Source organism: Eulemur rufifrons, chromosome 2 (genome assembly GCF_041146395.1).
Source record: "Eulemur rufifrons isolate Redbay chromosome 2, OSU_ERuf_1, whole genome shotgun sequence".
NCBI lineage: Eukaryota > Metazoa > Chordata > Mammalia > Primates > Lemuridae > Eulemur > Eulemur rufifrons.
In genome coordinates, this window is record NC_090984.1 from 14,674,865 (window position 1) to 14,805,028 (window position 130,164).

Sequence of the window (130,164 nt, forward strand, 5' to 3'; positions counted from 1 at the left end):
GTAGAGTCCGCAGATAGGGGAAAGTCCTGGCTTCTGAACACTCCTCCTCAAAAATCAAAAAAGATGCCCCAACCTGCAGCAGAACCACACAGACTAGAGCGCAATCCATTAGAGCCCAGCTCAAGTCACCAGATGAGTCAGGCGGTCAAGTCTAGGTTCTTCAAGTACAGGATGCCAATCTCCATTGCAACCCAGGCACCTGCCCCCCAAAAGCTCCTTGCTGGGAGAATTAAGCTGGCAGACGGCAGCTATGGACAGTCGAAATATTAACCACAGCACCACCCACTTCATTTCCCTAGACCTGGAATTTAGGGGCTTCAGTGAAACAAATTCCTTTAGTAGTGGGGACTTCAGGGAGTGTATGCTGATTACCTGGGTCCCAAGGATCCTGGACTTACGTGACTTCCTTCTTTGACCTGTCCACTCCTTGGCCCTGCAAATATTGTTGGCTCAAGCTCTGAAATCTCTCCTGTTTCCTTCCATCTCCTTGTTAGGCCCCCAGCCTCAGCCCACCTGATGTAGGGCCCACCCTCCTGCAACACGACCTCATGGTAACCTAATGACATATGCAAAGGCCCTGTTTCCAAACGAGGTCACCTTCTGAGCTTCCGTGTGGACACAGAGTTAGAATAGGAGGCCTGTTCAAGAATGCAGGGGAGGAGAAAACTGATGCACTATGGGAGGTGTTTTTAAAGAGACAGCTGCATCAGTGATCTGGCATCACGCCCTGGGGCAGGGCAGTAGCCTGGCCCCACCTGACTGCCAGGGAGGTTGGGGACATGAAGAGGAACACGTGGATATTTGGGGAGCGAGCCCAATTCCTGCCTGCTGGCTGTATCCTTAGTCCCCGGCAGCACATTGTCTAGTCCCTAATAGATGCTCAATAAAGGTTTGTTGATTGAACGAATGAATGAATGCATGAACCTGCACCAGGAAGGGGAGGGGAGGAGACACATGGAAAGATCTGGACGTCCCCTGCCTGAGCGGCAGGGTGGGGCAGGCACCTCCCGAGCCCACCCCGCAGCTGCCCTGCCCCAGCCCGGGACCTAGCGGGAGGGGATTTCCCTGCTCGGAGAGCCACCGGAATCCCTCCCCGCCCCCGGCCGGACATCCCCAAAGAAGGGCAGGCTGGTGCCCCGCAGGTTTAAGCCAGCAGATGCTGAAGCGCATTCTCAGAGGGTGAAGTTTCTTTCCCCCTTCTGGGCAGCCCTTCGTGTCCCGACCCCGCCTGCACCGGCTGGAGCCGCCAGCGATGCCCGAGGACGGCTCCGGGTGCCCGGTGCGCCGCCTGCCCTGGCCTTGCGGCACGAAGGCTGTTTTTAGCCTGCTTTTTGTTATGATGCTCTGCTTGGTCGGCTACCTGGTCCTCCCAGCGCGCCGGCAGCAGCAGCAGCAGCAGCAGCAGCTCGAGCCACCTGGGGTGAGTCGAGAAGGAGGGATGGGCAGGTGGGGTGCACACCTGCCACCTGCTCGCCCAGCCTGGGGACCTCCGGGCTGGGGAACCCGGCAGAGGCGCGGAGACAGGCGGGGGGCGGTGCGCTAGAGCGCAGACTGACAGCATCAGAATCAGATGGGTTTAAAAAGGAGAGAGAGAGGAAGGGAAGGAAGGAAAAAGAAAATAAATTAGCCAGTCGTGGTGGTGGCACCTGTAGTCCCAGCTACTCGGGAGGCTGGAAGGAAGGCTCGGCAGGAGGATCGCTGGAGCCCAGGAGTTGGAGGCTGCAGTGAGCTACGATCGCCCCACTGCACTCAAACCTGGGCGACAGAGAGAGATCCTGCCTCTTAAAAAAAGAAAAGAAAAATGAAAAAAAATAAAAGCCAGGGCGACGACCTGCTGGCGCAGAGAGACCCTCGCAGGGAGGCCAGGCCGGGCCAGGACGCCCCGGGAGGGAACGGGGCATCCCGGGGTGGGAAAAGGTGCATCCGACGTGGCCCTGGAAGATGACTCTCCGGTGTTTCCCGGGCGGGGTGACTCAGAGGCTGCCGGGGGCTTCACAACGCGGGGAGCGGGGGCTTCCTGGGACAGGACGCGCTGGCTGGGCTGGGAGTCCCTGCGGAGGCCCAGCGGGCTGGGAGGCTGCTCCGGGGCCTGCGGTTCGCTCGCTCCGGGTGATGTCCAGGAAAACTAGGAAGTTCTTCTGAATGTCTAGTCTTTGACTCTCCCCCGCTGGTTCAAACCTAACTTCCCCTTTAAGAAACCTTTTTTTCTTTTTCTTTTTAATCGCAAATCCGGGAATGGGATGAGGGCTGAGTAGGAGGGTGAACGGAGAAGAGAGACACAGACCCCCACCCCGTCCCTGACTTGGGGGGAGCACTTAAAACCTCCGTGTTTAAGTCCTTGCTCTGTTTTCTGGTCTTTTCTTCCAGTGGGACATAGCTGAGCTCCAGCTGAACCACACAGGTAACCGGGGTCTCGAGCTGGGGGCGGGGAGAGATGGAGACAGAAAGGGAAGGGGAGAGAGAGAGAAGGAGGGGCAGAGAGAGGGGGGCCAGCAGGAAGCGGGGAGCCCGCTGGGACACACACACACGTGTCAACCAGTGGGTGGGGGGCAAGAGAGAGCATGGAAGGGATGCATGAGCCAAAGCCTTTATTAGGGTTCAAGGCATCCCCCAAGCAGGTTTCCCTGCTGTGGGGAATTGTAATTGTTAGGGGTAGAGGCTGGAGGCGTTCTGAAACTGAGAGTGGTCACTGTGAGGGAAATTGACACAATCTGAGCAGGGTATGGGGTGAGCAGGGAGGAGTCAACAAGGCTGCACCAAGGGGGCCAGGGGGTGGCTGCATAAAGCAGGTGCACGGGATCGATAACATTGAGGAACTGGGAGGGGACAGAGAATTGGAAACTGTCACACACTCAGCCCTAATTCTGGTGTGAAAAAACTAAACATATTCAAATCGGATGCCAGGCGAGACAGCATTGTAAGAATTCACTACACACACACACACACACACACTTTGTCTCTGCGTCTGTCTCTCTTTTTCCTCTCTCTCTCTGTATGTCCTTGCCCCTCCCCCTCTCTCTGTCCTTGTCCCTTTCTCCCTCCCTTTAAATTTCTATCTCTCTATCCTTTCATCCAACGCCCTATCCCTAGACCCCACTCTCTCTATGACCAGAGGGTTCCTCAGTTTCCCAAAACCTCCATCCTCCCATCCCCGAACCCTGTGCCCCCAGGACCTCGGCAGGACCCCAGGCTGTACTGGCAGGGGGGCCCAGCCCTGGGCCGCACCTTCTTGCACGGAGCGGAGCTGGACGACGGGCAGCTGCGTGTCCACCGCAAGGGCATCTACAGGCTGCACATCCAGGTGACATTGGCCAACTGTCCCTCCAGGCACACCACCGTGCCCCGCAATGCCACCCTAGCCGTGGGCATCTGCGCCTCCACCACCTACAGCCTGATGCGCCTCCCCTTCAACCAAGACTGCACCGTCTCCTCCCAGCGCCTGACGCCTCTGGCCCCCGGGGACACCCTCTGCGCCAACCTCAGTCTGCCACTGCTGCCCTCACAAAATGCCGACGAGACCTTCTTTGGCATTCAGTGGGTGCACCCCGGAGCATAGCTCCTGGTTTAGGTTGGTTGTGTGTTTTTTGTGTTTTTTTTTTTTTTTTTGCTTCTGTTTTTCTATAATTTTTTTCCCCATTTTATCCTTGGTTTATCTGCCTGCCAGGACAGAAAACAGCTTACCTGGGTGGCTGTCTCTCAAAGCAAAAGATGCAGATAACCTACCATCTTCCTTAAAGCCATCCAGATCATCGAAAACAAGGCAAGTTTGAGAAACTGTCACCGCCCAGAGGCACCTAAGGAGCCGTGATGGCCAAATGTCATGTGGGATCCTGGGTCAGAAAAAGGACATTAGATAAAAACCAAGGAAATATCAATAAACTGTATACTCTAATTAATAATGTATCAGTTTTAGTTCATTAGTTGTAACCACACTAAGAGAAGATAGTGTCTTAGTCCTTTCCAGCTGCTATAACAGAATACCTCAGACTGGATGCTTTATAAACAACATACATTGTATTTTTTTGTAGAGATGGGATCTTGCTATGTTGCCCAGGCTGGTCTTGCACTCCTGGCCTCAAGTGATCCCCCTGCTTCAGCCTCCCAAAGTGCTGGAATTACAGTTATGAGCCACCACCCGGACTGTATTTTCTTTTCTGCAAAACCATGTATATACACTCTTCTTTTTAAATTGAGGTGAAATTCACATGACATAAAATTAGCGCTTTCAAAGTGGACAGTTCGGTGGCATTTAGTCCATCCACGGTGTTGTGCAACCACCACCTCTATTTAGTTCCAAAGCATTTTCACCACTTCAAAAGGAAATTCCATATTCATTAGCAGTCAGTCCTCATTTCTCCGCCTCCCTCACCCCCCCCCACCCCGTCCCTGGCAGTCACCAATCTGCATTCCATACTATGGATTTACCTATTCTGCGTGTTTCATGTAAATAGAATCATATGATTTTTCCCCTGTATCCAGATTCTTTTACTTAGCAGAATGTTTTGAAGGTTTATCCAAGATGTAGCACGAGTCAGTGCTTCATTCCAGTTTATGGCTGAAGAAGATTTTATTATATGTGTATACCGGGTTTTGTTTATCCATTCACCATTGATGGGCATTTGGGCTGCTTCCACTTTTTGGCTAGTGCAAATAATGCTGCTATGAACATGTGTGTAGTGTACTGGTTTGAGTCCCTTTTTCAAATTTTTGGGGTATATACCCAGGAGTGGAATTGCTGTATCATCTGGTGATTCTATGTTTAACTTTCTGGGGAACCACTGAACTATTTCCAACGTGTGCGCTTTTTATCCACATTTTTTTTTAATTGGGTTGTCAGTGTTTTGCTTACTGTTTTGTTGGAAATTTCTATATATTAAGGAAATTATCCCTTGAGCTATAAATGAGTTGCGAGCATTTTTTTTCAGTTTGTCTCAACTTTTTTTTCTAGCTTGATTGAGGTATAATTGAAATGTAGGAATTATATATATTGAAAGTATACAACTTGGTGCTTTGATATACCTGTACACTGCAAAATGATCTCTGCAATAAAGCTCATTAACATATCACCTCACCTAGTTTACTGTCCTGTTTCCTTTTTTTTTTTTTTTTTTTTTGTATGGTGGGAGCACTTAAGATCTCTTAGCAAATTTCAAGTATGCAATATTGTATTTTTTACTGATGCATAATAGATGTACATAGTTTCAAGGTACAAGTGATTATTTAATACATTCATTTAACTTGTAAATATCAAATCAGTGTACTTGGAATATCCATCACCTTAAATACCTGTCCTTTCCTTATACTAGTAACATTCCAATTGTTCCTTTGTGGTTACATCAGAATATACAATAGATTATTGTAAACTATCGTCACTCTGCTTGATCTAACACTAAGACTTTTTTCTGCTATAATATGGTATTATTGGCTGGGCGTGGTGGCTCACGCCTGTAATCCTAACACTCTGGGAAGCCAAGGTGGGTGGATCATTTGAGCTCAGGAGTTCAAGACCAGCCTGAGCAAGATCGAGACCCCGTCTCTACTAAAAATAGAAAGAAATTATATGGACAACTAAAAATATATACAGAAAAAATTAGCCGGGCATGGTGGTGCATGCCTGTAGTCCCAGCTACTCGGGAGGCTGAGGCAGGAGGATCGCTTGAGCCCAGGAGTTTGAGGTTGCTGTGAGCTAAGCTAACGCTACGGCACTCTACCCTGGACAACAGAGTAAGACTCTGTCTCAAAAAAAATATATATATATATACAATATTATTAGCTATGGTCTGCATGCTGTATATTAGATCTCCAGAACTTATTCGTGTTGTATAACTGCAACTTTTTACCCTTTGTTCAATTTCCCTCATTCTTACCCTGAACGTCGTAACTACCATTCTACCCTCTGCTTCTGTGAATTCAGCTTTCTTAGATTCCACATAAAAAGGAGATTATATAGTAGTTGTCAATCTATGTCCGGCCAATTTCAGTGACAACGTCCTTCAGGTTCATCCATGTTGTCACAAATAACAGGATTTCCTTCTTCTGGGGGCTGAATAATATTCCATTATATGTATATAACATGTTTTCTTTATCTATTCGTATGTCAATGGACGCTTGGGTTGTTTCCGTATCTTGGCTACTTTGAACAATGCTGCAATGGACGTGGCAGTGCAGACACCTCTTCAAGATTCTAGTTTCATTTCCTTTGGATGTACCAGGGCTGTCCACAAAGTACCCAGCCATGTAACCGTTCTCAGTATATTAACAATGGCTGGATACTTTCTGGACAGCCTTCGTATACCCAAAAGTGAGATGACTGGATTGTTTGGTCGTTTTAATTTTAATTTTTTGAGGACTCTCCCTACTGTTTTCCATATCGGCTGCACCATTTTACATTCCCACTGACAGCGTACAAGGGTTCCCTTTTCTCCACATCCTCACCGAACACCTGTTGTCTTCTGACATTTTGATCATGACCATCCCAACAGATACGAGGTGAGATCTCACTGTGGTTTTAGTTTGCATTTCCCTGATAATTAGTGATGGTAAGCACCTTTTCCTTGTACCCATTGGTCATTCGCATGTCTTCTTTTGATGACTGTCCATTTAGGTCCTTTGCTCACTTTTTAATCAAGTTGTTTGCAAATATTGTCTCCCATTCCATAGGGAGATTAATTATAAGCAATTGGCTCACACAATTATGGAGAATGGCAAGTCCCCAAATCTTCAGTTGGCAAGTAGGAGACCCAAGAGAGCAGGTGACGTACCTCCAGTTTGAAAGCTGACAGGCCCAAGACCCAGGAGGAGCCAATGTTTTAGTTTGAGTCCCAAGGCAGATAAAAATTAGTGTCCTGGTCTAAAGGCAGTCAGACAGGAGTTTCCTCTTACTTAGCAGGCCTTCAGTGGACTGTATGAGGCCCACCCACATTAGGTAGGGCCATCTGCTTTACTCATTCTACTGATTCAAACTCATCTAAAAACACCATCACAGACACACCCAGAAATAATGTTTAACCAAATGTCTAGGCATCCTGCAAAATGAAGCTTGGGGAAAAAAAATATATATATATATCTGGGTACCCCATGGCCCAGTCAAGTTGACACATAAAACTAAATATCATAAGTCTACCCTGTGTCAACTTGGCATCCACATACATCTCCTTAAGCTATACTTCATCTCCAAGTAAAGATAACAACAAGATCACCTGATCAACTATCCTGTATACAACTAAAAACACACAGCCCTTCCCTAGAAGATGAGGTAAAGTCATTGAGCGAGGTTTACTCTTCTCCTGCGTAAACTACACCTTAAATTCTATGATGTAAAGTTAACAATCCTTAAATACTGTAAGTTGATACATCTTATGTTGCATGATAAGGAAATAAGAGAGAGAAGAAAACAAAGATATTTGCTATATATATTAATATAAAAATATAAGCCAGGTGCAGCAGCTGACACCTATAATCCCAGCACTTTGGGAGGCCGAGGTGGGAGAATTGCTTGAGCCCAGGAATTTGAGACTGGCCTGGGCAACATAGTGAGACCCCATCTCTACAAAAAAAAAAAAAAAAGTAAGCCAGGCATGGCGTGACATGAGCCTGTAGTCCCAGCTACTCAGGAGGCTGAGGCAAGAGGATCACTTGAGCCCAGGGGTTCAAGGCTGCAGTGAGCTATGATCACATCACTGTACTCCAGCCTGGGCAATAGAGCAAGACTCTGTCTCTAAAAATAAAAGAATGAATGAATAAATAAATAAATCAGCCTAATTCAACTTTACATTGCTTCCATCATTATCTCACACCTTTATTGTCCATTCCCACAAATGTTTCCCAGATTTCTCTCCGTATAAATTAGAACACTCAAGTAGTTCTTCTGGAGTGTAGCACACCTCTTTGTGGGCCACACTGTGTCTCTCACCTTTAGGGGCCTGCTGGGACTTGAGTCTCCTTAAAGGTCCAGAAGCAAAGGTCTTGCACAGAAACTGCCCCAGGAGACGCCATTACAGTTTTCTCAGGTGAGGAAGCATTAGTCCCCTCGGATGGGGCTGGAAAGCCTCTTCCACTGGCGAAGACTCATCAGAATTTAAGGCTCAACATCCCCAGGTTCCTCATGGTCTTCTCACATGTCCCAGTTCCAACTTCCAGGGTCCCATTCCTTCCCAATAAATGCCTTCAACCTTAACAGTAGACACTCAACAAAGCTGGGAGTCCAACTTGGGTTACAATTCGGCCAGTCACAAGATCAGGTTCTGGGTTTGATTTTCAGCAACCTCAGCCCTACAGCTACAAAAGATAAGGGTCTTCTTCAGGACACACATAGAAGACTTCAAGTCACTTATGTAACACTTCACCTGAGAATTCAAGTCCCGGAACCCATGCTTTTCTTCCCCCATTTTGTCCAATGGCATTAGGGGTGACCAGTTAAACTCATTGTATTCATTAGCTTGAACAAAATGTTCAAAAGTATCCTAAACAAAGTCACTCAGATCCTTGCCTCTTATCAGTGGGTAATTAGGACTATTGAGTGGTGGCAGTTTGCCTATCTCTATTGCCAGACCACGCTTTGGAATATCAGTGATCTCTTTACTACTGGAAATAGAGTCTTAGCATCTTTAAGTCTAATCAAGGCCAGGTGCGGTGGCTCACGTCTGTAATCCGAGCACTCTGGGAGGCTGACGCAGGAAGATGGCTTGAGGCCAGGAGTTCGAAACCAGCCTGAGCATGAATGAGACCCCCATCTGTACAAAAAATAGAAAAAAAGAAAAGAAAATTAAAAATAAATCTAATCAGTTCAGACAGCCAATTCCAGAAGCCCCAGAACCAAGTCAGAAAGTGTATCCTTAAAATTCTGTTCCTCTAGAATTACTGTTGGTGTCAAAATCTGTATTTGTCAAGGTTCTCTTGAGAAACAGAACCAGCAGGAGGGAGAGAAAGATTTATTATAAGGAATTAGCTCACATGATTATGGAGGATGACACATTCCAAGATCTGCGGTTGGCAAACTAGAGACCCAAGAGACCCAGTGATGTCGTTTTACTTTAAAGAAACTGGCAGGCTTGAGATCCAGGAGGCACCAATGTTTCACCTTGAGTCCAAAGGCAGGGGAAAAAAATGATGTCCCTGCTCAAAAGCAGTCAGGCAGAAGGAGTTCTCTCTTACTCAGCATTTTTTTTCTACTTAGGCCTTCAACTGATTAGATGAGGCCCACCCACAGTAGGAAGGGCAATCTGCTTTACTCAGTCTACCAATGTAAATGTTAATCTCATCCAGAAAGACCTTCACAGACACACCCATATGTTTGACCAAATATCTGGGCACCCCATGGCCCAGCCAAGTTAGCCCATGAAAGTAACCATCACAGCAGTTGTCTAGGGTTCAAGGAGAGGAGAATGAGGGATTAACTGCTAACAGGTACAGTATTTCTTTGGGGGGATGATGAAAATGTTCTAAAATGCATTGCAGTCATGGATGCACAACGATGAATACACTAAAATGCACTGGATTATATACTTTGGGTGAATTTTATGGTATGTGAGTTATGTGTCAATAAAACTGTTAAAAAAATAAAAGGAAGGATGGAAAGAAGGAAGAAAGGAGGGAGGGAAGATGGAAGGTGGAAAGTGTATTAGAAGCAGAGAAGTCCATGCTGTTTGGGGGAAAAAATCTCTCAAACCCTGTCTTCCTCTGCGTTCACACCAACACGCCAACAATCAGCACAGCAGACTTCTGTGACTCCACAATATGCGCCGGGTGCTTCTCGCCCCGGGTGAGCAAGCAATCAGTTCAGCAGTGGGCACCAGCTGGGTGTCCTCCAACTCCACTCGGCCCCCTCTACCAGGAGAGAGGGTCAGATCCCACAGGTTGAGGGCTCAGTCCTACCACCTTCAAGTTGGGGTTCCTACAACCCCCACTTTGGGTTTGATTAATTTGTTGGAGAGGCCCACGGAACTCAGGAAGACACTTCCTTACATTTGCCAGTGTATTATAGAGAACACAGATGAAGAGATGCGTAGGGTGAGGTGCAGGGGAAGGGGCACAGAGCTTCCACGCCCTGTGTGCAACACCCTCCAGGAACTTCCATCTCATCTGCCATCCGGAAGCTCTCCGAACCCTGTTCTTTTCTGTTTGCACGGAGGCTTCCTGACATAGGCATGATTGACAATCATGTGGAAATACGATTGGACAAAAAGCCTATGATCTAAACGCAGCGAGGCCTTTCTGTTCAGACTTTTTTGGCCTCTCCATGCAGCATGTCTTCCTCTAGGGTGTGGGGTCTCTGGAATGAGGGTCTTTCGATCCGCAATCAGATGAGAGTCCTGTCTTGGGAGGTGAAAGGAAGACAGGAGAACGTCAGAGAGAGAGATTCTGTTTCCTGAGGCCTAAAGCGCCCCAACACTATAGAATAACAGGGACTATGGGAGTTACGAGCAGAAACTGTGAAATATATATATATACACCCATAAAATATCACAGTGTGAAAGTTCAAGTGCAAATAGGGAAGCGAAGAACAGATGAAGAGAGAGCGATGGAACCCAAGTTCCCAGAGAGGAACTGACATGAGACCAGCTGAAACTTACATGAAACCCAACCGCGTCTGAGAGTGTCCTGATGTACACACCCTGACCGTTTTTCCTCCTAAGCGGAGACCATTTCCCTTCTGTTCCCAGTTCCCTTTTCTCCCTCAGGAAGTGCCCTTTCAGCCCAGCCTCAGTCTTGCTCAAATATTCATGTAGGTTTTACTTTCTAAGAACGTTTACGTGCCTCAGGATAATAACAGCAAGACTCACTCGGTGCTATGCTAGCGTTTGACGTCGTGTGGACGTTACTGTTTCTGATCTTTAGGACAATCTCATCGAGGTACGTACTCGCATTGTCATTGCCATTTTGAAGGTAAACCACGCCACAGAGAGGTTAAGCAACTTGCCGGAAGTCACACAGCTAGGAGGGGGCAGAGCGGGGATTGAAACGCAGGCAGCACGGCTCCGCGGTTCGCACCCTGCATGTTACAAGTTATTTTCCCATTTTTACAGATGAGGAAATTGAGGTTTAAAGACTTGTCTACTGTCACCAGCTAGTAACTAACAGTGAAACTGCCCTTTACACAAATCAATAATGGGTGCAAGTCGAGAACTATGGTAAGGCCCTCGCTCACAATAAGGCCCCAGGCCCAGCTATAAATAATGATAATAGGCCGGGCGCAGTGGCTCACGCCTGTAATCCCAGCACTCTGGGAGGCCGAGGCGGGAGGATCGCTCAAGGTCAGGAGTTCCAGACCAGCCTGAGCAAGAGCAAGACCCCGTCTCTACTAAAAATAGAAAGAAATGATCTGGACAGCTAAAAATATATAAGGAAAAAAATTAGCCGGGCATGGTGGCACATGCCTGTAGTCCCAGCTACTTGGGAGGCTGAGGCAGGAGGATCTCCTGAGCCCTGGAGTTGGAGGTTGCTGTGAGCTGGGCTGACGCCAGGGCACTCTAGCCCGGGGAACAGAGCGAGACTCTGTCTCAAAAAAATAAATAAATAAATAAATAATAAAATAAAAAATAATGATAATAATTAGTCACTGTCTGCTTGTTAGCTTCTCTATAACTGCCACTCTGGAGCCATATAGTGGGGTGTTCGTGAAGATTCTTCACTTTCTCCATAGATAACATCACCTTTTCAAAACCTAAAGGTAGTTTTTAAGATACCTTCCAGGCCCCGCATTCCAGTGGATTGACTGACCATACCCAGAAATCGACTCAACTGGAATTGTGACCCCAGGAGCTGAAGCCACCCAAGAAGATGACGTCTACACCCCTATCATTTCACCCCGAACCTAGCCAATAACACACCTAACTGTCTGATCCTTTGCCTGCCAAACTACCCCTTTTTTTTTTTTTTTTTTTTTGAGACAGAGTCTCACTCTGTTGCCCAGGCTAGAGTGAGTGCCGTGGCGTCAGCCTAGCTCACAGCAACCTCAAACTCCTGAGCTCAAGTGATCCTCCTGTCTCAGCCTCCCGAGTAGCTGGGACTACAGGCATGCACCACCATGCCCGGCTAATTTTTTCTATATATATTTTTAGCTGTCCATATAATTTCTTTCTATTTTTAGTAGAGGTGGGGTCTCGCTCTTGCTCAGGCTGGTCTCGAACTCCTGAGCTCAAACGATCCGCCCACCTCGGCCTCCCAGAGTGCTAGGATTACAGGCGTGAGCCACCGCGCCCGGCCCAAACTACCCTTAAACACCCTGTCTCCCAAATTCCGGGAGAGGTGGATCTGAGAAATTCCTCCCATCTCCCTGCTCAGCGTTCTGTGGAATAAACTCTTGCTCCATGGCAACCCCGACCATCTCAGCGCACGGGCTCTTCCCCATGCAGCGGGCAGTACCACCCAGTTGGGCGACAACCACAATGTCAGGATCTGAACCCAGGTTGTCTAAGTCCCATGTCTCAAGATTTTAACATTCTCATCACGTGCTTTTCTAAGGACGATGACAAATGCCTCCAGAGTATGTTCTCCTGAGGAAGAAAAATTGTATCTCTTTAAAATTCTCGGGCTCGAAGCTCATGCCAGTACGCATGCATACTGTGAATGTCCATCAGACCTTCTTCCCAGCCCTGACACCCAAGTGAAACTATTTGAACAGACAGTGCAAATTCCCCAAGTAGGGGCAAACCTACTCCTTAGTACCTTGCAAGAGAGTCCACCTATTCTTTCACTAATATCTTTCCTTTCCCTCCCACCCTCTCGCCCCTGGTAACCACAGCTCTACTCCGTTTCTAAGAATTCAACCTTTTTTTTTTTTTTTTAGATTCCACTTATAAGTTAGATCATGCAGTATTTGTCTTCCTGTGTCTGGCTTATTTCACTTCGCACAATGTACTCTAGGGGTTCAGCCATGTTGTCCGAAATGGCCTTCTTCGATTTTATTTTATTTTATTTTTTGAGGCAGAGTCTTGCTTTGTTGCCTGGTCTAGAGTGCCGTGGCATCAGCCTAGCTCACAGCAACCTCACATTCCTGGGCTCAAGCGATCCTCCTGCCTCAGCCTCCCAAGTAGCTGGGACTACAGGCACGCACCACCACGCCCAGCTAATTTTTTCTATTTTTGTAGAGACAGGGTCTGGCTCCTGCTCAGGCTGGTCTCAAACTCCTAAGCTCAAGCAATCCTCTCACCTCGGCCTCCCAGAGTGCTGGGATGACTGGCGTGAGCCACCGCGCCCGGCCCTTCCTTCTTTTTTAAGGCTGAATGATGTTCCATTGTGTATGTAGACCAAGCTTCCTGTATCCACTCATTCATTGATGGGGGCTTAGGTTGTTTCCACATCGTGGCTGTTGTGAAATGAAAGTGAGGACATCACTGCCTTGAGCACCTCCATGTCCAGACATACAGCCCTTGGGGAACCGAAACCTGGGAAGCTGGAAGCCATCAGAGATTAGATCTCATGCTCCAACCACTGCACTGTGGGAGAGGGTACCCAGGTCTTTCAGCCTTAGTGAAACTATTTTCTTGCATTTTTCGCACATTCCCTGGGATTTCCCCCTCGGGGGTCACATAAAACCCACAGAAGGCAAAAATCCACACTGGTGGACCTGGGGCAGATTCTCCTCTTCTCTCCCCCCGCCCCGCCCGAACCCAAGATAATATTAAAGTTTCAAGATTGCTTTCTCCCTTCAAATCAGCTCTGTGCCATAACAACTTTTCATTGTCGTTATGCAAATAAGCTCAGGCTCTGCCTCATCTGCTCGGGAGACATGCCCAGACATGCCTGGGCTTTCTCTACATGCAGAGACCATCTGACTCTCAGAATCAAACACCAGCGGAAAACACAGACACTGAGCACAGCTCTCTGCTCACATGCACGCCCTCGGGTTCCGGCCCGTTGCGTGCACGTACAGCCGGAGAGCACACGTCTTTCCGGCACAGGCCTGGCCCGGAACACAGACCGTTACTCCATCAGATTAAAAAACAAATCCCGACCGAGTAACGAACAAGAGACTTTATTCAAAAGAATTATTGCAAAGGTGGAAAGGGACTATGGCAATAGAACACTCTGACCATAAAGTCCGCAAGCATCTCAAGAGTTCTACAGAAAAGGTTTTCTTTTAGAGAGAGGGATCTTTCTAGTTTAGGGGCGAGGACTGAACTCTGACCTTTTTTATTTCTTGCCCAAATTCCTTTCTAAAGGGCGCTGGGAAGTCACACCCTACAAACCGAGGCAGGAGATCAGAATAGGGAACACAAGGTGGGGCGGGACAACAGGGACAGAATTGGGGTTACGGATCAATGAAAATACAAGGCCCTAGCGGAACTGCTACTGGAACCATTGCAAAAATACCTCGTTTACACCAGTTTGGGGGCAGCCCCTTGGAGGTGCCGGTGCAGGGCAAAAGTGTCTTCAGGAAACTCTGAATTCATTTTACCATCATTACCATAAATTATTATCCCTCCCCCAAATGGGCTTCGGAAGTCACGACAAATAAAGCAAGAAAAACTCCCCCGCCTGACACGTGGGAGACGAGAACATTCTCATCGGTCAGGAAACAACAATGCAAGGAGGAGGAAAGAAAAGGGAACCCAAAGAGACCCCCGTGCCACTGTCTGCCTGGGCGTGTGCCCGCTCCTAGCCCTCTTCTGGAGTGTACTATGGCTTGCTGATTTTTCTTGACACGCCCGCCATGTCTGCAGGAGGACTCGCTTAATAAACTTCTTTCACTTTGCTCTGCTGCTTCAGCGTTTGGTTTCAATTCTTCGTCTCCAAATACGACCGAGGACGATCACTTGTGGTAAAAAAACCCTAAAATCTCGTTAATACTGGTCTTTTTTTGCCCCAGAGTGCTGTGGCTTACTTGACTTACATGACATCACAAGACAGATAACAGACTCCGTAACCTTAATGTAAGCCTGCCCTCCTACTGACTCCAAATGCTTAGACAAGGCTCAGCTCTCTCAACCAACTGGCCAGCTAAAGAATCCCTAAACCCGCCTATGGTTTCTAAGACCCCACTGTGAGATATCCTGCCCTTTTGGGCTGCACCAATGTTATACCTTCTATATAATAATTTGTGATTTTACCTGCAATTCCTGTCTCCCTGAAATGCATAAAACCAAACCGAAACCCGACCACCTCGGCAGCACTTTCTCAGGGACCGTTGAGACTATGTCTTCCCAGGCCGAGGTCATTCATATTGGCTCAGCATAAACCTTAAATATTTTGGCAGAATTTGTTTTTTTCCTTCCTCAACGGTCTGAGGGAAGGAGGGAAGCATAAGCAAAGTTTGGTTAGGAAGCCTTTTGTTCCTACTGATCAGTGAGGACAGGCAGCTCAGCTATGTATTTATGGGTCAGAGAACAGGAATTGGAGGGTCTGGATTTGGCTCAGTCAAAGGTAAACAGAGATGCATCCATGTGAATCTCACCTAAGCCACGTGGAGAAGGCTAGTTCCTTGTGATGACAGCTTTCCAAACACGATGGGTAAGGAGGATTTCTTAAAATTAGGTACAAGTCAACCCGTAGCAGTCGAGAACGTAAGGCAGGGAAAACTTTCCCTCTACCCTCTGAGGGTGTAGAATAGGTCTATCTATATACAGTAGGCAGATTAACAGGGGAAAGTATAGACAAATTTATTATGTGCACAGTGGCATCACAGGAAAGAAAAGGGAGTGACCCCAAAACCCAGTGAGATCTGGAAGCTTATATACCCTCTTCAGAGCGGAGAGGGGATTTTAGACAATTTAGGGGAGAGTAAATGATTTGGGGCAAAGATGCCTGGGCCCTCAGAAAACAAGATGATAGCGTGGTATAAGGTCTGTCTGGGCCTGGTGGCAACCTGCCTTTTTGGGCTGCACCTCCCATTCTCCTCTCCTGGAGTAACTCCTACGAGTTAATCTTCCCTGGTGGAAGAGATTCCTAGGGAGGGGTTTCATGACAACTGTGTTCCTTTTGGGAGGATCTGTCTTTAGGTAGATAAGGAAAGTTCAGAGAAAGCCTCTCCCTGCCTTTGCTGGTCTCCACGTACCCTCAGATTGAAGTAATCAGGGTGGCATTTCCTGAATTCCTTCAATAAGAAGACTTCAAGCCAGATGCAGTGACTCAAGCCTGTGACCCTAGCACTCTGAAAGGCCGAGGTGGGAAGATCGCTTGAAGCCAGGAGTTTGGGACCAGCCTGGGCAACATAGTGAGACCCCATCTCTAAAAAAAAAAATTAAAAGTTAGCCAGGCATGGTGATGTAGTCCCAGCTACTTGGGAGGCTGAGGCAGGAGGATCACTTGAGCCCAGGAGTTTGAGGTCACAGTGAGCTGTGTTTGCACCACTGCACTCCAGCCTGGACAAGAGAGTGAGACCCTGTCTCTAAATAAATAAACAAACAAATAAGCAAATAGTATGTGAATGTGAATTATACCTCCATCAAAGTGTTACCAAAAAGAGAGGAAGAAAGTGGTTAATAATGTCCTGCAGAATCAAAAAGACAGAACCTTTATCTTTTCTCCTGGGAAGAATCTACAGGCTCACATGTAATTGTACAATGTCTGTTACTCTAATAAAGTAGTAAATAGCAAACCAAACTCGGGTGCATTGTCTACTTGCATGTCATTATGGAAAGGTCAAAGCTAAAGAGACTGACACCAGATCTGAGAGAGAGGCAGGAATTTCAGCCAAGGGACACAAAGGGACCCACGGGATGGTGGGAAGAATCCACGTCTTGATTGTGGTGGTGTGACACAACTGTACGCATTTGTGTGCTCGAAACACTGGGCGGGGGGCAGGGACAAATGGGTAGAAGTACGGCGGGTTTTTAGGGTAGTGAAACTCTTCTCTACGCTGCTGTAATGGTGGACATATGTCATCATACATTTTTCCAAACCCATAGAATGTACAACACAATAGGGAATCCTGTTGTGAACCAGGGGTCTATGGGAACTTGCTGTACTTTCCACTAAATGTGGAAATTAAAACTTCGGTGAAAAAAAAAAGGAAGTCTATTTTTAAAGAAAACTATAACCTGAAAAGCATGAGTTTTCCTGCACATAAATGATGGCTCCATGGATGGCTTGTTATTAAATCACTTCATTGACGTATGACTAATATATAAAAAGCTGTACATATTTAATAGACACAACTCAATGAGGATTGTGGGGATGAGTATGTACCTGGGAAACCAAGGCCATGAACATAACTATTATCTCCCAAGTTTGCCTTTGAATCCTTTACTATGATTATGTGCATGTGCATATGTTAAAAACACGTAACAAAATATCCGCACACCCACGTTCTTTGTAGTATTATTCATAATAGCCAAGACACGACAACAAGCCTATATGTCCCTCAGTGGATGAACGGATAAGAAAAATGTGAGCTATATATAGATGTAGATATATTCATATACACATGGAACATTATTCAGCCTTGAAAAAGAAGGACATCTTGACATTTTTGACTACACAGATATACCTGGAGGACAGTACGCTAAGTGAAATACGCCAGGCACAGAAAGACAAACACTGCACGATCTCACTTATACCTGGAATCTAAAAACGTCTAATTCATACAAGCAGAGAGTAGAAGAGTGATTCCCAGAGGCAGGGGTGCAGGAGGGGGAAATGCGGAGGTGACGGGAAAGGATGTGAGGTTTCAGCTCTGTAGGATAAATAAGTTCTGGAAATCTGTTTACAACATAGTGGCTGTGGTAAACACTGTTGTATATGGAAACTAACTTTTTTCAAAGATGCATTTTCCTGCATTTTGTTTTTGGGGGATTTTGTTTTGTTTTGTTTTGTTTTTGTTTTTGAGACAGAGTCTCACTCTATTGCCCGGGCTAGAGTGCCGTGGCGTCAGCCTAGCTCACAGCAACCTCAGCCTCCTGGGCTCAAGCGATCCTCCTGCCTCAGCCTCCCGAGTAGCTGGGACTACAGGTATGTGCCACCATGCCCGGCTAATTTTTTCTATATATATATTTTTAGTTGTCCATATAATTTCTTTCTAATTTTAGTAGAGACGGGGACTCGCTCTTGCTCAGGCTGGTCTTGAACTCCTGAACTCAAACAATCCGCCTGCCTCGGCCTCCCAGAGTGCCAGGATCACAGGCGTGAGCCACCGTGCCGGGCCTTAACTGCATTTTGAATGAGCCTGAGGTGTGCCACTCGGATCTCCCTAAAGAAAGAACCTGCCGTTTGACTGCAAGACGTGCAATTCGCTGAGCGTTTCCAGCTGTCAATCAATGCCTTCAGATCTGTCCCAGAGCTCACCCTTCTTAGGCAGCCCAGCCACCAGGAGCAGGACAAGGATGCCAGGGCCTGGCCTTTCTGATGGACGGGGGCGGGGAGGGGGTTCCTTGATGAGTCATCTTTGCTTCTGACTTAAAGAACACTTTTTAACGAAAAGAGTAGGTGGATGGCTACATGTCCTTTGAATTGTTGAGCACGTGCACCAGTTGGGTCCCCCAGGAAGCACATGTTAGGATTGATTTAAGGCCGGGCGTATTGGCTCACGCCTGTAATCCTAGCACTCTGGGAGGCCGAGGCGGGCGGATCGTTTGAGCTCAGGTGTTCGAGACCAGCCTGAACAAGAGCGAGACCCCATCTGTACTAAAAAGAGAAAGAAATTAACTGGACAACTAAAAATATATATAGAAAAAATTAGCCAGGCGTGGTGGTGCATGCCTGTAGTCCCAGCTACTCGGGAGGCTGAGGCAGGAGGATCGCTTGAGCCCAGGAGTTTGAGGTTGCTGTGAGTGAGGCTGGTGCCACGGCACTCTAGCCGGGGCAACAGAGTGAAACTCTGTCTCAAAAAAAAAAAAAAAAAAAGATTAAGTTAGGAGTGTAAGAATAGTATTATTATTACTTTTTTTTTTTTTTTTTGAGACAGAGTTTCACTCTGTTACCAGGGCTAGAGTGCTGTGCCATTAGCCTAGCTCACAGCAACCTCAAACTCCTCAAACCTCAAGTGATCCTCCTGCTTCACCTTCCGAGTAGCTGGGACCACAGGCACGCACCACCACTCCTGGCTAATTTTTCATATTTTTAGTAGAGATGGGGTCTCGCTCTTGCTCAGGCTTGTCTAGCACTCCTGAAGTTAAATGATCCTCCTTCCTTGACCTCCCAGAGTGCTGGGATTACACGCATGAGCCACCGCACCTGGCCAGAAGTATAAGAATATTATTGAGCACAATTCACAATTGCAAAGATGTGGAAACAACCCAGTACCCATCAATACATGAGTGGATTAATACGATGTGGTATATGTATACCATGGAGTTCTACTCAGCCACAAAAAACAATGGTGATCTAGCACCTCTTATATTATCCTGGATGGAGCTGGAGCCCATTCTACTAAGGGAAGTATCACAAGAATGGAAAAACAAGCACCACATGTCCTCACCATCAAATTGGTATTAACTGATCAACATTTAAGTGCACCTATAGTAATAACATTCATCAGGTGTCAGGCAGATGGGAGAGGGAGAGGATGGGTATATACACACCTAATGGGTGCAGTGGGCACCGTCTGGGGGATGGGCACACTTGAAGCTCTGACTTGGGTGGGGCAAAGGCAATATATGTAATCTAAACATTTGTACCCCCGTTATATGCTGAAATAAAAAAATAAAAAGGATATTACTGACACATAATGACTCAGAAATATAAACGGGAAGGAAGCTGATTGGGCAGAAAGAACCTCGGACTACAATTCAGATCTGACAAAATTTCAGCTAAGCCAGTGTTTTCTGTAAATAGTGTTCTTTAAGACCAAAATCTCTTTTACCATGTAACACAATCATGGGAGTGGTGTCCCATCATATTCGTAGGGGACGGAATTTTATAAGGGCCAGGGCAGTTAGCATTCATCTTAAAATTCTGCCTACCGAATCCAGCATGTTGTTAAAATACATGTTCCTGGGTCCCACACCTGGAAGTTCCCACTCAATAGATCTCAGATGGGCCCAAAGCTCTGAATTATTTAAAGTTCCAAAAATGGTTCTGACAGGCAGCCAGGCATTAAAAAACTCTTTTATGGCTATTTCTCATAAGCCTGGAATAGTTATAGCACCTGTGCAATCCTTCCCAGAAGATCTGAACCAGAGGATGGAACAGAAAGGAAGAAAAGAAGAATGAGTAGATAAAGTATGTTAAAAAAAGAGTTACAGAGAAATATCCAAAAAGAGGGAAAAAAGAGGAAGCTTTGCCCAAAATTATTTTTAGATGTTCACAGTTCCTAAGCCACCCACAGAAAGTTCAAGCTACTGAGGGAAAAGAAGAAATATTAATGCAAAATGAAAAGGATGCAACATGAAAAGAGTTCTAAAGGTAGATGGTGGAACAGCACGAAGTGTACGTCCTTACTACCACTGAACTGCACGCTTAAAAATAATGATTAAGGTGGTAAATATTATGTTATGAGCATTTTACCACCCCAAAAAAACTTACATCGGAAGACATGGAGTAAATAATTATGTCTTTGCATAAAAACGATAACATTTGGGTGTCACCTTTCTTACAGATGTGGCCCAAATGTGTGCTGTATTTTTTTTTCAAGTTTCTGTTTCTATTTAAGGTGGCTATTAAAAAAAAAAAATTCATGGTTTGAGTCTTGTAAAACTAAACTTGTGCCAACCCTAAAACGGACAATTCTACTTGTAAGTATTTCCACAAGAGGAATACTTCATACACAGGGTCACATGTTCACAAACACACTTAGACAACAGTGTTTGTAGCAGCATACACATAAGAGACAAAAACTAGAAAAAAATCCAAATGTTCATCAACTGGAGGATGCATAAACAAACTGTGCTCCATTCGTACGATGAATATTCTATAATTTTAAAAAAAAGGAACGAACTATTGCAGCACATAACATGAATGAACCTCGGAAACATTTTGAGTGAAAGAAACTAGACACGAAAGAATACATACTGCATTTTTATCTGTCAGAAGTTCAAGAACAGGCAATATTTATCAATGGTGATAGAAGTCGGAATGTTGGTTATACCACACCTACAACCTTTCTAGGGGTAATGAAAATGGTCCAAATGTTTTGGGGGTTTTGTGGGTTTTTTTTTTTTTAAGAGACAGGATCTTGCTCTGTCCCCCAGACTGGAGCGCAGTGGCATTATCATACCTCACTGCAGCCTCGAACTCCTGGGCTCAAGTGATCCTCCTGTAAAATGGTCTAAATCGTGATAAGATTGTGGATTACACAGGTGAAAGCATTTGTCAAGCTCATTGCACTATACCTTATAATCATGTTAGCTATATCTCAATTAAAAAAAAAAAAAACCTTTGGCTTTTTTGGAGCGGGGCTCAACAATCATTGATCTAGCAGCTTGAATACAGTAACAATTCCAAATAAAGAAGAGAAGTGCTTCACTATTGGGCACTGACAATTAATACTTAACTTTGCATCCTTTAATTAGCAAAGAGTTGGTAAACTGACTTCCTTTTTTTGAACAGGGAGGGTTTGAATCTTTGGCACATGACTGAAAAAACTGGGGCCATATTTGACACCTTTTTGTGTGTGTCTGACTTTTACAGTCAAATAAATTTTTATTGTGTGAGTAATACATATTCATTATAGAAAAATCAGAAGTTACAGGTGAACAAAAAAGAGAATAATTACTCACATACCCACCGTGAGAACACCATTGCTTTCATTATTTTTTACTTTTGTAGACATTTTTCTTTGCCTATATATATATTTTTTTTTTCTTGACACCTTTTTAAAGACTCCTTTTAAACAGAAAAGTCTGCTACTCTAATATTAAGACTTTGGATTCATATGAGAATTGGTTACAGATTCAAATTTTCATGTCATCCCATGACAGGTGGCAGACCACCCACTTGACCTTCTGCCCGATTTCAGAAGGAGCTGAACGCTGGCGGCTATGTTAAGAGCACAAGGTCAGTGCATGTCAAGTCGAAACTAGTCATGACCGTAGGATGGCTAGCTTTTTTCCCCATTCACAAGTACAGTTGATTTTGCAAGTAATTAAATGACTAGTATAAAATACTCAGGAACATAAGGTAGGTGCCATTAAAGACAGATGTGTTGGTTTTAATTTTGTCTCATGTAAATATCTACAATTTACCTTTTTTTTTCCTTTGGGTAAATACCCAGCAGGGGGTTGCTGGATCAAATGGTAGTTCAACTTTTAGTTCTTAGAGGTATCTCCATACTACTTTCCATAGAAGTTGCACCCGTTTGCAGTCCCACCAGCAGTGTATACGTGTTAGCTTTCCCTCCCCATCCCCACCAGCATCTGTTGTGTTGGGATTTTTTTTTTTTTTTTTTTTTTTGAGACAGAGTCTCGCTCTGTTGCCTGGGCTAGAGTGAGTGCCGTGGCATCAGCCTAGCTCACAGCAACCTCAAACTTCTGGGCTCAAGCAATCCTCCTGCCTCAGCCTCCCGAGTAGCTGGGACTACAGGCACGTGCCACCATGCCCAGCTAATTTTTTCTATACATATTTTTAGCTGTCCAGATCATTTCTTTCTATTTTTAGTAGAGACAAGGTCTCACTCTTGCTTAGGCTGGTCTCAAACTCCTGAGCTCAAAGGATCCACCCATCTCAGCCTCCCAGAGTGCTAGGATTATAGGCATGAGCCACGCCCGGCCGGGACTTTTTGATAAAAGCCATTCTCACCAGAGTTCGGAGTTCGGTGATATCTCATTGTGGTTTTGCTCTGCATTTCCCTGATAATGAGAGACATTGAGCATTTATTCATGTGTTTCTTGGCCATTAGTCTATCTTCTTTTGAAAAGTTTCTGTTCCTGTCTTTTGCCCACTTTTTTTTTTTGCCAACTGTCTGAGAATTCTATTTTGCCCACTTTTTAAAGGGGTTGTTTGATTTTTTTCTTGCTGATTTGTTTGAGTTCTTTGTAGATTCTGGTTATCAGCCTTTTACTGGATATGTACCATGCAAATGTTTTCTCCCATTCTGTAAGTTGTCTGTTTGTAATCTGCCTAACAAAATCTGTCTGAACTAGTATATTAACCTAACGTTTTTATGAATTAAAACTGAAGATGACTATATGTGTGGTTCAAAAAAATTTTAATTAAAAAAGTTTTTAAAAACTTTGGTTTGGGTTTTATAGTTAGTACACTTTACCTCACATGCACTAGACAATGCTTTTAAATTCCCCTCCACCTCCCTAACCCACCCCCGACTCATCCACTGGTGCCTCTTGCCCCTCCGTAGAGACAGGTTTTAACACACTTATTTACTCACCCATATTTATTAATCACTTACATGTGTCAGGCACTGTTCTTGGTGCCCTGAATTCATCACTGTACTTCAGTGAACAGAATCTCTTGCCCTCATAGAATTTACCCTCTAGCAAGTCAACGCTGGATCTGTCTGGCCTAAGGCTCTACAACCTCCAGGAAACAAGACACCTTCATCTCAGGTAGACACTTACGATGCATCATTTCATGACATCCTCCTATCAAGCTTGCAAGGTAGCACAGCAGATGGTGTTTTCCAAAGATGACTGCCACACAACATCGTCCACCCCACTAGCCTTTCTGCAATTGGACCTTCCCCTTCCAGAGTCAGTTTCTCCACCTCATTGAACTTGGCTGGCCCTTGAGGAAGGTTAACCCAATGGTCATTTCAGACGTGACTCTCAGGAATAGCGTTTAACTGTCCTGACACCTTCTACTTCCTGTCTCTTAGAATCCAGCTGCCAAGCAAACCCACCATGCTGTCAGAAGCCCAAGCCACACAGAGAAGACACGAGTATGTGCAACACTGGATCGTCCCAGCTCAGCTGAGCCGTCACATCATCCCATCTCTGGTGTAATCCTGTGAGTGAACAAGCTTCCAGATGTTTCCAGCTCCCCAAAATTCAAGTCACATCCAACCACTGGAATCTTCCCAACTGAGCCCCTAGGCAGAAAGTAAGTCATTGCCACCACCCCTTGCCCTGATTCCTGACCGACAGGATCCATGAGCATAATAAAATGGTTGTATTTGTTACACAGCACTGGATAACTGATAGACTCTCCAAAGAAAATAGAACAGAGTGATGTAACAAGTAGCGAATCAATGTGGGGGAAGTAGCTTTTTTCTTTTTCTTTTTTCTTTTTTTTTTTGAGACAGAGTCTCACTCTCTTGCCTGGGCTAGAGTGTCGTGGCATCAGCCTAGCTCACAGCAACCTCAAACTCTTGGGCTCCAGTGATCCTCCTGCCTCAACCTCCCAGGTAGCTGGGACTATAGGCACATGCCACTATGCGCAGCTAATTTTTTCTATTTTTAGTTGTCCAGCTAATTTCTTTCTATTTTTAGTAGAGACGGGGTCTCACTCTTGCAAGGGCTGGTCTTGAATTTCTGACCTCGAGCGATCCTCCCGCCTCGACCTCCCAGAGTGCTAGGATTATAGCTGTGAGCAATCTCGCCCAGCCGGGGAAGTAGCTTTTTAAATGAGGTATCGAGTAAGAAGACGACCATTGGCTGTCCCAGTTCTTGAGCCTTTGAACTTGAGGACTTGGGACTCAGGCTCCATAATCACGTGAGCCAATTTCTTATAATAAATCTCCTTTCACATATGTATATATATCCTATTTGTTCTCTTTCTCCAGAGAACCCAATTTATACAGGCCTCTACGTAGAAATTGTAGATTTAATGCTGCAGTTTGTGGAGTTAGAAAGAGCTCTAGTCGTTTGCCATGTTGCCTGAATCATGGAGCAAATGGTGGCCTGCACTGAATGAAGTTGCCATTCCAGCACTGCCTTGGTGTACCAGGAGGGGCATGGGTCCAAGTGTTTAGGGAGGTTGAGATGTCAGAGTGGATTTACCATGTAAGATTTCCCACCCTGGGAACGTGTCGGTGTGGGAGAACACAACTTTCACGATTACTGTGAAAAATAAAGTTTTAGGGGGAGCCCCAGCACCCTTGAAGAGCTCTGTTTTTCTCTGTTAGTGCCAGAAATTACAATGGGAACTGCTACCACTGGGTTGGGAGACCTAAATATCACTACAACAGGGATACTTGAATGCCAGAGCATCAGTGGACACACTCAATCACCAAAGGCAAGGTCGGCACAGAAACCCTGATGCACAGCAGATTCAGAGCTGCAATCAAAACAGTCCGACTGACAGAGACCTGTGGCATTGGCTTCTTCCTCAAGCTGTTCCTCATAGTGACATAGATGGAAGTCTACTAAATTGTTTTTTTTTTTTTTTTTTTTGAGACAGGGTCTTGTACTGTTGCCCAGGCTGGAGTGCAGTAGCGTCATCATAGCTCACTGTAGCCTCAAACTCCAGGACTCAAGGAATCCTCCTGCCTCTGCCTCCCAAGTAGCTGGGACTACAGGTGCTCTAACACCACACCTGGCTAATTTTTCTATTTTTTTGTAAAGTTGGGGTCTCGCTCTTGTCCCGTCTGGTCTCGAACTCCTGACCTCAAGGGATCCTCCTACCTCAGCCTCCCAAAGTGCTGGGAATTCAGGTGTGAGCCACTGCCCTTGGGCTACTAAATTCTTAATTGGTATGCATAAGTAGAAAAGTTCTGGGTCAAGTGAACAAAAAAAAGTCTAACACAAATCATAAAAACAAAGTCACAACCCCTCGGTCAGTCCTGAAACCAGAACTAATTAGGACTAAGAGACCCAGAACCCCCTTGAATGAAAGTTAGCCTTTCTCCCAGCCTTCTGTAAACAGACCCACTACCTTTGACCCGGCTGCCTTTATCTTGCGAAAGAGAAAGCAAGTAGGCCTTTCACGGACCAGCGCACACTGAGTCTGAACTTGATGCTAATTTGCGGGAACCCAAAAGGTCATTGTAATCTACCAGTCAGAGTAGGGCCTTTTGGAAGTCAGGTATGACAGTGGGCTATTCTGAGATTACCCAAGTGCTGACTCCGATCGCAACTACTGTACCCGATGTGGTTTCGTTGTTTGAACAAACCGACAAACGCACACCCTGGTTCCTGGTGTGTAGCTGTTGACCTGGGAAATGCTTTTCTGCTCCACGCCTATTAGCAAAGCTCACCGAAAAGCTGTCTGCTTTCTTCTGGCAAGGCCAGAAATGCACCTTTAGGGTCCAGCCTCTGGGCCGGGGTGTATCAACGCTCCAGCCCTGTGTCATAATTGACTTTGCAGAGATTTTGTCCAGTTCCCCTCCCACCCACAAGACAGCTCACTGGTCCCTTGCACCAGTGACATTAGGCTGACTGCACCTAGTGAGCAAAAAGAAGCCACCACTCTGGACTTACTGGTAAGGCGTTTGTGTGTCCGAGGGTGGGAAACAAAGCCCACAAAAATTCAGGCGCCTTCCACCTCAGCAAAATGTCTACGAGTCCAGCAGGGTGCAGCAGATTAAGACATCCCTTCTAAGGTGGAGGCGAAGTTGTTGCATCTGATGCTTCCTATAACCAAGAAAGAAGGGCATTGCCTCGTGGGCCTCCATGCCTTTTGGAGGTAAAATACCCGTCATAGGGGTGTGTTTATCAAGTGACAGCAAAAACCACTAGTTTTTTTTGTTTGTTTGTTTTTTTCTTTTTTAGAGAAGCTATGTTATCCAGGCTGGTCTCAAATGCCTGTCCTCAAGCAATCCTCCCACCTCAGTCTCCCAAATTGCTGGGATTACAGACGTGAGCTATCGCACCTGGTGAAAAACTGCTAGTTTGGAGTGGGGCCCAAAACAAGAGAAAACTTTGCAGCGGATCCAGGCTGCTGCGCCCAACCTGCTCCACCAATGGACACGTTACGCAATTGCAAAGATGTGGAAACAACCCAAGTGCCCATCAACCCATGAGTGGATTAATAAAATGTAGTATAAGTATACCATGGCGTACTACTCAGCCATAAAAAAATGGCGAACTAGCACCTCTTATATTAACCTGGATGGAACTGGAGACCATTTTTCTAAGCAAAGTAACACAAGAGTGGAAAAAACAAACACCACATGTACTCGCCATTAAATTGGAACTGATCCATCAATATTTACGTGCACACATGGAAGTGACACTCATCGGAAATCCAGTGGGTGGGAGTGGGGAGGAGGGATGGGTAAATCCACACCTGGCGGGTACAAAGCACACTATCTGGGTGATGGATTCACTTATGGCTTTGACTCAAATGGGACAAGAGCAATTTAAGTAACCGAAACATTTGTACACCCATAATATTCTGAAATTCAAAAATATATATATATAAACTTAAAAAAAAAAAAAAAAGAACAATGGAATGGCCTTTTGAAGACCCAGCTACGGTGCCAGCCAGGTGGCAACACCGTGCTGCAGGGCTGGGGCAAGGTTCCCCCGAAGGCAGTGTATGCTCTGAATCAGCGTCTGATGTATGGCATTGATCTCCCAAAGCCAGGACTCACAGGTGCAGGAATCAAAGGGGTGGCGGTAGGAGTTCATGGCACTGCTTACCATGACCCCCAGTGACTCACGACCAAATTCTTAGCTTCCTGTTTCTATGACCTTCCACCCCGCTGGCTTAGAGGTCTCAGTTCCAAATGGGAGAATGCCTCCCCCAGGCGACACAACAATGACCCCATTGAAGTGGAAGTCGCGACTGCCACTCCGCAGGGAAGAGAGGGGAAAGGAACGTTCTTCCCCAAAGGGCACAACTAAAAATTGTCATCAGACAGTTTTTCGAGGTCCTTAAGTACAGGAATGACTCTCAGAAGCCACATTCGTACCTCTAAAATGACAACAGCTGTCGGTCTTTTCTACTGAAAAGAAGTGTATCGTCTTTTAGACTGTGAAAGCGACATAAAAACAGCTCCCAGGTAGTTCCCATATACCGCCACCTAGGAAATACATTACACTGGGGAGGCCAAGTTATTACGGAAGTTCATCTTCTTTTCCCAAGAATTTCGATCCACTTTTAAAAAAAGAAGTCAGGACAAAAACTTAAATAACAATAATAATAATAATATGACTGTCATGTGGGCACTTTGGACTCCTCGTTCCTCTGAATCAAGCCAAAGCAGAGCATTTCTGCTCTGGCTGGGGTGACTGATCTCACAGCCAAGGGGAAAACTGGGCTGCTACTCCGTTGTGCAGGGAAGGGAGAACACGTCTGCAATCCAGGTGATCCCTCAGGCAGCTGTCCCTGACCTTTTGGGCACCAGGGACCGTTTTCATGGAAGACAATTTTTCCATGGATCAGGGAGGGGTGGGATGGTTTCGGGATGACTCAAGCACATTACATTTATGGCACACTGTATTTCCATTGTTATTACATTGTAATATATAATGAAATAATTATACAACTCACCATAGGTTGGGGACCCCTGCTTCAGGGTGTCTCTTGGCATTACCATGCCCTGTGATTGAGGTCAATAGAAAACTACAATTCAACCCAGGTAGGACAACAAACCACCCTTCAGGAATAAAGGTTTGGGTCAACCCACCAGTTCACAGACCAACAGAGGTGTTTCCTGAGGGCAGAGGCAATAGAAAGTGGATGCTGGAAGAAGAAGGCAGCTATAAATACCAGCTACGGCCATGTGACCAGTTACAGAAATAAGAACTGCAATTCTCACGTGTATTTCTTCCTTATTTTGTTATGAATGTGTTTGTGTGTGTGTGTGAGATCACAAAGACCTTTGTTTTCTTCCCTCTGCATCTTGTCTCATTATTAAACATCAGATGCCCTAGCACTCTGGGAGGCCGAGGCGGGTGGATCGCTCAAGGTCAGGAGTTTGAGACCAGCCTGAGCAAGAGCGAGACCCCATCTCTACTAAAAATAGAAAGAAATTAGCCAAACAACTAAAAATAGAAAAAATTAGCCAAGCATAGTGGCACGTGCCTGTAGTCCCAGCTACTCGGGAGGCTGAGGCAGGAGGATCGCTTAAGCCCAGGAGTTTGAGGTTGCTGTGAGCTAGGCTGATGCCACAGCACTCTAGCCCAGGCAACAGAGGGAGACTGTGTCTCAAAAAAAAAAAAAAAAAATCAGATGCATTGACTTTATGTGGTAGTATTGAAGGATTGTTAACTTTCCATCGTAGTGTTTAAGTTACAGGATATCAAGAAGTGACGGTGGGCGCGGTGGCTCACGCATGTAATCCCAGCACTCTGGGAGGCTAAGGCGGGAGGATCGCTCGAGGTCAGGAGTTTGAGACCAGCCTGAGCAAGAGCGAGACACTGTCTGTTAGTAGACTAAAAACAGAAAAAATTAGCCTGTGTGGTGGCGGTGCCAGTAGTCCCAGCTACTCAGGAGGCTGAGGCAGGAGGATCGCTTGAGGCTGCAGTAAGCTATGATGAGCTATCATGACGCCACTGCACTCTACCTGGGGCAACAGAGCAAGACTCTGTCTCAAAACAAACAAACAAAAGTGTGAACATCGCCCAAGGACTTTGCATGCTTTTCTGGGGAAAAGGTTAGTGCATTTCTGGTTTTACACAGCACAGTTGTACCATATTAAGTAAAAGTATGCCCTTATAACTGTCTTTATTTGGAAATTAAATATGATTTTTAAAAATGTGTATGAGTGTCAAGTTGACAAGGGGTAGACTTGTGATGATGGTTAATGTTATGTACCCACTTGACCAGGCGATGGTGCCCAGATGTTCGGTTAAACATCAGTCTAGATGATGCTGCGAAGGTATTTTTTAGATGTGATTAACTTTTAAATCAGTAGACTTTGAGGAAATCTGACTTTGAGTAAAATCCCTGGGAGACTCTCCATCATGTGGATGGAACCCATCCAATCAGCTGACAGCCTTAGGAGAAAAAGACCGAGATACCCCAGAGGAAGAAGGAATTCTGCCTCCAGATTCAAGCTGTAGCATCCATGTCTCCCTGGGTCTCCCACTTGCTAGCCTGCCCTGCAGACTCCAGACTTGCCAGCCCCTATTCCTGTGAGCCAATTCTTTAAAATCTCTCTCTCCCTCTCTCTCTCTCTCACACACACACACACACACACACGTGTGTGTGTGTGTGTGTGTGTGTGAGTGTATCCGCAGGCCATACAGTCTCTATTACAGTTACTCAGCCCTGCTGTCGTAGCATGAAATCAACTATAGACATTACATAAACAAATGATCGAGGCTGTGTTCCAACAAAACTTCACTTACGGCCGGGCGTGGTGGCTCACGCCTGTAAATCCTAGCACTCTGGGAGGCCGAGGCGGGCGGATCATTTGAGCTCAGGAGTTCGAGACCAGCCTGAACAAGAGCGAGACCCCGTCTCTACTGAAAATAGAAAGAAATTATATGGACAGTTAAAAATATATAGAGAAAAAATTAGCCGGGCATGGTGGCGCATGCCTGTAGTCCCAGCTACTCGGGAGGCTGAGACAGGAGGATTGGTTGAGCCCAGGAGTTGGAGGTTGCTGTGAGCCAAGCTGACGCCATGGCACTCTAGCCCGGGCAAGAGTGAGACTGTCTCAAAAAAAAAAAAAAAACTTCACTTACAAAATCAGGCAATGGGCTAGATGTGGCCCGAGGATTATCTGACTCGTGATCTAAAATATAAACTGCTTGAAGCCAGAAACTAGTCTCTCTATCTTACTGTGTCCTCAGCACCTAGAAAAAATGTTGGCACAGTAAGGAGCCCATTCTACTAAGTGAAGTATCACAAGAATGGAAAAACAAGCCCCATATGTACTCGCCGTCAAGTTGGTATTAAGATCGACACTTATGTGCACAATAGTAGCAACATTCACCGGGTGTCGGGCAGGTGGGAGGGGGAGGAGGGGATGGTATAGTCACACCTAATGGGTTTGGTGCTCACTGAATGGGGGATGGGCATGCTTGTACTCTGACTCTGGTGGGGCAAAGGCAATCTATGTAACCTAAACATTTGTACCCCTGTAATATGCTGAAATAAAAAAAAATTTTTTAAACCCTCAATAAACATATGTTGAATAAATGAACGAGTGAATGTCAATTCCTTTGCACTTAAATAATGAGCAATGGTATTTAAACTTCAATATGTCTCTGAAAGTTTAATAATGGTTTTCCTCGACGTTGAGGGAATATCTTCATAGATTTTATTATTGGCATATTTAAATATCATCTAATCTAAAATAAAATCAAATCTTCCTAGAAAAATGGCTTTTACACTTATGCTGAAGTCTTTTGTTTGTTCTATTGTCTCTGTTTCTTCAGGTGTTCGAGCTTTTTTGCTGTTGTGGCGTGTGGGGGCGTGTGGGGGCGTGTGGGGCGTCTCTTTTACCCTTAGTTGTGTGCTCATTGTTGAGTTTGAAAACCCCAGTTCTCCTGCCTGTTCTATTTTCTATAACCTGACATCAGAAGAGTAGGGCTGATTATTTGGCTTTTTTTTTTTTTTTTTTTTTTTTTTTTTGAGACAAGGTCTCATTCCGTCACCCAGGCTAGAGTGCCGTGGCATCATCATAGCTCAAGGCAACCTCCAACTCCCAAGCTCAAGCGATCCTCCTGCCTCAGCCTCCCGAGTAGCTGGGACTACAGGCACCACCATGCCCGGCTAATTTTTTCTATTTTTAGTAGAGACGGGGTCTTGCTCTTGCTCAGGCTGGTCTCGAACTCCTGGCCTCAAGTGATCCTCCTGCCTCAGCCTCCCAAAGTGGTGGGCTTACAGGCATGCGCCACTGTCTCCAGCCTACTTGACATTTCATACCCCCTAAGACCTAATGATAGCGATCCTTAGATCTGCTTAATACACGGGCCGGGGAAACAGTAAAGTCAGCAGGGCTGGTCCCATGTTTCTTTCTAAGTAATCACTTTGATAATTACCCTAAGACTTCCTCCTATTGAATCCACTCACACGACACCTGGAATTTCCTGGAACTTTCTGGCCTCTGAGGCTGTGGTTTCTTCTGATTTTGTTTCTTCCTCATCTAACCTTGATCTTGTCTGATGTGAAACAAAACTTCCAAATTATATGCAGGAGGGGGGTTGCGAGGGGAGAGTGAGAGACAGAGAGAGATGGATAGAAAGATGGAGATAGAGATACAGACAGGTAGTTGAGGGGGTGGAAATAATGATGTAAATGAAACAAAATGTTACCAATTTTTGAATCTGGGTAAAAGATAAAATGAGCATCCTTTGTATTTCTGTTATTCATGTAGTTTTTCTTTCAATTTGAAGTTATTTCCAAGTAAATAACTTTTTAAAGGAGCTGCCTACACAGGCTATCTCAAAGTCTTCGCTACTTTCTCAAGCCACTCTGGTGATCCATTCATGCAATTCAAAATATGAGTAGCCCTTGTAAAACCACCTCGTGAATCCTGTGGTGCAAAATCCAGTATTTTCAGTTCCCATCTTTTTTTTTTTGTTGTTAATCAGTTGGTTTAATTCCTGGTGAGACAGAATTTAGGATAGCACAAAAACCAAAGAGCAGAGTGTGGCAGGATTCTGGGCTGGGTTTACTTTAAATTCACAACTGAAGGAGGAATGACTGAGTAAAAACAACTAAAGAAAGGGTGAGCTGTTGTATCATTATTATTTTTTTTTTTACTAAAGTTTCTTCTTATGTCCAGGCATGGTGGCTCATACCTGTAATCCCAGCACTGTGCAAGGCCAAGGCAGGAGGATTGCTTGAGGCCAGGAGTTTGAGACCAGCCTGGGCAAGGAAGAGACCCCATCTCTACTAAAAATAGAAAAAATTAGCCAGGCATGTGGTGGCATGTGCCTGTAGTCCCAGCTAGTCGGGAGGCTGAGGCAGGAGGATCACTTGAGGCCAGGAGCTGGAGGCTGCAGTGAGCTATGATGCCACTGCACAGGTGACAGAGCAAGAACCTGTCACAAAAAAAAAAAAAAAAAAAGTATTTTTCTTGAGGGGGAGGTTGTAGAGAGGTTAATTAACAGGTATAAATGCACAGTTTAATAGAAGAAATAAAGACCAAGTGTTTGTTAGATCAGTAGAGTGACTAAAGTTTACAATAATCTATTACATATCTCAGAAGACCTAGAGGAGAATAATTCAAATGTTTCTAGCATAAAGAAAAGACAAATTTTTAAGGTGACAGATATCCCGCTGTTTTGATCTTTACAAATTATATGAATGTATTAAATTATCACATGTACCCAGAAAATATGTACATCTATTAGGTATCAATAAAAAGGTGAAAAACAAATTTTTTAAGTTTGTTTATTTATTTATTTATTGAGGCAGAGTCTCACCCTGTTGCCCAGATTACAGTGCCGTGGCATCAGCCTAGCTCACAGCAACCTCAAACTCCTGGGCTCAAGCGATCCTCCTGCCTCAGCCTCCTGAGTAGCTGGGACTACAGGCACGTGCCACCATGCCCAGCTAATTTTTCTCTCTATATATTTTTTAGCTGTCCATATAATTTCTTTCTATTTTTAGTAGAGACGGGGTCTCGCTCTTGCTCAGGCTGGTCTCGAACTCCTGAGCTAAAAGGATCCGCCCGCCTCGGCCTCCCAGAGTGCTGGGATTACAGGTGTGAGCCACCACGCCCAGTCTTTTAAGTTTATTTGTAAATGTACAACAGGCTTCAAGACAATGCTTTATTCTAGCTACGGTGGCAAAAGATGTTACGGCAGGGAATACAAATGTTTAAATAGGAATAGAACCAAGGGTCATCATCACCCAGGCACAAAGAATGTCTTACTGTTTTACTTTTTTGCCAGATTTCTTTCCTTTTTTTTTTTTTTTTCCTAGAGAGAGAGACAGAGTCTCACTCTGTCAGCCACGTTGGTGTGTAGTGGTGCGATCATAGCTCACTGAAGCCCTGAACTCCTGGGCTCAAGTGATCCTCCTGCCTCAACCTCCCAAGTAGCTGGAACTACAGGTGCACCATGCCAGGCTAATTTTTCTTACCTTTTGTGGAAATGGGGTCTTGCTATGTTGCCCAGTCTTGTCTCAAACTCCCGGCCTCAAGTGATCCTCCCACCTCAGCCTCCCAAAGTGTTGGGATTACAGGCATGAGCCACCGTGCCTGACCTTACATGACTCTAGACACCCTCCTACCCCTGGCCCTTTGCACATGCTGCCCCTCCCTGCCTGGAATTCCCTTCCCCAAACCCTCCTTTATGTTATGCCCCTCAGACCTTCAATGCCATCTCCTCATGACTGGATTGATATAATAATAACAAGAGCTCTCACATATGGAATCAGATGCCAGGCAATGTGCAATTGAACCCGTTAGCTCACTTAGTACTCCCAAGAACCCATGTGATACAAATTATTCTCCCATTTTACAATTGAAGGCATTAGGCCCAGACAGGTGAAGGCACCTGCCCAAGGATGCACAGCCCAGCCAGACCCAGGCCTTGACCTCAGCTCTGTCAAACTCTCAAACGCATGCTCTGAAGACCTCACTACCCATCTCCACTCCTTCCTCGCCATATGATCCCCAACACACACATACTCGCGGGAGCTGCTGGTGGACGTCTCCCAGTTTCTCCACACTGCCTTCCACACTGAGTCGCTATGGCGGGCAAAGCTAAGGGTATCCTCTCCGTCCCCATTGTAGACACCAGGAGTTTCCTGAGCAGACCAAGCCAAAGACTTAGGCAGCAACACAAAGATGAGAAGCAACCTTGATTCTGCAAGAGAAGTTGGGGAAATGAACTTGAGAAGTGGCCCCTGGGAACCTCAGACCGGAAGTCCCCTCCAGAAGTGGCATACCTACCTCAAGGGTGTGGATATATTCCTGCTTTGTAACATCTCACCTCTTGTAAATGGTCCTGGTTCACAGCCCCTCATACAAATCCACACTCCCTGATCACACACCCCAGAAGCCAGATATGTTTAGGAATCGAGAATTTAGAAAGGGAATCTGATGTATGTAGCATATATTAATATTACCCGCCTCTAGGGGGTTCTGGGACAGCACTCCATAATCTAGCATACTGACATCCCTGTTTATATGAATCTTCATGATAAATAAAAACCCTAAATACATTTACATGGATTTAGTCAAGTTTGGCTGCCAAAGGAGTTAAGACAAACTTTCTGGTTTGGGCCATTTGGGGTTCTTTTTTTTTACAGCTTTATTGAGATATCATTGAAAATAAAAATAGTATTTATTGAAGGTGTGCAACTTGATGTTTTGATACACCTATATACATTGCAAAGTAATCACCACAATCAAGTTAATTAACACACCCACCATCTCACATGGTTACTGTTTCGTGTGTGGTGAGAATATGTAAGAGGTACCCTCTGGGATTTTATTTGAAAACTGACCCAATTGGAATTCAAATACTGACCTGATATAGGGTGATATTAAACAATTATTAATTTAAAGAAAAATCTACCCTCTTAACAAATTTCGAGTATACAGTACATATAGTATAGTTAACTGTAGTCACGTTGCTGGCTGTACATTATAGGCCCAGAGCTTATTTATCTTGTATAAGTGAAAAGAGTTTGTGCCCTATGACCGACACCTTCCCTTTTCCCGCTACCCGCAGCCCCCGGCAGCAACCATTCTACCCTCTGTTTCTCTGTTTGACTAGTTTAAATTCCCGTATAAATGAAATCATGCAGTATTTGTCTTTCTGTTTGGGAATTTTTAGAATCTCGGATTCCAGATGCTATGATTGCATTTTTCATCTCTGCATAACTGGCACGACTTTGCAAATCCCGTCTTTGTAAGAATGGATTCATAACGTTACAACTGTGTCATGATAATCCCTCATCTATGAGCTGTTGTTTCTTTTGTCTTTGTCATACTTGCTCAATATCTCTCTCTCACGCGCACGCATTCTAATCATTGCTAACATTTACCAAGTGCTAACCATGCGCATTGAGTGTGTATTAAATGATCACCTCCTGTAATCCTCCTTTTTAGTTTGCTAGGGCCACAAATTGGGGGGCTTCAGCAACAGAAATGTATTGTGTCACAGTTCTGGGGGCTAATTGTCCGAAATCAAGCTGTTGAAGGGTTCGGTTCCTTCTGAGGGCTGTGAGGGAAGGAACTGTCCCAGGCCTCTCTTCTCGGTTGTAGATGGGCATCTTCATCTTCACATGGTGTTATCCCTGCTTGCATCTTGGTCCAAATTCCCTGCTTTTATAAGGACACCAGCCACATTGGATTAGGGCCCACCCTAAGGACCTCACTTTAACTTGATCACCTGTGTAAAGACCCTGTCTCTAAATAAGATGACATTCTGAGTTCCTGGAGGTTTAGACATCAACATAGAAATGTGGGGAACACAATTCACCCCACACTATCCTCTTATGTATTCCATGAGGTTACTAGGAAGCGGACCAGGGCTCCAGGAAGTCCAACTGTAGAACTCACACTGTCAACCACTCTGCCTGTTAACAGTGCATGATCTTGGGCTAACTTCTCTGGACCTCAGTTTCTTTGCCTATAAAATGGTTATAAAAATAGAATAGGACCTTCTCATTAAGGTCATCAAAAAGCAATTAGTTGGGGGCAAGGGCAATATACGTAACATAAACTTTTGTACCCCCACAATATGCTGAAATAAGAATAAAAAAAAAAAAGCAAAACAAAAGCAATTAGTATCTAGGACCAGTAGACATTAATAAATGTATCTATGAATACTAGCACTTTGGGAGGCTGAGGCAAGAGGATCATTTGAGGCCAGGAGTTTGAGACCAGCCTGGGCAACATAGTGAGACCTCCATCTCTACAAAAAATACAAAAATTAGCCAGGCATGGTAGTGTATGTCTGTAGTCCCAGCTACTTGGGAGGCTGAGGCAGGAGGATCACTTGAACCCAGGAGTTTGAGCTTGCAGTGAGCTATGATGATGTCACATGCCCTCATGATGTCACTGCCCTTTGTTGCCCTCAGGCAACAAAGCAAGACCCTGTCTGTTAAAAAAAAAATGCATCTATGGTTATTGTTACTGTTGTAGAATTCCATCTGCATACCCTTGTGTCTTAGCAACATCCCACAACATTATGGGCTCAAGTGCCCTTGCTGTGGAACACACCCACGCCCAACATAACCCAGAAAGCAGGGCAGTCACTGGCACGCCAAAGCTACCAGAAAAAACACTGAAGGACTTGAGGATCTACATGCTTAGGGGCTCCTGTTGTAGAGGTCAATTAGCTGCACAGAACAAAGCCCACTCCAGAAGAAAATTCATGGGAGAACTTTCAGGCATCTCATAACCCCGAAGGGCAAATACTAGGTATCTTGAGTTAAATAGCATCCCTGTAAAATTCATGCCCTTCCTGAAATTGCAGAATGTGAATTTATTTGCAAACAGAGTCTTTGCAGATGCACTTAGTTAAATTAAGATGAGGTCATACTGGAATAAACCCAATATTACTGGTGTCTTTATAAGGATCACACCTGTAATCCCAGCACAATGGGAGGCCAAGGTGGGAGGATCGCTTGAGGCCAGGAGTTTGAGGCCGGAGCAAACACTCCAGCCTGGGTGACAAAGCAAGACCCCTTCTCTTTAAAAAAATAAAATAAAATAAAATAAAAATGGCGGGGCGCGGTGGCTCACGCCTGTAATCCTAGCACTCTGGGAGGCCAAGGTGGGCGGATCGTTTGAGCTCAGGAGTTCGAGACCAGCCTGAGCAAGAGCGAGATCCCATCTCTACTAAAAATAGAAAGAAATTATATGGACAGCTAAAAATATATATAGAAAAAATTAGCCGGGCATGGTGGTGCATGCCTGTAGTCCCAGCTACTCGGGAGGCTGAGACAGGAGGATCCCTTGAGCTCAGGAGTTTGAGGTTGCTGTGAGCTAGGCTGACGCCACGGCACTCACTCTAGCCTGGGCAACAAAGTGAGACTCTGTCTCAAAAAAAAAAAAAAAAAATTAAAAAAAAAAATGAAAATAAAAGGAGACTTGACATAGAAGGAAGGCAGCCCCATGACAACAGAGGCAGAGATTGCAGTGATTCATCTGCACAAAGGATGCTTCCCTGGAGCCTTCAGAGAGAGTATGTCCCGGTTGACACCTTGGTTTTGGACTTCTGGACTCCAGGACTGTGAGAGAATAAGTTTCTGTTGTTTAAAGTGAGCCAGTGTATGGTACTTTGTCAAGCAGTCCTAGGAACAAATGCACTAGGATACTCCATATCACCAGGAAGGGGCAAGTGATAAGGAAAACCCCCATCTATTACTTGGCACAGCAGCCACCTGAGACCCCCCACCCCTCACGGAAGACCCGCGTCAGCATAATACTAACCTGCCATCTGGCCCATCACTAATCTATTACCTGGCACATCATAATAACACTAAACCTATTACCTGGTACATCACCTCCCGGTGCATCAACATAATACTAACCTATTACCTGGCGGGCATTAGTCACCTGAGACCCCAGCCCTCGGATCACCCCAACTTAATAAAAGTGGGAAAAATTGGGTAGATGGGGCTCAGAATTTGGTGGCTCCCCTCTGAGCCCGCCAGCGAATAAACCTTGATTCTCCGACTCTCCGTGTGCCGCTCGGTTTGTCCTCGGGACCACTCGCTGTAACACTCGCTGTAACACAAGTAGGAGACCAAAGTAGCTCCTCTGTCTGTCTAGGGCTGTGCGGTCTCATCTGGGAATCCCTGCACAACTTCCTCCGCTCCTCTCTTTCTGCACGCGGGTCTTTCCATGATTCTCTCTGACAAGCAGTTTCCAGTTCCTGGCTAATACAGTCTCTGGGGCCAGGTCCACCCACATTCCTGGGGAAGAGATCTGATTGGCCCAGCCTGAGTCACGTGTTCAAATCTACCCAATCAGTCGGGGCTAAGGGATTACATCACCTGGTGCCAGGGTTGCTATTCAAAATAGGCAACCACCCAGTAGCCAGACGATGACCTGTCAGATTTGCAGCTGGCCTCTGGACCAGAGTTCTGGGGACAACCAGAACCTGGGTTAAGGCTTGGGTTAGAGATGAGGGGAGAAATGTAACAGAATATCTGCATGGTGGGGAAATTATGGGGTTAGAAAAACTGGCCAGGTCTGGAGAGAGGAGGGGGACAGGGCTGTGCTGGTAAATATTTAACAAACGGCTCTCTAGAAGGGGGACAGAGGTGCCTGTTTATTATAAATTTTACTGACAGAAATGATGTAGCACACAATTTACAAATAATGACAAAATATAAACTACTCTTCCTTGCAAGTTCTGTATAGTCGATTGATTCTTGCACAATTTAATTTTTCCCAAATTCTTGTACGCATCCCCTACCCCTGGTTGCAACTGACAAGTGAATGTGGGTTGATGTATTTCTTTCAAGTAAAGAGTAAGATGTGTGCTACCACGTCCGGCGCTTGTCAGTGAAGGGAAAGATTTCTTTGCTGAATCAGATAATGGTATTAAAACACTAGAGGAATGCTTCCTCAATTTTTTGTGTGTGTGCTATTTATAGTAACAGCTACAGGCAAGATACACTTGTTAAATTTAATCAACAGGCGTGATAGACAGCAGATATTCAATAAATACCAGCTGGAGGAATGAACAGAGCTTCCTCCATACAGACGTACAAGTTTCTCTCATAGTAACATAAATACGATTTGAGAGGGTCCACGTTGTCTTCCGATTTCTCCCTAGCACCTACACAAATGCTGGCACGTAGCAGGTGATCCATAAATACACATACGATGTTATGAATTAATATAAAGTATAAGTCCGGCTACAAAGGAGGCTGAGGCTGGAAGATCACCTGGGCCAGCCTCAAAGACACAGTGAGACCTCTGTCTCTAAAAATAAAAACAAAGAGGGGAAAAGGGGGGTGAGGGAAGCCCTTTCTTCAAACTCAGAAGACTTTCTTAAAAAAAAAAAAATATATATATATATATATATAATATATTGTCTGAACTCAAGCTCAGAATAAATACGAAGAGTTCAACTTGGGGCAGGGATGGGTGGGGGAGAGCCCTCGAGGCGGTGTTAGCAGCGGGACCCCTGCCCAGCCCCTTGAGGTAGAGCGGCCCTGCCCAGCACCAGGGGCCACAACTATGAACGGAAGCGGATTCTGTCCAGGCGGCAGCACCCAGGCTGGGGGTCACGTGGGCCTCGGCGAGGGGAGTGCGGCTGGGACTTCCGCGGCCACCTGGAAAAGGCCCAAGACCGTGGCGCGCTGGTCCAGCTGCCAGTATTGGTGCGCCTCGGGCCGGGCACTCAGGTGGACGCCCAGGCGCTGGCCGGGGCCCAGATGCAGCAGGCGGCTTTGGAAACCAGAAACCGAGTGCGGGGCCTCGGAGGACGGCAGGTGCAAGGTCAAAGTCAGAGCGGCTGGCCCCGCGGGGGCGTTGGGGGCGGTGGCGACGGTGCGCAGTGGCTGCAGGTGCAGTGCCAACGAGACCGAGACCGAGTCCGAGCCCGGACGAGGGAGGACTGCCACGCGTCGCAGCTCGGCTTGCAAGAAGACGTAGTAGACGCCGGCCTCGGTCACCTCCAGCTGCCGCGCGTTCTTATCGTAGCTCACGCCGGGCGACAGGGACACGCCGTCCAGGCCCGGGTCGCTGTACCAGCCCAGTGGCCCGTCGGTCAGCAGAACTGCGGGAGGGGAGAGGTCCAAGCTGAGCACCGCCGCCCGGCCCTGGGGAGGAGGTGGCTGGGCCCTGGGCCGGAGGGGACGAAAGTGGGGAGCGAGGTGGGACTGGGGGAGTGGGAGGAAGGGATCGAACCAAAGAAGAGACCATGAAGTGAGTCCGGAAGGGGAAAGGGCTCCAAGAGGGAGGGCGGGGAAGAGGAGGGGTGGGCTGGGGCGAGGTGAGGGACTTCTTGGAGCAGGAGGAGGAGGGGAGGCGGGTGTGGATCGCCCCTAGCCGGCCAGGGGGACAGACAGAACCAGGCTGGGCACTGCGCTTGCCAGTACCGGGCGCTGAGAACGCACAGGTGGGGAGGCGACGGCGACCACAGACTCAGAGGAAAGTCAGGAAGAGGGGTCGGTTACGTTCAAAGAAGGGAAGTGGCAGCTTTCAGAAGGGGGAGGACTGGAGGGTGAGAGGGGTCCCAGCCCAGAGCCTCACTCTCCCGGGGACTCCTGTTTCTTGGTGCCCCCCGCCCCGGCCAGCCACCACCACCACCACGAGTAGGGGGCAGGGAAAGCGTGCAGGACACTCACCGTCTTCGGCCACCAGCTGTCCGAAAAGCGGAAAGCCCTGCTGAAAGTGGAAAAAAGAAACGTGAATGGAGGCTCCCCTCGAAAGTGGCCTACACTGGCCGTCGGAGTCCCCGAGGGTCTGCGCAGACTTTGAGCCTGCGCTCTCCTCCCCACTCCAAAGGAACACGGGCGCCGGCGCGCCAGGTTGGTGGCTCCGCCTGCTCTAAGAACTCCGGAGGGAAAAGTGGAGAGATGCCTCTTCCTCCAGCCCCCTTCCACAGGGGGACCCGAGGGGGGCAATCCCCCAGAGGTCTCGGAGGGGAAAGGGGGGATACCCCAAGGGTCCAGGAGAAAAAAACGAGGCTCTCTGGGAGTTAGTAAAGGAAGTGGGGGGGCGGGTCACCTCAGTGGTCCCAGATAAGGAAGAATTGCCCCTCAGGTCGGCACCGAGAAGGGGCTCCCTCCCCTCTGGGGCCAGGGGTGCAGATGGGGGCTCGCGGGGGTGCGGGATGAGAAGGGATGGCCCCCCCAGGGCAAGATGGAGAGGGAGAGCCCTCGGGGGTCAGAGAACTGTAGGGTCTCATCTGGGCCTAGGGTTGTAGATCGGGACTCAAAAGCGGGGGTGTGCTGGGCACGGTGGCTCACGCCCGCAATCCCAGCACTCTGGAAGGCTGAGGCAGGAGGATCTCTTGAGGTCAGGAGTTTGAGACCAGCCTGAGCAAGAGCGAAACCCCATCTCTACTAAAAACAGAAAGAAATTACCCAGATAACTAAAAATATAAAAAATTAGCCGGGCATGATGGCGAGTGCCAGTAGTCCCAGCTACGGGGAGGCTGAGGCAGAAAGAGCATTTGAGCTTAGGAGTTCGAGACCAACCTGAGCAAGAGTGAGACCCCCCATCTCTACTAAAAATAGAAAGAAATTAGCCAAACAACTAAAAATAGAAAAAGTAGCCGGGCATCGTGGCCCGTGCCTGTAGTCCCAGCTACTCGGGAGGCTGAGGCAGGAGGATCGCTTGAGCCCAGGACTTTGAGGTTGCTGTGAGCTAGGCTGACGCCACCGCAGACTAGCCCAGGCAACAGAGTGAGACTCTATCTCAAAAAAAGGAAAAAAAGAAAAGAAAAGACAGAAAAACAGTGGGGTGCGAGATGAAAAGGGGCGCCCCCTCAGTGCTAGACGGGGAAAGGGAGCCCTCCAGGTCTGAGAGGGACAGTTGAGTCTCCTTTCCCCTGCTCCGGGTGCAGAAGAGGTGTCCCCAGGGGTGCGGGATAGAGGAGGGGTCCCAGAGGGGCAGCAGGGGTCTCCCCTGGGGGCAGCATCAGGGCGCGCCTCACCTGCTGCGGGTCGTCGGGTGGCAACTCGGGGCCCCCGCGCTGTATTGGGGTGGGCGCCGGGATGGCCGAGGCGGGGATCCCCTGCACCGCCCAGTAACGGACCACGACCAAGGCGGCGGCGGCGGCGGCGGCGGCGACGACGACGACGGCGCCAGTGACCAAGAGCCCCACCACGACGCCTCGTCGGGCGCAGGGCGCCGGCTGCCAGGGGGTCTCGGGGTCCGGGACGGCCTCGGGGCTGGAGTGCATGGCAGGCGACAGGGGACTGCTGCCCCGGCCCGCGCGCCGCGCTTTTATACCGGAAGCCTGGCTTTCCGGGGCGGCCCGCGGGGATCCCGGCGACGCGCGCCCCGCCCCTCTCCTCTCCACTCCACTTTCTCCTTCCCCGGCTGCTCGCTTCCACTCGCGGCCTTCCAAGCTCTGCTCGGTTCCTCTTTCCCCTGCCTCACTCCTGCGTCCTGCACCGCCCTGGTCATCTCTCTCTGCCTCTCTTGCTCCGAGTCTCTGGGTGGCTCCGGGTGACTCATGCGCCTTTCTCTGTCCCTATTGTCTCTGCAGGGGGAGGGAGGCGGTCTCTCCATCTCCGGGCCACATTGTGTCTCTGCCCATCTCTGCTTCTGTCTCCTTGTCTCTGACTCTCCCTGTGTCTGTCCCTCTCTACATCTCTGTCTCTTCTCTGTGTCTCTCTCTGCCTCTGACCTGTCTATATTTCTCTATTTCTCTTTCTCTGTTTCTCTCTGTGTGAGTCACTGACTGTCACTGTTTCGGCGTCTCTGTGTCTCTCCCTATCTATGTCTCTAGCTCCCTCGGCCTCTCACTTTGTGTTTCTCTGTCTCTCTCTGTTTCTCTCTGTCTCTGTCTCTGTGTCTCCCTGTCTCTGTCTCCCTCTGTCTGATTCTCTCTGTCCCCCTCGTCTCTTTCTCCTCCTTCTTGGTAGCCCCTAAGCCCGCTTAGACTCCCCCGGGGCTTCCGCAGCGGGGTCAGGGTCCAGCCAGGCCTCCACCACTCTCACTCTTGGAGCACACATTGCCCCCCACACACCTCGACATGGACCCCCGAGTGTCATGCCCAGCCCCGCCTCCACTGCACCTTCCCCAGGCCCCTGGGCCTCCCCTGGCCTTCCCCCCACCTGCCCACCCAATGCTTCCCGTCACCAGCCCCTGGAACCCCACAAGCAGAAGGCTGGAGAGTCCAACTGGAGAAATTCCCCTGACAGGAGAGGGACAGTCTTGAGCCAGATGCAGGAAACTCCAATTTCCCATTTGTTGTCGTAAATGAGGTGGAGGTGGAGGTGGGAGGATTAGCTGAGAAGCCGACAGAACTTAGCCCCAAAAGAGGAAGCTCCCCTGGATTGAGAGGGAGATGGCCCTGGGATGGCACTGAAGTTCTGGTCTGCCCACACCCGCTGTGGTCCACACTGGCCAAGTCCCCTTCCGCTGGGGCAGCCTCACTGTCCCCATGGCAGACGGACGTGGGGGACCAGGCAATTCATCCCTCTGCCAGCAGGGGTCACCAGCCCATAAAATGCTGGGAAATTTTGACTCAACAAGTATCTTGTTCTGCCGGCCCTATATTGGATCCCGCATTGGGCCTTGCTGGGGAATTACAAGAAAGCAATAATGATACCAGCGTGGGGCCCAAGCAGATGGCGTGCCATCCGGAACATGTTAGCTATGCAAATTTTAGCACCCCAACCTAGATCCACAGAAGCTCTGGGAGGAGGAGCCCAGAAATCAGCGCTTAAAGGAGCCCTCCGAGCACTCCAATGCTCACTCAAGTTTGAGAACCCACAGCGTCGTGCCAATGTGGTGGTTCCTATGCAGCTGCTACCCCTCCGCCTGCAACGTTCTTTCGCCTGACCTGCAGCCCGCAGACACCTCGCCTTTCACACTCTCCGTTCAAACTGTCCTTCCCGTCAAGGTAACGGATCGAACTAGCCTCTGCTTTCACTGTCACTGTTCTCTCCTGAAACCCCACCGCAGTGACAGTTTGTTTGTAAACCAAAGAAAAAAAAAAGCAAACTAGCAGAGTGGAAAGGTTCATTTCCCTAGAATTCCGCCACCCTCAAGACTTAGTTATTGGTGACTTCCACTAATCCTGACAGTTTGGTGGATGGTGGCTAAAATGCAAATGTTCATGTTTGAGCTTCAGGGGAGTCAGAAAAAATAAAATACAATAATAAAATAAAATATACATGTTGGCCGTAGATAAATTTGCAAAAGAGACACCAACTCTTCTCTCTGCCAGAGAAGCGCCTTTTTTTTTTTTTTTTTTTTAAGAGAAATTAAAATGGCAGTGATGACCGGCACGGTGGCTCACGCCTGTAATCCTAGCTCTCTGGGAGGCTGAGGCGGGAGGATCGTTTGAGCTCAGGAGTTCGAGACCAGCCTGAGCAAGAGCGAGACCCCATCTCTATTAAAAAAAAAAAATAGGCCGGGCGCGGTGGCTCACGCCTGTAATCCTAGCACTCTGGGAGGCCGAGGTGGGCGGATCGTTTGAGCTCAGGAGTTCGAGACCAGCCTGAGCAAGAGCGAGACCCCATCTCTACTAAAAATAGAAAGAAATTATATGGACAGCTAAAAATATATATAGAAAAAATTAGCCGGGCATGGTGGCACATGCCTGTAGTCCCAGCTACTCGGGAGGCTGAGACAGGAGGATCGCTTGAGCTCAGGAGTTTGAGGTTGCTGTGAGCTAGGCTAACACCACGGCACTCACTCTAGCCTGGGCAACAGAGTGAGACTCTGTCTCAAAAAAAAAATAGAAATTAGATGGACAATTAAAACTATACAGAAAAAATTAGCCGGGCATGGTGGCACATGCCTGTAGTCCCAGCTACTCGGGAGGCTGAGGCAGGAGGATCACTTGAGCCCAGGAGTTTGAGGTTGCTATGAGCTAGGCTGATGCCACGGCACTCTAGCCCAGGCAACAGAGGGAGACTCTGTCTCAAAAAAAAAAAAAAAAAAAAAAGGCAGTGTTTCTGGAAAGAGGAACGCAGTTGAGGGTGGGGGGAACCGTGCTGAAGACAGGAGTGGTCATCAAATCTGGAACGTGACTTTGAAATTGAGACACACCCAGCCCTTGCCACCTCCCCTAGCATCCAGCAACCAGAAGATGAGAAGGTAGAAGATCCCTCTCTTAGGAACCTGGCCAAACAGGAAGATAGATTTAAAGGTACTGATGCCAAAAGGGTTTCTCATGATACCATCACCTTGCCAAGAAACTCACAGGCCACTGGCCAATCTGTTTATTTATTTTATTCATTTTCATTTTAATTTTTTTAGAGATGGAGTCTCACTCCTGCTCAGGCTGGTCTCGAACTCCTGGCCTCAAGGGATCCTCCCTCCTCAGCCTCCCAGAGTGCTAGGATTATAGACATGAGCCACCTCACCCGGCCTATGTTTTATTTTGTTTTGTTTTGAGACAGGGTCTCACTCTGTCACCCAGGCAGGAGCACAGTGGAGCAATCATAGCTCACTGCAGCCTCCAACTCCTGGGCTCAATCAATCCTCCCACCTTGGCTCCCAATGTGCTGTCATTACAGGGAGGGAGCCACCACGCCTGGTCTCAATCTGTTTATTGTTAATATTAAGGCCTACACCCACAGCAAGCCACAGCCAAGAATTAATTATTTAAACTAACAAGATGACAGAAAGAGGAATTTGGAGGTCATTCTGTTCAGACAACCCAAATGAAATCATCCCTCTTTCCCTCCCTCGGGCCCTGGTTTCATCATCCCATCAGATTTTTTTTACTAAGTTCTAACCCAAAATGTCCTGGTTCGTTTATTTATTTATTTGCTTGCAATTGTTTTCCCCATGAACTCACAAGCTTGCGAGTGGCATCCTTATCTGCCTTGTTCCTATTGCGCCTCCATTGCCTAGAAATTTACAAGCCTCAATGATGTTTATGGAAGGAACAAGGAACGAAGGAATGAAAGAATGAACAAAAAAAATATACCGCCTAAAGGTTAAGAACATAGGGTCTTGACTGGGTGCAGTAGCTCATGTCTGTAATCCTAGCACCCAGGGAGGCCAAGGTGGGAGGATCACTTGAGGTCAAGAGTTCGAGACCAGCCTAACCAAGAGCCAGACTCTGTGCTAAAAATAGAAAAATTAGCTGGGTGTGGTGGCTGCACCTGTAATCCCAGCTACTCGGGAGCCTGAGGCAGGAGGATCGCTTGAGCCCAGGAGTTGGAGGTTGCAGTGAGCTATGATGATGCCACCGCGCTCTCCCCAGGGTGACAAAGCGAGACTCTGTCTAAAAAAAAAAAAAAGGCATAGGTTCTAGAGCCAAGGTCAAGAAACTTCAGTCTTTGAGCCAGATTTGGCCCACAAACTAAGGATTTTTCTTTTGTTTATTTTTGTTTTTAGGAAAAAGTCAAAGAGGAATATTTCATGACATGTGCAAGTAATTTGAAATTCACATTTCAGTATCCATAAATGAAGTTTTATTGGCACACAACATGCTTGTTCATTTTCCTATTGTCTATGGTGGCTTTCCAGCTCCCATGACAGAGTTGAGTAGTTTCGACAAGAGACCAGCTAGCCACATAGTGCCAGGAGCCATCACGCCTGTAATCCCAGCACTCCGGAAGGCCGAGATGGGAGGATGGTTTGAGCCCAGGAGTTAGAGACCAGCCCGGACAACATAGGGAGACTCCATTGCTACCAAAAAAATTATTTTAATTAGCTGGGCATGGTGGCCCATACCTGTAGTCCCAGTTACTCGTGAGGCTGAGGCAGGAGGTTCGCTGGATCCCAAGAGTTCAAGGCTGCAGTGAGCTCTGATGCCACTGCACTCCAGCCTGGGCAAAAGAGCCAGACCCCATCTCTAAAAAAATAATAATGAAAATTTAAAATTTTTAAAAAATAAAAAAAGAGATTAGCTAGCCCACAAAGCCCAAGTAAATACTGTCTGGTCCTTTTTGGAAAAAAAAAAAAAAAAAAGTTTGCTGCTTCTGTGCTAGAGTCTTGAATTCCAGCTCTTCAGACTGCTTGCTGTGTAATCTTGGGCAATCTGCTTCACCTCTCTGATTCAAGTCACTTCCCACATGTGCTAAATGGGAATAATAGTAGATCCCAAAGAGTGGTCGAGAGCTTGCTGTGAGCACAGTGCCACGCACATAGTAAATGCTCAATACTGACTTGTTGTTACTGTGACGACTGAACCCTCTCTACAGCTATGGTATGTCATCATCCCTCATATGTGGGCACAGAAACTAGTACTCCAAAACATAAAGTCCTTTGGCCAAGGTCTCACAGTGACTGCTCTGAACTCCCCTCTATGCTGGAGGGCTTGGCAGAGTCTTGTATGTGCCCACCAGGGAGGGGAAAGAAAGCCTCCCAGCCTGGGAAAGGCTCAGGCCACAGTCAGGGAGGACCATGACGTGCTGTGGTTGGGACATCTGAGCCAGACAGCCCTGCCCACTGTGGAGCACTCAGCGTCACCGTCAACCTCTTAGCACCTCACGTTCAGTGGAGTCGCACCTCTGTGCTCAGCGGTCTCCCTGAAGCCAGCGTGGGCCCTAGTGTTCCTCAGCTACAGGGGAAAGGGTTCGCTATCACCAGACCCAAGGGAGGGATTGGGCAGGAAGTGGTTGGTGAGGACAGCACCCCGGTCTCTGTCTGGGGAGCCCCTCTTCTGCCTCTGAGAGCAAGTGAACGGGCACCTCCCCAAGGAAGTATGCCTTGATTCTTTTTTCCTAGCAAAAAAATAATCTCCTTCTTTCAGAGGCCCTGCAACATGTTCCCCAGCCTCTGCCCATGGGGGCAGAGCGACAACTTTTTCCTGGCCTGAAGCCTGTTTCCCCCAGGACAGAGCATATTAGTGGTGTTTGCTGAGTAACTGGCATGGTGAGTGCGACAGCAAGAGACCAAATGGTGAGAGAAGGCAGAAAAGAAGCAAAGAGGGAAGGAAAGAAAGGGGTGAGGTTGGTCTTGGGCCAGGGGAGGATATCTTCTAAAAGAGACACAAGGAGGGGAATTACATCGTCCAAATTAGTCAAGTCCCCGGTACGGCTGGGTCTGGGTCTCCTTGGCCTTGGGTAAGCCAGGAAAACACAGACCTGGCACCTGCGTGTGTGCACCTGGGGTACTGTGTAAGGGTTGCAAGGTATGTTTGTGCAAAGTGATTAAGCTTCGAGGAGTTGGGGTACATACCCCAATAGTCTGGGATTGTGGGTTTCCAGTGCAATGCCATGTCCTTGGCAGATGTTTCCGGCTGAGGAACATAGCATAGCACAGGATCCACACTGCTTCGCTTGAGAGCCCAGCTCTGCCTCTTCCTAGCTGTGTGATCTTGAGAAAATCCCTCTACCGCTCTGTGCCTCAGTTTCCCTGTATGTGAAGTGAGACTAACACCGGTGACCATAGGGTTGTTATCCACAATCAGGGAGCCAAGACAGTGCCTGGCATACAGCAGGTGCTCAGTAGGGTTTGCCATGATTGCTGTCGGTGAGTTGAGAGTCCGGTGTCTCCATGTGACGGCTGACTCCGTGGGACTCCGTGAACAAGGGTGGATCTTGCAAATGAACCACCGGGGTCCAGAAACTAGTGCCCACATCTAAGCAAAAGGCAGACAGGTGTGGACGTCTGGTGCAACATTGTTCAAAGTGGAAATGACCTCAACAGTCACTGGAAGGAAAATTGTTTAGACAGTCAGGCAGTGGAGGTGGTTGACTCATCTCTCGATAGAGATCTCCAAGGGCTAAGAAAACAAAGCAAAGTACAGGCTGCTGTGTACAGAATGCATGTTTGGTTTCAGAGCAGAGATCTCTTGGTATAAAGTATTTATGGAAGGTATGCAAAAACTGAGGGGTTCAGGGGTGAGAAGATGTGGTGGGTCTTTTACGGTATGTGATTTTGCCCGCTTGCATTTTCCGTGGGTTAGCTTTGCTAACGCTTTGTTTTGCTTTTTGAATACTGAGCACAAAATCGTGGTCAACTGTACACACATGAAGAATGAAACCAGTGGCCACAGCTGTTGGAAAGAAGGGAAAATTTAACACCAGTGACATCAAAGACAGGAAATGGTGTTTCCCTGCTATGGCCAGTGGGAGGACACAGGGGTGGAGGAGCCAGGGGTGGGGAAGACCCAGGCAGGCCCCAGGACCCCTTCAAAAGGCACAAGGAGACAACTCACCCTGCTGGGAAGTAAGCCAGCCCGCCCCAGAAAGGGAAGCCCAGCAGAACGGCTACCTGGAAGGGACTCTCCAACTCTCCAGGGGAAGCAGCCACCAGACACAATAAGACATCCCCCTCAGGACACATACAATCACACAAACCAAGACACACACGCAGACACACAGTGCAGACATACACATAATCACACACATACATACCCAGAAACAAAACCACACATACACAAGGGTGGCCACCAAAGCTAGCCACAGACACACACAGAGGACACAGTGGACATACATTCAGGGCATACCTTCAGGCATACCGAGAACAGAACACACCATCACAGACACACGATCACACACATATCAAAGACAGACGTGGAGATGCACCACACAGGCATACACACAGTTACACCCTGAGACAGACGCCCAGGGACACAATCACAGATATACGGGGCAGGAACCCCAGCTAGCCACAGACATACACAAGGACACACATTAAGGGTGTACACAACCACACACATAGGTAGACACAGAGACACACAATTCAGGCACACACAAAATCACTCGCACTGATACAGACACCTGGAGACAGACACACAGTCACAGACACATACAATCACAACGGAGACAACAGAGACCATGTCACACCCCCAGGCCCAGGTGACACAAGGAGGACCATGGTCACACGTGCTCACTAACACATAAACAGCCTCAAGGAGACTCAAGGACTCTGAGATATGCAGTGAGACACCCTCAGTATCAGACACCCGGAGACCGCCAAAGGCACACGAGTCCAACTTAATTAAGAGATGCGCAGAGGCACCTGAAACCAGAACACAAAAGACAGCACCATCAAAGGAACCCAGGACCCACCCAGAGCTGTTTGGAAGAAAGGACACCCACGTAAGAAAACCCAAGATCCTCCTTCAGAGGAGAACCATGTGAAACCCTAAGACCACCTAAGATCCAGCCCCCACAAGAGGAGATCCAGGTCCAACTGTAAGACCACCCAAGACCCACCACCCTCTCAAGAGGAGATCCAGGTCCGACCCGAAGACCACCCAAGATCCACCCCCAGAGGAGACCCAGGTCCAACTCTAAGATCACCCAAGATCCACCCCCAGAGGAGACTCAGGTCCAACCCTAAGACACCCAAGATCCACCCCCAGAGGAGACCCAGGTCCAACTCTAAGATCACCCAAGATCCACCCCCAGAGGAGACTCAGGTCCAACCCTAAGACACCCAAGATCCACCCCCAGAGGAGACCCAGGCCCCTGCCTCTGGGGACCCGCGGTCCTCGGCCTGCTGAGCCCGGTCCCCGTGAGGACCCTTCCCTGCAGCGACAGCCGGCGCGGACGGCGGGCGCCCCCTGGTGGACCCGGAGCCTCGGCTCGGGGCTGAGCGGAAGAGGCGCCCGGGGCCAGGCCGGCCAGTTTGCTCGGGGTCACGGAGCATCGGCGCAGAGCCGGGACAGGAAAAAGCGCGGAGGCAGCGGCGGCCGGAGCCGGGTCGGGCAGGACCCTGGACGCTGGAGCGGAGACCATCGGCCAGACCCCCGCCCACCGCAACCTCCTGGCCCTGGCGCGGCCCGGGACCGCGACCACCCCTGCAGCGGTTCCCATTGGGCCGCGTCCGGCCAATGAGGCGCGGCCGGGGTAGGAGCAGGGCGGCCATTGGACAGAGCCCCTGCCTGCCGGCCTGGCTCTCAGCCTGAAAGTGACCGCCAAGAAATCGCTCAAGACCTGGAATGCCCAGTGCTCAGCCAGGATGACCAGCGACACAGACACGGCCTCGGCCCACGGGCCCCGGAGAAAGGTGAGACCTTCGTTCCAGGGTGACCCCAAATCTCCCAGCCCCAGCCCACTTCCCTGCCATTCTCCCATTCTCCCTAGGCCCCGCCCACTCCCCCAGCCATCCCCCCGCCCAGACCCTCCTACTTCCCTGTCATTCTCCCTAGGCCCCGCCCACTCCCCCAGCCTCCCCTTCCCAGGCCCTCCCACATGCCTGCCATTTTCCCTAGGCCCCGCCCACTCACACTGCCATCTCCCCTTTCCAGGCCCTGCACACTCCCCTGTCATTCTCCTTAGGCCCCGCCCACTCACCCTCAAGTCCTGTCTTCTCCTCAGTCCCTCCCACTTCCCCGTCATTCTCCCCAGGCCCCGCCCACTACCCAGCCATCTATCTGCCTCCCAGGCCCTGCCCACTCCTCAGCCCCTCCCACTTCTCTGTCATTCTCCCCAGGTCCCGCCTACTCTCCGGCCATCCCCCTCCTAGGCCCTGCCCACTCCTCAGCCTGAGGGTCTGTGACCCTTTGCCTTATCCCTTTAGGCCCTGCCCCTTTTATTGTGCCCTACCTTCTTCCAGGTCTCATCCACACATCCACACCCGTCAAGACCTCATCCCAGAGCTGCCGCGCCCCTGGCGTGGGGCGGTGGCTGTGTAGTAACTGGCTAACGAAGCTACAGGGGCCTCAGTTTCCCCAGCCCTGATCTGCCCATGGGGGTCTTCACCATCCCTGCCAGCTTCCCCCGCCCTGCGGCCTCGCTGGCTCGCGAACTCTAATCCCAGTCTGGTAGACATACCCACCCCATCGTCCGTCTCCTGCCCCCCACCCCCGCAGCTGATAAAATCCTCACAACACGTGGTCACGGCCCCACCCAAGCTGGTGGTCCTGCAGCAGAGCACATGGCCTGCCGTCCCACGCAGGACATCACCACTGGCCTCTCTGTGGATCTCTGGGACACCAAGATGTTGGTGGCTCTGGACATGTTCTGTCTGATGCTGGGTGAGCCTCCTCCCCACCAGCCTTGAGCACCCCAATCCTGGAATTCAAGGGGCCTTGTTGGACTCTGTGTGTCTTTATCTGAGGGTCGCTTGACTGGGGGGCTGGTGACTCATACTGGGTGTGGTTGCAAGGTGTATCTGTATGTATCTGATCCAGTGTGTGTGTGTGTCTCACTGGGTCTCTGTGTGTTGCTCCCTGGCTACGTGTTGTTTTGGCTTAGGGGAGGTGTGATGTTTATCCTGTGTGACTGGGTGACTCCTATGCTTGTACTTGGTCTACAGGAGCCTGTATCTATGCAGACATCTGGATTGGGAGTGGATCCAATGGTATTTGTGTATCTGGGTATGTGTCTGAGTCTATATGGGCCTATGGGTTGTGTGTATATTGTTGCATTGTGTGTGTGTGGCTATCTGAATCTGTGTGTCTGGGTTGGACTGTGTGATTGTATCGTGTAACTGTGTGTCAGATTCTAGGCGAGTGTATCTTGCATCTGTGTGGCCTGTGCTTGCCTGAGATCTAGATGCCAGCTCCTCCTAACTCCCCAATGGGCAGACCCAGGGACCAAAGCTCCCTCTCTAGAGAGGGGAGGCCAAGCTACCTTTGCCCCTCCAAGCCCAGGAAGGGAATTAGGAGCTGTGGGAGGCTGGGTTCCAGCCACTTGGTTCTGCCAGACTACAGAGGGCACAGAAACAGCAGAGTCAAGAGAGGGGTGAAAGGCCTGGTGGGAGGCCTTTGGGGTGGGTGGGGCTGACAGAGAGCTTGGTACCTGCTAGAGACAGCCCCCTCCCATGTCTGGCTGTGTCAGGAGGTAGGGGCCCCATCCCAGTCAGCTACAGAGCCACAGCTATAGGCATAAACAAATGCACAGATCCCAAACACAGCCATACACATATATCAGCAAAACCTACATGTTCATGGACATACATGCACAACCTCATACACACACACACCATTCCCAGATCACACAGAGAAGCACACATACCCCAAACACGTATTCACACCACACCTAAGCATGATGCATGAGATGTGGACACACATCTGAATTCATGCACATCATCAAGCACGCAGGTGCATATACCAGGACAAACACACACACACACACACACTTCCATAGACACACAGAATCCCATACACACAAAGACACAGAGACTTGCACACACCGAGAAAGACACACTTTCATGGCCACAGACTGACTCACAGCTACATAGAAAGACACATACACCAGAGAGTACACATCCACAGATTCACAAAAAACATGCTCATGTTATGGATGACATAGATATCTATAAGCACGAACACACAGACACTCACAGATGCACAGATATGCAGAGCCACAACCATACACACATTCGTTCATACATCAGGACACACATACAGAAAAAGTGAGTTCTCCCACCCTTGTCCCCTCATTATCCTGAGCCCCTTACCCACCTGATTCTAAGACCCACAAATGCCACATCTACCCATCCTCCCAGCCCCCCACACAACCCACCATCTCACACAACAGGAAGAGGGTGCTGACTACAGCGGGGATGAGAGGGTCCCATCCATGGATGGGTTCCTGGGGCTCTCTCCTCCTCTGACCTTCTGGCCAGACCATCCTCCCTGCACAGCCTTCCTGCCTTCCCACCTTGTCCAGGCTGTGGAGACTCAGGGAGGACAGACTGGCCAGAAGGTTTAAGGAGAGTAGGTCTCAGGTTACTCGACCATGAGTAGGGTCTTCTCTGCCCCTTGCAGTCAGCGGTTCCCACCCTGCTGAGTGAGAATGGTTTGGTGGCACCCCACTTCCAAGGCTTCTTTTGTAATGACAGCACCATAAGATACCCGCAGGTGTCCCACTACGTCATCGAGGACTCAGCACTCATCACCATAGGCTTCTTAATCTCCGTCTTCACGGTAAGGGGCTAGCCACCTGCACCCAGTGTGGTGGTGACATGCCACACATCAAGCTTCACCCTTTTCCTGGAAAAGTGGGAAGCACTGCCCTGAAGCAGGAGGAAGTCCCACCCCTTATCCTAATGAAATGGGAACTCTCACTGCTTGATGGCACAGAAGAAAAACCTTTCCTTGAGGAAAAGGTAAGCTCACCCCTTGTTGACATAGGACAGAAGAAACACCGGCCTCTCTACCTTAGGCGTGGAGCAGGAGGAAGCTCAGCCCCCTTCCCCTAGCAGACAGGAAACCCCCATCGCTAATATGCATAAAGCAGACAGCAGTCCAGACCCCTTTTTCTGGGGAGTAAGGAAACCGCCCCCACTTTCAAACATGGGGGAAATGTCCCATCTCTTTCTCCTGGTGGTGAAAAAGGAAGTCCCACCGTTTTCAGGCACTTGGGAGGAAATCTATCCTCTCTTCCTGGTGTAAAAGGAAGTCCCGTCCCTTGTGGATATGGGTCAGGAAATCCGGCCTGTGTCTGTCCTGAAATAGGGGAAGCCCCACCCCTTTTCCTGTTGTAACAGGAAGTCCCGCCCCTTTCAGATACGGGACAGAAAATCCTGCCTATATCTGACATAAAATAGGGAGAAGGCCCACCCCTTTTCCTGGTGTAACAGGAAGTCCCACCCCTTTCAGGTATAAGATTCCTGCCCATGTGTGACCTAAATTAGGGAGATGACCCACCCCCTTTTCTTGGTGTAAGGGGAAGCTATGTCCCTTGCCCTAGTGAAGGAGGAAATCCTGCCCAGTTCAGGCACAGGGGTGGGCAAAGTCTCCCATTTTCGTGTGTGGTGAAATGAGAAGCCCCACCTTTCTGGGGGGTTTAGTGGAAAACTACACCCGGTCCTTTTCCATATGAAGAGGGGACATGTGAGCTGACACACAGCATTGAGGATCTCCCACTCTATTGTCCCCCCTGCCCCAGCAGTGATTTATGCCCCACCTCCAGCCCGTGCCACCCTCCCCTCCCCATGCGGCCCTGCAGATCAGCCTGGGAGAGATGATCCACATCCAGACCCTCCGGCTGAGCCCTCGGGCCCTATTGGGCAGCACCTACGTGGTCATGGTCTACAAGCAGCTGGTCACCTTCATCTTTGGCAGCATGGCCAGCTTCTCCCTGGCCAGCATCGCCAAGATGACCACTGGACGCCTGCGGCCCCACTTCCTGGCTGTGTGCCTGCCAGACCCAGCGTCCTTCAACTGTGAGAGTGGCTACATCACCAACTACACCTGCACTGGGCACCCAGAGGATGTCCTCAATGCCAGGCAAGTGGGTGGACAGGGAGGGGACTCTCAGGAAATATCCCCTACCTAGCCCAGCTCCCTGCTGATCTCAGCCCTCCTCCCAGGAGATCCTTCTACTCTGAGCAAGCATCCGTCGGGATGTACTGCATGGTTTATCTGGTGGTGAGTGTCGGGGTGAGGCAGGCCACACACCCAGCAAAGCCAGAGAACACTCCATTGTCCCCTCCCACCCTCCTCCCATACTGGGCACCAGCAGTGCCAGGCACGGCTTCCACAGAGCTTGTGTGTGTGCCCCCTGGAGTTGGGACGGCTTCTCTTAAGGCTCATTCAGCTTCCCTGTCCTGGAACAGTGACTTCCAGAAAGTTCTGTCTTTCCCCAACTGCAGCTGGAGAGGGCCCGTGCAGGGCTGGGTCTCCACCAGGGCTGGGGGAAAGAAAAGCAGACCCAGCTGAGGCGAAGGTGGAAGGAGTGGCCAGGGAGAGGAGGCGGGAAGGACCTTTGGGAAGCAGCCAGTGATCCAGGGGCCCAGCACACAAAGAGAGCATAGATTCGGGTGCTGGAAGCTGATTGCACCCATCGGAGCCAGCCCAGAGCACCAGGCACCATGGTGGGCAGACTTATGACACAGACAGAGGCCGAGGCCACAGGGCACGTGACAGTCACACAGCTGACTCAACTCTAGCAATATTTTCTTCTTGAAAGACAACCCACTGGACTGCAAGCCCTTTTCTCTCTCTCTTAAAAAAAAAAAAAAAGTAACAAAGTAGATACAGCTTCCCATAGTGACAAAGAGTAAGGGCTTTGCACCCAGAATGCAGGGCTCTTTTGGCTCTGTTCCCAGCCTCAGCAGTGTGTGACGCTTGGGTGAGATACGCAATGTCCTTGGGCATCCATTTCCTCATCCGTGAAATGGACATGCCGACAGCACCTGCTTCCTAGTTGTGGTTTCACAAGTTAAAATATAAACAAGCTGATGCACATTAAGTGCTTAGAACAGGATCTGGCCATAGATCTGGTCTAAGCATCACAATTCTTATTAATAATAGGCAAAGTGGACTCCCTCTGTCCTCTATCCCCACCCCCTGGGAGGATTGGGGGCTGGGGCACACGTCAGCAGTGCCTCGAGGCTCACCCCTGCCCTGGATGGCAGACAGATCACACACAGCTAGGAACAGGCCTTCCCCTAGTTTTGTGGACCTCAGAAAGGGTGGTCAGCTTTGTGAGCAGAATGTTCTGGGTGTCTGGGAATTCCCTCACCTCGTGGAGGTGCTGCCTGGTTTCTCCCTGAAACATACAACAGCCACTTTCTCGTTCTTGCTGCTCTATCAAGGAAGTAGATTAACCTGATGTTTAAAAACGAGAATTTTTTGTTTTCCGTTTTCCATATCAAAATCAGGAGCCCAGCCTCAACTTTTGCAGGATTCCTTGATGAGGTTGGCCCGGTTTGATTGGAGATCCAATGCTTGCAGGAGGTGGGAGTATTGGGCCACAGTATCGGGCCAACCTATACGGTGTCAGTTGACTGCTTGTCAAATCCTCCATTCAATATCTAACAGTCCTCCCAACACTGGCTAGTTAATAGGGTAAAACTTTTTTACACTGATGGTTTCGGGGGCCACAACCAATAACCCGCCTTACATGGTGAATTCCATTGTCATACAAAACTGGCAGGGTAGAATGTCTTGCTGCACAGGTGGCTGCAAAAATGTGGTCCCTGTAGATATGGGCTCCTGGTCTTCAAGGTACTGCCCACCCTCCCACTGTTCCCCAGCTTTATGTGCAGGTGCACCCCTGGGGACAGAAGACCAGGTTCTTACGGCCAACCTTCCAGTTCCTCCTCTTATCACTGGCTCTGGTCACTGGCTACATCCAGACCGTGGACTATTGGCACCACCCCTACGACGTGGTCATTGGATTCCTGCAAGGCGCCTTGATGGCCTTTTGGGTGGTAGGTGTTGTGTGGGACGCCTGGGTACCAAGGTGACTGTGCTTGCCTCGGAGCCACGGGCACAGCTAGCTCTCCTGACCTTCCGGGATTGGAGCCCAGGAGAAGCCCAGGCTGGGGAGGGGTGTGGGTAACATCACCCACCCTGAACCCCTCTCTTCTTTGTCCCCATAGGCATTCTATATAACCAACTTTTCTACAATTGGGGCAATACCGGGTCCCAAAAGCTCTGAATACAAAAAGGCCGCCTCTCCCCTCTCCACTCACTTCCCCCTTGTCCTTCCTCTAGATTCATTTCCTAAGGGCCATCAGTGAGCCCAAGGGATGCCCTGAGACAGAAAAAAGTAGAGGTCCCCGCAGACCATGTAGTTCCCAGGGAACTGTGTCTGGGGCTGAGTCCACATCCAGTTCATCCCTGCCCTGGTGGGTCGACATAGGAAACCCCATTTTTCTGGGACCGAGTTTATATCCTCAGTCAGCCCCCTCCCAGCAGGGCCACTTCCTTTTTTATTCTTTCTTAATGACTGTTGATATATTAAAGAAATTAAGAATTGCCAACACAGGGTTTACAAATTCTTGATCTACAACCACATGGGTTGGCGGACTTCCTGTTTCGCTTGGACACAGTGTGTCTCTATGATCACTTGTAACACCACTTTGGGTGATAACCTCAAAAGTATAAATCGGAGTCACTCCTCCTCACACTACTGACATTGACATTTGGGGTTGGAAAATTCTTTGCTATGGGAGCCCTCCTGTACATTGTAGAATGTTGAGTGGCATCTGTGGGTGCTCCCTGGCCTCCACCCATGAGATGCCCTGAGAACCCATCAAATTGTAATGAACAAAAATGTCTCCAGACATCAGTAGGCATCCTCTAGGGGTGTGGGGGAACAGAACCTCCCTTGCTTGAGAATTTCTTGGTTGAGGAAGTTTAGCAACCCTCAAGGGACTCTGCATTCCACTATTATCTGACCTCCTGAAGTCCTAGGACCCCACACACATTTAAATACACACACTGAGGGCTCTTCAGGAAATGATGGTGGATTGAGCAGTTTCAGCCCATCTGGTAAACTTGTTCAGACCGAATATGCTTTGGCTGCTGTAGCTGGAGGCCCCCCCCTTCAATGGTAATTAAACCTGCAAACAGTGTGATAATTGCAACTGAGGAGAAACGGAAATCTCTTCTGTAGGATGAGCAAAGCGTACACAAAGTAGAACCAATCACCAAGCATATAGGTTTGGTATATAAGGACCATATTACAGAAAGTTTGCACACAAGGCTTGAAATCTAAGTCAGCCAGCCTGAGCAAGAGTGAGATCCCATCTCTACTAAAAATAGAAAAAAAATAGGCAAGCATGGTGGTGCATGCCTGTAGTCCCAGCTGAGGCAGGAGGATCGCTTGAGCCCAGGAGTTCAAGACCAGCCGGGGCAACATAGTGAGACTCCGTCCCTACAAAAAATAGAAAAATTAGCCAGGTGTGGTGGTGGCACCTGTAGTCCCAGCTATTTGGGAGGCTGAGGCAGCATGATTGCTTGAGCCCATTGAGGTTGCTGTGAGCTAGGCTGACACCATGGCACTCTAGCCTGGGCGACAGAGTGAGACACTGTCTAAAAAAAAAAAGAAAAGAAAGAAAGAAAGAAAGAAATCCAACTCAGCAATAGTATCTTGTTTACCAAGCACCCGTTCCCCACATCTCAGTCAGTATAGAGAGCCACCCCAGGATGCGAGAATACACCCAGCCAGGTGGTATTGGTCAATTTACACTTTACTTATTTCAGGTTGGAATGAGAGATGACAGTATTTATTTCCATGAGATCCATCAGGAGTTTGCATTGCTTGGAAAGAATGATGTGAATGGGAAAACTTTCCTTGAGGAAAGATACAACTTGTAGATGACTTTCAATACAGCTATCTTAATCCTAAAGGAAAGGTTTCAAGAGAAAATGGTGGAAGATAACAGAGGGTTGGAATCTGTACTCAGCAGGATTTAGGAGGCTTACTCCAACCGAAGTTAAGGACTAGTTGCTGCCGTGCTATAATAATGAAATATCTGGAAGATCCACAGTTCTAGATACTCTCTCTTCTTCAACATGTTTAAAGTCTGTTTTAGGTTTTGTTTTGCAGACTTTTTTTGCATATTATTTGTACATGGTTTAACGAACTGATTCCTTTTTAAATGACACTTGTAAATCATGATAAATTCTTAAATCTAACTCCCAGGTTTTTAGGAGTCAGTAAAATCTTAACATAGTTATTTACTGCTTTTTATCTCCGTTGGTTTCTGGAAACTACATTGCAAAGCAGAACGATGAAATCGCTCTTTAGTCTTCATGCAACACTGGGAATGTCAAATCTTTATGCCCTTTTTACTACCAGACATTGCCTATGTCTCAGGAAAGCAAAAATGCCGATTTTGGCAAACATCACTGCTTTTAGAGGTGGGAGAATCCGTAGACTTTCATAGACACATGAAACAATAACAGGTGTTTTTCAGGCAATGTTAGGTGTGGATCAGTGAAACCCTACAATATCTTTGAGATTATACTGGGGCCATAAAGAGTGCTAAGCTAGATTGGTTTCCTGTGGGAGCTATATTATGCAAGTAAATAAAAAGCGGTTTGCTGGGGAGGGGGATGCATACATAAATACACAAACTGAGTGGGGAGGGAGAGATGAAATCACAGTGGCTGGAGATCGAGCTGTTCTAACCCATATGCAGTCCAGCCCATCTGGAATTCATTCTGGAGTCTAGTGTGACCTGGAGATCTAACTCAAATTTTTGCCCAAATAATTAACGCAGGGTTTCTCAGCCTCAGCCCTGTTGACTTTCGGGGCTGGATCATTCTCTGGTGGGGGGGTCCTGTGCACTGTATGGGGCAATGAGCAGCTTCCCTGGCCTCCCACTAAATGCCAGTAGCTCTCCTGCAGGCACACACACACCCATGGGTGTGTGACAACCCAGAATGCCTCCAGACATTGCCAAGTGTCCTCTGGGGGGAGGGCAAAAGCACCCCCCAGCCCCATTGAGAACCACTGGTCAAAATTAGTGGCCTTTGGCCAGTGTGAGGGCCAAATCGCATGGCCAACATGGCTTACCCCACGCCCAACCCACTATACACCCAAGTCCTTAAGTGGGTGCACCAAGGCCGAGTGAGGAGGAGGCTTCCTGGGAGGGCAGGGCAGGCCTGGAGGCAGCCCCCCCGGAAGGTGGCCCCGGGAGCTCTGGCCTTCACTGGAGGGTCAGCACTGAAAGTCCAGCCAGCCCCTGATAATAATTATAATCACAATAGATACAATGTGTTGTCACCCTCTGTGTAAGGGTGACCTGAAGCCATTCCGTCATGGTACCCTCCTAGCAGCCCTGGAGGGAAGGCATTCTTCATTACCCCTCTTGCAAATGAGGAAATTCAGGCAGAGAGAGAACCAGCCCGTGCACAGAGCTAATGAGAAATGCAGAGGCAGGGGAGACTGTTTGTATTAATTATAAATTAATTATAATAAATTATAATATGGGAGTAGAGAGGGAGAACAAGGCAATCCCTCCCCCAGAGCTCACTATCCCCCCCAGTGTGTAAGCCAGCTCCAAATCTTACCCAGGCCAGGCTAGGGGTGACCCCACCTGCAACAAACAGGTGCAAAGCCCAACAGAGGTGTCCAGGGGAACCGCAGCTCCCCACTGGCTTCCACCAGCATACCCCACCAAACACAAAAGGAAAATCCGGGCTTCGCGACGAGCCCTCCAGGAACCAACCGCCACTCCCAATCCAGATCGCTCCCCACCCAGGAGCCCTCCCTGTTAATGCAAGCGTTCTGGCCAATGGGGAGCGGGGCTGCGGGCAGAGAAACTGAGGCAGGGCCTGCACGGGGGAGGGGTGGACTTCCCAGCTCCTTGTTTACCAAGCCCTCCTCCTTCCCCTGCTCAATTGCTCCGAGTGGCCAGGTCCGGCTGGGGGCGGGGAGGGGTGAGGGGAGGTGGCACTGACGGCGCCCGAGGGGCCTCCTCCCACCCTTCTGCGGCAGGGGTGGGGGCACACGCAGCCCCAGAGCGTCCCTGCCAGTGCCCCTCACTCAGATCCCGCAGGCCGCTGCGGAGGGAGATCCCTGCATCCCCGCCACCCCCACCCCTGCACTCTCCATCCCGGGGAGGGACCAGGGGGCGGAGCGGGCCGGTGACCAGCCGTGACGCGAGCCCCACCCGCCCATATAGACGCTCCCCGGGGGCGCAGGGACCGTGCTCCGCCGCCAGCCCAGCGCCGCTGCCGCCGCCGCCGCCGCCGCATCCACAGCCCGCGCCGCCGCCGCAGCTCCCAGCGCCCGCGCTACCACCGCCGCGTCCGCCAGCAGCGCCACCGCCATGCGGGAGATCGTGCACCTGCAGGCCGGCCAGTGCGGCAACCAGATCGGGGCCAAGGTGCACGGGGAGCGGGGCCACCGGGCCCCGGCAGGAGGCGGCCGTGGTGGCCGAGAGGCTCAGAGCGGGGTCCCCGGAGCTGGGGTCTTTGGGGGACAGGGTCCCCAGGAGGCCAGCACCCCAGGGACGGTGGGGGAGGGGTCGCCGCGGACAGGGCCAAGCCGGGAACAAAGAGGCCTATAGGAGCGGGACCCGGCCTCTGTGCGCTTGCCACAGCTGGCCTCACAGCTGGACGACTGTCCCCTCCAGGCGCACAAAGAGACCCCGCCCATCCCCCCACCGCGGGCTGCAGCCGGGGTTCGCTGGCACTGGCCGGCTGCGAAGGGGTGCTGACTCCGCGGCACCCCGCCCCCACCGCTGCCTTCTTGCTGCCTCATCGTGTCAGCACCACCCTGCCTCTAAGTCCCCCCCTCACCTTGCTGGGGGAGGGAGGCCACCAGGGAGGGGCTTCAGCGGGGCTCCGGGGAGGTACCCGGCCTGGCCACCTGCTCCGGGTCTCTCAATCCTTCCCACCACCCCCCTGCAGTTTTGGGAGGTGATCAGCGACGAACATGGCATCGACCCCACCGGCACCTACCATGGGGACAGTGACCTGCAGCTGGAGAGAATCAATGTGTACTACAACGAGGCCACAGGTAGGGCGAAGGGGGTACCTCCCGCCTTGGGGGTGGCAGGGAGCATGTTCCGCCTGGGGGTGCAGGGGGCAAGATGCTCCCAGGTGCCTGCCTGCGGGGTCCTGGCGCTCACCAGAACTGCCCTCCATCTGTCTCCCTGAAGGAGGAAATTATGTCCCCAGAGCTGTCCTGGTGGACCTGGAACCCGGCACCATGGACTCAGTGCGCTCAGGCCCCTTTGGCCAGATCTTCCGGCCTGACAACTTTGTGTTTGGTAAGTCCCCACCAAGGAGCACAGACAGAGAAGCCTCCTTGCGCCTTATGCTTCCAAATGCTTGATGAAAACCCTCTACCTAGCACCTGCAGAGTCAGCACCGTCAGAGGGCCCTGATGCGGGACACCCAGGCCACCATGGGAGCCCTGGGGAGCAGCAGGGAATCTGAAAGGTACAGAGGGAGCTTCAGGGAAGGCTTCCTGGAGGAGGTGGCATTTTAATTCAACAGTCTGAATGGACGGCAGACTGCCTGGGTGCGACTCCCACCCCTTCCACTTCATACATGCAGCAAATAGTGAGCACCTACTGCATACCAGGCCCTGTTCCGGAAGCTGGGGATACAGAGGAAAACAAAACAGCCCCAGTGGAGCTCACATCCTGGTAGAAGGAGCCGGGCAACAGAGAATTTTAAAGAAGTAAAACTCAGCTGATGATGGAGTCAGCTGAGTGACTTTGGGTGGGTTCCTTAACCATCCTGTGCTTCAGAACCCTCATCTCGAAAGCAGGGGTTATAAAATGCCTACTGTTCAGGATCGTGAGGCTTCACGCTGTGAATATGGGTAATTCTGAACAGTGCCTGGCACACGGAGAGGGAAAACAAGCATTTGGTGTCATTTTCATTATCATTGTCACCATCTGCAACCTAAAAGGTGAGTAGAATTTGGCTTGGCCAAGCAGCACTGCAGAGCCAAGAGATGGGAATGACATATGTGAAGGTGGTGGGGCGTCCACACCCTGTGACAGTCCTTCCGGGAAAGCTCTCCTGGGCCAGGCCTGCCAAGCACACACACACACACACACACACACACACACGCTGGCCTCAAGCCCCAGACTCCACCCTGTCCCAGCCACTCTCCTGCTCCAAGCTTGCTGGCTTAGAGTCTGGGGTCTAGGAGGATTGACAAGACAAGCTGTGTGACTTTGGACAAGTGACTTCCCCTCTCTGATCTATACGAAGGTTCCAAAAGATAATGATGCACCTGTGTGGGCGTGGCCCATCATAGGTCCTGGGGGGAAAGGGGTGGGGAAGTATGGAATGAGGTTGGCCAAAGGGCATGAGGAATTCGAAGATAACCCTGGGGCCAGGGGTGGGGGACTCACAGTTGGGCCAAGAGATCTATGGCCTCTGGGAGGTAAGTGGGTGGGGGACAGTGGGGCAGCCAGACCACCTGGCTCCTGGCTGCCCCACTCACTTGCAGTGTGACTTTCTGGGGGTGACCTAACCTCTCTGTGCCTCCTTCCTCTCACCTGTAAAATGGAAGTAAGAAGAGTCCGTGCATGCTTTGGGGAGTTGGGGAAAGGAGTCAGAGACACAGGCCATGCCCCGCATTTGGCACATCTGAGATGCTCCATGCAGTCAGTCTTTGAGATTCATTATTCTCTTTTGGAAACTTCATACAGATTAGAGAGGGGAAGTCACTTGTCCAAAGTCACACAGCTTGTCTTGTCCACCCCTCCTGGACTCCAAACTCCAAAGCACCTACTGCATGCCAGATACAGTGGTGATGGAGACAAAGCCCTTACTTTCCATGAGGTTATGTTCTGTAGGGGAGCCAGGCACAAGTAGAAAAATTTGTATGTATGATTGAGTAGTAACAGGTGCTACACAGAAACTAAAACAAGGTAAAGGGATTGAGAATGAGGAGGAGGGTTCATTACAGACCAGGATGGGGCAGTTAGAGATGGCTTCTCTGAGGTGGTGACATGGAGTAGAGACCCTAAAGGAGGCGAGGGAAGAGTCATGTGAGTACCTAAGGAGAAAGCATCCCAGGCAGAGGGAAGAGCCCATGCAAAGGTCCTGGGGCAGGACCACACCTGGCGTGTTGGAGACACAGCGAGGAGGCCCATGTGGCTGGAGCAGAGAGAGGAAGGGAGGGTGGGGAGGGGACAGGGCAGGTGGTGCAGGGCCTTGTGGGCCAGGGGGAGGACTTGGGCTTTGACCCTGAGGAAGGTGGGAGCCATGGAGGGCTGTGGGCAGAGAGGAGCAACAGGACCTGACTCAGGTGCTCATGGGTGTCCCCTGGTGGTTGCCACGGGGAGCACAGGCTGTGGGGTGAGGGTGGGAACCTCACTTATCCAGGCAGAGGAGGAGATTAGAAGAAATATTCACGATATCACCACCCAATCTTCTAATACTAACCCTTGTCATCCTGGGGCTTGTAAGATTATAGGCAATAAACATGATTAATAAAAAAACATAGATTTGTCAGTGCCCTCAAGAAAATAAAGCAGGGAAGAGGAATAAGATATGGGAGGGAGGCTGAGTTCAGTGGCTCACACTCGTGATCCCAGCACTCTGGGAGGCCGAGGTAGGAGGATCACCTGAGGCCAGGAGTACAAGACCAGCCTGAGCAAGAGCGAGACCCCGTCTCTACCAAAAATAGAATAACTAGCCAGGTGTGGTGGTGCACGCCCGTAGTCCCAGCTACTTGGGAGGCTGAGGCAGGAGGATCACTTGAGCCCAGGACTTTGAGGTTGCAGTGAGCTATGATGACACCACTGCACTCTAGCCCAGGCAACAGAGCAAGACTCTGTCTCCCCCCCACCCCAAAAAAGAAAAGAAATGGGAGGGGTTGCAGCTGTGTAGAGGGTGACCAGGGACAGCCTCATGTGGGGTAGCAAAGGCCTGAAGGTGAGGGAGGGAGGGAGCTTGGGGAGGCCTGGGGGAAGAGCTCACCAGGCAGAGGGCACAGCCCATGCAAAGTCCCAGGGGCAGGACCACACCGGGCATGTTGGAGGCCCAGCGAGGAGGCCCATGTGACCAGAGCAGAGGAGGGGGAGAGAGGGAGGAGGGGAGGGACAGGGAGGGGATGGGGCAGGTCATGCAGGGCCTGGTGGGTTTCAGAAAGGACTTGGGCTTTTTTTTTTTTTTTTTTTTTTTGCCCTGGCTAGAGTGCCATGGCATCAGCCTAGCTCACAGCAACCTCAAACTCCTGGGCTTAAGCAATCCTTCTGCCTCAGCCTCCCAAATAGCTGGGACTACAGGCATGTGTCACCATGCTCAGCTAATTTTTTCTACATATTTTTAGTTGTCCAGATAATTTCTTTCTATTTTTTTAGTAGAGATGGGGTCTCGCTCTTGCTCAGGCTGATCTTGAACTCCTGACCTCGAGTGATCCTCCCGCCTTGGCCTCCCAGAGTGCTAGGATTACAGGCGTGAGCCACCGCCTGGACTTGAGCTTTTAATCAAAGGTGGGAGCTGTGGGATGGTTTTTGAGCTAAGCTGGGGCATGACTGGATTTAGGTCTTCCTAGGATCCTTCTGGCTGCTGGGTGCAAAAGTGCAAGGATGGAAGCAGAGAAAACAGTTCATTATCATCATATTAATTACTGATCCTTTTATTATTATTTTTGCTACTGTTGTTATTATTCAATTACTAGGCGCCCTCCAGGTGGCGGGGAGACAGGGTTGAGGGTGGGGTCTCCCCTAGATCACCTGTGCGTCCCCTCCCCTCCCCTCTCCAGGCCAATCCGGAGCCGGCAACAACTGGGCCAAGGGCCACTACACAGAGGGCGCCGAGCTGGTGGACGCGGTCCTAGACGTGGTGCGCAAGGAGGCGGAGAGCTGCGACTGCCTGCAGGGCTTCCAGCTGACCCACTCTCTGGGCGGTGGCACCGGCTCGGGCATGGGCACCCTGCTCATCAGCAAGATCCGCGAGGAGTTCCCAGACAGGATCATGAACACCTTCAGCGTGGTGCCCTCGCCCAAGGTGTCCGATACGGTGGTAGAGCCCTACAACGCCACCCTGTCCGTGCACCAGCTGGTGGAGAACACGGATGAGACCTACTGCATTGACAACGAGGCCCTCTATGACATCTGCTTCCGCACCCTCAAGCTGACCACGCCGACCTACGGGGACCTCAACCACCTGGTGTCGGCCACCATGAGTGGGGTCACCACCTGCCTGCGCTTTCCAGGCCAGCTCAACGCAGACCTGCGCAAGCTGGCCGTGAACATGGTGCCCTTCCCGCGCCTGCACTTCTTCATGCCCGGCTTCGCGCCCCTGACCAGCCGGGGCAGCCAGCAGTACCGCGCCCTGACGGTGCCCGAGCTCACCCAGCAGATGTTCGACGCCAAGAACATGATGGCCGCCTGCGACCCGCGCCACGGCCGCTACCTGACCGTGGCCGCGGTGTTCCGGGGCCGCATGTCCATGAAGGAGGTGGACGAACAGATGTTGAGTGTGCAAAGCAAGAACAGCAGCTACTTCGTGGAGTGGATCCCCAACAACGTCAAGACAGCCGTGTGCGACATCCCGCCCCGCGGCCTGAAGATGGCGGCCACCTTCATCGGCAACAGCACCGCCATCCAGGAGCTGTTCAAGCGCATCTCCGAGCAGTTCACGGCCATGTTCCGCCGCAAGGCCTTCCTGCACTGGTACACGGGCGAGGGCATGGACGAGATGGAGTTCACCGAGGCCGAGAGCAACATGAACGACCTGGTGTCCGAGTACCAGCAGTACCAGGATGCCACCGCCGAGGAGGGCGAGTTCGAGGAGGAGGCCGAGGAGGAGGTGGCCTAGGGCCCCTGCCTTCCCTTCCTGTCTGCCGCACCATGGGGCATCTGACCTTTGACCCCCTAGAGCCCCTCTCTGAGCCCTAGACCCCCACTTCCTCCCTGCCGCTCAACCTATCTCAGCTCTGACCCTGCAATTTCATGAATGTCACTTTGCCCTGACCCTGGCAACGCCTTTGGAGCCCATTTCACCTCTGACCTTGCCTCACCTTTGACCTTTGAGCCTCACTTTATCTTTGGCCCCCCTCTTGAGCTCTGCCAATTTTGACACCCCCAGGAGCCCTGCTTCACTCCTGACCCCATAAACCCTGCCCTGACCTCTTCACCTTTGACTCCCCCCCATGAACCCCATTTCACCTCTAGACCTATAAGCTTTGGTTTAATTTTGATGCCTCCCTCTGAGCCTCAGAGTCCCCTCACCTTTGACCCTGAGCCCCAGCTTCCCTCTGGCCCCATAAACCCTGCATTTAACTCCACAAGTCTTCCTTCACTTTTGATCTCTTTTTCACCTTTGACCTCCCCCATGAACCCCATTTTGACCCCTCCCTCTGAATCTCTCTTCACCTCTGACCTTGCCTCACTTTTGACACCCCCAGGCCCTAGCTCCCCTCTGGCTCCCCATGCTCCCCAGGTCCCACCTGACCTCATCCCCCTCGGCTCCTGCCCCCTTTGGCTTACCTGGGGTGGTGGGACACCACTGGCACCCATGAGGAAGAGAGGCTGTCCCCACTGCCCTCCCCACCCTCCTCTTCCCCCCCTTACCCTGGATAAATAAATTAATTGTTATCTCAGAAGCTTCTGCCTAGTTCATTTTTCATCTCCTTGTGCAGCTAGCAAAGGCTTTTCCCTGCAGAGTGGGGGTGGGTGCTGACCTCTCACCTCTGGGCAGGAGAAATGGTAGGGAGGGGCAGAGATTTTGGAGTCAGACAGATCAGGCTATGCCACTAATGGGCTGTGTGGTGTGGAGCAAGCCATTTGCTCTCTCTGAGCCTCAGTTTCCCCACCTGTAAAATGGGATCAGAGGTTTTTCCCCAGGAATCCCACACACCCACCACGGGGTTGTTTGTGAGGATTCAAGGAGAGCTTGTGGGCACAGAGCTGCTGCTGTTCTCTGTGGGGCACCTTGCAAGTACGGAAGGCAGGAGGAGGAAGCCCTAGGGAAGGGTGCCAGAGAGATGTCCACCCGGGCTAGCACCTGAGTGGCAGTCCTGCCCGAATAACAAAGTAGCTTATACTCATAGAGCTCTACAGTGTACCTGGCTCATGCCTCAGCTCATGCAACCCTCACAATCACCCTGTAAGGTCTGAGCTTTTATCCCCTTTGATATTAAGATTTAGAGAGACAAAGCGTATCAGTTAGCTTTTGCTGAGTAACAAACTATCCCCTAAAACTTAGTGGCTTAAAACAACAACACATGTTTATTTTGCTCACAAATCTGCAATTTGAGCAAGGGCAGGGCAGGTCATTCTGCTCCCTGTAACATCAACTAGAACATCTTAGCTGGAGGCTCAGGAAACTACTTTCAAGGTGGCTCTCAACTGACTGGCCAGGTGGCATCAACTATTGGCTCAGAGCTTAGCAGGAGCAAGTTGAACAAAGTCCTCAGTATTCTTCCACGTGGGTCTCTCCATAGGCTGCTTGGGCTTCCTCACAACATGGTGGCTGCGTTTCCCAAGAGCAAACATCCCAAGAGAGCAAGACAGAAGTAAATGCAAAAGAAAAATGCAAATTTTTATGACCTAGCTTCAGAAATCATATAGTATCACTTCCCCCAGACTCCTCATTAAGGCAGTCACAAAGTCCTGTCCAGATTCAAGGGGATGGGATACAGACTCTACCTCTTGAGGGTAGAATGGCAAGATTCGAAAACAGCATGCGGGATGGGACATAGAGCTGTGGCCATCTTTGGAAATTACAGTTTGCCACCTAGAGTCACATGCCCCTGGTCACATGACTATTAAGCATTCAGCTGAGATTCCAACCCTACCAGTTGAACTCTAGAACTCTGATGTCACTTTGTCAGCCAAAGTTCAGTGTGGGGATCTAGGTGTATGAAGCAGAAAGGGATTGAATACAAGAATTTATGGGGCTTGCAAAATCACTGGAGGAGCTCAGAGAGTGGGCTGTAGGCCAGTGTTTCTCAAATTTTACTGTGCAAAAGAATCACCAGAAAATAACTTGATAAAGCACAGCTTCCTGATTCCACCCTCAGAGTTTCAGATTCGGTAAGTAGGTCCGGGGGTGGGGGGTGGGGGAGGCCAAGACTTTGCATTTCTAACAAGCTTCGCAGATAACACTAATAATATGTGAAGGAGACCACACTTTGAGCAGCCCTGGAATAGGTCATGCTCCCATCTCGATACCCTATAGCCGAGCCACCAAGGAGCTGCTTCCTTTCTACGGTAAGAAAGGTGGAGGCTGCTACCAGAACCATGACCTGGAAATAGGTCCAGTGGAGAACACAAATTCATTAATATAAAATCCATGTCTCCACAACTTTGCTTCTCAGCAAAATACACACGCACGCACGCACGCATACACACACACACACACACACACACATACACGTGGGCTCACTTCCACTTTCTAAATCTCTCATGAGCATTTCCAATTGGTGGAACCAATTCTGTAGCCAGAAGTCGAGCTGCAAAGGCATCTGGGAAATGTAGTTTTTTTTTAATTTCCAGACTCAGCATTAGGTAGACAAACCAGGGAGAAGGGTAGGTGGGAAGGAGGGATGCTGAGAAACAATCAATTATGTCCACCACATGACACGAGACCACTAGACCCAGGCTAGGGTCCCAGCTGTCTTACAGGCTCCCACCACAGCCAGGAATAAGAAGGGGTGTAAGGAAAGCATCTTGGACGCCAGAATGCAGCAACAACCAGCTCAGCACGCTGGGCACAGCACTCTTTTTTAATCCCCACCCAATGGATTTGCCATTGAGTATTTGTGTGGAATTGAAGTTCAAATATAAAAAGACATCCTTGGGAGGCTCAGGGGTATGAGCGGGAGAAAGAGAAGCCCGGAGGTCTCTGCACCCCTATTCTCCCGGTGCCCTTGGAGAGAAAGGGGGACCCAAACTCTGTTCAACCTCATCCACCTGCATGTTAGTTGGGGCTTTGGAAGTGTTTGTGTGTGTGTGTGTGTGTGTGTGTGTGTGTGCACGTGTGTGTTTTCACATGCTTGTACACATTCCCCCCTTCTCAGCCTCCTACAAGATAGTGGGGGTCTCTTATGGGTATAAGTGTGTGTCCTCATAACCCCTTGTGCCTGGCATGTCTTGGGGTACCTGGGGGTAGGTGAGTGTGGGTGTGTCTATGTACCTGGTTGTCTTAGATACAAAATACCATCTAGGCTGCTATAACGACATACTTTAGACTAGACAATTTATATTTTCTTTCATAATTTTTTCCAGATATTTTTATGGAAAATTTTTTTCAAATGTAAGGACGTTACTGAAAGTTCCATATTTGTCCCCATAGCCAAAGAAAGAATGAAGAACGAGGACAAACAGTTTGAAGAAAAGGAAAGAGAAGTTTATTCATTGCTGGCACATGAGGAGGATGGCAGACCCTTGTCTTAAAGTACCAACGGCCTCCAGACTGGATAATTGATAAACAGAAATGCATCGCTCACAGTTCTGGAGGCTGGGAAGTCCAAGATCCAGGCGCCAGCAAATTCAGTGTCTGACGAAGGCATATTCCTCCTAGATGGCGTTTTCTATGTGTCCTCAAGTGGCTGAAGGGACAAACAGCCTCCTCAAGCCCCTTTTATAAGGGCACTAATCCCAATCACAAGGGCGGAGTCCTCCTGACCTAATCACCTCCCAAAGGCCCCACCTTTTAATACTATTGCGTTGGAGATTTAGGTTTCGACACATGAATTTTGGAGGGACACACGCATTCAGACCACAGCACTAGTCCATCAGACTGCATGGGCTTGTAGATGATGGAATTCTGACTGTTTGACTGTGGGTACAAGGTGGTTTTGCACCTCACAGTGTGGCTGTTGTATTTTAATTTTCCTAATATGTCTGCAGGATGTCATGTGTATGTGTGTGTGACCATGAGTGGCTGTGTCGTGTTCTGTCTTTCAGATTGTGGGTGTGTCCGTGGATTCCTGTGTCTCAACATGGCTACATCTGTCCACCTGGTGCCTCTGTCTTTCTGAGTCTACAGCTCAGCTTGGGTGTGTCCAGCTGTTGTTTGAGTCTGGCTGTGTCTTTCTGCGTGTCTAGCAGGGTCCTGGCTGTATCTGTCTCTTGGTTTCTGCTCTACCTATGTCTGTGTTCTGTGAGTTTTTTGTCTATTACCTGGGTCTATTTCTCTGTTATCCTGTCTGTGTCTATGGCTGAGGTCTGTGTGTGTGTGTGTGTGTGTGTGTGTGTGTGTCTACGTGTTGTCTCTGTCTGGAGCTGCAATTTGCTGTCTCTCTGTACTGAGTCATCTTGCTGGGGTAGGACTGATTGCTCTTGTGTGTGTGTCATCTCTCTGTCCTTGCTGGTGTGTGTCTGTGACTATGTTCTGACTGTAGAACTCACTGTCTGTCTGTGTCTGTCTGTTATGTGTGGCTGATCTGGACTTGGTCTGCCTGTGTTGGTGACTTCCTGTCTGTCTGTCCCTGTGCCTGTGTTCTGTGATTTCTGTGGTCCCCCTCCATGGCCCCTGTGTCTACTCCCTGGCCACCGTGAATGGCCAGTGTGAGTGGACCAAGGAAAAGAAGAGTTGAGGGAAATGGAAACATTTTAGATAGACTGTGAATCTCGCCTGCTGGGAAGCAGGGAAGGAGAGGAGAGGGCCGGGGTGTGATGTGGAGACCAGACGTGGCCCAGCCTGGCAGGACTGGAGCTGGGGGTCTGGCTTCTGAGGCTAATCACTTACTGCCCACCCATCCCGGAGAAGGCCAGGAGGCAGGATGCCTGGGTTTCTCACAGCGGGTGGGGGCAGGGCCTCTGTCCGGGGACGTCACACGTTAAACTTCCTCTCTCAGCCACACAGGAAGCTGAGCCGGCTCGGGGCCCAGCCCCAAACTAACACAGGCCCCGGGGACCCCTGGGGAAAGGGCCAAGCCAGGCCAGCCCTGCAGGGACCATGGGATCCAGACCCGAGTAAGAGCTGCCCTGTCTGTCCCTCATCCTCTGAACCGAGACTCCCAGACTAGGCCTGGGCTGGGGCAAAAGGGGGCTGGGGCTGCGGCAGGCTGGTGGGGTGGAGTGACCCCCAGGGGCAGGTGGCTGGAATCAGGGCAGACGCTTAGCTGCAGACTCTACTGGGGCGTGCTCAGGCGGGACCCAGTCCCCTCCTTGCTCCCCCTCTCTTTCCAGTGTCGTGTGATCGTGTCTATAACTCTGGGAGTGCACGCACCCCTCTGAGTGTGTGGCGTGTCTCAGTGATAGCTTCCGGGGGTCTGCAGTGTGGGTGATCAGGGGAGAGGGGGGGCTGGGTGTCCATGTGAGTGGGTGATCGTGTGTGACTCGGGTCAACGTGGGGGTGAAGTGCCGGGGGACCCCATGTCAGGGACTCTGTCTGCCATTGGTGTCCCTCCTGTCTCACTTCTTGAACCCAAGTCTCAGCATCCTCTGTGTGGTGTGGGGGCAGGGAGGAAGGCAGAGAATGTAGAGCTTAGGTAAGTACCAGAGCGTCCAGCTCTCCCTTCTCTGATGAGAAATGTGGGGCTGGCCACCGGGGCTCTCTGGGATCTCGTACTCGGAGACACACAGACAGCCCCCAGGATGCTCAGACAGTTCCTGAGTGACACTCATAGCCGTGCAAGAAAAGACAGGCATCGTTCACCCTCACACTTGCTCAGCCATACACCCTCATAGTCCCACCCCAAAGATGTAAGGACATCTTTTCAGGCAGGCACCAGACTGAATTACACACACACACACACACACACACGCGCGCGCACGCTCACACAAGCCATGCACTCAGCCACACACAGTCACCCACACACAGTCACACTCTCTTGCTCTGTCCCAGACTTGTTGGATGCATAATCAACACCGCTGCATGCACAGCCTCACACAACCACACCGCCACCGCCACAAGCCCCTGGGGGTCATGTGTACACCAGCGTGCACACACACACAATCACACACACGTGCAGAGTGGCCGACACAACCACACTCATGCACAGAAGCTAGTCCCTGGACCCGCTAAGCCCTTTCATGTCCCACAGAGGGGGAGCCCCTGCCGTGTTTGATTGGTTCTTCGAAGCAGCCTGCCCTGCGTCTCTGCAGGAGGGTGAGTTGGGCACATGTGGGTGGAGGGGGGCGTGGAGGGTGGGCCTGGGGCCCTGAACTCAGAGGCCTGCACTGCCCTACAGATCCCGCAATCCTGCGGCAGTTCCCTCCAGACTTCAGGGACCAGGTATTCAGGCTACCTCCTTACTCCCCCAGGGCCAGAGCCAGTCCCCTGGGGGGAGGAAACTCGAGGACTTAGACCTGGAGTCCAGGGGTGGGGCCCAAACCCGAGAGGTCAGACAGCCTGTGTTTCTCTCCATCTACAGGAAGCTATGCAGATGGTGCCTAAATTCTGCTTCCCTTTTGATGTGGAAAGGTATGGAAGGGTGAAGAGAACCAAGAGACCCCTAAAAGACCCCAAGGATTCAACAACCAAAGACTCTAATATCTGGAGACCCATACTCCTGGGGACTCTGAGATCCAGGGACTCAGACGCTCAGGGATCCCGACAACTAGAAACCTAGTTTCGACTCAGAGACCCAGGGATCCAGGGACCCAGGGACCCCGGGATCCAGAAATCCAGGGACTAAGGAACCCAGGGGCTCAAGGGATTCAGGGCTCTGACACCTAGGGACCCAGAGACCCAGATACCCAAGAGACCTACGAACACTAGGATTTAGAATACCAAGGGACCCAGAAAACTGGAGACCCACACACCCAGGGACCCAGGGACCCAGGCATGCAGGGATCCTGCCAACTGGCGACTTACAAACCCAGGGCCCCAGGAGCACTGTTGGGGAGGGTGGGGGTGGCCGGAGAGCCAGAACGCCCAGGTCTCTCTGAGAGCCTTTCCCATCTCCAGGGAGCCCCCCAGCCCCGCGGTACAGCATTTCACCTTTGCCCTCACGGACCTAGCGGGCAACCGAAGATTCGGTTTCTGCCGCCTGCGGGCTGGTGCCCACAGCTGTCTCTGCATCCTCAGGTGTGGCATATGAGGGTCTGGGGTGGGGGTTAGGAAGGTCCTCGAAGCCTAGGGGCGCTTCATGAAACCCGTCCCCTCTCTCCACAGCCACCTGCCTTGGTTCGAGGTGTTCTACAAGCTACTGAACACAGTGGGAGACCTCCTAGCCCAGGACCAGGTGAGACCAGCCCTGCTCTCACTCCTACAGGAGTCCTGCTCCCCGCCCCTCCCAGGCCACCTAGCCTGAGTCATGGCCCTCAGGACCCCCGACTCCCACCCAGGTCTCAGAGGCTGAGGATGTTCTTCTCGATCTGCTGAAGCAGTCCCTGCCTGGGTCCCAGACCTCAGTGGATCTGGAGCTGGTGAGTAGCCCCCCAGCCCTGGGCCCTAGGTGGGTGAGGAGGCTGCGCCCTGGGGACCACACAGCTATACTCTCCCCCAGGGCAGCAGAGTGACGATGTCCAGCGCGCAGGGCGTGCAGCCACCTGCTCCCGGGAATGGCAAGCCGGTGAGAGGGACTTGGGGACCCACCTGAAAGGCTGGGTGTCCAAGTGAGGCCAGCCCCATGACTGATTGATGCTCCCTGCCAATGTCCCCTCCAGCTTTCCTGCTTCGTGGCTCCCGATTCCGGCTGCCTACCATCCATCCCTGAGAACGTGAGTAGGGAACCGGGAGGGGACACTGGGTGCGGGAACAGGTCCCCAAACCTGGAGGGGTATGCCAGCTCCTGGTGTCAGTCAACGCCCAGAGCACCTCTCTGCTCCTCAGAGGAACCTAACGGAGCTGGTGGTGGCTGTGACCGCCGAGAACATCGTGGGGCTGTTCGCCGCACTCCTGGCGGAGAGAAGAGTCTTGCTCACCTCCAGCAAGCTCAGCACGGTGAGGGGGGTCCCCCAGCGGACCAGGGGGTGGCGTGGGTCTGGCTCCGCCCGTGGTGGGTGGAGCCTGAGGCCAAAATCCTGGCCCCACCCCTTTGATGGTCAGGGAGAGTTAAATCCTGGCTCCACCCCATGAGGGAATTGGAGGGAGGAGCGCTGTGGCTCCTCCTCTCTGGGAGTACTGAGTCCAGGCTCCACCCCGTATGCACCAGAACAGGCCTGGCTCCGCCCCTCTGGAGGATGAGACCAGAGAGCACTAAATTCTAGCTCTGCCCCTTGGAGAAAGGACAGGTGGGAGCTGAATGCTGGCTCCACCCCTGGGGGCAGGGCCAGAGGGTTGCATTTTGGCCCCACCTCTTTAGGGTGGGGTTAGTAGGAAGTGGCTCCACTCCTAGGGGCGGAGCCAGAGCAAGCTGAATGGTAGCTCCGCCTCTTTCGGGGTGGGATCAGTGGAAGCTCGTCCTTGCTCTACCCCTATGGGGTGGGATCCAGGAAGGTTGCATATTGGCTCTGACCTAAGGGAGGAATTAGAACGGGTTGAGTCCCCGCTCCACCCGCTCAAAGCACACTGTACTCAGCCAAATTCTCGGTGTCCATATGATTCCTAAAAGGGTCCCACTTTTCGCCCCTTACCCAGAAGCGGGGAGGGGAGGGGGGACAGGAGACTAGGGACGTGGGAAATGGAGCTGGGACAGCCACCGTCTCAGAGTGGGTCCTCGAAGTTGGGAGTCCGGGCCCTGACTCCACAACCCCCACCCCATGCGTCTCCAGCTGACATCGTGCGTCCACGCGTCCTGCGGCCTCCTGTACCCCATGCGCTGGGAGCACGTGCTGATCCCCACGCTGCCCCCGCACCTGCTGGACTACTGCTGGTGAGGGAGGAGTCTGGGGAGGGGCGGGGCCTGGGGACAAGGCCTGGGGACGGTGCCCTTGTGACCCCACGCCCTCGGTCCGCAGCGCGCCCATGCCCTACCTCATTGGAGTGCACGCCAGTCTCGCCGAGGTGAGCGCCGACCCCCCCGGACGGCGAGGCGGGAGGGGTTCCCCTCCCTCTGTATCCCCAGATACTCTCCCCTGCCAGGGATCCTCAGGCTCTGAGTGGCCGTCCCGCCCTCCCCCGCAGAAAGTACGAGAAAAAGCCCTGGAGGACGTCGTTATGATGAACGTGGACTCCAACACCTTGGAGACGCCCTTCAACGACGTGCAGGCGCTGCCCCCAGACGTGGTCAGTGTCGCCCGCTGCCACCCTCCTGCGCCCCACACCCTCCCACTCAGCGCCACCCGCTTTGTCCTCTAGGTGTCCCTGCTGAGACTTCGGCTAAGGAAGGTCGCTCTGGTCCCCGGGGAAGGGGTGTCCCGTCTTTTCCTCAAAGCCCAGGCTCTGCTCTTCGGGGGGTACCGAGACGCGCTCGTCTGCAGCCCGGTGAGCAGCAGGGACCAGAAGGGAGAGGTCTCGTGTGTTCTGGAAGGAATCACATTAATAACGATACCTATCATTCATGGAATGCTTACTTCGGGCCTCTGTTTCATCTGTAAAATGAGATCGCAATAGGCCCACCCAAAAGGGTCTTTTGAGACAGTGAAACAGCATATTCCAAGCACTTTGAATCCTGCCTAGCATATAGGAAGCACTCCATAAAAGCTAGGTTTTGTTATTACTATTATCTCATTTAATGCTCACAACAATATTATGATGAGATGGATCCTATTGCATTATAGTCCCATTTTACATATGAGGTTTGGAGAAATTCCACAGTGGGTGAATGTGGAAGCCAGGTCCTTGACCTTGAACTGCTGACTTCTCAAGCCTCCTTCTCTGTTTTTCACAACCATTCTTTACAATCTTTGAGGGGCGGGGCGGGGTGGCCCAAGGATCATGTGAGCATCTGATGTTCATGTTGGCTCTGCCTTTGCAACACATCCCAAATCTGCACCTGTCCTGCCCGCCAAGCACCACAGCCTGTCTTCCCTGCAGCAGCCAGAGGCCACCTGTGAATACCTAAGTTAAGTCATGTCCCTCCTCTGCCCACAGCCCTCCAGGGCTCCCACCTCCCTCAGAGGAAAAGCCCAAGTCCTCCTTGCAGCCCTGCACAGGGGTCAGACATACAGCAGGTGCCTGATCAATGTTTGCTGCACAGAGAAGTGGTAGAATGAAGGAGGTGACTGGGGACAGGAAAGCCACAGGGAGCTCAGGGTGCGGGTGCTTCTTCCAGGGCCAGCCGGTGACCTTCAGTGAGGAAGCCTTCTTGTCCCAGAAGCCCGGGGCCCCCCTGCAGGCCTTCCACCAGAAGGCGGTGCACTTGCAGCTGTTCAAGCAGGTGCGCCAGAGCCCTGAGGGGGGAGCCAGGGCTGGAGGGGAACTGCTGGGTCCCTGAGGGCCAGGCTGCAGCCGGTCTGGCAGGATTCCCAGGGTCCCTGGGGCCGGGGAGGCAGGACTGCAAGCACTCCTGGGCTCCTAAAGATGGGAGCCCCTGACTACTCCTGGGTTCCCAAGAGGGACTAGGGTGGGACCAAATTCCCAGGTCCCATAAGCAGGGATCTTCCTGGGTCAGGGGTGGGGCTCCACATGGTCAGATTCCAGAGGAGGCAAGTCCTGACTGCTGACTCCCCTCGGTGGGGGCAGGGGAGGCAGGTCAGGATTTCTGCATCCTAGGGACATGTGGGGAGGGGTGGTAAGTAGGCTGGACTCCAGATCCCCGAAGGTGGGGGGGTCAACCTACTCCAGGCTCACTGGGAGGAGGTGGGTTGGTCTGGAGGATTGAGGTTTGGTCCCTGGGGACAGGCCCTGACTTGTGGGGTGGGGAAGAGGGTTGGATCTCTGGTTCCTAAGGTGGGCTCCAGTGCCCCAGGTCCTAAGGGTGGCTCCTGGTGGGGCCAGGGATGGCTTGTCCACCTCGACAGCAGGCAGACTGCTGAGTCCTCGTGCACAGTTGTGTCTGACTCATTGACTCCCACCCCAGTTCATCGAAGGCCGACTGGAGAAGCTCAACACGGGGGAGGGCTTCTCAGATCAATTTGAGCAGGAGATCACCTGCTGCGGAGCCTCCTCAGGTGAGCCCAGCCCTGGAGTCCCCACCCCACCAGCACCTCCAGCCTAAAGCCTGCCTTCAATGACACACAGCCCTCTCTCTCCACCCCAGGCACAATTCGCTCCTATCAGCTCTGGGCAGACAACCTAAAGGTAATTAATTACACCAAACACTCATTAAGTGTTTCTTATTGGATTAACTGAATTCCACAACAGTCGCCAGGTAAGCTCATGAGCTCGCTCACCCACAGAAGTGAGGAAACAGACATAGATTCAGAGAGGGAGAGGAACTTGCTCAGTATCTCACAGCCTAGGGTGGGGAGATGGGGTCTGGTCCCCAAATGTCCAAGCCTGTCTTCGTTGGTGTGTTATCCCCCAGAAAGGTGGTGGCGCCCTCCTGCATTCGGTCAAGGCCAAGACCCAACCAGCCGTCAAGAACATATACCGCTCGGTGAGGCTACTCTGGACAGGCCATTCTTGCTGGGGTGACAAGGGAGAGGGGACACAGGACACTTTGATCACTTAGTGGGGATGAGACATTTTCACCCCAACATTCTAAGTGCAGATGTGTTTATCAGAACTAAACCAGCACTTAAACTGTTAACAATTCTTCCCACTTTTATTTTTCATAGTCCATACTCATTTTCATCACAATAATTTCCTGCCTATTTAAAATCGACAGCCAAGATTCACTGGCCAACATCTTTTCTCCTCAGATACAATCCTAGCTTCTGCCCTGTGGTTTTTTGGTTTTTTTCCTCCCAAACCGAAAAGTTTCCTGGGGCCAACTTCAGCAGCTCAACATTGTCCATTCAATTTTGTTCTTCCCGGCTTTTGAGACACAAACACCTTTTTGCCATGTTGCTTAGCCACTCCCCCATTTCAATTGGGGGGGGTTACTTCCTTCGAGAATATTCCTCTTGTAGTCTTCAAAGGGGCGAAAGTTTGTATTAACTTCTCAGATGGTGGCACATAGGGAATCGTGGATGTATTTGTGGGACATAGGTGGACAGATGGCAGCTGTCCTAGGAGACAGAGGGCTGAGCTCTCAAACTCCCAGGGTCCAATCACCCTTGCATCTAATTCTTCCCTTGGCCCCTTCATAGGCCAAGAGTGGCTTGAAGGGTGTGCAGAGCCTCATGTTCAAGGTAAGACCAATGAATGCCCAATAATACCAAAGGGGGAGGGGCGGAGGGGCTCCGAGCTCATGCATCCTCTTCCTAGGATGGGGACTCTGCCATCCAGAGGGGAGGCTCCCTGAGGGCCCTCAGCCATTCAGATCGCCTGCAACAGCGTCGACCCATCATTCAGCACTTTGGACAGGTGAGAACACCCCTCCTCCATGCACACCTGGAATTATCCCTCCAACCAGACATCTCACCTCCCTCTTCAGCTACCCTAATATTTGGCACCTGCTTCAAACTCATCCTCCTCTGGAAAGCCCCAGTCCCCTGATTCTACAGCTCCTGAGGTCTTATCCCCCACCCCCAAAATCTATCTTTTGCAGAACAGGCCCCTTCGCCCCAGCAGGAGGCTCCGCCTAGAAGAAGGACCCTCTGAGCCCCCAGGGGAGGGGTAAGGCTCAAAGTGGGGTGCCGCTGCTAGAAGTGGGAGGCCAAGACTGATGGGGAGGAGTGTCCCCAAGCTCTCTAGAGCAGCCTGACCAGAACTGGGGGGTGTCAGGCAAATATCTGAGGTCACCTGTCCTCATGCCCAGGACACCCCCTCTGAGTCCTGAGGGCGCCCAAGGCCTGTGGGCAGAGGAAGCTCTGGACAGCAGTTTCTTGGGGTCTGGGGAAGAACTGGACCTGTTGAGCGAGATTCTGGACAGTTTGAGTGTGGAAGCCAAGAGCGCAGGCAGCCTGCGACCAAGCCAGAGTCTAGACTGCTGTCACAGAGGGGACCTGGACAGCTGCCTCAGCCTGGTGAGAGACAGCACACACCCCATCCCAATCTTCCCCCTCCCACCCAACTTGCCAGCCCCTGCCCCATCTAAAGGCCAGCAACTTGCTGTCCCTCCACCCCGCCCAGCCCAACATACCAGGAAGAGGATGGCAACTGGATGAGGAGAAACCCACAGAACCCCAGCCCCCGTCCCTGCCTGTGCACCTGCTGTCCCTGCAACACGCCCAGCCTTTGGATGACACCGGTGCCTCAAAGAACCCCAATCCCCAGCTACCCTCAGAGGCCGACCAGGAAGTCACCTCTTCATCCCAGTCCTGGACAGCGTCTGCAGACCCAAGCAGCCAAGGGGACCCTGAATTCTCCCCTTTCACGGAATCTCTGATCCTTCGTCTCTCTCCTCCCCCCAAAGCAGCTGAAGATTCTAGAGCCCAGGAGAGCTCCTCCTCTATGCTCCCCACAGCTCCCACCCAGCCAACACCTCCAGAAAGCTCCCCACTTCTGGCCCCCACAAAGCCCAACTCTGACAATGCCTGGACATCCCAGCCCCTGCATTCTTCCTCGGGCCCCAGCTCTCTGGAGACCCCCACGACCCAGCCTCCCAAGGTCCTGCTAACAAGGCATGCTCACCTCCAGCTGCCCGAGGAGCAGGGAGCCCCTGATCCCCCTGCTGCACCCACAAGCAACTGGCAAGAACCCCAGGCCAGGAGCCGGCCCAGAGTCGCTGACCTTAAGAAGTGCTTTGAGAGTTAAAGATCAGGGGGCCAGAGGACACCCCAGTCCCTCAATAAAGCCACAAGAGCCCACAGCTGGTTTTTCCTGGTGAGTTTATCTAGGGCCCTCTCTCTGCTCAGAAACCTATCCCTCCCACCTCCCTCCCTCCAGGGGCATCTGAAATTCCCTGGGGGGGATTCTAGGAAGTCCCCTGCCAGGTCCCCTAGGACCCTTGCAACCTTATAATTCACCTCTGCATTTGCTTCTTCTGTCTAGGTTAATGCCCCCACCAGCTCAAAAAAAGCTTTTATTGTATCTCACTACCAATTTTATATAAATATATAAAAAGTGAGCAGTCCCCACCCTCCCTTGCCCTCAGGGCAAGGCCTTAGAATTGAAGCAACTCCTTCTCTTCTATTCTTAAGCATACGGTGGGTCTGATTGCCCAGAGAGGGCTCTGCCTTCCTTCCCCAAAGATCACACAGCAAAGAAGTGGGGGGAGGGGTGGAGAGGAGGGGACCTAGATGGGCAGGCAGACCCACACCGGCTCCTTGGAGTCTTGGGGGGCCCGGGCCTCAGCTGCATGGGAGAACTGCAAAAAAGGAGAGGGGGTTTTCGGGCCTGCGTGGCACAACAGAGGTGGTTCAGCAAGCGGGGAGCAGGTCCCCAGCCCTGGCACCCCAGCTGCAGGCAGAGTCAAGCAGAGGCAGCATGCTGCGCGCAGAGCCTGCCAGGCGGGTGCCCCTTGCCCCTCTGCCCCCCATGTCCTCCTGAGCCATCAGAGGCTGGTGTCTTGGTGGCAGCTACTGTGTTCGAGCCAGCACCAGGCAGTCCTGAGCAGCAGTGGTGGCTGCAGCGGGCCCCAGTGTTCAGATGAGCCGCTCCTCCGGCGGCAACTTGAGGTTGGGGGGTGGTGGCACGCGGGCACCCACCTGCTCCTCGCTGCTGGGCCGGTAGGTGCCCTCTGTCTGCCGCTTCTCACGAAGTTTCCGGACCAAGAGCGCCAGCCCCACAGCCAGGAGCAGGGCACCCAGGATGGAGAAGACCACAATGATGGCGGTGATGGCTTCCTGAGACTGTGGCGAGGGGACAAGTGTGACTCACCTGAGCCCAGGGATCCTGTCCACCCCCACCTGTGCGGCATCCTCCCCCACATACGCACACACACACCTGCCACTTTTGGTGACCTGGCCTAGGGTTCCTAGATCCTCATCTACCTTTTCCAGGGCTCTGAGTCTCCCCCACCTGCCAGGTCTGGGATTCCCCCTTTTCCAAGTACCTGCCACATCTGGGACCCCTGCTCCCACCGCATCCCCCACGTCTGGGCTCTTAGCTCGCCTGCTGCCTGGGGGGCACGTGGGGCTGCTGGCACCTGCCATGTGCAGGATTCCTGTGTGCCCTCCAGGGACTCCTAGTGTCCCTGCGCTGGGACTTCTCATCTCCCAATTTACCTCCATTATGATATTCTGGTCTCTTCCACTTTGGGTTCTCTGATGCCACCCTGGCCTGCCACCTCTGGGGGTGGGGGGGGTCTAATCCCCTCTACTTGCTACATGTGAGACCCCCTAAATAACATCCTTGCTGCCGTCTTCCCACATATACCCCCAACTCACCAGGGCCCCATTGGAGCTGGAGCCAGAAGGCGAAATAGTGGTGTTTCCATTGGCGGGAGGGGCCGACGCTGTGGGGGCTGGATAGAGAATAAATCAGTCCCCAGCTGGCCTTGCCATCTCAGCCCAGCCACACCTTCCTAGGGCATTCCCCCAAGACCCCCAGCAGGGCCCACTTAAAACTGCCCCACTGAGTCTTTTTGGGTAGACCAGCCCCCCCACCTTGCAGCCCAGCAGAACCCAGCAGGGAGTAACCAGCAGTTGTTTGTGCTGAGTTGGGGGCTATTATGCCAGAAGGTGTCCGGAAGCCCAGCCCTGCCCCCTCACCTCTTTGGCCCAGGAGCCCTTAAGGACCTGGGCGGGTCTTGCTTTTCCCTGGAGCGTCTGACTCACACCTCCCCCCAGGACTGAATGGCTGGGTCCCCACCTAAAGCCAGCCCCTCCTCCTGGCTCCCAGATCACCCCAAACACCTCACCTACACTCGAATACACAGAGGTACACGAGTCTCCCTTTCTCCCGCGTTCTCTTTGGAGCCGGGCACCCCAGTCCACAAATCCACCGCCCTCGGGAACTCAGGAGTTCTCGTAGACTAACTTCCACCGTCCAAGGAAGGAGCCAGAAATCCTAAACCCCCAGGCTAACCCTGTAGACCCCTTCCCAAGGTACCCCATGTCCACTCCCCAATTCTAGAGCCCTCTCTCTGTGCCCCAGGCACCCGGCGCTTCTAAGCCCCGCCCCTAGCAGAGACCCAGGAATCCGGACCCTCCCCCCAGCGCTCCCGCCCGGTACCTACTTTGCCCCCGGGCTCGGCCCCAGCGGGCAGGCAGCAAAGGTAGGCCCAGCGCCAGGAGCAGCCCCAGGCCGGGGTTCGCCATGGGCTGGGTGAGGGGTTGGCAGCGCCGGGGATGGGGCTTCTCGCGCGCGCCTCTCCTACCGCATCTTGCGCCCGGGGTACCTACGACTGGGCACCTGGGGGCGGGAGAAGGAGAGAGTCCCGGGTGTGGGGTTGGGGGCTGGACCCAGGCGCAGGCCCACGGGAGAGGCGACCGGCGCCAGGGCACCCCGAGTCCCGCCCCGCCCCCGCCGCCAGAGGTCAGCGATTAAAGATTAACTCCCAGGCGCGCGTTCCTGGGCTGGAGAAAGGAAGAGGACTCGGTGAAGGGGGCTGGGAGGCGACAGACCAAGCCGCGCGTCCTGCCGCCCCTACCTGGCCCAGGCGTCTTAGACCTCGCTCAAGTTCCTGGTCCCGATCCCTCTCTCGAACCTCGGTCGGTCCGTCGGTCGCTTGATCCAACACCACCGGCTCCGCCCGCTCACGTGACCCGGAAAGTTTAGTCACTCACCTGGGAGGGGAGCGCACTTCCGGCTTGTGCACCTGAGCCTAGATGAGAGGGCGGAGCCAAGAAGGGGGCGGGGCCGTGCCCAGGGCGCACCTGTAACCGGAAGCCAATCCCATAATGAAGAAGCGCGCAGCTGTTAGAAGGACCTCACACCTGTACTGCGGGCACATCTGTAGGAGCGCACAGGTGTGGAAACACGGGGCATGTAGACCCCTGTGTATGAGGCACTCCTACCGAAAAAACACCTGTGTGGTCAAGATCTGTGTGGGGACAAACCCGTATAGAGGACACCTGCACAGGTTCACGTGTAAGAACACTTACAGGCTACAACTGTATTGAAGCACATCTATATGAGGTATAGCTGAATGGAAGCACACCTGTGTGGAAAACATCTGTATAGAACACACCTGCATCATAGCAAACATCTGAGTGAGGCACTGTGGTGCGGTGTCGACCTGTTTTGGAAACGCATCTGCATGGCACATCTGTGAAATGTACAACACTTGTCCAGGGGAATTCCTGTGTGGAAATGTATTGTAAATACCTGTATGAGACACACCTGCAGGTAAGTACACCTGTATAGGACCTAGTTCTGTGGAAACGTACTCAGATGGGTGTGTACTTGTTGGAACACACCTACTGGGAGGGAGACTGTATAATGCATTCATGGGTGGAGGAGCACCTGTTGAGAAACATACCTGTGAGGTAAAAGAAGCCACCTTGTATGAGAAACACCTGCGTAGAATTGCGCTCAAGCGAGGGAAAGACCTGGGAACATCTGTATGAGGCACACTCATATGGAAGCACATCTGTGGGGAGGATCAGCAGGACAGAGGCTCACGTGTATGGAGGCCCACCTGTCAGTGAAGAAAAAAAACACCTATTTGGGGCATCTCCGTGGGAAAACATCTGTATCCTTCATGTTGTGGGCCATCTGCAAGGAACACCTGCGAATGAAAACATCTGCTAGGGGACCCTTTATAACGGATCCATTTGCTGGCACAGACCTGTTTGAACACACCTGTCTGGGCAGAGGCTGGGCAGGAACGAAACGTGCCAACCCCTGCTATGAGCATGAGCCCTGGGGAGGGAGGATCGCTCACCCTCCTGTTTCCTTATCTGGAACGTGGGAAAGCCAGTACCACCTACTTTATAGGGTTTTGGCGAGGACGACGCGAAAGGTGAGTAAAAGTCCTGGCATGTGCAACGTACTGAATCAAAAAGTCAGCTATTGTTATTATTAAGTGATCTGGGCGCCCCTCCCCCTGATGGCCAGCAGAGAAACTGCGCCCGAAACTAGTGGGCGGGGCAATCAGCAGGTGCAGCGAGCGCGACACGCTGGGGCCCCGCCTCCAGCGCTTGGCCACCCGGTCTTGTCCGGGAGTCTGAGATCCCCCACCAAGCCGGTCTGGAGAGAGCAGCCCGCCCAGCCTCTGGATCGGGCTGCGGCCCCTTTAAGACTGCCTGGCGGGCGGTGGGACCGCGGGAGCCCAAGGCAGCCCGGGGTCACCGGGGAGGCCCCGCCCGGTTGGGCGGGTGAAATGGGATAGGTGGGCGGGGCTATGAAGGCTCTGGCCAATAGGAGGCCGATTTGGCAGCCGCGCCGCGTATTGATCTTCCGTTTCCCAGTCTGAGTGGGACTGAGAAAGGAGGCGCGCGGGCGGGACGAAGAGACTGGGGCTGGTGGAGGGGCAGAGGGAGCACCGCGTCTTGATCTTATGTTTCTGTGGCCGAGCAGGGAATGTGACAGGGGCGGGCGGGCAGATGGAGCGCTGAGTGGCGCAGGGTTCTTGAATACGTATGGGGAAAGCGAGAACTTTAGTTCCTGAAGATTAGTAGGTGAGGGAGTCAAGTGGAAAGAGATTACGAAACAATCCTTAACATCCTCCTACTTCACCGCCTTGAAGAAAGGGGAAACTGAGGCACGCAGAGGCAAGACTCTCAAACCAGAGCTGAGACGATTTAGCGCCCTAGCCCCTCTTCCCAAAAGGAGCTCCGATGCCCCCTCGGCTGTGCAATGCCAGAGCATCCCAGACGTCCCTCCCCACGCCCCCAGCTCCGCCTTCGGCCCCCTCCCCCCAGTGCGGGGCGGGGGAGGAGATGCGAGTTCTGGCGCGGGCGGCGACGGCTAGCAGTCGCCACCCCCTGCGAGCGCCAGAGCCCGGGCAGCCGCGCGGAGGCTGCGGAGCCAGTGGCCAAGGAGCTGGCCCTGCGGGGCCCCGGGGGGAGGGGGAGCCGCAAAGCCCCCGCTGAGGCCGCCGTTGCCGGGCCTCCCCTCCCCCCCGGGCCGGCGCCATGCGGGGGGGCCCGGGAGACGCGGAGCGGCGACAGCGCTGGGGTCGCCTCTTCGAGGAGCTGGACAGTAACAAGGATGGCCGCGTGGACGTGCACGAGTTGCGCCGGGGACTGGCCAGGCTGGGCGGGGGCAACCCAGACCGCGGTGCCCAACAGGTACCCCGCCGGGACCCCCCACCTAGAGCCCACGCCCGGTAACCCGAGCCCCTGAGTGGGCCGGCCGGAGCCGCCGGGGACTACCTGTGGCTGGACTCCAGGACCTGTGTCCAGGTTTCCTTCCCCTGACCCACGCGCGTCTGGCCTAACAGGACGGCTCTAGACAGGGCCACCGAGGCCCCGGGCCTGCAGTTCGGCCCCGGGCCAACACCGAACCTGGGGGTGGGGGATGTCTATCTGGGAGCAAAGCTGGTGCCTTCCTGCCCACTGCCCGGGACACACCCTCTTCTGGACTCTGCACAGCCCGAGACGTGCCCTGCTCCCACCTCCGGAGACACACCCTCCACCCTCCTCTGGGCACCCCCAGCCCTGCAGCCAGCCGCCCGGGGCCCTGTGTTTACATTTTCCCGCCTGCTCTGTCGGGGGCTTGGCTCATTGCCCCGGGCTGCTTCAAGCCTGGGGACCCAACCCAGTCTGAGACCACCCTCAGCTGGGGGAAATGCACCTATCAAGGAAGGAACTTCCTCCCCTCCCCCTACCTTGCAGGTGTTCCCCGCACCTGTAGCCTCAGATGCCCCTAAAGCATCTCCACCTCCTCCAGTGCAGACGCCCACTTCCCAGATGGGAACACCAAGGCCGCCACGCTGCTCAGCTTGGATCTCTACTGGCCCACATTGCTCAGGGCTGTCTCTCAGGGGAGCTCCTGAGACCACCATGTGGACGTAGGTTTTTTTTTTTTTTTTAAGAGCCAGCTAGGAGGACAGGCTTTGGAGACCAGAACCCAAGGTTACCACTTCCTGGCTCTGTGACCTTGAATGTGTTACTTGACCTCACAGAGCCTCAGATGGCTCATGGGGAAAACTGTTCAACTGATAAGCCACCTCGCATACCTATGGTGGCCTTGGGCATCTTGCAGGGAAGTGAGCTGATTGAGGGAGGGGGGTGACGTCTTCTGTCCCCTTCCCCACCGCCAGGGCATCTCTCCTGAGGATGGCGCAGACCCAGATGGCGGGCTGGACCTGGAGGAATTTTCCCGTTATCTGCAGGAGCGAGAACAGCGCCTGCTGCTCATGTTTCACAGTCTTGACCGGAACCAGGACGGTAAGGCTGGCTGTCCTGCCTGCGGGCCAAGGTTAGGGGAGGCTGGGGCTGGGGGGCCCGGGAGACATCAGTGGGGTTAGAACTGGCAGGATGGGAGGAAGGGGGAGGGCCGCTTCTCCCTGATGACTCACAGGCTATTTCGGGAGCACTCCTCACCCCCAGCTAGGTGGTTCGAGGCCCAGCCAACCCAGCCCACCTCCTTCTCCCTTCGGGGGCAGAACCCCTCACTTCTTTTAGATTCCCTATATGGGGGCAGAGACTGCCCCCCACCACTCCCGTAGCATCTTCTGGGTTTCAAATATTGCCTCTCAAGCCCCTGTGACATAGAGACCAATATAGTTACCGCTGGATTCATTCATTCATTCATGGATCAGAGGAACCCCCCAATATTTCCCAGTTCCACCTCTTTGACCCCAGTGGGTCAGGGATCCCCTCAAAACCCTGCCGCAAACCTTGCCCTGGGTTTCTGGATCCCTTGGTCTTGGTAGACCATCTCCATTCCAAGCTGTCCTGATCCACGGTCCGGGGGTCCCCCAGGGTACCCACATACACACCATTCCCCACCTTGGGCCCTCTCACCAGGTCATATCGATGTCTCAGAGATCCAGCAGAGTTTCCAAGCTCTGGGCATTTCCATCTCGCTGGAGCAGGCAGAGAAAATTCTGCACAGGTGAGTCGTCAGGGGTATGGAATCCCAGGTAACTCAGGACCCTGTGACCCCTCGGCCACCTTGAACTTCTGGGCCTTAGCCCCAGCCCCAAGGAAGACAGAGCTGAGAGGTTGGAGCTTTGGAGTCAAACAGACCTGAGGCCCAGCTGCCTCACCTCTCTGAGCCTCAGTTCCCCCCTCTGTAAAATGAGGACAGTAATCCCACCTCCCCAAGATATCCCCAGGATAGGCTTAGTATGGGGAATCGACACTGCACAACTGTGGAATGTGATTAGACCTGTACTAGACACGTGGCAAGCTCCCAGTGTGTGGAAGCTCACTCTCCTCCCAAAGCTGCAAATCCCAGCAGAACCTCACCCCAGCCACCCAGCCCCAGGCACTGAGCCTGTCCTCGCTCCCATTCTCCCTGTCCCCCACCCCCAGCATGGACCGCGACGGCACAATGACCATCGACTGGCAGGAATGGCGCGACCACTTCCTGTTGCATTCGCTGGAAAACGTGGAGGATGTGCTCTATTTCTGGAAGCATTCCACGGTGAGCTGGGGGTGGCTTTCCCAGCCAGAAGACTGTGCCCCCTCCCCTGGGGTGGGGAGCATTTGTTCCTGTCTCCCCAGGGCTTGGAAAGGCTAGGCCAGAATTCTCTAGAAGAAGGCACTGGTAGCAGCTACGAGATGAGACCCTCTCTTCCTCCACTTGGGGTGCAGGGGTTCCATTCAGGACATCTCTGCTATCTGATTGTGCCCAGTCCTTCAGACTTACTTTGGGGCCTCTGGGGGCAGCCTATGGGGGCTGGGGGTACAGAGAAGAAAGAGCTCCCCAGATGGGGTACCAGGCTTCCCACCCTCCACCCACACAGCTCCCCTTCTGCCGGGTTCTTTTTGCCTAAATAAAAGATTCTTGTGCTGAACAGAAAAGTTGGAAAGCCACTGTCTTTGGAGGATCCAGTAGGATCCACCGGAGCTGGGGGAAGGGGTTGCTCTTGATCCCCAGTTCCTGGGTGGGAATCCACAAGTAATGCGTCTGGTACGATCTGGTGGCATCTGTGGGAGGGTGTGTGGCCCTGGAGGGATCTTCTGGAATCTTTACATGGGAGACCCTCGATTGGGATCCTTCAATGGGATCTGATTAGATCTGGAGAGATCTTTACGTGGCAGGATCCTTTGGTGGGATTTGGTGGAGCCTTTGGTGGGATTTGGTAGAGGTCTCAAGAGGGATGTGAGGACCTTACAGGCAGTCTGCTAGGCTGGATGTTTTGGTGGCATCTGGTAGGATCCAAGAGGCATCTCCTGGGCTCTCCAAGCAAGAGTCGTTGGCACCCTCTCGGGGGTGTCCTGGTATTCATGGAGGAGACTCCCTCATTTAGGACTAAGCCACATGTCCTTGTCTCTGCCATGGTGTGACATCCCCAGCCCCTGTACCTTCAGGTCCTGGACATTGGGGAAAGCCTGACTGTGCCAGACGAGTTCTCGAAGCAGGAGAAGCTGACAGGCATGTGGTGGAGGCAGCTGGTGGCTGGAGCGGTGGCGGGTGCCGTGTCTCGGACAGGCACGGCCCCTCTGGACCGCCTCAAGGTCTTCATGCAGGTGAGGGACCCTAGAGAAACCCTCCCACTCCCACAGGTCTGGGACCCTGGAGGGGACCTCACAGCCGCCTTATGTCCCCATTCAGGTCCATGCTTCCAAGACCAACCGACTGAACATCCTGGGGGGCCTTCGGAGCATGGTCCAAGAGGGGGGCATCCGCTCCCTGTGGCGTGGCAATGGTATTAACGTACTCAAGATCGCGCCTGAGTCAGCTATCAAGTTCATGGCCTATGAGCAGGTGCGAGCAGGGGCAGGGAGGGGTGTGCTTGGCTTGGGGTAGCCTGGGCTAGACGTGAAGACTTATGGGATTGGCTTGGGGCAGGGGACGAATGAATGCAGGTCCCCGGGAGTGGGCATCAGCCCCTCCGAGTGATGTCCCCAGCAGGTCAGTTCCATGGAAGTCAGGAGAACAGTGGAGTGCAAGGAAGGCTCGGTCCCCGCCATCCTACCCATCGCTGTGTCTCCCATCCTCAGATCAAGCGGGCTATCCTGGGGCATCAGGAGACACTGCGTGTGCAGGAACGCTTTGTGGCTGGTTCCCTGGCTGGTGCCACGGCCCAAACCATCATTTACCCCATGGAGGTAAGAAAGAGGGACCCCGGCAGAGGGCCCATTGCAGGGTAGGGAGCCCTCCGTACCCACCTCACACCGCATTTCATAATACCCCTGGGATGGTACCTCAGCCTCTCTCTGGTTCAAACTGCAGCTCATTAGAGCAGTGCTGTTTCACGTATAGCCTGTCTGGTTATTCGAGATATATTTTCTGGGGACAGCAGTGTTGGTTTATCGCTGTAGGGATGGTCATCATGGGAGCCAGCTGTTTACGAATATGCCTCTTCTAAGGATAGGATGCTTGTTCCCCGGGGCAGCATATCTAGATGTCTAGCTGTTTTCAGAGAAACTATTTCTGGTTTCAGGTTGTGCAGTGTATCATTAGGATTCTGAAAGTGACAGAAAACTTAAATCACATAAATGAAGTCTAGAGATGAGCAGTTCAGGCTTGGAGTGGTAGCTTCAGAGTGTTGGGGACCTGGTTCCTTCTGTTTATCTTGTTGGTCCACCACCTCATGGACCAACATGGCTGCTTATGCTCCGCTCATCACATCCCACATTCCAGCCAAGGAGGAGAAACACCTCCCCACCTCTAAGGATGCTTTCTGAACCTCACGCATACCTCTTTCTTCTGCTTCTGTTTTACCGGCTAGGACTTAGTGACTTAGCCACATACCTAAGGAATTGGGGAAACAGAATCTTCATTTGTAGTGGCTGTGTGTTTGGTGAAAGTTACAGTTTCTGTTATTAAGAAAGAAGGGAACAAAATAGTGGGACACAGTGTTGGCTGCCACATGCTACTCTGGTAGGTGTCACCATTTCTAGCTATAGAGATTCGGGGTTAGCAGAAGATTGTAGGTAAGTGTTTTTTGTTAATTCAGTTATTCTCAAGGCATCGAGGAGTAGTGATTTCTAGGTGACTTCATTCCTGGATGTAGTGATTTGGGGGCAGGGACAGCTTTTCCAGGGATAAACAGGTCCTCCCCAGGTGCTGAAGACGCGGCTGACCCTGCGCCGGACAGGCCAGTACAAGGGGCTTTTGGACTGCGCCAGACGCATCCTGGAGCACGAAGGGCCCCGCGCCTTCTACCGTGGCTACCTGCCCAACGTGCTGGGCATCATCCCCTACGCTGGCATCGACCTGGCTGTCTACGAGGTCTGTGGGCAGCCCGCCCCTCCCTCCCTTCTCCCCTCTGGGACGTGCTCACGGGACACCGCTTCCCCTGGGGCTGGCCCTGTTGACCTCCCGTAGCTAGGGATGGAATGAGAGCACCTTGGGCTTTGGACTCCTCGGGGACCCCTCCAGGCACTGGGCTCTCCCACTCCTCCACTTCCCGCAGTGAGAACCTTTGATTTGAGTTCAGCCTTCCTGGATCCCCCAAAAGCCAGGGCCCCCTCTGGCTCATAGGACTGTGAGTGCAGGAAAAGACATGTCTCAAAGATGCACACTTTCCCCAACGCATGTATCAGACCAAGCCTCTGTCTCCCAGCCAGTGTCGTTTTCAGGGCCCGCCCATTTGAGCATCCCTCACCCCACGACTAGCATCTTGGGGCCCTTGATCAACAAAGGCAGGAGTAGGCAGTTTTTGCCATTTTTTTCCTGGGGGCCTCATCTGTTGCTTTTCCCTTCTCCTGGTGGGATCACCAAGTTTCGCCTGCCCTCCCAAGTCACAACAGCCCAAGGTGTCCCCAGGAGTCCCCCCCCAAAATCTTTGTGTCCGAGACAGGGCCAGCTCCATGGATATGCAACCTATGAAGTTGCTATGAAGTCTCTCAGAAGGGCCCAGTGCTTTGTTTGTTTGTTTGTTTGTTTTGAGACAGTCTCGCTTTGTCACCCAGGTTAGAGTGCAGTGGCTTCATCATAGCTCACTGTAGCCTCAAACTCCTGGGCTGAAGAGATCCTCCTGCCTCAGCCTCCCCAGTAGCTGGGTCTACAAGCACATGCCACCACGCCTGGCTAATTTCCTATTTTTAGTAGCGATGGGGTCTCGCTATGTCGCTCAGGCTAGTCTCAAACTCAACTTCTGGCCTCAAGCCATCCTCCTGCCTCGGCCTCCCAGAGTGCTAGGATTACAGGCGTGAGCCACCGCGCCGGCCCTCATGCTTGGTTTAATGCTCTGCTGCTGCTGTCTTAAAATTCTTAATAATTTTCCAACAAGGGACCCTCCATTTTTATTCTGCACTGGGTCCCGCAAACTATGTAGCTGGCCCTGATCTAAAGTACTCTGTAGCACCCATCCATCCTTGTCCTCCCCAGCGCCCCGCATCTAGACAGCCAGGTGAGACAAGGGCATTGCTCACTCATTCATTTGTTCCTCCACCTTTTCGTTCACTCATGCACTTAGCAGCTATTCACTGAGCATCCACTGGGCGCTGGGCACTGTGCTAACTGCCGCAGGTGTGGCATCTAATGAGACCAACGTGCTCCCTGTCCTCCCGGAGCGCCCATTCCAGAGAACAAGCAGTCAGGCAGCAAATAAGACAGTGGCAGCTCCGGATAAGTTCCCAGAAGGTAATAAATTGGGATTCGTAATGGAAAGTAACGGTGGGCAGGAGCGGGGTTGAAGAACCCCCCTGAGGAAGTGCCGCTGAAGCCATGAGTTAAGTGTATCTTCAGAAGGGAGTGCGACCCAAGCAGAGAGCACAGCAAGGTCTGGAAGCAGCAATGAATGTGACCTTTTAGAAGAGTAGAAATCTCAAGTGGCTGGAGAGAGCTGATTAGGGCAGAAGACAGCATCAGAAGATCGTGCATGGATTCAACAATAAGGGTATAGCTTTATCCTAAGTGCAATAGGAAGCCATTAATGGCCATGAGTAGAAAAAAGATGCAAACTTATTTTATATCTTCTTCACCAAAAAGGGGGGGGGGTGTTGAAAGTCTTAAGAAGTTTTAGAAACCTTGGGCCCTCTTAGACTATCAAAATCTATGTTAGCCTCTTAAAGGCTCTGAGAAGTCCTGCAGTAAAGTGACTTAACTATTTTTCTTTTAGCTCAGTGTTGGCCATAGTTATCTAGTCTTCAGAACCTCTTTTCAACAGACAGCTCTTAACCCATTAAACATCTGTTTGGCAAATGCTGCTCCAAATGCAAAAGAAGGCTACTAAAATTACAAAGGCAATAAAGGTAAACACTTGCATTTTTCACCCACGTTATGCCCAGGCCAGGCATTACTAATCCATCACAGTTCTGAATTCCTCTCAACACAGTTCCACTTCCAGGCAGCCATTACCAATGGATTAGAATTGACGTAGGAAACGGCCAGGTGCAGTGGCTTGCGCCTGTCATCCTAGCACTCTGGGAGGCCAAGACAGGAGGACGTCTTGAGGCTTGTAAAGGTGTCACTCTACTCTCTGACTCTGTTGTCACCTGGCTGTCTTAATACGTGTACATCTCTTTCTGTGTCCAGTCATATTGGACTAGGGGCCCACCCTCCTCAGCTTAACTAATTATATCTGCAAAGATTATTATTTCCAAAGATGGTCACCTTTTAAGGTACTGGGGGTTAGGACACCACATCTCCTTTGCAGGGAGACACAGTTCCACCCATGACCGTGAGTTATCGAGCAAGTTATCACTGCCGGCAAACGGAGCTCAGTTTCGCTGGGCACCTCTGGGAGGCTGCGTAGGACGTGCCCTGCCAGAGAGGTGAGGGAGCTGGGGTATGGATAGCCCACGTCGGGCGTCGGAAGGTTGCTTCTGGAGAATTCTCCATATCTTCCTGCCTGCTCCTAAGTGGGCAGAGCAGCCCAGCCCAGATCCAGAGAAAGTCCTCAGGGGGAGCTGGAAGTCGGCAGATCTGAACTGAGGTGCCAAGGGGAGAGGGTGGGGCACCCACCTTGGGCAGCGTATCTGTCTTCCGTGGCTGCTGTAACAAATGACCATGAACTTGGTGGCTTAAAACAACACAATGTATCGTCCATCTTTTTTTTTTTTTTTTTTTTTTTTTTTTTTTTTTTTTTTTTTTTTTGAGACAGAGTCTCACTCTGTTGCCCGGGCTAGAGTGAGTGCCGTGGCGTCAGTCTAGCTCACAGCAACCTCAAACTCCTGGGCTCAAGCGATCCTCCTGTCTCAGCCTCCCAAGTAGCTGGGACTACAGGCATGCGCCACCATGCCCGGCTAATTTTTTTTTTGTATATATATATTTTAGTTGTCCATATAATTTCTTTCTATTTTTAGTAGAGACGGGGTCTCACTCTTGCTCAGGCTGGTCTCGAACTCCTGACCTCGAGCGATCCACCCGCCTCGGCCTCCCAGAGTGCTAGGATTACAGGCGTGAGCCACCATGCCCGGCCTGTATCGTCCATCTTGCAGTTCTGGACATCAGAAGTCCAAAGTGCCCTTCCTGGGCTTTATAAAATCAAGCTATTGATTGACAGGGCCGTGTTCCTTCCGGAGGTTCTAGAGGAAAATCTGTTTCCTGGGCTCGAAAAAGCTTCTAGAGGCTGCCCGTGTTCCGTGGCGCATGGTCCCTTCCTGCATCCTCAAAGCCAGCAGCGTAGAATCTTCCAGTTCCCCTCTCTCTCTCCCTCTCTCGTCTGCTTCCGTCTTCACAGCCACCATCTACCCTTCTCTTCTAAGGGCCTGTGATGGCCTCGGGCCACCCAGGTGATCCAGGGTGACCTCCCCCAATCCCAAGGGCCTTAACTGAATCGCACCTGCAGAGTCCTTTGTGCCACGTCAGGTAGCATGTGCTTGGGTTCCGGGCTCTAGGGCATCATTAGTCACACGGTACAGGGATCGTTATTCTACCTGCCCCAGACAGTCCGGCTGAGGCTTGAGTGAGGGCGCCTGGGAAAAGAGCTCGCACAGCCCCCAGGAGGTACTAAGTGCCTGGCTACTACCAGCTGTCATGGCATGCAGAGCTGGCCAGCAAGGTCCTAGTGTTAGTCTAACCCTCTTCCCTCCTGCTGCAATGGCCCCCTGGCCCAGCCCTGGGGACACAGGAGGGGGACATGAGAGGGGAATTTTGGCCTTACGTAGCCCCCCTCCTCCTCCCAGCATCCATTGTGGGTGCTCCACTCCCACCCCCAGCTGTCCGAGCCAGGGTCCTGGTATCCCCCCAAACCGCCCTACTACTCCCTTCTCCACTCCAGACCCTGAAGAACTGGTGGCTCCAGCAATACAGCCACGACTCGGCAGACCCAGGCATCCTCGTGCTCCTGGCCTGCGGGACCATCTCCAGCACCTGCGGCCAGATAGCCAGTTATCCCCTGGCCCTGGTCCGGACCCGCATGCAGGCCCAAGGTGAGGCCTGGGCGGGAGGATGGGCCAAGTCCAGTCTGACCAGGCGGGCGAGCCCTGGGCTGGGACCCTCCAGCATTTAGACGGCCTGTCGGGGTCTCAGTTACCTGTTTGTGACCTTGGAACGGGTGTCCTTGATCCTTACGGAGCTGTGGATTCACGGGGGGGGGGGGGGGGGGGGGGGGGGCGACAGACGCGCTCAGCACCGGACGAGCTCCCTTAGCAGCCTTAGCTGGGAGGCCACAGTTGGCAAATGCCTGGCATTTCCAGGCTGGTAACTTGAGCTCTAGCTTGCAAGCCTGGGTTCTAGTGAGCGGGAGGCTAGGAGCAGGGAAAGGCAAGTCAGGGCCCAGCTGATCATTGATTTTGTCTGTATTTTTCTTTTATGAGTTCTTCTCCCCCAACACACACCCCGCCCCCACCCCCGAGCCTCCCACCATCCGTGAGTCTGTTTTGAGAATTTCCTCGGAAATTTTAGCGTTTTGTGGTTTTTGTGTGTGATTTTTCACTGGGGATGTGTCAGGGCACGAGACAGACGTGGTCCCCACAGTCCTAGAGCTCCCAGGCCGGAGAGGAAAAACGATGCTAAATAAATCATTCCACAATTGAGTACTGATGGAGGGTTGAATGAAGGGGTGGAGGATTAGGCTGACTTAGGCTGGGGTGCCAAACAGGGCTCCCCTGAAGAGCTGGCTTTGGAAAAAAAGTTTGGAGGATGCATAGGAGTTAGCTGGCAACAGCAGGGCATGGAGTTCCAGGAAGAGGACATTTCTACCCCCCTCCTACCACACACACACACACGCACACGCACACATACCTGCTCTGTTTCTAATTGTCCTCAAACTTGGGTCCCAAGATTGGGGTGAAAGGGTGAGCTGCCAGTTCCAAGGCCAGTAGAAGACCTGACTCAAAGTGGTAGGTCCCACTGTGAGTCTAACCTGCTTCCCTCCTGCTGCAACGGACACCTGGCCCAGCCCTGGGAGGGGAAGTGGTTGCAGGGGGGATATGAGAAGGGAACTTTGGCCTTACCTGGCCCCCTGCCCCCTCCCAGCCTCCATCAAGAGCGGCCCCCAGGTGTCCATGCTGGGTCTGCTCCGTCACATCCTGTCCCAGGAGGGCGTGCGGGGCCTCTACCGGGGCATTGCCCCCAACTTCATGAAGGTTATTCCAGCTGTGAGCATCTCCTATGTGGTCTACGAGAACATGAAGCAGGCCTTGGGGGTCACATCCAGGTGAGGGACCCGGAGCCCGGCCCCTGCCCCGCGATCCCTCACCCAGGTCATGACGTCCCCCACACCTCTGCTGACGACCCGACCACTGGATCCTGACACTCCGACTCTAGATCCCAGATCCCCCTGTACTGTACCCTCAACTGTGGATCCTGCACTTTGGCAACCTGAGTCTGACACCCAAACCACAAGATCCCAGATTATCCACACCCCAGCCCTTAATCCCTACCCCCCCAGATCACTGGATCCTGCCTCCCCCCAATCCCCAAGGTGGATCCCACGTTTCCCTGTGCCACCCACTGACCTTGACCTCCGTGTCTTAACCACTGGATCCCACTTAACTCAGCGAATGGATCCTGATACCCCAACCACAGGAGCACATGTCACCCCTGCCTGTACCTCAGCACCCAGATCCCAGCTCCCTCGGGCACCGGATCCGGTGTCCTCGTGCAGCACTGGATCCCAGATCCCCCAACCCCAGATCTGCATGCCTCAAGCCCGGGCTCTCCAAGCTCAGCCACTGGATTCTGGACATCAGGAAACCTCGGCCACCGGATCCTGCCAATGCAATGCGAGATCCTGGGGCCCCCACCACTGGATCCCAGATCCCCTCGCCCCAACCACTGGATTCCTGAATTTTTTTTTTTTTACCTCGACACTGGGTCCCAGATCCTTCTGCTCTGACTGCTGGATCCCTAAATTTCAAGCACCACACCCTCAGCCCCCAACCACAGGATCCCAGATTCCTAAGTCCCGACCCACCGGATTCTGCCTCCTCAAACAAATGCAGGAGCCCCTAACAGCACAGCAATCTGCAGCCGCTGGATTCCAGATTCTAGAACCCAGATCCTTTCGCCCCGTATCATTGGCTACTAAAAGCTCACGCACAGAAGGCAGACCCTGGCACTGGGCCCCGCCCTTGATTCCCGGTTTCTCATCTGCATACCCCAGACGCTGGGTTCCCAGTGCTCAGGCTCCATGATCTAGATCCTAGCAGCCCAATCGCAGCCTCCTGGGTCCCACACGGCCTCATCCCAGACACACAGCAGAGCCCAGTGCCCCCGACATGAGACCACATGGTCTAGAGACCTGCAGGGAAGCCCAGATCCCACCTGCCCCACAGCGCTGGAAAACCTAGAGGATTTGTCCTAAGTCATCATGGGACATCACCAGGCGGCAGGGGAAGGGGTGCCTCTCACACGACCTGTGTGGATTCTGTGTCCTCCCGCACTTCCCTGCCCTGTGGGGAGTCTGGTCCCTGAAGCCACGTCCATTCCTGCCCCACCCCGCACCCTGCAGCGTCTTCCACCCCCTTCCCACCGTATAGGCTCATAACCCCCAGGGCCCAAGTCCCTTGGGATGATCCAGTCGCTCATGCTTGGGGTCTTCACGAGTTAGAAGCCAGGAGCAAATCTGCATAGCCCACCCTTCCCTAAACCCAAACATCCAAATTATGCAAAAAAAAAAAAAAACCAAAAAAACAAAAGCCAAATCTCAAAACTCATTCTAGGTCTATTTTTGTAGCAGAGAGAGGAGCAAAGCCTCCCTCCCCATCCAACCCAAGCCCCATCCCCCTGCCCCCCTACATTCTGCACTTTATAGTTGGATTCTGAGCTTAGGATAATTGGGGGACCCCATGAACAGACTTGGAAAGAGGGCCTGGGATGTTGGGGGGCTGGAGGACTCCCCCACGGCTTCCACCTCCACCATGCCCCACCTCCCTGCCTGTGTGTGTTATTTCAAAGGAAAATAACAAAAGGAATAAATTTTCTAAGCTCTTTTACTGTGGTTTTTACTGAAAAGGGGTGGGTGGATGTGGGACCCCTTCAACCTGCCCCCAGGGAAGGGACATGGGACAGTTTCCCATCACATACAGTCCTAAGGACCAGGAAATGACTCTCCTTCAGCTTCAGTTGCCACATCTAAGAGAAACAGGGTGGGGGGAGTCTATGAATTCCTCTAAGTTTATTACATATTGTTTTCTAATAGCATAAGTGTATTGGTTTCCTAGGGCTGCCATTACAAATTACCACAAACTGGATGACTCAAAACAACAGAAATTCTTATTAACCTTTTTTAAATCATATACAAGACATAAAATTTAGCATTTTATCCATTTTTAAAAATTTACTATTTTTTTTCTTTGGAGACGGGGTGAGGTCTCACTATGTTGCCCGGGCTGGTCTCGAACTCCTGGCCTCAAATGATCCTCCCACCTCAGCCTCCCAAAGTGCTAGGATTACAGGTGTGACCCACCGCGCCTGGTTCATTATAACCATTTTTAAGTTGTACGGTTCTGTGGCACCAAGAGCACATTCACGTCATTGTGCAATAACGTCCCCTTCCCTCTCCCCTCCAGCCCCTGGCAACCTCCATTCTGCTTTCTGTCTCTGTGACTCTGATGACTCTAGGGACCTCATATAAATGGAATCATACAGTGTTTGTGATTTTGCATCTGGTTTATTTCACTTAGCATAACGCCTATGAGGTCCATCCATGTTGTAGCATGTGTCACAAATTCCTTCCTTTGTGTGGCTGAATAATAGTCCACGGTATGGATGGACCCCATTTTGTTCATTCATTCATCCGTCAGTGGACACTTGGATGGCTTTCACCTTTGGGCCACTGTGAATAAAAATCCTGGGGGCTAGAACTGTAAGAGGATACATTTTTGTATTTTGCAAAGTGCCTATATCCAAAATAAGGTCACATTCACAAGTCCCAGGAGTTAGGACTTGAATTAAACCATACATTTGTGGTGGATAAAATTCACCCCACAACAAGTGATTCAAATTCATTGCAAAAAATAGAAAATTCAGAATATCAATTAGATAGATAGATATAAATACATATGTGTGTGTCTCAAAGCCCCTACATAACCACTGTGAGGCTATTAATTTATATTCTTCCGAACTTTTTCCTGTGTAGACTGTGATCGTCAGCCTTCAAGGTATTCCCCAACAATTCTTCCCTCTTACTATTTATGCTCTTGTGAAGTTCCCTCTCTCATTTTCCCGGGGTGGGTCCCTTTGACCAAGAGAATGCAGAATTGATGGTATATTACATCCAAGATTGGGTTACAAAAGACCCTGCAGCTGCTATCTTGGTCACTTCTCTCTCTCTCTCTCTCTCTCTCTCTCTATCTATCTCCGGTATCATGTGCTCTGAAGGAAGCCAGTGGCCATGTAACTGAACTTGGAAGAGGATCATGCCATCTCTGGCCAACCCCACAAGAGACCCTGGAGAGCCCACCCCTCGGAGATCCTTCCACCCAAACAACTGGATCTCAGATCTTGGATCCTGAAATCTTAGACCTTTATCCCTCAAACACTGGATCACAAGAACACCCAGCTAAGCTGTTACTGAGTTCCTAACCCTCAAAACCGAACCTGCATGAGATGATAAATGTTTGTTATTTTAAGCTGCTAAATTTTTTGGAGGGGGATAATTTGTTACAAAGCAATAGCTAGCTAATACATACACATGTACATATATTTGATTTTTCACACGCTCGAAAAAGGGATCAAGGCTGGGCGAGGTGGCTCACGCCTGTAATCCTAGCACTCTGGGAGGCCGAGGCGGCTGGATCGCTCGAGGTCAGGAGTTTGAGACCAGCCTGAGCAAGAACAAGACCCCTGTCTCTACTAAAAATAGAAAGAAAAATGATCTGGACAACTAAAAATATATAGAAAATATTAGCCGGGCATGGTGGTGCATGCCCGTAGTCCCAGCTACTCGGGAGGCTGAGGCAGGAGGATCACTGGAGCCCAGGAGTTTGAGGTTGCTGTGAGCTAGGGTGACACCATGGCACTCACTCTAGCCTGGACAAGAAAGCAAGACTCTGTCTCAAAAAAAAGAAGAAGAAGAAGAAGAAGAAAAAGGGATCAAACCTTGCTAACTATGTTGTGTTCCTACTTCCTCTAAATTATGTCCTTATACCCCATGACAGTCTGGCTGCAAACCAGGAAGCTCTGCCAACTAACATGCAGTATGACCTCTGACAGACTCAGTTTCCCTCCCTATAACATCAGGGGTGTTTCAACCAACATCCTTAAAGCGAAAAGAACTTATATTTAGTGAGCAAGTACTATGTGCCCTCACCCTGTGACAAGCCTTTTAATGTATTCTCTCATTCATTTATTCATTGAACACTTACTATGTGCCAGACCCAGTTCTAGACAGGGGACACAAAAGTGAATGAAACAGACAAACATTATCTGGCCAACTAAAATATATAGAGGTGCTCGCTTCGGCAGCACATATACTAAAAATTGGAACGATACAGAGAAGATTAGCATGGCCCCTGCGCAAGGATGACACGCAAATTCGTGAAGCGTTCCATATTTTTAATTTTTAAATAAAAAATAAATAAATAAATAAAAATATATATAGAGAAAAAATTAGCTGGGCATAGTGGCGCATGCCTGTAGTCCCAGCTACCCGGGAGGCTGAGGCAGAAGGATCGCTTAAGCCCAGGAGTTTGAGGTTGCTGTGAGCTAGGCTGACGCCACGGCACTCACTCTAGCCTGGGCAACAAAGTGAGACTCTGTCTCAAAAAATAAAATAAAATAAAATATTGCAGGGCAGAGTTTTAATTTTAAATAGGGTGGTCTGGGAAGGCCTCATAAAGGTGACAGTTGAATAAAGACTTTAAGGTGGTGGGGAAGGGAGCTGTGGGAAGTCTGGGGGGAAAGCATTCTGGGAAAATGGCACAGCCCGTGCAAAGGCCCTGGGGCAGGACAGCATCTGGCATGTTGGAGGCACAAAGAGGAGGCCCATGTGGCTGGAGCAGAGTGAGAAGGGGGAGAAAGCAGGGAGGGGATAGGGGAGGACTTGGGCTTTGACCCAGAGGAAGGTGGGAGCCATGGAGGGCTGTGGGCAGAGGGAAGCCTCCTGACTCAGGTGCTCACAGGCTCCCTCTTGTGGCTGCCTTGGGGACAGACTGGGGCAGGGGAAGGCAAGGGCGGGACCCAGGGACCACAGCCGGCAGTGGGACCAGGGGAGCAACAATGGGGCAGATCAGGGTGATGGCCCCACATGGACATCGAACGAAGCAGCCAGAGTGTGGATATATTTGGAAGGTTAAGCCAACAGGGTTTGATGATTTGAGTATGGGCACGAAAGAAAAAAAGGAGTTAAGGAGGAAGTCGAGTATTTCGACCTAAGCAACCCAGATGCTGGAAGCGCCCTCAGCTAAGCTTCTCATTGGATCCTGCTGATGATACTATGTAGTACAGTTTATCGTTACTTCCAACTTCCAGATGGGGAAACTGAAGTTCAGGGAAGGAAAGTAAGAACCCCAAGATTGCACAGCAAGAAGCATTCAAGATGCGATTCGAGTCAGGAACATCTGACATCAAACCTACGCCAGTCTCACTTTGGGGACCAACTGTGTCTCTCTCCCCCAGAGCTCCAGAGCCATCTCATCCTCTCTTGCTTAGTTGCTGTGACAATGAAACCCGGTGTACGAGTTTCCCTCAGCTGCTGTAACAAGTGACCACGAATGTAGAAGCTCCAAGCAGCACGGATGTATTATTCTGGAGGTCAGCAGTCTGCCATGGGCTTGCTGGGCTAAAATCAAGGTGTCGGTAAGGCTGGTTCCTTCTGGAGGCTCCAGGGGAATATCCATTTCTCTTGCCTTTTCCAGCTTTTAGAAGCCACCTGCATTCCTGGGCTCATTACCCACTTCCTTCCTCAGTGAGGAAGAAAGAGAGAGAGAAAGAGAAAGAGAGAGAGAGAGAGAGAAAAAAAAAAAAAAACAAAAACAGTGGCTCATGTTTGTAATCCCAGCGGCACTTTGGGAGGCCAAGGCAGGAAAATCACTTAAAGCCAGGAGTTCAAGACCAGGCTGGGCAACAGAGCAAGACCCCATCTTTAGAAAAAATAAGAAAAATTATCTAGGTGTCATGGAGCATGCCTATAGTCCCAGCTACTTGGGAGGCTGAGGCAGGAGAATCCCTCGAGCCCAGGAGTTGGAGGCTGCAGTGAGCTATGATGACGCCACTGGACTCCAGCCTGGGTGACAGAGTGAGACCCTGTCTCAAAAAAAAAAAAAAAAAAAAAAAAAACCAGAGAGAGAGAAAGAGGTCTGATCTCTCTTTTCTTATGAGGGCACTAATCCCACTATGGGGGCCCCACCCTCAAGAACTCATCTAGCCCTAATTGTCTCCCAAATGCCCCACCTCAAAATTCCATCTCATTGGGGGATAGGACTTCAACATAATAATGTTGTCGAGACACCAAATTCCTCCCACCACAAGAACGTAGTCAACGGGATCAGGCAGGGATCAGGATGTGAACCTTTGTGTGTGGGGGCGGGGGGTTGCAGCGGGGAGAAGGATCATTGCTTTGCCTGCCACACTCAGCAAGGTCACAGGGCCTCTATGACCTCACTGTCGCCTAGGCACCCACCCACTAGACACTCCCACGTGGTAGCTGGACGGGCAGACGACTCCTCAGGAATTTGAATCCAGGTGTCTTCACCTCTAGCTGCCATGGGATCGCCTCCCGAGGGGGATCAGCAGCCTTGCTCCGGGGTCCAGACCCTGCTGAGGAGGGTCAAGGCCCTCATCACCAATGCGCCCCCTCCGCCCCCGCCCCCACCCCCGCCCCCGCCCCCGTCCTGGAACCCAGGCTGCACTCACGTGTATGGGTACGTGTTCGGGCACGTGCACGAAAACAACCTGGAGCATCTGCCATCCCAGCAGGTGAGCAGATCTACAATCCCACCGTGAAGCGGCAGGTCTGGGTCGGGGGGGACAGGGTGGGTCTCTCACCAGGAGGGCGTCCCAGGGGCGCACCTGGGGGAAGGAGCCCCAGCCTGGCCGAGTGTGGGCGAGGGCTGGCTCTGCCCTTGCAGGTTCTAGACACAGGAGAGCAGTTGATGGTTCCCGTGGAGGTCTTGGAAGTGGACAACGAGGGAGCCTTGTGGAAGTTTCTACTTTCGGGAGCCATGGCGGGGGCGGTGTCCCGCACGGGCACGGCCCCTCTGGACCGCGCCAAGGTGTACATGCAGGTGTGTGTGGTGGCGGCGGCAGAACACAGAGGGTGGGGACGGGTGGAGATGACGCTGACGGGGCTTAGGATGGGCATGGAGGTTGGAGTCAGGGGCTCCCGTGCCCTGGTTGAGATCTGGGTTGCGGGGCACGGCGGGGCGGATGCAGACGGGGCATGGACTTGAGTTGGGGGAATTTACTAGGGACGGGACCCAACACTGCGCCAAGGCTGGGGCTGGAGATCAGGCAGTTGGGGATGGGGGGTCTTTGGACGGGATTGCAGAGAAGATGGAAGGTGGGATGAGACAGGAATGTGGGGTGATGCTGGCTTTGGGTCTGGGTTGGTTTGGACACTTGTAGGACTGGCCGGGGAGGCGATGGAGGGGAAACCAGCTCGGGAGGGAGACGGGGCTGGGGCTGAGTGGTTGAGGAAGATGGCGGGGGCTGCGGCCCAGGCTGGGACAGGGACAGGGACGGGGTGCAGGGCTCTTCACGGGGCTCCTCCAGGGTCCTCCCTCCCCCTGCCCAGGTCTACTCCTCCAAGACTAACTTCATGAACCTGCTGGGGGGGCTCCGGAGCATGGTCCAGGAGGGGGGCGTCCACTCACTGTGGCGTGGCAATGGGATCAATGTCCTCAAGATAGCCCCGGAGTACGCCATCAAGTTCTCTGTGTTTGAACAGGTGGGGAACTGGTGGGCTGGTGTCCCCAGCTCAAGCCCAAACCCCAAACCCCTCCTGTAGCCCCCAAAAGTCCAAGTCCTCGTCCAAGACACACGTTCACCTTTCAGCCCCCTCCCCCTGGACGGGTTTCCAATCGGAAGGTGGCCGGCTTCGCTCTCACACTGTTCTCTCCCATGGCAGTGTAAGAATTACTTCTGTGGAGTACACGGGTCCCCACCCTTTCAGGAACGTCTCCTTGCTGGCTCCCTGGCTGCAGCCACCTCCCAGACACTCATCAACCCCATGGAGGTAAGAGAACGTCTGCCCGCACAGAGGAAACACCACGGAAATTAGTTGCCATCTTTCTCCTCCCCTACTTAACCTGTCCTCTTTGTGGTGCAATCAAGCTCACTGCAGCCTCGAACTTCCAGGCTCAAGCGATCCTCCTGCCTCAGCCTCCTGAGTAGCTGGGACTACAGGTGCCACCACCACACCCAACTTTAAAAAAAAAAAAAAATTGTAGAGATGGGGTCTCGCTATGTTGCCCAGGCTGATCTCAAACTCCTGGCCTCAGCCTCCCAAAATGCTGGGATTACAGGAATGAGCCACCTCGCCCAGCCCCTCCTCCTTCTTGATGTGAACTATGCATCAAACTTTTGAGCAGAAAGTACAGAGAGTTTCCATATACCTCTCCCTCCTCACACGAAGTTTCCTCTATTGGTGATATTTCACATTACGGTGGCATATTTGTTACAACTGATGCATCGATGTTGATACATTATTATTGAGGGAAGCCCATAGTGTACATTAAGTTTCACTCTTTGTGTCGTACAGTTCAGTGGGTTTTTGACAGACATATAACGTGTCCACATGAATAGTTTTGCTGCCCTTAAAAGCCCTGGTTCACTACCTACTCACCGCTCCCTCATCTCCTCAATCCCTGGAACCACTGATCTTTTTACTAATATAGTTTTATGTTCTGTCTTTAACTTTTTTTTTTGAGAGAGAGAGAGAGAGACAGGGTCTCTGTTGCCCAGGCTGGAGTGCAGTGGTATCATCATAGCTCACTGCAGCCTCCAACTCCTGGGCTCAAGGGATTCTCCTGCCTCAGCCTCCCAAGTAGCTGGGACTACAGGTGTGCACCACCACACCCAGCTAATTTTTTTTAAATTATTATTTTTTAAGATGGGGTCTTGCTATCTTGCCCAGGCTGGTCTCAAATTGCTGGCCTCAAATGATCCTCCTGCCTCAGCCTCCCAAGTAGGGTGCCAGTGCACCTACCTTCCATATAAACTTTTTTTTTTGAAGAAACAGGGTCTTGCTCTGTCACCCAGGCTGGAATGCATTGGCCCAATCGTAGCTCACTGTAATCTTGAACTTCTGGCCTCAAGCAATCCTCCCAAAGTGCTAGGATTACAGGCATGAGCCACCACACCCAGCCTGTATAAACTTTCAAATCAATTTGTCAGGTTAAGAAAGCAAAATCACCTATTGGTATTTATTTGTGTCTCAGGGGGATGGTGTTCAATTCATAAGTTTAGAGATTTCTGCCAACCATATGATGCTGAGTCTACGTACCCAACAACATATTCCACTCATCCGAGTCTCTTTGAATGTCCTTTAATGACATTTTAAGGTTTTCTTCCTATAACTCTTGCACTTGTCTCGTTAAGCTTCTTCCTAAGTACATTAGTGTCCTATTGTTGCGGAACAAATTGCTGCAAATTCAGCAGCTTAAAATGACACACATTTGTTATCTCACAGTTTCTGTGGCACTGCTTAGGTGGGTCTTCTGCTTGGGCCTCATCAGGCCAAAACCAAGGTGTCCACTGGGCTACAGAGGAACGCATCTGAGGCTTGGGGTCCTTTCCCAAGCTTCCTGGTTGTTGGCAGGATTGAATTCCTTATGATTGTAGGACTGAGGTCCTCAGTTCTTAGGGACCACCATTGCTCTCTGCCACATGACCATCTCCACACACAAGGCAGTTTGCTTTTCGGTCACCCAATAGGCTGGGTGCGGTGGCTGATGCCTGTGATCACAGCACTTTGGGAGGCTGAGGCGGGAGGATTGCTTGAGGCCAGGAGTTTGAGGCTGCAGTGATCTGTGTATGATGACGCCACTGCACTCTAGCCTGGATGACAAAGGGAGCCCTGGAAGGGAAGGAAGGAAGGAAGGAAGAAAGGAAGGAAGGAAGGAAGGAAGGGCAGAGAAGACCCAACAGGAGAGTGCTTCCTGTCTCTCTGACTTCTTGTTTCTAGCTACAGACTCTTATTTTAAGCACTCACTGATTAAGTTAGGCCCACCAAGGACAATTTCTCTTTTGATTACCTTAAAGCAGCGGTCCCCAATCTTTTTGGCACTGGGGACTGTTTTCATGGAAGACAACTTTTCCACAGACTGTGGGGGGTGGCGGAGAGATGGTTTTGGGATGATTCAAGCTCATTACATTTATTGTGCACTTTATTTCTATTATTATTACATTGTCATATATAATCAAATAATTATACAATTCACCATGGGTTGGGGACCCCTACCTTAAAGAGAACAGATGGCCGGGCCCGGTGGCTCACGCCTGTAATCCTAGCACTCTGGGAGGCCGAGGCGGGCGGATCGTTTGAGCTCAGGAGTTCGAGACCAGCCTGAGAAAGAGCGAGACCCCATCTCTATTAAAAATAGAAAGAAATTATATGGACAGCTAAAATATATATATAGAAAAAATTAGCCGGGCATGGTGGTGCATGTCTGTAGTCCCAACTACTCGGGAGGCTGAGACAGGAGGATCCCTTGAGCTCGGGAGTTTGAGGTTGCTGTGAGCTAGGCTGACGCCACGGCACTCACTCTAGTCTAGGCAACAAAGTGAGACTCTGTCTCAAAAAAAAAAAAAAGATTAAAAAAAAAAAAAAAAGAGAACAGATTAGGGGTCTTAATTACATCTGCAAAACCCATCACCTTGGCCTTGTAAGGTAATTTCCTCAGGAAAGTGAAATCTCATCCTGTTCATGGGTCCAGCCCCTGCTCTAGGTGGTGAGAGCATCATATAGGCCATGTTTATGGAGGGGGAGGTGCCCTTGGGGACCACCTTCGAATGTTGCCTGCCACACTAGGTGTTCTATTTTTTGTGCAATTGTAGAGTTCGCAATACTGGAGTATTTCATCAAAATTCTGATTTCTGGAGGCTTTTGGAAAATTGGCAGGTCTGGCCACCTGGGCCCCAAATTCCCATGGAGGAATTGGGCGGGAACTTGGTCACAGCTAACAGACCTCACTTGGCTCACGTCACTTTTCTGGCCTTCTTGGTCTCTTTGTCAGCACGTGCACGTCTGAAATCCAAAATTTAGAGAGCAGTCCAGAGAGTCTGATGGATCTGTATTTGAAACCCAGGTCTAAATCAAATGAGTCACCTCGATCCCCACCCTTCCCAGGTGCTGAAGACACGGCTGACCCTGCGCCGGACGGGGCAGTACAAGGGGCTGCTGGACTGCGCCAGGCAGATCTTGCAGCGGGAGGGCACCCGCGCCCTTTACCGCGGCTATTTGCCCAACATGCTGGGCATCGTCCCCTATGCCTGCACCGACCTGGCCGTCTACGAGGTGTGGGTCCCAAGAGGGGGTGTCGGTTGTGGGGGGAGGTAGCCAGGCTTTGAGTGTGAGCTTTCTCCTGGCCCCTTTTGCTTGCAGATGCTCCGGTGCCTCTGGCTCAAGTCAGGCAGGGACATGGAGGACCCCAGAGGCTTGGTCAGTCTGTCCTCTGTGACGCTGTCCACGACCTGTGGCCAGATGGCCAGTTACCCGCTGACTTTGGTGCGCACCAGGATGCAGGCTCAAGGTCAGCTGGCCCCTGGTAGCCACCGCCTTGCCCTAGATCTCTGGGCAATCTCATCTCCCAAAACCGACCCCCAGACTTTCCATGTTGGATCCTGGCCACATTCGCTGACCCCTGAGCCCACCAAGACTTACCATACTCACCCCAAAATCTGATACCATCCCTCAAATTAACCCTTAAAAAAATCCCTAAAACTAACATCCATCTCCCAGATGACCCCTACAAACTTCCCAAAATGCGACCCAGGCCCCCACACAGACCCCAAAGACAAATACTCCCCAAATGATCTCCCAATTTCTCCAAATCAGACCCAGCTCTCAACTGGCTGCTCAAGCCAGTATAGTTTCTAAACTCACCAAGTCTGATCCAAAACTCATGCCCACTTTCCCCCACTACCCTGGGAACGCCCCAAATCTGAGTCCCCTAAATGGACTCAGCCAATTCACAAACCTCAAAACCAATTCACAAATCTCCAAACAGGGCCTTAGCCCACCACCCTGCTCTTCAAAATGTCCCCAAACTACCCCTGGGCACACTCCCCAAATCTCTAGCAGATCTCAGATGTTCCCTCCCAAATAAGTTCTAATGTCTTCTAAGATGTTCTTTAAAATGAATCCCAAAAACTCATACCTGCTTGATCCCCCCATTCCTCCCAAAACTGACCCATTTCCTCTATAAATCGTCCAAACTCCTCTCCAAATGACCGCTGGGCCCCTATCCATGGCTTCAGCCCTCACTGCTTTACGTTCCAGCCTCCCAGGAGGCGGAGTCATCTCTGGCCAAGTCCTGAGCCTGCCTCTGTTCCTGCAGACACCGTGGAGGGCTCGAACCCCACCATGCGAGGAGTCTTTCGGAGGATCCTAGCCCAGCAGGGCTGGCTGGGGCTGTACCGAGGCATGACCCCCACGTTACTGAAGGTGTTGCCAGCAGGTGGCATCAGCTATGTGGTGTATGAGGGAATGAAGAAAACCCTGGGCGTATAGACTGTGAGCTGCATTACACTTCCTAGGCAGAAATGGGACAGAAGGACCCTTCCCCTCCATGGCTCCAAAGAGCCCTCCAGGCTCAGGCCCTGGGGCAGTTTTTGGCGGCAAAAGCAGGCTGGAGACACGGGTCAGAAGATTCCTGTCCTCACCACCCCCACCCCAGGGTGCAGCCTGAGACTAGAATTTTGGGCTCCAGTCTTGCTGCTTGTAGTTCGTCCTGGCTCCAGGGTGAAATGGTCAACGCGCAGACAATCCAGAATAAAGAGATGGCTTTTGTTGGATGTGTCTGGGATACCTGGGTCCAGGAGGGGGAATTGGGGACCTTAGGTCTCTGGGCCCTGAATGAGAATTGGGAGCTTGGATGATGCCCGGGTCCAGGAGAAAAGTTGAGGGCCTATGGTGGGAATTTGGGGGCTCAGATTCCGGGGCCTTATGTAAAGGGGGTGTGGGGTGTGGAATTAGGGGCTGGGAGCCTTCGGTCCTTGGAACGGACCTAGGACTCTTGAGTTCCAGAGGGGAGCTGGTTCCATGAGTCCTGGAGGAGAAGTGGAAACTCTAGATTCCTGGGGCAAGAGAGGAGAGAGGAGGGGGGTACAGGGATCCCCAGGTTTCGTACTCTCTCGCCGCCCCACCCCAGAAGCACCCCATGTCCAAGGCTTCAAGCAGGCCACGTGCTGGGCCTACCCAGCCTGGCTCTTGGGGAGCTAAACCAGACATCAGGCCTGAGTTCAGGCAGCCGGTCGCCACCGCCCACGTCGACTGCCATTCACTCCAGCTCCCGCTAATCCCCTCTCGCTGTCCGGCGGCCAGCTCCGCCCCAATGCAGCTGCGCTTCTACTGGCTCCCACCAAAACCGGGCACCTTTATTTCTTTCATAGCCATTTGTCCCAAGCAGTGTCAGTCACCCCAACACCCGCCCCTGCCGCTCAGCCATTGGCTTAGATGTCAGGGCCAGAAAGGGATTCTGGTTAACACGGAAAGCCATCAAGTCCAAAGCCAACCTCATCATCCAGTACTCGTCAGGGATTGGACTAAATCGGCTGCCAATCTTTACAAGGACCGCCTTCCGTCTGTATTCATTGGCTCGAGCGAACGACTATCAGGCCAATCGCCCGCCCAATCCGTCTAAGGGGTGGGTCTTTCGCTAGGCCCCGCCTCTCAGTCCACGTGACTCTTCGGAGCCGTCAATCTGGTTCTGAAGCCGCCCCGCAAATCTGGAACTCTCGCGTCATTGGGCCTCCCGCCTTCTCGGATCGCCTTGATTTCCCCGCCCAGCTCCGGCAGTCCACAGCCCATTGCCTCCGAGAGTTGTCGGTCACTGAGGGACTCCCGCCCACTGCCTCTCGCTGCACTCCGATTGGCCGCTCGCCTTCAGAGCCCGCGATTGGTGTCCGGGGTGCGGCCGCTGCCTCCCATTGGCCCACCGCAGCTGTCCGTCACGCCAGCGGCGGGAGGGGGCGACCCTCTCCCCCCGCGTCGTCTTCCCAGCGGCTGGGTTCCCAGAGTGCTCCGCGGCCGTGTGGAGCGAGGCCTTGTTCCCGCGTTGAGCCGCCGCCGCCGCCGCCTCCTCCTCAGCTTCAGCCTCCGCTCCAGGCCCGGCCCCGCCGCGCCATGTCGGACTACAGCACGGGAGGACCCCCGCCCGGGCCGCCGCCACCCGCTGGCGGGGGCGGGGGAGCCGGGGGCGCCGGGGGCGGCCCTCCGCCAGGCCCGCCGGGCGCAGGGGACCGGGGCGGCGGCGGCCCGGGCGGCGGTGGCCCGGGCGGGGGTTCGGCCGGGGGCCCCTCGCAGCCGCCCGGCGGAGGCGGCCCAGGGATCCGCAAGGACGCCTTCGCCGACGCCGTGCAGCGGGCTCGCCAGGTGAGGAGGCCGCGGGCCTGAGGGGCGCGCGGGCGGGGGAGGGGGCGAGGGTCACGTGCGCGCGCGCGCGGGGTCGCTGAGGGGGGGGGGCCCGGGGCAGTCACGGGGTCACGTGGGCGGGAGACGGGGGCCTGGCCCTCCCGCGACACCTCGAGTGGGCTCCCCACGGGTGACCCCCCTGCAGGGGGTAGGGCCGCACCGGGGGTCACCCAGAGCGGCCCCTGGGTGTGCAGGGGTTCCTGGAGCTTAGGGACTGACTTTGGGAACCCCCCCCATTAGGACACGTGAGGGGCATGCTTTGGTGTCCACGTTAGGGCAAATGGTTACGTTTGACCCCAGCCCAATCCCATTTCTGTCCCTTCCCTAGGAAGAAGGGACTTTGGGGGGTCGGAAGGGGGCGTCCTTCTCTCGAGTCTGGAAAGTGGGTAGGGGACCTTTATGCGGCCGGTGTGGCTGAGCGCTTGGGCGAAATGGGGAAGATGGGCATAGGGACTGGCTCTTGGATGCTTTTGGTAGCTTCACCCGTGGTCTGTGTCTTTTTGGAAAAGAGGGGAGGGTCCCACCAGCCTGTTTGAGTCGTGATGACAACAAGGAGGTGTCACATGCTTGGGTGTCCGACCTCCCCAGCTCCATTCGCTACCTCCCCACGGCCTGGAGGGGTGGGGGCCCAAAGAATGGGAGGACTTTGCCGCCCTTTCAGGAAACTGACCCGCTGAGGCTGATTGAGTGCTCTCCGGGGCTGTCCCAATGCCTCGGGGCTGGGACTGACTCCTCCCAAGGTGGGAGGTTCCGTTAGGTGAACGCCTGTGTGGTCTCTGGCTTCCTCACCTTTGGCGCTGGGTGGGTCCTAACAGTGCATTTGATCAGGTTGTCCACCGAACTGTCTTGATTCTGGGGCAGCTTTAACTGTGGGAGTTGGAGCTGTCATTTGGGGTGGGGTAAGGCCCATCTGAGCACCCCAACAGCTTTGGCTCAAGGTAAGCATTAAAATTGAGAAAAGTAGAAAGATAGATCCTGAGCTCAAATTTGGGTTTCTAAACCACAGACAGACTCTAGTCTTAAGTTTGCTGCATTGGGGTTTATTTTAAGTTGTTCTTTATGTGCCTAAAATGTAGCATGTGTTCCAAAGGGGTCTTTTGTTTTGGTCAAAAGAGGATTTCTGATGCCTTGACACAACCACTTCCCTCCAATGTATTCAGTAAATTTATGCAAAGATTTTGAGAGTGAAGGAGATGAAGGAAAGTTGAACTCTCCAGCATCCCAGAAGAACCAGGGTACAATCACACTGTCTGGTTCTCTGCTCTGGGGCCACCAGCAGGAGGAAATGTTTAAAAGCTCTTGCTCCTGGAGGTGACCCGAGGACCCTCCTGGCACCCAAGCATCTGTTCATTTCACCCTTAGAACCAAGTTACTGGATTATAGCCAGGCCACAGACAATTTAGACACAAATCCCAGCAAAAGGGAAAAGGGGAATTTTGATATTCCTGGATAATTTGTGAGAGTATGGAGGCCTTAGGGAAGCACTGCTTGTAGGATGCCTTAACCAACAGGCTGTTTCCCACATCGTCGGGGGAGCAGCTCCCAGGCCTGACAGCGAGACCTGATGGGTTTTCATAACCCAGAGATGTGCTGAGAAGTTGACCTGAGCACCATGGAGGGTGGCTTTGGTGGTAATTCTTATTACTACTTTACTTCTAGATCGCAGCCAAAATTGGAGGCGATGCTGCTACAACAGTGAATAACAGCACTCCGGATTTTGGTTTTGGGGGCCAAAAGAGACAATTGGAAGATGGAGGTAACTCACTTCCTCTGCTGCTTTTGGCTTGGGGAGGAAGGGCTGGGGGCAGAAAGAGGAGCTTTTGTTTGAGTGTGGTTCAGAGTTCAGGGGGCGGGGGGACCGCTGCTGTTAGGTCTTTTATTAAAACCTCAGCAGTCCTAGCTTTGTTCATTCTTTTTGTTCAGTCTGCCATCCTGAGGTATCAGGTGGCGGAGAGGAGGGCAGATTGCTTGTGACTAGGTCGAAGTTGTAAGTTCCCAAGATGATTCCTCCCTTTTTGGGAGGCTGAGGAAACGTAGGGTGGGTTATTGAGGCCTGATGTGAAGTTTTGGTGGCCCTGGGGCATGCAGCGTTGGGGAAGCAGCCAGAGAGCAACTCCTGGTCAACGCTAGGTCTATCCAGGAACCTGTGTGCCCTGAGTCAGGTCTAAGCCTAAATCAGAAGGACCCGGCTGTCGCCGTCATTGTTCACTTGATAAAAAAGGCTTTTTTACTCTGAAGTGTTGGGAGATGAGTGAAGTCTGGGTCCCCTCTGGGGTTGTTCTCTTCTGAGTTTCTCTCTCTGCTTTTGTGTTGGGGGTGGGGGAAGAGGGGAGTTGTTTGCCCAGGACATGTGGCACCAGCATCGGGTTTGAGGCAGTGTGGGTGGGTGGGTGCTGCATCTGACATCCTCTCTCTCTGACAGATCAACCGGAGAGCAAGAAACTGGCCTCCCAGGGAGACTGTAAGTCCATCGGGTGATGCAGTCAGGGGGTGGCTTTGGGTCTTCATAGGAGCTTTAGGAGCTGGGGGCCAGAAGCACTTAGGCAGCAGCTCTTCTTTATGGTGGCTCCTGGTGTTTATAGTCTGGGGCCCATAAATTTTAGGGATCCCAGGACCCCCTGGAATTGAAGGAGAACTACCCTGTATGTGCTTTCTTGGGCAGGGCTTCATGGCGCCCAGCAGGCACTTGAGCAGGCTTGAGACCACTGTGACAAGCACCAGTTGCCCCTGGGGCAGGCAGTGTTGGGGTGCCCAGAGAGGAGGAGCTAAGCCAATCTTTCTTTTGGGTTTTTTTCTCTATAGCTATCAGTTCTCAGCTTGGACCCATCCATCCTCCCCCGAGGTAAGTCGTGGTTTGGGGCACACATTGGTTTCTCGTCTGTCGCTTGCTGGGTATGGTTCTGCCCAAGGCTGCACTGGTCAGGGTTTTATCTCCCACCACTGGTTGACCAGGGAGTGCACAGACAGGGTGGGAGGGCAGGGGAGGAGAGGCTGTGGCCGTCCACTGTGCGGACTGAAGGGCGGTCTCTGCACCTGGTGCTTCCTCCACTGGGCCGGGACTCCGAGCAGTGCTGACCGCCATCCTCCTAGAAGAGGCTGGGAAGGGCCTTGTTTTTCTCCCGTGTCTTATGCACGTGCTTGTCCGCTGGGTGTCGGCAGAGCACAGGGGGCTTTGCTACCTTTTTGCTGCCCCAGGTGGACTTAGATAAATCTGACGTAGGTTGTTTGTGAGTGGTCATGCTTTCTTTTTTGTCTTTTTAATGGGCTGGTAGTTTTGTAAAACACAGTAAAAACAATTTAGTAGGAAAATGAAAAGGATACACAGCCAACTACTTTTATTATTACAAGAGTCAACAGGCATAAAATGACTGTGTCAGCTTGCTGTAAAAGCATCTTGAGTTCTTGCTCTTGCCCTGAGTCAGTGGGACAGCACCGGGCCATGGGTCACACTGCCCATCCCGAGCCTCTCATGGCACAGATGGGGAAACTGAGGCCTTGAGGTTTTGTGACCTGTATGTGGTCAGACTCTGCTTAGGCCTGTGGGGTCTTGGTCCCCACGTTGTAGGAAGCAAGATCTGCAGCCAGAAGTGTCAATGGCTGGTGGGGGCAGGTCCTGGCTTCAGGAGATCTTCTAGGTCATCCGTCCTCCGCCTTTGCCACTTGAGACTGACTTACAGTGTCTCTCCTTGTAGGACTTCAATGACAGAAGAGTACAGGGTCCCAGACGGCATGGTGGGCCTAAGTGAGTGTGGGTCACCTTGGTCGGGGAGGCCCAATACCGCCCTCTTCCCTTTCAGGGACAGTGTCTCCGAGCCCCTGCCAGCCCAAAAGCCCTGGTCTGAGAGGAGCTCCTGTATTCTGCTGTCATTTGTCCCTTTGTCTCCCTGTCTGGGCAGGTGGCTCGGGGGAGCTCGGGATGGCTGTTGCCCTCCTGAATATCCGAGGGGCTGGGGACCCTGCATGCAGGGTCTTCTCAGCTCTGGGCTCCCTCAGTCTCTGCTTTTCTCCTTTTCTTCCCCCCCTTTTCCTAGTCATTGGCAGAGGAGGAGAACAAATCAACAAAATCCAGCAGGACTCAGGCTGCAAAGTACAGATTTCTCCAGGTACAAGAGGACCAGGTTCCCGCCGGAATGGAGGCAGGGGTTGGGTTGGGCTCTTTGCACTTTGCTTTAGTCCCTTAATTTCTTCTTTAAACTTACCTTCTGTTGGGACCATATAGGTGTGACAGGGGCTGTCATTTGTAGGTGCTTAGTGTGTGCTGGGCTCACACAGCTAATACAGCCCCACCACGGGTAGTTCTGACTTTTTTTTTCCTCCCCCACTTTTTATAGTTGATGGGGATGGACTGAGGTGGAAGGTCTAGAATTGAGCAGAGTGCCTCGTTGCAGCCACCGTGCTCCAAACCATTGCAATAGGTCGCTGCGTAACTGAGATAATCCTCGGGCGGGAATACACGAGGCAGGGGTGGTGGGCTAGCTTGGAGGTCAGGCCTGGGTTTCAGTCCCAGGTCTGGCTGCGCATCAAGTTATTACCTCCTTGGATCTTGGATTCCTAAGCTGCAAAATGCCAGCTTGGCAGGGGTTTCTGGGATACTTGGTCTCACGTATGTGAGGTGCGTTACCTGTAGAAGAGGCTTGTGTGATTCCCAGTGCTAGTGGGAGTGGCCTGTGTCTTGGGCCTTCTGGAATCTGCCTCTCCCTCCACCTGATCTTTTTCCCTAAAAGTTCCTCCCCTACTGGACTTTAAGCTTCCTGACCTTGGCCTTGCATCACGTAGCTTCCCAGGTGTTCGGGGGCGGTAAATTGATTTGTCAGGCTGCCGAATGGCAACAGAAGTGGCCGTGGGTTATTCTGAAGTGTCCTTGTCTCCAGGGCAGGCCTTTCTGTGCCCGCAGGCCATGCAGGGCGCTGACCCTGTCTCCTCTTCTCTCCAGACAGTGGCGGCCTCCCCGAGCGCAGTGTGTCCTTGACAGGAGCCCCAGAATCTGTGCAGTAAGTCCTGGGCTGGACCTCTCGTTGTGATGAGGGGAACAGGCAGAAGCCCTCTCAATGCCCCTGAATGGCGGTGTGACTCCCGTGCCACATCCTCCTCTCCTGCCCCTTCCAGAGAGTTGTAGGAACAAGTTGATTCCCCAGAGTCCTGAGATCTGGGAAACCTTCCAGCCTAGACCTCAGTGCCTGGCCCCTCATCATCTCTCAGATATGCACGTTGGGGTCACCTTCCCTTTGAGCTGGGTGGGCTCTCTGGCCAGTGCTCTGTCTCAGATGGAAGCACCCGTTCTTCCCTTCTCAGGAAAGCAAAAATGATGCTGGATGACATCGTGTCTCGGGGCCGTGGGGGCCCCCCAGGACAGTTCCATGACAACGCCAACGGGGGCCAGAACGGCACGGTGCAGGAGATCATGATCCCTGCGGGGAAGGCCGGCCTGGTCATTGGCAAGGGCGGGGAGACCATCAAGCAGCTGCAGGTGAGGGGGGTCCCAGACAGCAGTCCCCAGTCCTGGCATTTTTCCTCCCTGTGCTTGCAGCCCCCCACCCCTGCCGGCTCCTGTGCCAGCAGCTTTTATCCTTTTGCATGATGCCTACCTCCTGCCTGCACCAGCCCCGGAAAGTTCTGTGAAAGCCTACCACTAACCGTTAACATTGGTTGTAAAGGAACGCGCTGGAGTGAAGATGATTCTAATTCAGGATGGTTCCCAGAACACGAACGTAGACAAGCCTCTCCGGATCATTGGGGATCCTTATAAAGTACAGGTGAGTGTGCTTGGTGGGGGGTGTAGGGGATTCTGGAGGGGGGCGGGCGGGGGGACCAGTGACCCGGAGTGTGCATTCCCACGGCTTGTGCGAACAGGTGTAACGTGGAGATTTCGAGATCACTGGCTTTGAAGTCAGCTCTGACTTTCCATTTTCTCATCTGGAAAACGGGGCTGTTGTCGATGCCTGCCCCTTAGGGTGGCAAAGAGCTCAGTGGGATGCTGTGCTGGGTGCAGCAAAGATGCGTGCTCGCTAAGGCCCATGTCCGCTGCGGGGAACTGGCGGGGCACTGAGGGGCGGCAGGTCTTGCCCACAGCGACTGTGCCCATGTGTTTGCAGCAAGCCTGCGAGATGGTGATGGACATTCTCCGGGAACGCGACCAAGGCGGCTTTGGGGACCGGAACGAGTATGGCTCTCGGATTGGTGGGGGCATAGATGTGAGTGGGGCCCCCATGGGGGGTGGCTCGTCTTGGCCCAGGGGCAGCAGAGTTGCAGGACGGACCCAGCTGACTGTGTCCCCCCGCAGGTGCCGGTGCCCAGGCATTCCGTGGGGGTGGTCATCGGCCGGAGCGGAGAGATGATCAAGAAGATCCAGAACGACGCGGGCGTTCGGATCCAGTTTAAGCAGGGTCGGGGCCTGGACGGTGGGCGGGCGGGGCGGCCAGTCTTACCCTTGCCACCAGCAGCCAGCCCCTGGGAGGCAAGCTCTGAGCACTTGGCACCATGGTCAGCCTGTTGGCCTCCTCGGGGCATCTCTTTCCTCCCAGTCCAGCCATCAGGCACACTTGTCCTTCCCTGTGTGGGACAGCCACATGACAGCTGCTGGACCTGTGGTCTTTCCAAGTCCAGATGGACTGTGTTTTCTTGTTCCCATCCCATTCCCCCGTTCAGTCTCCCACCAAACAGCCCACCCTGACAGGGCAGCCGTATAAGCAGTGAGCTGGGTCGGGTCACTGTCCTTTAACTCCGGGCTCTGCTCAGCAGGTCTGGGCAGCCTGCGGCAAGGAGCAGGCCCTCTGCTGCTCCTCAGGGGTGGATTGTTCTGGGGAGCTCACGGGTTAGTTCTGGGGTACCACACGCTGGAAGAAGCTTCAGCCGCCACCCTACCTTGGCTGTTTGGTTTCCTTCTGGGGATGTGGGCCTGCTCCTGCCTGGATCCTGCATGTGTGGAGTCAGGGAGAGCAGGCCGAGTGTTGATACCATGTCACACGCTCTGGGTCCGCACAGAGTCTGCCCTGGAGAGGCCATACTGCAGGGGGTTGGAGGTTGGCTTTTCTTTTAAATTGTTCTCTCTGCTCTCTTGGTGCTGGCCCCAGATGACGGGACAGGTCCCGACAAGATAGCCCACATAATGGGGCCCCCAGACAGGTGCGAGCACGCGGCCCGGATCATCAACGACCTCCTCCAGAGCCTCCGGGTAGGGCCTGGGGGTGCTGGGGGTAGGGGGTGTTGGGAGGAGGCCAGCCCAGCCTGCTGGGGAAGCTCGAGGGCTAGTTGGCTTCCTGTGTTGACCCTCCGCCTTCCTGTCTTGCAGAGTGGTCCCCCAGGCCCTCCAGGGGGTCCTGGCATGCCCCCAGGGGGCCGGGGCCGAGGAAGAGGCCAAGGCAACTGGGGGCCCCCTGGCGGGGAGATGACCTTCTCCATCCCCACTCACAAGTGCGGGCTGGTCATTGGCCGAGGTGAGTGTGGCCCCTCTGTGCTGTCCGCCACCCACCCTACTGGCACCCGACACCCCCGGCCCTCCCTTGACAGTCTGTGGCTATGCAGGTGGCGAGAACGTGAAAGCCATAAACCAGCAGACGGGCGCCTTCGTAGAGATCTCCCGGCAGCTGCCGCCCAACGGGGACCCCAACTTCAAATTGTTCATCATCCGGGGCTCACCCCAGCAGATCGACCACGCCAAGCAGCTCATCGAGGAGAAGATCGAGGTGGGCTCCCGGGGAGCTTCAGGTGCTCGGGCCACGCACCCTTCACCCTCCGTGCTCACCCTGTCTGCTCCTCCTCCCTCCAGGGTCCTCTCTGCCCAGTGGGACCAGGCCCAGGGGGCCCAGGCCCTGCCGGCCCCATGGGGCCCTTCAACCCTGGGCCCTTCAACCAGGGGCCACCGGGGGCCCCCCCTCAGTGAGTATTGCTCCCAGCTCCCCAGGCTTTGGGGTGTGGGGGTTGCCGTGCGGGCCACGGGGGTGACAGGCCCCATTTCTAGTCACCCTCAAGAGAAGCCCAGCTTCCCTGTTGGAGCCTTGCTTGTTGAGGCCGAGTCCAGCCCATTTTTGTAGATACTGTTGGAAAAGGTGCTGTTCTTTCCTGCTGTTCACTTTTCACCTGTAAAGCACACACTCCTTTGGAGACAATGTTCTGTGCATAGTGAATTTTGGGGGCTCGTGTTTTACATCCTTGAGCCAACACTGTCAGTGTCCTTTGCGTTGCAACGTGGGGCCTGTCCTCCCCAGACTCCCCGGCCTGTGGCCTGCATCCATCCCTGCCCCCAGCCCGGCACCACCGCTCACTTGTCCCCTCTTTCCTCTCGTGCAGCGCCGGGGGGCCCCCTCCTCACCAGTACCCACCCCAGGGCTGGGGCAACACCTACCCCCAGTGGCAACCGCCTGCGCCTCATGACCCAAGTAAGTGGCGCCCGCCTGAGCGAGGGCAGGACCTGGTCCCCACGCCCACCCCCTCAGCCCAGACTCATCTTCCTCCCGCAGGCAAAGCGGCTGCTGCAGCCGCAGACCCCAACGCCGCCTGGGCCGCCTACTACTCACACTACTACCAGCAGCCCCCGGGCCCCGTGCCGGGCCCTGCGCCAGCCCCCGCGGCCCCGCCGACCCAGGGTGAGCCCCCTCAGCCCCCACCCACCGGCCAGTCGGACTATACGAAGGCTTGGGAGGAGTATTACAAAAAGATTGGTGAGTCTGTGGCGCGGCTAGAGGGGGGTTCAGTCCTGGCCGAGAGGGCGCCCTCTGACCCTTCCTGGTGCCCCCACAGGCCAGCAGCCCCAGCAGCCTGGAGCGCCCCCGCAGCAGGACTACACGAAGGCCTGGGAGGAGTACTACAAGAAGCAGGGTGAGCAGCCACCCGTGGCGCAGAGGAGGCAGGGGGCAAGCGGCCCTCATCCACCGCCTCTCACACACCCCTGTCCACCCACAGCACAAGTGGCCACTGGTGGGGGTCCCGGAGCACCCCCAGGCTCCCAGCCAGACTACAGCGCGGCCTGGGCTGAGTACTACAGGCAGCAGGCCGCCTACTACGGACAGACTCCAGGTCCTGGCGGCCCCCAGCCACCTCCCACACAGCAGGGACAGCAGCAGGCAAGTGGGAATTGCCACCCTCCTCCTCCTCCTTTTTCCTTCCAACCCCCGGCCACCGTCCATCCTGCCTTAGTGGGTAGCGCCGGAAATCCCTTCCCCTGCGGGGTGTGCCCTTGATGCCTGCAGCGGGGGCCGTGTGGCCAGAGGTCTCCGGGAGTCCCCACACGCCGCCGGGGGAGCGTACGCTGGGTCCAGAGGTTAAATGAAGAGGCCTCCCTCCGCCAGCTGCTTGTTCCTGTGTCCCGCTGTCGTGATGCTGGGGGAGAGCGCAAGACAGACTGGCGGAACTTTGGAACTGCTGGGTAGTCCTGGGGTGGGGCGGGCGGGCGCTCAGCGGCGTCCCGTCGGCTGCCGATCACCCGCAATCTGGCCACTTGGGAAGAAAACGTCTACTTTTTTCCCTTTTCTGCATCACTTTTTTGGTTTTTGTTCTTTTTATTCTTTTATTTTTTAAACCCAAGATCTCTTTTCCCGTGTCCAAGTGACTGTGTTGCAGGCGGCCTGGCTCTGGCAGGGACAAGGGGGCTGGCCAGGGCCCCCGCCCCGCTGGGCTCGGCCTCTGTGCTCGCCTCGTGTCCCAGTCTTGTCTGTGAAGTGGGCATGAAGATCGTTGCCACCTTCCAACCTACCTCACAGGGGTGTTGTGGGGACACCGTGATCTCTGACATTGTTCATGTTGTGACGCGCCGGGAGCCGCCTGCCTTCCTGAAGACAGAGGGCACCCCCTCCCCTCCAGCCCTGAGTGCGCTTCTCTCCCCTCTGCCTCTGCCCTCTGCGGCCCCTGCTTCTCTCCTCCTGCTGTCCTATCCTTCCTCCTCCTCCATCAGGGAGCAGCGTGTGACTTCAGCCGAGGCCCCGAGCTCTTGACTAGACAGTTAACAGACAGCGTCCTTCCAGCCTGAGCCAGCCAGCTGCAGTTTGGGAGGGGGCTTCCTGGCCCCTGCACTCGCGGGTGTTCCAGCCCCTCCTCTTCCACCACCCCCTAGTGTCCCGCCCTCCCCTCCTGTAGTGACCGATTCCTATCTCTTCCCTCTCCGCAGGCTCAATGAATCGAATGAATGTGAACTTCCTCATCTGTGAAAAATCTTTATGTTTTTTTCCATTTTGTTCTGTTTGGGGGCTTTTTTTTTTTTTTTTTTTTGGTTTTGGTTTTGGTTTGTTTGGCGAGAGAGCGATGGCGGCCATGGGGGGTGCCGGGGGAGCCCTCCAGTGAGTGGCTCCGGGGGCGTGGCGGGGGCATGCCGGGCCCTCGCTCTCTCTCACATTCTGTGTGTGTCTCACATGCTTTTCCTTTCAAAATCGGGATCCTTCACGTTGAGCCAGCCATAAAAGATAGCGAGAACTAAATCTCTGCCAAAAAAAAATTTTTTTTAAAGTTAAACACACAAAGCAAAACAAAACTTATAAAATTATATATATATATATTAAAAAAAACTATACCCCCCCACCCCCAGCCTTCCCCAGACTGCCTCTCTGAGGATAAAGCAATTCATTTTCTCCCTACCACCCTTGGCCCTCTTCTTGTTTTTAAAATAAACTTTTAAAAAGGAAAAAAAAGTCAACTCTTGCTATTTCTTTTTCTTAGTTAGCATTGGAACATTCCTTGGACCAGGTGTTGGTATTGCAGGACCCCCCAGCAGCCGAGCCCCCCCTTCCTCCTCCTCTTCCTCCTCCTCCTTCTCCTCCTTCCCCCCTGGCTCAGCTCCCCGCAGCCCCGCCTGTCCCCCCTCCCAGGACTGGTCTGGTCTGTTGTCTTTTCATCTGTTCAAGAGGAGATTGAAACTGAAAACAAAATGAGAACAAAACAAAAAAAAATTGTATGGCAGTTTTTACTTTTTATCGCTCGTTTTTAACTTCACAAATAAATGATAACAAAACCTCCCCGTGTCTGCCGGATGCTGTCTGTCTGTCTTTCTCTTTCCCCCACTTTCTCCTTGGTTCCCGTAGAGTTTTGAAGCAGGTATTTGTTCTTTATAGATGTGGGGAGGGGGGCGGGAAAGCCTGATAATGGTGATTGGACTTTATGAGCTTTGTAGTGGTTTTTGTAAGAACACAAATATAAAATAGTTTTCTGCAGGTGCATTGTGCTTTCTTAACTCTTTCACTCTCCTTCCTTCCTTTTTTTTGGTTAAATAAAGTGCTTTTTGTTTAAAAAAAAAAAAATGCATGCCAGCAGAAGTTGTGTTTGCTGGAGGAACAAGGCTCAGCCGGCGAGATGAGGTTCGGTCCCCCGAGGCTTTGCCCTGCTGGTGCAGGAAGGGGCTGGCTGGCTGTGCCCAGCAGTGCTGTCTTCCCCAGCCCAGTTCACCCCCCCCCAAGAACATGGGCAGGAGGCCCCCAGGGACAGGTGTTCCCATGGATGCGGCTGCCACGGCAGAGCCAGGCACTGCGCCTCACGGGGCGGCCTGGCTCCAGCCTATTTTGCTAAGGTTCGGATCCCTGAGGTGGAAGCTGGCCTGTGCCCGTGCTCGGTGGCAGGCGACAGCCTCCCCAGGACGACGGGGCTGGACAGGAGGTGGGAGGGGGCGCTGAGGGGCCACCTGAGCTATCTGCCCTTGGGAGGGCATCCTGAGGCAGGGTCTCAGGTCGGGTCGGTGGTACCCGCAGGCTGACAGCACCAAGCAGGGGCCACTAACAGCCGCTGCCTCTAGGTGGGGCTGTCCCAGCCCCCAGGTCCTCAGCCAGGTGTGTCAGGCACCTGCCCCTGTGGGTGTGCTTGTTGGTGGCCTCTGGTCAACCCACCTAGTGGGAAAATGCACCCGGGAAGAGAGAAGCTGTTCCTCTGAGGTCACGAGGGGCATTGGCCCCCTCGCCAGAGGTCTCACCTCCAGGCCCCGAGCCCCTCTTGGACAGGTTCCGGGCAAGGGGCACAGCCGAGCCCCCAGCCCCTCCCGTCTCACTACAGACTTTCGATGACAGAACAGCACTTGGCAAAGATGTTCTCTGGTGCCTCTTCTGCCAGGATCTAGGGAAGGGGGGACACAGGTCAGGTCTGAGTCCCGAGGCAGGGACATCTCTCTCTCCTACTTCGACCAGCCTGGGAAGAGCCCAGGCAGGTGAGGTGAGAGGGTCAGGAAAGGTGGGCAGAGCGCGGTCCCACGTTACTAACTGCTGTGCAGAGATGCCGTCGGGGGGGAGGGGTGTGCGGGGAATCACCCTCCAACTCCCCTGTCCCCTCCCAAGGGAGCCAAGGCTGGTTCTGGGGGGCATCGCTGTCCTTGGGTTGAGCCTGGGCTGGGGCAGGAGAAGGCACATCTCAGGTGTTTACCTTCAAGTGGGGACAAAGACATCGCCTAAGTCCTTTTGTCTTCCAAACTGGAAGGTACAGGAGCTGGGTGGGTCACCTTAAGAATGTTAAGCTACCACTGTGCCCACCTTGAGGATACAGGTGGGTGGATTTGAGCCGCACCGACTTTGACCCTTGGCCATGATCTTATGTTCTTTGGTTGGGTTCTAAAATGTCTTTAATTGGCAGCGTTCTGGAGTCAGTCATCATGCTTAGACCTTAAACGCCAGCACAGCCCCGAGGGCCGCAGCCTGCGCTGCCTCCCAGAAGAAACGACAGCCCCAGAGTACACGCCGAGAACCAGCCCCCGGTGACCCCAGGCTGCTCAGGCCTGACTCACTCCCGGGGGGCTGGGGGTGCAGCGAGCAGGGAGCACCTACGTTTCGCAGCAGGTTCTTCTGCTGGTAGAAGGTCAGGACGGGCTCGCACAAGGTGTAGTGCGTCTCCAGGCGCTGGTGGATGGCTGGCTCCGAGTCGTCCGCCCGGCGTTCCACCTGGCCCCTGTGCAGCACGCGCCGGACCATGGTCTCCATGGAGCAGTCGAACACAATGACGACGTTGGGGGCCCGGCCCACCTAGGCACCCAACCAAGGGGGCCGTGAGGGTGGGGCTGGGGGCACTGGCCCTCGCGCCCCAGCTCCCCCAAAGCCCGGCCGTCTAGGACCATCACACAGGCAGGTGAAACATCATCGGGCCTCCCTGGCCTATTTTATTTTTTTAGTTTTGAGTTTTACATAGTTATCTTCCAGAGACACAGCACAGGCTGTTTGCAGCCAAACCGCACACGCGTGCGCATACACACACACACACACACACACACACACACACGGGAAGGAGGGAAGCGTCTCCTCGCTGTCCCCGGCGGCCCAACTTCACCCTCCCTGGAGGCAGCGCAGCCACCGGCTCCTTGCGTCTCCCGCTGCAGCTCTGCCAGGTGTGTAGGGTACAAGCAAATGCGGTCCCGATGTTCTTTCCCACCTTTTTATACAAACGGGAAAGACACTTCATTCATTTAGCAGAGTTCAGGATGGTTCTACGTTGGCACAGAAGGCATTTGCTGATCCTTTTTGTTGTTGTTGTTGAGACAAGATCTCGCTCTGTCTGCCAGGTTGGAGTGCAGTGGTGTCATGATAGCTCCCTGCAGCCTCCAACTCCTGGGCTCAAGCGATCCTCCTGCCTCAGCCTCCTGAGTAGCTGGGACTACAGGCATGCACCACCATGCCCGGCTAATTTTTCTATTTTTGGTAGAGACGGGGTCTCACTCTTGCTCGGGATGTATATGTTTCTATTTAACCCAGCAATTCCACTCCTAGGAATCTACCTCAAGGATACTAGCAAAAAGATGAAATGAGATGTGGTTATTCTTTAGTGTGGCATTATCTGTAGTGGCAAAGGATTGGAAACAACTTCCTGTCCATAGGAGGTCAGCTGAATGCACAATCGTGCGGCCATATGATAGAATACTACGGAGGCGTGAAAAGGAACAAGGAAGGCCGGGCGTGGTGACTCACGCCTGTAATCCTAGCACTCTCGGAGGCCGAGATGGGAGGATCCCTCGAGGTCAGGAGTTCGAGACCAGCCTGAGCAAGAGCGAGACTCCATCTCTACTAAAAAAATAAAAAGAAATGATCTGGACAGATAAAAATATATATAGAAAAAAATTAGCCGGGCATGGTGGCGCATGCCTGTAGTCCCAGCTACTCGGGAGGCTGAGGCAGTAGGATCGCTTGAGCCCAGGAGTTGGAGGTTGCTGTGAGCTAGGCTGATGCCACGGCACTCTAGCCAGGGCAACAGAGTGAGAATCTGTCTGGAAAAAAAAAAAAAAAGGAACAAGGAAGATCTCTTAATGCTGATGTGAGATCTTCAGGATCTATTGTAAAGTAAAAAAAAAGTGAAGAATCGTATATATAGAATGCAAAGGACCAACACACACATGCACACACCTACTTTGTATTTACAAAAAGAAAGAGCAGGCCGGGCGCGGTGGCTCACGCCTGTAATCCCAGCACTCTGGGAGGCCGAGGCAGGAGGATCACTTGAGCTCTAAAGTTCAAGACCAGTCTGAGCAAGAGCAAGACCCCATCTCTACTAAAAATAGAAAAATTAGCCAGGCATGGAGGCACCTGTAGTCCCAGCTACTCGGGAGGCTGAGGCAGAAGGATCGCTGGAGCCCAGGAGTTGGAGGCTGCAGTGAGCTCTGATGACCCCACTGCACTCCAGCCTGGACCACAGCAAGACTCTGCCTCAAAAAAAGAAAGAAAGAAAGAAAGGGAAGGAAGGAACGAACGAACGAACGAACAGCAGAAGGACAAACCAAGAACTAATAGAAAAGGATCCCTATGGGGGAAATGGGGGAAGGAGGGTGCAAACTGGGGTGGGAGTACACAGGGATAGAAACAAGATCTCTCTGGATGTACGTTTCTATGTGGCTTTGACTTTGGAATCATGAAATAATTTACCAGTTCAAAAATTAAATTTAGAAAAGCAATCCCTAAACATTGAAAAACAAACTGAAACAAATGACCCAACTATGTATCAATTTCATTACATAACTACACACAGCAAATAATTATTTCAAGTGACCCAGTATTTGTACTGTGCATCCATGGAGGGAGAGTCCGCCCTCCGTATCCAGGGGCTCCACATCCATGGATTCAACCAACCAAAGATTGAAACTATTCGGGGGGGAAAAATTGCATCTGTACTGAACAAGTACAGATTTTTTTTCCTTGTCATTATTCCCTAAACAATACAATGTAACAAGTATTTACATAGCATTTACATTCTATTACATCTTACAAGTAACCCAGAGAGGATTTAGTGTACAGGAGGCGCTGTGCAGGTTATATGCAAACACTACCCCCATTTTATATCAGAGATTTGAGCATTCTCGGATTGTGGCATGCAAGGGAGGGCCTGGAGCCAAGCCCCCCCAGATATCTCGGGACAACGTTTTTTTGTTGTTGTTGTTGTTGTTTTTTGAGACAGAGTTTCACTCTGTTGTCCAGGCTGGAGTGCAGTGGGGTCATCAGAGCTCACTGCAGCCTCCATCTCCTGTGCTCAAGCGATCCTCCTGCCTCAGCCTCCTGAGTAGCTGGGACTACAGGCATGTGCCACAACGCCTGGCTAATTTTTCTATTTTTGGTAGAGACGGGCATCTCACTCTTGCCCAGGCTGGTCTCAAACTCCTGACCTCAAGCAATTCTTCCACCTCGGCCTTCCAGAGTGCTGGGATTACAGGTGTGAGCCACCTCACCCGGCCAGACAATTGGATTTTATATAAGGAGAATGAGAGCTGCAAAGAAATCTTCAACTTCTTCCAGTAGTTTCATTCTCTTTAAAATTTCTCTTTACATTTTACAAATTAACACATAATAACTGTACACGTTTATGGGCTACATACTGATGTTTCAATACATACAAAGTAGTTTTATGCTTAGTAGTTAATATTGGCATATTGTTTTGAAACTATTTTGTAGCCAATGGTATCATGCGAATGAGCATGTTAATGGTATTAGTAAGCAAAATATTTAGAGAAAGAGAAAAGACAGGAAAAAACACTAAAAATGTTACATGTGAACTGGAAGTATCAGAATAAAACTGTGATTTCTTTTTTTTTTTTTTCTCTTTTCAAGAGTATATGTTTCCAGCCAGAAGTGGTAGCTCACGCCTGTAATCTCAGCACTCTGGGAGGCCGAGGCGGGAGGATCGCTTGAGGTCAGGAGTTCAAGACCAGCCTGAGCAAGAGCGAGACCCTGTCTCTACTAAAAATAGAAAGAAATGATCTGGACAGCTAAAAATACATATAGAAAAAAATTATCCAGGCATGGTGACACATGCCTGTAGTCCCAGCTACTCGGGAGGCTGAGGCAGGAGGATCACTTGAGCCCAGGAATTTGAGGTTGCTGTGAGCTAGGCTGACGCCACAGCACTCTGGCCCGGGCGACAGAGTGAGACTCTGTCTCAAAAAAAAAAAAGAAAAAAAATGGTATCGAGGAATTAATGTTAAGCATCTCAGACGTGTTAACAGCATAATGGTTGGATGAGGAAACGCCCATAACGCGATCTGGGATGTGTTTTAAAATACATAACCAGCTATAGCAATGACAAGAGATTTGGGCACAGATACAGCTCGTGTGGCCAAACTGTGATAATGGTTTGACCTTGGCGTTGGGGGTTGCACTTACGTGCATATGTTTGAAATGTTTCATCACAAACATATGAAGGATTTCCTTGTTGACTTTTTATTTTATTTTATTTCTCTCTCTCTTTTTTTTTTACTTTAATTCTTCTGATTATTCTGATTTTCTTTTCTTTCTTTTTTTTTTTTTCAAACATGGAAAGGAACCCTTGTTTTTTTTTTTTCTTTCTTTCTTTCTTTTTTTTTTTTTTTGAGAGAGTCTCGCTCTGCTGCCCGGGCTAGAGTGCTGTGGTGTCAGCCTAGCTCACAGCAACCTCAGACTCCTGGGTTTAAGCAATCCTACTGCCTCAGCCTCCCAAGTAGCTGGGACTACAGGCATGTGCCACCATGCCTGGATAATTTTTTTCTATATGTATTTTTAGCTGTCCAGATCATTTCTTTCTATTTTTAGTAGAGACAGAGTCTGGCTCTTGCTCAGGCTGGTCTCAAACTCCTGACCTCAGGGGATCCTCCTGCCTCGGCCTCCCAGAGTGCTAGGATTACAGGCGTGAGCCACCACGCCCAGCCAAGACTTTTTTTTTTTTTTTTTTTTTTGAGACGAAGTCTCACTCTGTCGCCCGGGTTAGAGTGCATTGGCATCAGCCTACCTCAGAGCAACCTCAAACTCCTGGGCTCAAGTCATCCTCCTGCCTCAGCCTCCCAAGTAGCTGGGACTAACAGGTCCCACTATGCCTGGCTAATTTTTTCTATTTTTAGTAGGGATGGGGGTCTCACTCTTGCTCAGGCTGGTCTTGAACTCTTGACCTCAAGTGATCCGCCTCAGCCTCCCAAAGTGCTAGGATTACAGGTGTGAACCACCGCGACCAGCCCCTTGTGGGCTTTTCCACTCAGGGAACACTGCCCACACACAGAGGCCGCAAACACTTCCTTCTCCTGGCGAGGACAGCGATGGTGACGGGGTGTGGTCTCTCCCATGCCTCCTGGGCAAAGCCACTGGTTGATTCAGACTGTGTTTCCCACATCTGCATAGGGCCAGTGTTTCAGACTTGGAATTCCATCAACTTCCTTTTTCTACTTAACTTTTTTTTTTTAAAGACAGTGATATCACTTTGGTCAATGGAAAGTCAATGTCACCTGCAATGGAGGTAACAGTAAAAATATTAATACATGCACAGCAATGTCGATTTCCTGAATTTGATGTTGGACGATGGTCAGGACATCCTTATCGTGGGAGCTGGGCAAAGGGTGCATGGGCCTCTCTGCTATCTCTGTAATTTGTTGTGAGTTTATCATTAATAAAGAGTTTTTAAAAATACATAAGTATTGGCTGGGTGTGGTGGCTCGCATCTGTAATCGCAGCACTTTGGGAGGTCAAGGTGGGAGGATTGCTTGAGGCCAAGAGTTCGAGACCAGCCTGGGCAACATAGAGAGACCCGGTCTCTACAAAAAATTATAAACTAACCGAGTATGGTGGTGCTCGCCTATAGTCCCAGCTACTCAGGAGGCTGAGGCAGGAGAGTCGCTTGAGCCCAGGAGTTCAAGGCTGCAGTGAGCTATGATGACACCACTGCACTCTACCCAGGGTGACAGATCGAGACCCTGTCTGAAAAAAACAAAAACAAAAACACAACACTCTCAAACCCTCTTTTATCCCACATTGCAGGTGGCACTTTGAGAAACGCCAACCCAGACAAGTGGCCTCCTGTCCCTGGGTGTTTTGAGGACTACGCCTGGATGCTCCCACATAGTCCTACCTAATTATAATAATCGGAGCTGCACATGCGTCCCCTGGGCATGTCCTCCCCACTGTGCCAGGAGGGGGAGTGGAGTGGAGCGGAGTGGAGTGCTTCTGGGAGGCAGCAGGGGTTGCTGCGTATCCATTCGACCTACACTTACACACGGCCACCACAGGCCGTGCCAGGCTCCGAATATAAGCAGCCTTGGGCCTCGGCCCCTTGGAGCTGGCATTCTCATGGCAGATGTGATTGAAGCAAACACAGAGACATGTGAAACTGCCACCAGAACAAGCTCACCCCGCCCCAGGTCGTAGAGATGCTTCTAGTTTTTCTGTCCACGTTGGCAGAAGAGGAAACAGAGGCTCTAAGAGTTTAGTCATTCTCATGGGCTACAGGATAAGGGAGGAAGTGGCTGAGTGGGATTAGAACCTCCGACTCCAAAAAAGCTTAACCAGGCAGCCCTATCGACCACAGGGCAGGAGGCAACCTCAGGAAACCTTTCCTCCTTGGGCCTCGGTTTCCCCATCTGCAAAATACGGGTTACAGCTCTGGGGATGCCGGGCGACTCAGGACCTCTGGGCAGATGCTAAGGCAGAGGCCACCACGAACTCAAATGCCTGCAGGGGGGCGCGGCACACCCCTTCCATGGTCTCCCGGTGAAGAGGTTACAATCTGGACGGGGAGTGGGGCTGCCTGGACTTCAGTCCTGCCTCTGCCACCTCAGTGGTGTGACCCTGGGCAAGCTCCCCAATTCCACTGCGAAAGATCAGGATGCTAACGGGGCAGGCACCTGGAACATTCGGGAAGATGAGTTCATCCGTGCAGAGTGTTGGGAGCAGCGCTGGGCTGGGTGAAAGCTCAGGGAGCATTCACGCTGCTGTTGCCATGGGGACGTGCAGGCCCCGCGTTGCCAAGTCAGTCGGTTTTCAAGAGGAGCTGCAGGTTTTGATGTGGAAGCGCCCCATTGCTGAGTGTTGGCCGAGAATGCAAAAAAGGAAACGCGAAAGGCTGCACGGTCCAGACCCAACACGTCGGTGGTCGACCAAACGGGGGTCGGGGTTTGCAGCCTCCGCTCTGAGA

General features: G+C 51.9%; 8 protein-coding genes and 1 non-coding gene across 22 annotated transcripts; 7 read left to right on the forward strand and 2 right to left on the reverse strand.

The window, feature by feature from the left end:
• The first annotated feature begins 1,252 nt into the window (after positions 1–1,252).
• On the forward strand, positions 1,253–3,556 carry CD70 (CD70 molecule). Its single transcript, XM_069491661.1, has 3 exons — positions 1,253–1,420; positions 2,368–2,401; positions 3,171–3,556. Exons 1-3 carry the CDS (start codon positions 1,253–1,255, stop codon positions 3,554–3,556), a joined length of 588 nt encoding a protein of 195 aa, XP_069347762.1.
• A 36,257-nt stretch (positions 3,557–39,813) lies between these two features.
• Positions 39,814–42,440, reverse strand: TNFSF9 (TNF superfamily member 9). Its single transcript, XM_069491675.1, has 3 exons — positions 42,192–42,440; positions 40,879–40,918; positions 39,814–40,307 (listed from the first exon to the last, which is right to left on the reverse strand). The coding sequence occupies exons 1-3, from the start codon at positions 42,438–42,440 to the stop codon at positions 39,814–39,816; spliced, it is 783 nt and encodes a 260-aa protein (XP_069347776.1).
• A 19,110-nt stretch (positions 42,441–61,550) lies between these two features.
• Positions 61,551–67,102, forward strand: TUBB4A (tubulin beta 4A class IVa). Of its 10 annotated transcripts, XM_069496741.1 has the most exons (6): positions 61,575–61,645; positions 62,172–62,280; positions 62,423–62,533; positions 65,998–66,141; positions 66,192–66,193; positions 66,243–67,102. In XM_069496741.1, exons 1-6 carry the CDS (start codon positions 61,589–61,591, stop codon positions 67,053–67,055), a joined length of 1,236 nt encoding a protein of 411 aa, XP_069352842.1. In that variant the 5' UTR covers positions 61,575–61,588; the 3' UTR covers positions 67,056–67,102. The 10 variants fall into 10 exon arrangements, with proteins under 10 accessions (XP_069352897.1, XP_069352842.1, XP_069352869.1 ...); XM_069496768.1 differs by lacking the exon at positions 66,192–66,193 and having other exon boundaries at positions 65,998–66,120; positions 66,367–67,102; XM_069496786.1 differs by lacking the exon at positions 66,192–66,193 and having other exon boundaries at positions 65,998–66,114; positions 66,451–67,102.
• A 6,284-nt stretch (positions 67,103–73,386) lies between these two features.
• DENND1C (DENN domain containing 1C) lies at positions 73,387–80,770 on the forward strand. The gene is made up of 21 exons (XM_069479551.1): positions 73,387–73,424; positions 73,564–73,613; positions 74,100–74,219; positions 74,307–74,376; positions 74,480–74,560; positions 74,641–74,706; positions 74,801–74,854; positions 74,967–75,077; positions 75,848–75,948; positions 76,034–76,079; positions 76,200–76,301; positions 76,374–76,499; positions 77,290–77,394; positions 78,037–78,127; positions 78,217–78,257; positions 78,484–78,555; positions 79,211–79,252; positions 79,329–79,427; positions 79,612–79,679; positions 79,822–80,029; positions 80,136–80,770. Exons 2-21 carry the CDS (start codon positions 73,570–73,572, stop codon positions 80,757–80,759), a joined length of 2,271 nt encoding a protein of 756 aa, XP_069335652.1. The 5' UTR covers positions 73,387–73,424; positions 73,564–73,569; the 3' UTR covers positions 80,760–80,770.
• Positions 80,771–81,236: 466 nt separating this feature from the next.
• Positions 81,237–83,667, reverse strand: CRB3 (crumbs cell polarity complex component 3). 2 transcript variants are annotated; one of them, XM_069479575.1, is made up of 5 exons: positions 83,539–83,667; positions 83,125–83,300; positions 82,334–82,401; positions 81,653–81,796; positions 81,237–81,312 (listed from the first exon to the last, which is right to left on the reverse strand). In XM_069479575.1, the coding sequence occupies exons 2-5, from the start codon at positions 83,204–83,206 to the stop codon at positions 81,241–81,243; spliced, it is 366 nt and encodes a 121-aa protein (XP_069335676.1). In that variant the 5' UTR covers positions 83,207–83,300; positions 83,539–83,667; the 3' UTR covers positions 81,237–81,240. The 2 variants fall into 2 exon arrangements, with proteins under 2 accessions (XP_069335676.1, XP_069335665.1); XM_069479564.1 differs by having other exon boundaries at positions 82,334–82,410; positions 83,539–83,661.
• Positions 83,668–85,828: 2,161 nt separating this feature from the next.
• Positions 85,829–98,190, forward strand: SLC25A23 (solute carrier family 25 member 23). 2 transcript variants are annotated; one of them, XM_069479674.1, is made up of 10 exons: positions 85,829–86,122; positions 87,097–87,223; positions 87,806–87,893; positions 88,316–88,427; positions 89,318–89,476; positions 89,562–89,714; positions 89,951–90,058; positions 91,017–91,184; positions 95,122–95,272; positions 96,321–98,190. In XM_069479674.1, exons 1-10 carry the CDS (start codon positions 85,967–85,969, stop codon positions 96,503–96,505), a joined length of 1,407 nt encoding a protein of 468 aa, XP_069335775.1. In that variant the 5' UTR covers positions 85,829–85,966; the 3' UTR covers positions 96,506–98,190. The 2 variants fall into 2 exon arrangements, with proteins under 2 accessions (XP_069335775.1, XP_069335785.1); XM_069479684.1 differs by lacking the exon at positions 91,017–91,184.
• A 2,548-nt stretch (positions 98,191–100,738) lies between these two features.
• Positions 100,739–100,846, forward strand: LOC138380990 (U6 spliceosomal RNA). The gene has a single exon (XR_011232948.1). It is a non-coding gene; the product is annotated as a U6 spliceosomal RNA (small nuclear RNA).
• Positions 100,847–102,992: 2,146 nt separating this feature from the next.
• On the forward strand, positions 102,993–108,960 carry SLC25A41 (solute carrier family 25 member 41). Its single transcript, XM_069496817.1, has 7 exons — positions 102,993–103,205; positions 103,358–103,513; positions 104,023–104,175; positions 104,356–104,463; positions 107,578–107,745; positions 107,833–107,980; positions 108,788–108,960. Exons 1-7 carry the CDS (start codon positions 102,993–102,995, stop codon positions 108,958–108,960), a joined length of 1,119 nt encoding a protein of 372 aa, XP_069352918.1.
• A 1,614-nt stretch (positions 108,961–110,574) lies between these two features.
• On the forward strand, positions 110,575–121,308 carry KHSRP (KH-type splicing regulatory protein). 3 transcript variants are annotated; one of them, XM_069479621.1, is made up of 20 exons: positions 110,575–110,823; positions 112,522–112,618; positions 113,285–113,323; positions 113,665–113,704; positions 114,555–114,604; positions 114,894–114,965; positions 115,796–115,853; positions 116,155–116,329; positions 116,517–116,615; positions 116,955–117,053; positions 117,143–117,245; positions 117,933–118,033; positions 118,151–118,295; positions 118,384–118,544; positions 118,628–118,737; positions 119,149–119,237; positions 119,319–119,519; positions 119,599–119,676; positions 119,761–119,921; positions 120,962–121,308. In XM_069479621.1, the coding sequence occupies exons 1-20, from the start codon at positions 110,575–110,577 to the stop codon at positions 120,968–120,970; spliced, it is 2,136 nt and encodes a 711-aa protein (XP_069335722.1). In that variant the 3' UTR covers positions 120,971–121,308. The 3 variants fall into 3 exon arrangements, with proteins under 3 accessions (XP_069335722.1, XP_069335703.1, XP_069335713.1); XM_069479602.1 differs by having other exon boundaries at positions 119,761–121,308; XM_069479612.1 differs by having other exon boundaries at positions 119,319–119,444; positions 119,761–121,308.
• The last annotated feature ends 8,856 nt before the right edge of the window (positions 121,309–130,164 follow it).

Coding starts and splice junctions, on each gene's coding strand:
- DENND1C (XM_069479551.1), top strand. CDS start 73,570: ATGCAGATGGTGCCTAAATTCTGCTTCCCTTTTGATGTGGAAAG. Junction 74,220..74,306: donor AGCTGTCTCTGCATCCTCAG/GTGTGGCATATG, acceptor CTCTCTCCACAG/CCACCTGCCTTGGTTCGAGG. Junction 76,080..76,199: donor TGCACGCCAGTCTCGCCGAG/GTGAGCGCCGAC, acceptor CCTCCCCCGCAG/AAAGTACGAGAAAAAGCCCT.
- CD70 (XM_069491661.1), top strand. CDS start 1,253: ATGCCCGAGGACGGCTCCGGGTGCCCGGTGCGCCGCCTGCCCTGGCCT. Junction 1,421..2,367: donor AGCAGCTCGAGCCACCTGGG/GTGAGTCGAGAA, acceptor CTTTTCTTCCAG/TGGGACATAGCTGAGCTCCA. Junction 2,402..3,170: donor GCTCCAGCTGAACCACACAG/GTAACCGGGGTC, acceptor CTGTGCCCCCAG/GACCTCGGCAGGACCCCAGG.
- SLC25A23 (XM_069479674.1), top strand. CDS start 85,967: ATGCGGGGGGGCCCGGGAGACGCGGAGCGGCGACAGCGCTGGGGTCGC. Junction 89,477..89,561: donor GCCTCAAGGTCTTCATGCAG/GTGAGGGACCCT, acceptor GTCCCCATTCAG/GTCCATGCTTCCAAGACCAA. Junction 90,059..91,016: donor CCATCATTTACCCCATGGAG/GTAAGAAAGAGG, acceptor GGTCCTCCCCAG/GTGCTGAAGACGCGGCTGAC.
- CRB3 (XM_069479564.1), bottom strand. CDS start 83,206: ATGGCGAACCCCGGCCTGGGGCTGCTCCTGGCGCTGGGCCTACCTTTG. Junction 81,797..82,333: donor CCAGCTCCAATGGGGCCCTG/GTGAGTTGGGGG, acceptor CCCTCGCCACAG/TCTCAGGAAGCCATCACCGC. Junction 81,313..81,652: donor GGCCCAGCAGCGAGGAGCAG/GTGGGTGCCCGC, acceptor CCTTTTTTGCAG/TTCTCCCATGCAGCTGAGGC.
- TNFSF9 (XM_069491675.1), bottom strand. CDS start 42,440: ATGCACTCCAGCCCCGAGGCCGTCCCGGACCCCGAGACCCCCTGGCAG. Junction 40,919..42,191: donor CACCCGACGACCCGCAGCAG/GTGAGGCGCGCC, acceptor TTCCACTTTCAG/CAGGGCTTTCCGCTTTTCGG. Junction 40,308..40,878: donor ACAGCTGGTGGCCGAAGACG/GTGAGTGTCCTG, acceptor CCCCTCCCGCAG/TTCTGCTGACCGACGGGCCA.
- KHSRP (XM_069479602.1), top strand. CDS start 110,575: ATGTCGGACTACAGCACGGGAGGACCCCCGCCCGGGCCGCCGCCACCC. Junction 112,619..113,284: donor GAGACAATTGGAAGATGGAG/GTAACTCACTTC, acceptor TCTCTCTGACAG/ATCAACCGGAGAGCAAGAAA. Junction 117,054..117,142: donor GGATTGGTGGGGGCATAGAT/GTGAGTGGGGCC, acceptor GTCCCCCCGCAG/GTGCCGGTGCCCAGGCATTC.
- TUBB4A (XM_069496796.1), top strand. CDS start 61,589: ATGCGGGAGATCGTGCACCTGCAGGCCGGCCAGTGCGGCAACCAGATC. Junction 61,646..62,171: donor GCAACCAGATCGGGGCCAAG/GTGCACGGGGAG, acceptor ACCCCCCTGCAG/TTTTGGGAGGTGATCAGCGA. Junction 62,534..65,997: donor GCCTGACAACTTTGTGTTTG/GTAAGTCCCCAC, acceptor TCCCCTCTCCAG/GCCAATCCGGAGCCGGCAAC.
- SLC25A41 (XM_069496817.1), top strand. CDS start 102,993: ATGGGATCGCCTCCCGAGGGGGATCAGCAGCCTTGCTCCGGGGTCCAG. Junction 104,464..107,577: donor CACTCATCAACCCCATGGAG/GTAAGAGAACGT, acceptor CACCCTTCCCAG/GTGCTGAAGACACGGCTGAC. Junction 107,746..107,832: donor CCGACCTGGCCGTCTACGAG/GTGTGGGTCCCA, acceptor TTTTGCTTGCAG/ATGCTCCGGTGCCTCTGGCT.